The sequence below is a fragment of the Rosa rugosa genome, chromosome 2, assembly GCF_958449725.1.
Source record: "Rosa rugosa chromosome 2, drRosRugo1.1, whole genome shotgun sequence".
In the NCBI taxonomy this organism is placed as follows: Eukaryota; Viridiplantae; Streptophyta; class Magnoliopsida; order Rosales; family Rosaceae; genus Rosa; species Rosa rugosa.
In genome coordinates this window covers 14,889,209-15,019,621 of record NC_084821.1, presented here as the reverse complement: position 1 = coordinate 15,019,621, position 130,413 = coordinate 14,889,209, and the positions used below count along the sequence as shown (strand labels likewise).

The window sequence follows — 130,413 nt, the reverse complement described above, 5'->3', positions numbered from 1 at the left end:
AGAAAAAAGAAAATCTAACTGAGGGCGTTTTAGGAAGTGTAAAAAGAGGGACATGAAATATTATTAAAAAAATGAAAGAGGGGGTGTGGTTTGCAATTTTGGGGGTGCAAATTTCACCCCTATATATATATATATATATATATATATATATATATATATATATATATTATTTGAGGATGATGCACCTGAATTAAGAATCATAAACAAACAAGCATTGAGTTTGGTGCTTTGCAAAGTATGAGGACAAACTTTGCAATTTGGATTCAGTTGGATGAAGGTAATTACATGAGAAGCATATTCCTTGTCTAATAATATAGGTCATTCCAATTAATAAACATACTATTTTTCCTTAATATATAGGTAAAAAAATTGATTTATTGTATAATGATATTTGATTCATGATTAACTCGTCAAATAGAAAAAAAAAAATAGAATTACAAGGGAGGGTAGTTAGGGTAATTTAAAAAAAAATTGAATTATAGAAATAGAAAAATAGAAAGGGTGTGTGAATAGATAAAAATTGTGTGTGAATAGCACCTCCCAAGAAGAATATTTCAAAAACTTTGTTAAACCTCAAATATATGAACATGTAAATCATGTTTTGATCGGACACAATTTGTAAAATATGAATCACAATTATAAAAACTGAAACATTTCATTTCTTTTTAAAACCCCTACCTCAAAATCATCAGGTGAAATTTACATTCCCAACTTGTTCACCAATTCTTTCAGATTGGTTTACTTCTTTTGCTATCCAAATAAAAAATAATTCACTTAAGTTTCCACTAATAATGGTCGTATATCCTAAATACGAATCATACTCTAGTTGAGAACTTATATAATTGAACACTTAGCGTGCAACCTTAAATCCATTCATGCATGGTGAATTTTGCATGATCACGATGCTCAGAAACTTGCTCCAAATTGATCTCCGTTTTGCTTATCTTTCACGTCTGTTGCGAAGAACTTTCTTAGAATTTTGACAGATTCGAAGGAAAAAAAATGAATAAATGAACCCGAAATATGCTGATTGCTGATTTCTCACCAACCTCTATTAAAACTGATGTGGGGGTAGTCAACAAATTTGACCATGCAATCAAGCCAATTAAAGAAAAGTAATGGCAGCAGTAAGTGCGACAGTTAATGTAGACGTAAATGCGACGGTTAATGCGACATTTAGTGTGGCAATCATGGCCGCCAATAAGTGACGGTTATTACAGGAGTAAGTGCGGCCTTAATGGCGACTTGCCAGCCAAGTTATCGGTATCTTGCCATGCAAGTTTACTTGCAGCCCAAGCTGTAGGTCGCCTATAAAAGGACAGCAGAACCTCCAGGTATGGGATCGAACTCCAGTTGAGACTTTTATACTTGACTCAGAAAAATACTGACTTAGGCATCGGAGGGTCTTTTGCAGGTACCCCCCCTCCTTCTCACTCCGTCAGCGAAGAGGAGTCTCTGTCACCTCGTTAAAGCCAAAAAACGAAGGGAGGTTACGAAGGGAGATACGTAGAGAGGTTACATAGGGAGATTGCATAGGGAGATTACGGAGGGAGGTTACGTAAGGAGGTTGCGTAGGGAGATTACGGAGGGAGGTGACGGAGCGGAGAGAGATTACAGAGAAAGCTACGAAGGGAGGTTACGGAGGGAGCCCGCATAGGGAGCCTACGGAGGGAGATTACGTAGGGAGATTACAGAGGGAGGTTACGTAGGGAAGTTACGTCGGGAGATTACGGAGAGAGGTTATGGAGGGAGCTCGCATAGGGAGGCTACAGTGGGAGCTTACGTTGGGAGACTATAGAGGGAAGCGACGGAGAGAAATCTCGGAGCGGTGACGAGTTACGAAGCCAAGAGGAATCTTTGCTTCGTCAACATCAAGTCAACGACAAATAGAAACTTCTCGATGGTCCCCGGTCCAGCTTCCGCTCCAGTCCGCATTAATTGTTGGGTCAAATTCCTAATCAGAATTTTTCACCTCCAACAAGTGGCGCCGTCTGTGGGAACACTTTTCCCTAAAAAGTGATGGCGGGAGCTGCACCTCAGGACATTTTATTCCTGTCACTTACGGACTGGGAGTGATGGAATACCAACCCCGAGCGTAGGTGGCTCGAATCTAGTTGAGGACTTAAAATTCATCTCGCGAAATGGAGAAGGTACGAGGATACCATGACCTTGTCTTACTAGAAAAATCAAAAATCAGGTGAGCAAATTAAAGTATTTGGAGATTGCTGAACGTATGTATTCCTGGTGGGATAAATGAGTATGGCACAGTATATTCCTTCATTCTGCTAACGAATTTGTGTTGAGTAACTCGAGTGTGACAGGTGGGGTTAAAGGTAATAATTTTGCCCTTCCCATGCATGTATTTGAGAATGTGTGGCAGGTAAAGAGGGGAGCCTATGGCTGGTGACCAGTATCAATATGATGTGGTTGGATTTACTCATGTTACCGCAGGAAAAGGCCTCGCCACCACAGGACGTGGGGCGAGATGGTCCTTGCCACCGCAGGACGCGGGGCAAGAAGGCTTCGCCACCACAGGACGTGGGGCGAGGTGGTCCTTACCTTCGCGGACGCGAGGTAAGAAGGCCTCGCCACCACAGGACGTGGGGCGAGATGGTCCTTGCCACCGCAGGACGCGGGGCAAGAAGGCTTCGCTACCACAGGACGTGGGGCGAGGTGGTCCTTACCTTCGCGGACGCGAGGTAAGAAGGCCTCGCCACCACAGGACGTGGGGCTAGGTGGTCCTTACCTTCGCGGACACGAGGTAAGAAGGCTTTGTCTCCACAGGACGTGGGGGCAGGGTGGTCCTTACCTTCGCGGACGCGAGGTAAGAAGGCTTTGTCTCCACAGGACGTGGGGCAAGGTGGTCCTTACCTTCGCGGATGTGAGGTAAGAAGGCTTTGCCTCTACAAGACGACACAGAGATTGTTTTTCTTTTTGTGTATGTGAGCACAACACAGAAAAATAAGGGGGCATGATAGGTGTAAGGTAAGTGCATTTGAAAGTTGGTAAATTGCATTTGAAAATTGTGTGACTGCAATGAAGGGTCAAAAGGGCCCATGGAGCCGACAACGGTAACCCAAGAGAGGGTAGGCCATCATCGATGCCATGGAGACCAACGCTATTGAGTTCGGTTGACGCGGTCCTGGAAACCGTCATCAAAGTCGCTGGAGATGACAATCACTGTCAGAATGACCAGCGTCTGGAAAGGTTAGTCCGTCTTTTCCAAGGTACTTGAGATGTTCAAAATTGAAATTTGAAGTTCACTTGCATATATTATTGAAATATGAAGAAAGCACAACTAGAGCTAATAGGAAATAGTAGTCGCCTCTTGTACGACTTTTATTACATGAGCAGCCTCTTGTACGACTTTTACATGAGCATGAAATATAAAAGCAAGGTAAAACATGGAAAGCCTTGAAAGCTTCAAGACCAAGGAGCGCCGTCGAGACCACACGTTACGGGAGGAGAGACTGATCTAACTCAAGCAGCGGACGACACCTCCTCGTCAGACGCGCTTGAGGCCGGCGATGGGACATCTCCTGGTTGCATGCCACGAATGGGAGAATAACCCATAGGATCAAACCCATAAAAACGGTCGAACTCATCAGGGCCTACGTAGCGCCTTTTGCCTTCTTCAGTCAAGGCTTGGTTCCACCCGAGTCGGAAGTATTTGGCTGACACGCGCTTCATCTGAGCAGCACCTTTTTGGAACTCCTCATCTTTGCTTCGAGTTACTAAGGCCAGGTCATTCTTCAACTTCGTTATCTCGCGGTTCTTGTCCTCGAGAACGGAGGTCAATTCCACCATTGTCCTCATCTGATCATCAAGCTCTTTCTCTTTAAACTCGAGATTGCGGTTCGCCTCGTCAAGTTTCTGTTGTTGTTTGGTATGCAAAGTGTCAATGCCGCGCAAGAGGCGATGAGACGCCAGGAGAGCCTACGCAAGAGGAAGAAAAAGAAAAAAAAAAAGATTAGTTAAAGGAAGCAGAGATTCTGTAAAGAAGGGAAAGGTAAAGGTACTCACGTAGAGCTGAGAGGCACAAACGTCATCGTACAGCGCCATAGGGCTCTTGGGAGGACCCCCCAATTTAGGATGTGATGAGACAAAGGCTCCGGCCACTGCAGAAGCCGCCAAGCCATTGGAAGAAAGGGACTCCCCAGCCAAGATATAGGTGTCGTCTCGTTTCTTGAATTTAAGCTCCAAAGCTTTGGGTGGCGGCGGCGGTGGCATGAAAACAGGTAAATCCTCTTGAGACGAAGTGGCTCTCTGAGAGGTAGGATCAGCGGTCTCACTCAGGGCAAACCTTGAGGGAAGCAGGCACAGTCGTGAAGGAGAGGGCGGCAGGGCACCACGAGACGAGTTGATAGAGGGAATATGCGAGGAATGTGAGGGGCCCTCGCTATCAGGAGCATTTTCAGCCTTCCGCTTCCTCAATTTCCGAGGAGGGGGGATTATTTGAGGTAACTCCCTCACGACGTGGGAATGCACTCTCTCCTCTACATCGTTGCCATTGAACTCATCATCCCTCTCCTCTGACCCTTCGTCCGCGTCGTCCTCCCCAGCTACCACAAACCCCGAACCAGGGGCGACCGTTTTGAATGTGTCCTTAATAGCAAGATATTCTGAGAACAGAGGTTCGCAACGCTCCGATACATAGAAATGGCTCTCCATACGCGCAACCTGGAGCGCTAACGTTTTCCCTAAAAGAGACTGATTCACGTGCGTTCGGTAGCGGCCAAGCAAAGCCGAAGGACGATTAGACACCATGTCAAGTAAATTCTCGAGGGTCGCGAACTGAGAGGGGTACCATCCCCGCCCAACAAGATGAGTCTCCAGCCAGTGCACTCGACTAGGGGGAAGGTCGAACTTCGCTTGAGAAATCTTATAAGCTGCAAAATGACAAGTCAAATTCAATTAACAGTTGGGAGGAACATTAGATCATAATACAGTGCAATCAAGATGCATGATACATACCGAGGTCATCCGCGAAGGCCTTTGGAGGAAGTAAGCCCAACTCAGGAGATTGCCAATCACCAGAGATCATCAAAGCCCTAGATTTCCAATCGTTGTCACGAGAGGAAATCCCTGCGAATACCTTCATCTTCGGAAAAGGTGTAAAATTGAAATACCGGAAATACTTGCTTAGCTTGGCGCAATTGTACAGATATAGGAAATCAGACAATCCCAGGGAAACTTCCCACTTCAAACCCATGATCAAAAAGGCAGATAACATGAGGTAGGAGTTCGGATTAAGTTGAAACGGATGCAGACCAAGCACGGCCCACATAAGCTGAAAAACAGGGTGGATAGGGAACCTGACATAGCGCAAATGCTCAGGAGACAAGATCAAGGCATCGTCGGGAATATTCCTACCCGTGTAGATATCCGCGTCCGCAGGAACAGCCGAAAGTTTGACGGATTTTGGGATAGAATATGCCTCGACGCATTGTTCCAGAATCGAGCGCGACGGCTGCCAAGGCGTGGGTTCACCACTTAACTCCGGGCTCCCCTTCTGAGGCAAGGACGAGTCTGTAAATTTGATGCGGGCCATGGTAACAAAAGGCTGAGCTGCGAAAGGAGGACTAAAAATTAGAATCGGAACGAGCGACGGTAACAAGGCCAACGAACAGAAACTTACGCACGACAGCAGGGCGATTTGGACTAATGCGATATGCGGGCTCGATGGCAAGAGTGGAAGCACGAGGATTGAGAGACAAAGAAGTCAAGAAGCTGCAGAACGGTAACAATGGGGAAAAATATGTGTAAGCAAGTAAATAAAATAAAATATATATATATATATATGTATATAATAATGGAATAAAATAGAGGAGTAGGAGGAGAATTTTGCACCAGGGCTAGCAGAGTCGCGCCGCGCGCAGGTGAGGCCTGCACTTGGGGTTAGAGCGTCCGAATGAGAGGCAGAAGGACCAGACCGGTCCAACCAAGGCTCGAGTGGCCGGCGAACGCCACCAGGCCCTGTCGGCAAGTCGGCAGCAAGGTGGAGGGCGCGACGTCGTTTGGGGTTGAGCGAGGGCCGAGAGTAGAGCGCGGTGGAGCTGAACAAGGACGGAAACTGAGTCGGATTGCAGGGGGCTGGATCGGCGTCGTGCTATCACCGGTATGGTCGGGCAGTGGTGGTGAAGAATTGGCCGGGCTTGAAGGCTTTTTATGGGGGAAACAAGTCAAAAATTGCGGAATAATCAAGGATGAATGCAGAGAATCTCGCATGCGGTGAAAGCCCGGAAAATCCGGCCGGAATCGGGCCGGAATGGCGCCGGATCGAGCCCAGGACGGGTCGCGGCAATGTCGGGCATGAAACCGGGTCGAACCCATGTCCGGGTCAAGGAAAGCTCGGGTCCGGGTGGGACTGAGCGGTATCCGGGTTGGACCCGACCCGCGTCAAAAAAAAAAAAAAAAAAATAGAGCTTGGGCCCAGAGCAGGATTGGTCCGAATTTGAGATGGACCTTGGTGGTTTTGATCTCAATTGAGCTTTGAAGACATTTTATTAAAGCTTCTCCTAAATATGGGTGTCCAGAAGAAAATCTAGGGTGTCCATAGGGAGAATTCGAAGAAAAGCCATGAAGGAGAACTCTGGAAATTTTCTCTTGGGATAAATTCCCAAAGAGAAAATTTGGGGGCATTGTGGGGGTAGTCAACAAATTTGACCATGCAATCAAGCCAATTAAAGAAAAGTAATGGCAGCAGTAAGTGCGACAGTTAATGTAGACGTAAATGCGACGGTTAATGCGACATTTAGTGTGGCAATCATGGCCGCCAATAAGTGACGGTTATTACAGGAGTAAGTGCGGCCTTAATGGCGACTTGCCAGCCAAGTTATCGGTATCTTGCCATGCAAGTTTACTTGCAGCCCAAGCTGTAGGTCGCCTATAAAAGGACAGCAGAACCTCCAGGTATGGGATCGAACTCCAGTTGAGACTTTTATACTTGACTCAGAAAAATACTGACTTAGGCATCGGAGGGTCTTTTGCAGGTACCCCCCCTCCTTCTCACTCCGTCAGCGAAGAGGAGTCTCTGTCACCTCGTTAAAGCCAAAAAACGAAGGGAGGTTACGAAGGGAGATACGTAGAGAGGTTACATAGGGAGATTGCATAGGGAGATTACGGAGGGAGGTTACGTAAGGAGGTTGCGTAGGGAGATTACGGAGGGAGGTGACGGAGCGGAGAGAGATTACAGAGAAAGCTACGAAGGGAGGTTACGGAGGGAGCCCGCATAGGGAGCCTACGGAGGGAGATTACGTAGGGAGATTACAGAGGGAGGTTACGTAGGGAAGTTACGTCGGGAGATTACGGAGAGAGGTTATGGAGGGAGCTCGCATAGGGAGGCTACAGTGGGAGCTTACGTTGGGAGACTATAGAGGGAAGCGACGGAGAGAAATCTCGGAGCGGTGACGAGTTACGAAGCCAAGAGGAATCTTTGCTTCGTCAACATCAAGTCAACGACAAATAGAAACTTCTCGATGGTCCCCGGTCCAGCTTCCGCTCCAGTCCGCATTAATTGTTGGGTCAAATTCCTAATCAGAATTTTTCACCTCCAACAACTGATGTAAAGACCTAAATGCAGATCCGATTGTGCTGATTTTCAGATATGTTATAGAAGAGATGATGATGAACAATTTTGCTGAAGAACATTTTTCGATCTAAGACTCAGATCTAGGTGTATTAAGGCATGCAAGTTGACTGACGAACATGGGTAAGAGAATATATATATACTTGAAGTTGAAGGGGAGGAATGAGGGTTAATATCGATAATCTCAAAAATCAGGTGGAATGATAGATGTATAAGTATTTTCCTTTAAGGTTAAGATTTGGCTGGGCTTAATAATATTTAGATAGTATTTCTAAACTTAAGAAAATCATATCTCAAGAAAAGCCCGAATGTAGAAAACGTAAATAATTAATGATTTATCTTAAAAAGTCAAATAGCAAATTGTAATAACAAATTTTGGCACAAACTAAAGTTCCTCAAATGTAACAACTTTAGGTGGTCGAGTTGGTAAGAGCCTCCAGGTGCGGAACCCCCATACTCGTGTTCGAATCCCGCTGACTCTGATTAGAGTTAAATCCCAATCTATTCTTGGTGGCCAGGGGGGAGGAAGTGTTCTGACATGATCCTCCGGAACGGATTAGTCTCTGGGCCTAGAAAGCTTTTGAGAAATTGTGTGATCTCGATAAAAAAAAAATAAAAATAAAAAATAAAAAAAGTTCCTCAAATGTCAAAAAAAAAAAAAAAAAAAAAAAAACAACAACTTATTGACGTAAAAAGAATTGTTGCCAAAATTTTTGGGTATTACAGATACACCTTTCCAAACAAACCCAGTTTTGTTCACGAATAGCATTTCAAATTTTCACGAATTCTTTAGTAAATTTGCTATTTGTGGATACGGTAGTTCTAAAGTAAAATAAGATACGATACGTTTAGGATAAATCAATTAAATACGATACTTGGAGTAGTGGGCTCGAAGTATTTGAATTTTGTAGGAGACGATACAATGGCCCAAGACCTAAGACCAAGCCCAAAGGCCGAGTCCCAGGCCTAGACCCAGGCAAAACCCAAGCTAGCAGGAGGATGAAGACCCAGCACCTCTGCCAATCCATCTCCGCCGCTGCCTCCAGGCTTTCCGGCGGTCGGCCTTTCCAGCACCCCATCGAGGCCGGAACAGTTCTGCTGCCTCCCTTTTGCAACACAACCTGCAGCGAGATTGCCAATCACACTAAATCACTGCAATGCCAACAAGCCGCAACACCACCTGATCCATCCTCTTGCCTTGAAGCTGCGTCCACAAAACCTGGAGCCCTCTGCAACCAGCACCAGACGATTACACAGACCGATTACCTCTTTCACTTGCCGGCGACAACACTCGACCTAGAAAAGAGATCCCTAAGAAAAAGATCCCCTTGCAACTCTGTCAGACCCACTTGACCTAGAAGAGGCTTGCTCATCCGGCAAGATTCTTGATGTCTAGCGTCGCTGAACCCAATAGCAGTGAGGTGCCGCTGCTGGACACGAAACCTAGGGTTCAAATTTCTGCAAATAAGTGATTTCTTTCAGAGTATTGTAACTGTAGATTAAATTTTATTCACGTATCATTGAGTTCGACCTTTTTATACGTACATCCATTTTATACGGAGTAAAATTAAGGGAAGTTGAAAAAAAAAAAAAAAACTAAAAACCATAGTTAGTTAAAACACTTATTATACGCGTATGAACTTCAGTACACGTATAATTGAAAAAAATAATTATGGACGACATCTTGTAATTCATGTGCCTGATTGCATTATACTTGGGTGCCATATCCTTTTCTTCATTTTTGTCACATTTCATAGATGATATAATTATTATTATTATTTTTTAATAAAATAAAACTTATATTGATTCTCAACAATAGTTACAATCATTTATAGGGGCATCCTGAACATTTACAGGAGCATGAATTGACCTACTAAGGTTATATTGAAAACTTAAGGCAGAACATACCATATTTCGTTAGAATGGCTGTTCGATTATAAAGTTGAAGCTCACTTTCTAGAAATAAGAAAACAAAGCAAAACTACAAAGTGATGTAGATTATCCTCATCCATTAAAAACTGGCTATGTTGCTCGCCAGTGCTCGCAATTGAGGTGCTTACAGTATAGTAGCCCAAGTAAGACTCCTTGAAGTCATTGAGAATTTTCTCCATCAATTTGCAGGGAAAGAAACGTAAACTAAAAACTAATGGAAAACTTGGCTTATCTGCGACATCAATCAAGCGCATGATAACAACAGTCTCCTTATTTAAAATACTGGACATTAGGTAAGGCCTCCAGAAGTCTAGGAAGCCCATGCCCTCATTCATTCCACCCGAGCCCCAAACCCAATAGCTTGAGAAAAAAGAATGGGCCCATGACTGCACCCAAGAGTCCACACCCATTACCGTGGGCCTCTCAACCTCTATGGGCACCCAAAGCCCAGCACTACGTCTCTTCATTGGCCTGCCGGTGCCACCATCGTGTACCAAAACCGGGAGCCAACCCCGACTTGTTGCGTCGCCTCTCCACCTCACCGCCATCCTTCGCAGCCAAGTCCAGGCAGCGACTGCACCACCGCTCACTACCGCAGCCAGCATCACGCCGCCAACCTCCAAGGTCGAGGAAAACCAGAATATCCCTGTCAGCACCATCAATGTCAGATCTGCAAAGAAGCATCGAAACCACCACATAGTACCCGGATCCCAAAGCCGTATTAGAATCCATGAGCAGATTCGCCGGCCTAAGCAACGATCACCAATCGCTTGGTCCCGGAGAACAAAAACAGATCCATCTGATCGGATTTGGGATTGAGGGGTTGAGGGCAGCGTGCTGCACCTTGTCCAGGTCACGGTGGACTCCATTGGAAACAAGCGCTTGAGCGCTCGATGTTGAGAAAGCCTCAAGGGCCTCCATGGCTGTGAAGCGCCGTTGCTGGCGCTAAGTATGCTAGAAGGAGTCTCACGCATCATTCTAACTATATATCAAGTATTTGAGAAGAAGACGAGATATATATATATTTATTTATTTATTTATTTTTCATAGATGATATAAATTAAAAGCAAGAGTTGAGAGTAAATTATCAATTTTTTTCTTACAAAAATAGTGTTTTATATATCCGTATTATTGAACCTTTTTTTTTTACTATTTACTGAATTTATGTGTATTAATTCAAACTTATAAATTTGCTGTATCACATTTTTTTGACCAAATACTTGACCATACTGTTAAATCAGGTTTACAAAATTAAAATATACATTATTTTGCCGAATTATACACGTTCGTTTTTTTTTCCTAACTATGTCCATGCATCATAGAACGTCATTCTTCTACAACTTTCTTTCTTCTCCACTCATCAACAGCGACTGAAATTTATGAACTTATGTGGGGTATTGGTACTATCATTTTGGATTTAGAGAGAATTCCACTGAATTAAAACAACAACAACGCCACCACCAATTAACAATGTTGATCGAAATGAAAGCTGATTCGGAAGGTAAATTAATCATAATTTGGTGTTAAGTGAGAAGAAGAAAACCTGATATGGTGGGCTTCAAAAAGAAAGAACCAATGGATTTGTTTTGTTTGAGATTTAGAGATTTCATACCATACAAAGGCTCGAAAGCAAAGAAAAAAGCTTGAGCTCTGCAAATCTGGAAACACAAATAGTTTTTTTTTTTGGCAAAAGAAACACATTTATTCAACTACCTATTGTTTTAGACCAAATCCGAAACGTGGCGTAATTTAATTTTCAGCCTATTTTATCTATGTTTATTATTTAATGAACATCAGCTGCCACGTAAGATGAGATGCATGTGGTACTTAAAAAGGTGGTTCAGCAAACACTATTCATTTAACAATTCTATTCAATGTTAAATGTTTAACCATAGTTAGTCAAGACTCTAGAGAACACATAAAATTTGTTGGAAATTATATCATAATATCCAATTAAATATGAATGAAAATGTTAGTCATAACCGTTCAAATTGAAAGGATACATGCATGTCTTTATTCGAATATGTGTCTTTAGGAATTAGTGTGTCTCTCAAGGAGATAAGTGAATAGACATATTGGTCACTTGGGGTTCTATATAAACCTATAGTCATATATCCTCCAAATACACATCATATACAGACCAATAGAGAAAAAAGAGATCAATTAAGAGAATCAAATCAATGATTTATTTCTTCTACAAGTCTTCTTCGTGGCAAGAGAGTACAAATATAATTTATGGTTTGCCAGAGTCTAAAATTACAGTGCTTTAATTTTGAATCATCGGTTGTTGTATTCTAGAAGATAGACGCCCACCAAACTGCAAGCACAAGGACAAGCGCAAAATCTGTCTTTAGTCCATTGCATTTTGCAAGCCTCAATCGAAACATCAAGTCAGTGATTTCTTTTTCAATTCTACTTTATCACTTGTTTGATCAGTTTATCAGTAAGTTTAATTTCACTCGTATATAGGATCGAACCATTACTTGCAATCCTAGTCGTACATATATATAGTTGTTTACGCATAACTTTTGTTTATTGAGAATATTAATTTGTTTCTTACAATCCTTATTGAGATTTTTGTTATGTTTAGATCATATATATATATATATATATATATATATATATATATATATATATATATATATATATATATATATATATGTTTGTTCTCCAACAATAAGGGTCTATGTGGTGGGAAAATTGGATAAGCAGCAAATTTACCTCCTCTAACCACTCCAAAACAATTCCCAATTTCAAAAACCTTCTGGAATTTGGATCACATGAGAGTTTAAAAATCCATAAGACTCAAGAGAACACATAAAATTAAGGGTCTATGAGGTGGGCAGATTGGGTGGCCAGCAAATTTACCTCCTCTAACCACTCCAAAACAATTCCCAATTTCAAAAACCTTGTGGAATTTGGATTACATGAGAGATTTTTTTTGGCAAGAGATTACATGAGAGTATGAAAATCCACTGCTTTTAAAAATAATAGTGTTTTCAAAAGTTGACAAGGTTCTTCAATCGGGTGCTCAGGAAGACGTTTAAACTTGAGACTTGAGAGTCATTGGGGACTCAATTAAACCAATCTCTAGAACTGACTTGCTTGATTTTTAGAATAATTAGGAAATAGAATTACATTTGGCTTACCCTTGCCGACGGCCTTGTAGGTGGGAAGGTGTTTTTCCCTTTTTTTTTTTTTTTTTCTTTTCTTAAACAACTCCCATGATGAGATTAATTTCTAATAGTCGGACGATCTTCTAACCATATATGTAGGAATCATTCAGTTTTCGAAGAAAATCACTTGTATATTCCACCGTTTTTGAAGAAAGATACACAAATGTAATATATTCCACTATATGAGATCATGGTTCGGTTGCTTCCATTATATATGCGTCACCAAGCTTTACTTATTCAGAAACTAAACTCGAGGGAAGTAATTAATAATTTGCGGAACCAGCTAGAAGAAAGCTCCACGTTAGTTGACTTGTACATTATATGATTTATGTCTCTGAAGCAGAATGCTTCTTGCCTTCAGATGCTGTTTACCATCTCAGGACAATTAAGAGAAGCCGAAAGAAGACTTGGGATAAGTATATATATACAACGTACCGACAAAGCTTTAGTTTATCCAAAAAGAAAAAACTCTCTTTTCTTTTAATTTCCATGAGAATTTTTTTTTTTTTTCTGGGGGAGGGGTCCTGTCGATAAATCCAAAGTTGATCGATACATTTTGCACTTAGAAATTTACCCACAGAAAATGACTACTTTGTCAAGTCATGTATGTTCATATCAAATGAGGCTTTGGCCATATTTCGGTCTTAATACACGTCGTCCCTTCAGTCTTACATGCACTATAAATAGCAGTGAAGGCTTACCAGAGAACTCATCCTAGACTTTGAGAGTGAATCCTATTCCCAGCTTTATATTCTTCTCCTCCAAACTCTTTCGAATTCATCAATTTTTTTTTAAGGAAATATGTCTTCAGGCTGCAAGTGTGGCTCAAACTGCAGCTGCGGCTCGGACTGCAAGTAATAACTCTTGAATCTCCTAAACCCTAACATCCAATACAAATTTTTCGAAGATCGTTAAATTTAAATTTTCAAGTAAGTTATTCATTTTTCTCTGTGTTTATGTATGCAGATGTGGCAGCATGTACCCCGACTTGGAGAACACCACAACTGAGACCATAATTGCTGGAGTTGCACCAGTCAAGACGTACGATTAGTTTATCACCTTAGTTTTTCATATGGAAATCATATGCACATGAATTAATAAGTCTGTTCTAACTAATTAATTTCATTCCATGTATATATAATTTGATGATAATTAAGTTGGTAACTGTAGGTTAATTAATGAATTTAAACTTAATTACTATGCATGATTGCAGCGGCTACTATGAAGGGTCTGAGTATGGAGCAGAGAATGGCTGCAAGTGCGGCAGCAGCTGCAGCTGCGACCCATGCGGCTGTGGCAAATGATCATCGATGAAAGCTAGAAGCTCACAAGGCCGTCAAGAAAAGCCTTCATATCATGGCATGGTTCTCTATAAATAAGAAAAGATTGTAAACCATGTGTTTGTCTAGTTGATAAGTTAATTTACAGCTTTTTATGTTGTAAAATAAGATTGCCATATGTGATCTGTGCAAATCCAAACTCCTGGCTAGCTATATGTATAGCTAGGATTTGTGATTTGTGTTCTGGCTAGCCGCCTTGTATGTTACATCTTTCTTACATCTTTCTTTCTTATTCATGTAGATCCATGTTTTCTTGTTTCTTCTTCTAGCTTTCTTGTGATTAATTTGGCTTTGATGCATGTATGTATACTGGTTTGGATAGTGACTTTATTTTTTTTTTTTCCTATAATTATACAATTAGTAAGGAGACACTACTAGAAATTTCCCCATTCCACACTGATTTGAATTGGTCGTCTCTATTGGGACAAAGCACATTGATAACAGTGGCTAATAGCATTAGCCTATTAGCCACTATGCAGCCACTAATAAGGAATCAGTCCCCTCTATTGCAGGTGCTAATGGGACATTGCACACCAATAATTTAACAGTGACATAACTTATAAAATAATAATAATAATAATAATAATAATAATAATAATAATAATAATAATAATAATAATAATAATAAAAACCTACCCCATTCCCACCCTTGATGGGGCTCGAACTCTTGACCTCTTATATATGAGACTAAAGCCTTACCACCTCATCAAACACACACACCCTTTTAAGTTATGCCACTGTTAAATTATTGGTGTGCAATGTCCCATTCAGGGCCGGCCTTGCTGCTGGGCAGCGTTGGCGACCGCACAGGGCACAACAACAAAGGGGGCACCATATTTTTTAAATAAGATTTAATATATATATAAAATTATATATATATATATATATATATATATATATATATAATTATATATATATAGTTATGTATAAAGATAAGTAAAGAACATTAAAATAATATTGCAGATTTCTATACGCAATTCTTTTCTTCTTCTTCTTCTTCCAATTGCACGCACGACGTCATTATTTTAGCGTCTCTTACTCTCTCCCAAACCTTGAAATCAAGCAAATTCTCTTTTAAATGGTTTCTTTGGTTATTCAATCCTTCAATTTCTTCTCATCATTTATCATCACCCACTCTTTCTCCTTTCTATGCTTCTGTTTTTCTACTGTGTTCATACAAATCTTTGGCTTTCCATCGTTGCAGGCTGACATACGAATCAAAATAGGTATTAGATGTTTTTCAATTTTGATATTGGGGTACTTGATTTTTGGGTTCTGTTGATTTCTAACAACCTGCTAATTCGTTTTCAATTTTCAATATTAGGTGTAATTGGAAGTTAGAAAAGGAAAACAAGAAGGAACAAAGTTGATTCCACGTTTTATTGTTCTATGCAAGTATTTACATTCAAAGTTTAGTGGACTTATATTTGGCTTCTCTTTAAATATCTCAATTATTGAAGACTTTTTTTTTTTCATTTCATTTTATTGATGAATATACAAGTTATGTTATTTTTCGCCCAGGGCCTTGAAAAACATAGGACCGGCCCTGGTCCCATTAGCACCTGCAATAGAGGGGACTGATTCCTTATTAGTGGCTAATAGTTTTTTTTTTTTTTTTTTTTTTTTTTTTAACCCCACCCCATTCCCACCCTTGATGGGGCTCGAACTCTTGACCTTTTATATATGAGACCAAAGCCTTACCACCCCACCAAACACACACACTTTTTTTTATTTTTATTTTTTTTAACAGTGACATAACTTAAACCAAGGCAAGGCTGCATCACCATCAGTGCTGATATCAGTGGCAAATTTGTGAGGTTGGATTAAAAAAAAATGTGTCAACCGGCACCTTTACATTCTTATTGTACTTTATACTATATTTTATACAACAAGTACATTGATTAAAAAATTACAAATGTACCCATCAAAATTTAAACATCCAAGACTCTTCCTCCCACAGCTGGAACTCTTCTTTGACATGGACAACCTGTAAATAACATCAAGTACCTAGTTCTTATTCTAACAAAGATACAAACTGACATCTTAACATATACATAAACATTATGGTAAAACTATTGGATGCATACAGTAAAACATCAAATAAGATAAAGGATCAACCTGGTAAATGATTCCATACAAAATTTTAAATCCTATGAACTTAACTAAAAGGAAAAATAACAAGTAATACCTGCCCACAAGTAAATTAGTTCATGAACTTAATTAATTGGAATCTAATCCCCAGTAGGTACCAAAATACTCTAGAGTAGTATTTTGACCTAGATGATTGTGCGATGCAAAATGGGATGGGTTAACTACAAAGCACTACCAGACAACAAGTTTTTTGACAACAAAGTCCACAACCTTTTTCCTTATACAATTAAGGACACATACTATTCCCCTTTTATCTTTTTACTTTTACACAGTATCAGCTTCTTCAATATCAGTTTATATTTTACTTTTCTCGACTAAACTTAGTATCAGCCTAAGGACTAGCCTTCAACATGCCACAAGTTCACCTAACGACTTCTTGTCTTGAGCGGCTACTAACAGGGCGGAATCACTGCTGCCTTAGTATGATAAAGGGTTCAGTCTTGAGAGCAAGACATAAGTACTGCTACTGCTTACTAACTGCTACTGTTTTCTAAAAACATAAATGTAGTAACAAAATATTTTTGTGACAAGGTACTGGGCACAAACAACTGAATTTATTTATTCAAACATAAACTTCAGATACAGAATCCAGAGCCTCACTCTTAGGTAAACAGCTAAAGAGCTGTTTAGCTATTCATGAGAACGATTACAGATAGATACTTACTTGTAACGAACGCACACTACTTTTCACAAAACAGGAAGGAAAGAGCACACTGCTACTATGGCTTTCTTTTGTTGAGAGAATCTGATTCTTTTTCAATTTTCGAATGCCTTACAAATGAAACTAAAGCTCTTTATATAGAGAGCTGAACTCAAACTAGAATTTAAAACATCAAATGAATAGGACAACTCCGTGAGTTTTCTGCTTTCCATAGTGCTCCTGCTGGTGGAGGTCGGACGGGAAAAGCAGATTCTTTTAGGTGAAATGTTTTTCACCTTCTTCTTTTTTGAAAAGCAAAGCGACTTTTGGGAAAAGTCCAAAAGTGCTTTCGGTGTTCTCTACACCTGCTGCTTCACATGTTCTCGTCTGTTTCTGAATTATGACCAAAGACAAAGGAGTTGTTGTCTGTCTGGGCCATTCAGACTGTTGTGGCGTTGTCTTCGACATACATCTTGTAGTGGTTGTCATTTTCAAGTTTTTCCACCCAATGCATGCATGCCATTGTCGAGTCTATCTCTTTTCTGGTGAGAGATAGGAACAGGTCACTGCTGACTACGTCAGGATGATCGTAAGCAGTGATAACAGTTTTTTCTCCTGCTGCCAGGAAGGTATTGTTAATATCTTCAGAGATGATCTTCTTGATATATTCTAGGGCCATGGCTTTCATCCAAGGGATGCTTGAGTTTGGTTGGCCATTGTACCCAACACAGGCAGGCTGAAGGTATGGTCTTTGGATAATTCTCACATAATGATACGGAGAAATATATTCAACTTCACCATTTGCCTTTTTGATCCATTCTGGAGGGGTGGATCTGAACTTCAAACGAAGCGTACAGTCATTTTTTCTTATATTTTTGACTGTGTTAACAAGAATTGGAGGCAAGCCTTTGAGATCATCATTAGATTTAGTCCAGAGATTATGGACAAAACCATTTTCAACAAGCCAAAGCTTGTGTTCTTGCGGATGCTCACTCTGAACATTTACCAGGTATCTTCCAACATAAGGTCCTGCAATGATGAAGAGGGTTGGAGGAATACGATCTTCAGAATTATGACTTCCTATCAGACAATGGAATTCATGCCAGTCTACTTCTTTGAGTGCTATCATAGGGACTCTAGCACTTTCAGGATCTTCTAGGAAGTGGATTTTTTCTTTCTTGACAGCACTTTGCTGTAATTCTTCGAACTGTGGTCTTGCATTCTCATAAAGTTCTTCAGCTAGTGCAAAGAGAGCTGGAAACATTAGACCACTGCTTCTTTCCTGAAAGGCAAATAAAAGATTATTCAGAATTGCCTTCTGGTGGTAAGCTAATCTCCTGCCAGTTCTGAACAAAGGAGTATCGAAAGTCCGAAGTTCATAATTGAAAACATTTATTACTCCAGTTGGAGTAGGTTTGCTTTTTGGCAAAGCAACAGCCGTCAACGGTCTTGATGAGCCTTTACCGTCTGCCGTTTGAGACGGGCTAGCCAATCCTTTACCCTGGGATTGATCAGTTGTGGCTAAGCCTTTTGAACTTAGCAGGAACCTCTTGAGGATTTTTTCTTTGGGATCCTCATTGGTTTCAGGTTCTTTCCCAACTCTTCTGCTTCTGGGATTGCGACCTTCGTCGTCGTCATCAGTTCTTTTGCTGAACATGGCCAATTCTCTTGTTAATGCGTCTGGAAGATAGTTCTTGTTTCCTGCAATTAATTCAACAACATAATCATATTGGTTAAGGAATAATTGCCAGTTAGCTAGTCTTCCTCTATCAGCAGCTTTATCGAGTTTGAAATTTTTGAAATTCTTTACTCTGGCACAATTGGTGCGGACAGTAAAAGGTTTTCCAAGGAAAGCTGGAGAATTTAAAATTGTTTTCTTGACAGCCAAAATTTCTTTTTCCCCTGTGGGATAATTTAGTTCTGCAGGGCTGAACTTGCCACTACAAAATTTACATATCTTTTCAATGTTAGTTCCAGGCGCTCTCGCCAGAACCACACCAGACCAGTAATTATCACTCGCATCTGTTTGGAGGATGATTTCATCATTCTCTTCTGGTTGTTGAAGAGGAGGGAGGTTTTTGCAGAGATTTTTTATCTGCTTCACAATTTTCTCATCATCTGCTGTGAAGTTCCATTTTCTCTTGGAACTTGTCTTAGGTGATAACATTGCTGTTAACCCTGATATTTTTGGGATAAAATCTCTCCCATAATTTATGACACCAAGGAATCTCTCTAGACTCTTAGCATCAGGAATTCTATCTGGGAATTTCCAGATCTTCTCAAGGATATGAGGTTGGAGTTTTATCACCCCATTTTTGATGTTTATTCCTAGGAAATCAACTTCATCGAGGATAAAGAAGATTTTCTTTTCTCCTAGGATAATTCCATGCTGAACTATCAGCTTTACTACTTCATGGAGGTGTTTCATGTGTTCTTCTCTGTTTTTGGAGAAGACCAGAATGTCATCTATATAGACGACGCAGAACTCCGCTACATGCTTGAAGATGTTGTCCATCTTTCTCTGGAAGATTGAGGGAGCTTGCTTGAGACCAAAAGGCATCACTAACCATTCATAATGTCCTTGTGGTGTTCCGAATGCAGTGAGAGGTATACTCTCGGGATGCATCCTGACTTGCCAGAAACCCGACTTTGCATCGAATTTTGAAAAGACTTTGGCTCCTCTGAGCTGATTGATCAGTACTCTTACTTGAGCAATTTGATAACCGTCTTTGACAGTTTTCTTGTTGACATCTTTATAGTCAATCACCATTCTAGCTTTTCCTCTTAGAGTTTCTGCATGATTCCTCACGTAGAAGGCTGGAGCATGATGAGGGCTAGTGGAAGGTTGAATTAATCTCTTTTTCAGGAGATCTTCAATGTCTTTTCTGAATTCTTTTTTATCTTCCTCTTTGTACTGAGGAATGGCTTTGACATGACAGATAGCATTCATGTCATGTAATCTCAATTCACAGACCACTGGGTCTTTTTCCCAAAACTTCTGAGGATCTGTGTCGATGTTCTGCTCGAGTAGTTTCTTGATTTTTTCAAGAGTGGGAATTTTCTGAGACTGAAGCTTATTCTGAAAGTGCTTGAGGTTATGCTCATGGATGAAACTAGCTTCTTCTTCTTCACTAGTTTTTTCTCCTTCTTCTTCAGAAGAGTCTTCAACAAGTAATTCTTCTTGCTGTTTGATTTGGAGTATGGTTTCAACTTTGGGTTTGTAGGGGGTAAGATCACCACTATTCTGTTGCGATCTCTGATATTGGGTAGTAAAGTTTGGACCTACAATACTTTTGGCGTGAGTAAGCCTATCTGCCCAGAACACCCGTTCTCCTTTTCTGAAGCCGATTGCTTCTTTATCCTGAATAAACCTCTGTTGGAGAATAAAATCATTTCCCAACAAGAAATCTGCGCCTTGGCCTTCAGATTGCCAGACGTTATGGATGGTAAATGTTCCTCCACCAATGGTGATGTGAACATTTTTTGCTACTTTATTCATGGTGAGATGGCTTCCATCAAAAGTAACACCAGTAGCTGTTTTCTTTTCCTCTTTCCAGAGTTTTTCTGGAATTGCAAATCTCTTTGCCACTGTAAATCCCGATCCATTATCTACAAAGGCATGTAGATGATATTTTTTGTGATCAGGGAATTTTAGTCCAATCTCTATATAGTTGCTATATCTACTTGTAGAGACGACTTTCGATTGTTGAAGCTCATTTTCTTGAGCTTGTTCTTTTGGACTGAATGGTTTACATTCTTCTGGAATACTTTCCTGAGTGGGAGATTTTTCAAAACTGTTATTCCAGTTTGTAGGAATTATCTCTTTACTTTCTGGATTACTGAACCATGATGGAGGGTCATATCTGACTTTATAATCAAACTTGCCCGAGGGTTGGCCAAGTAGATCCCATGTTTCAGTATTTTCAAGAGCTGGCTCTTGCTCTTGTTTTTCTAAGAGATTGACAGTTTCTGGTGGTTTTACCAGTTCTATATTTTTTGGTATTTCAACCAGTTCAATATCATCGATTTTTTCTTCACCGATGATTTCTTCCTTTATTTCTGAGGAAGATGGTTCCATGGTTTCCTGGAACAGAGTTTCTACTTTCTCTTTTTGTTCAGAAAAATATTCTTCATATTCTTGTTCAACCAATTGGCTGACAAGACCATTTTTGGTTTTTCTTCTTGCTTCAGCTATGAAGCATTCTTTGTGATAAGTCTTTTTTGACTCTTCACAGAACATAGGGAGACCATTCTTTTCATGACATAAGCAGTAGTCACAAACGAATGTACCAGGGTTTACCTGATAGGAAGACATTAAGGATTCTGTCTTGCTTTCTTCCCAATTTTTGATTCTCAAAATATTCATTTGTCTGGATTCGAAGTACTCTACTTCAGAATCAGTCTCAGACTCAGATGAATAGTCTTCTTCAGACCAGGCGGAATAAACTGACCTGTCGTCTTCTTCATCATCAGAATAGGCTATTTCGTAGCCTTTCATGTTGGCTGTTTCTACTATATGCTCATATTCTTCAAAGAGAGCTTTAGTAGATCTTTTACCCTTTTCCGGGCATTCATTGGCATAGTGCCCTTCAGCTTTACATAGCCAACATCTGCAAGCTTTCTTGCTGGGCTGCTGTTGTTTATGCTGATGACTATTCTTCTTTTTCTTGAAGAATTTCTTTTTTGGATCTTCAGCATGTTGTTTCTTGTAATTGGAACTTTTCTTAAACTTCCAATCTTTTTTTTTATTACTCTTTTTGAATTTTTTAGAGTAATATTTTCCTTTCTTCTTTCTGTGGAACTTGTATTCATGACATCCCCAGTTAGTTGGCATGTCAAGTATTCCATAACAGAAATTTTCAACTCCTTTGAGTTGTTTCTTGGCCATCTTTGCTCTAGGATTGGCTTTGCATTGTTCTTTCAGTAGTTGCCGGATTCTGTCGGCAATTCCTCCAACTGAAAATCTTTCAATTGGTTTTTCTGCTATGCTTTCTCGCACAGCTGTTCTCCATGGTTCAGGGAGTTTTCTGTGCAACAAGTTAACTAGATCAGTATTCTCTAGTTCACCAATTGAACAGTAATATTCTTGAAATTCATTCAAGTATTCTTCAAAATATCGCATGTCACAGATTTTGAGTGCATAGATATTTGATTTGGCCGTTTCTCTAGCCTTTTCACTCATATTAGCAAGATCTCCACAGAACTGATCGTACAGGGGTACTGCAAAATCATACGGAGATTTAGAAGCTTTGTTGTCTTCTAGCCATTCCTTTCCTCTGGCTGTCTCTTTGAAAGAGAAATAATACTTTTTAGCTACTCCTGTGAGAGTAGTTTCAAAGTACATTTGAAGATCAGGAGCTTCAAATTTTCCAAAGGTAAGAGCTGAAGCCATCATCAGGCTGTCCACCCATTGGTCAAGAGTTTTTCTCTTGTCAAGAGCTTTATCTAAATCTAGCCAGATACCATAGTTGGAAATTGGTACTCTGGGTATTTTATCCTCTGGGATAAACGTTTGAGAATTTCTTTCTCCATTTCTGCCAGTAGGGGCTTTCTGTATAGGGAGTTTTACTTTTCCTTTTTCTCTGGTGATGGAAGTTTTGGAGCTCTCTCCTTCTTCCATTTCCACATCCTGGTAGGGAAGGAGTTTTCTTTCCTTTCCTGGATTGAACTTTTTCATTTCTTCGATTAGTTTTTCTAATCTTTCTGGATTTTCACAAAATTCTACTTCTTCATAAAGATCATAGAGCTTTTGTGCTCCAAGCATATTAACTGGTCTGTTTAGATCAGCTTCTAGGTCTTCTTCAGTAATTGGCTCTTCAATAGTGGGTCTCGTGCCACTAGTACTAGCTTCTCTAGTGCTATAGCTCCTTCTGAGAAGATTTTTGTTTATCCTGATATTCTCAGGACAGACATCACTTTTTCTGTGATTGTCAAAATTTAGACTGATTTCTCCAGTCTTTCTGCTTTCATAAATTTTAGCTTTTGCACTCTCGGCTGGTAGCTTCGGACCAGATAATTTCCATTCAATAGGAAATGTTACTTCATTCCAAGTAACCTTGTGAATCTGTTGTGAATGGTTCTTCTGACTGGTGAGGAATCCAGTAGTAAGACCAGGGATGTTAGAGATCCTTGTCTTTGGCTCTACTGTAGTGCTCATCAGTTTGTAGTATATTCTGTATACTATTGCCAATTCTTGCATATCATTTTTCATGGATATGCCATCTGTCTTGACTCTCAGTCGGAGACAATGGGCTGCATCTTTCAAGCTGGTTGAGAAGTTGGGGAAGCAGTTGAAATACGCCACTTGGTTGCATAGAGATGCTTCAAGGGTTCCCAAAAGACTAGCTTGAAAATCTTCCAATCTATTGTCTTGTAAGACACATAGAACTGAACAGTTTATGCCTTCTCGAGCTAAAAGTTTTATGCCTACTTGGACTGCTCCGATGTGCATAAATTGATAATTTTTTGCTCTTGCTCTGGCAACTTCAGCTGGAGTGATCAGTAAAAGATCAGTTTCTCCTGTTGTAGAAGGGGTTGTGAATTCCAGTAATTTGAAATGATGGCTATCCATCAGGTCAAATGTTCCCCTTTTGTATATTTGTTTGAAATCTAGCTTTGGAATTGAGGCGTTTTTTACCTCATGCTCGATTTCATTATATTCAAATTCTTCAGCATTCAGGAGTTGTACTCCTTTCTTTTTCCCGAAGATGCTCATCATGTTAACATCTCGAGTTTCTTTCGGCTTTTCATACCGGATACTAGTAGAACTAGTTGAGGGATCCAGAAAAATCATGTTTGGAACAGGATTCTCTGGTCTTTCTAATGGTTTGAATCCATTAGCTTTCTTTTTTACTGTAGGCACTTTCTTGTCCTTCAGTATAGTTTTCATAGAATCCAGCGTTTTTTGCTGTTCGTTGATTTTTCTACTAACACTTGTTAGTTTTTTTTCTTTCGTTTTTGGAAGGTCTTTGATATAATCTAGTTTGTTTTCCAATTTTTCTAATTGGTGGATTATAACAGGAATTTTTTCTAGATGATTTTGACATCTAGATAAGTCTTCTTGCAGGATCTGATATATTTCATCAGAAGTTTCTAATAGAGAATTCAGTTTCTCTATGATCAAATCAGATATTGTCCCCATGGGGGTTCCCTGCTGAGCTCTTTTTACAAGCTCTGATACCAGTGAGTTGCGGATCTAACCAATGCTCAAATAGTCAAGAGGTTTTTGTTCCTCTTGGAGTACATATAAGAGATTTTCAATATCTTCTTCTATTTTATAGATTCTTGTTTGAAGTCTAAAAATAATATCCCAGTAATTGGGAGTTTCTCTTTTAAGATTTTCTCTGAAATCTTTCAATTTTCTCAACTTTTCTCTTTCTTTTCTCAATTCTCTGCTAGTATTTTGGCATATAACATTTAATTCAAGTCTGTCGACGATCGAAATTATGAATAGTAAAAATAACTGTTTACCTTTGAGTATAGAGGATAGATTTATACCTGCAATATGTTTAAACAAGCAAATTCAAAAGTATGGGCCCACTACGCTCCGTCAATTTTAAGTTTTACTGAAAGAAAGGTAAATAACAAGGAAGAAGAAAAGACAAAATGTCCTTAAGTGTCTAAAAACAAATGTAGTGGAGTTTATTGTGTTTTGGAGTTTGGTTAAGGAGGTAGGTGTAGTTTCCTAAAATGGGATCACCAATCAATATTTTATGTTTCTCACTCATGACAAATCTTAAAGTGGAAAGATTATTATATGGTCTAGAACAACTGTATAAATGTTGATCCAGACTAATGTGATAGGCTCATGTAAAAATTAGTTCATGTTATTGATTTGAAATCATGCTCTATAAAACATAAATAAAATACTGACATGATGACTTGGAGCCAGATGGTAATGCCTGCAAATCCATTTCCAAGTAGGTCATTCATATTTTTGTAACCTTTTTTCTTCTTCCTTTTTTTATTTGTTTTATTTTATTATTATTTTTAAATGGAGTTGGTATGCATCTAGTAGTGGATGGAGACCCTACTACTTATAATAAAATGGGGAGGCGCTTATATATAATTTTTTTTTTCACAGTGACCTTTTCATTTTGAGTTAGCATCTCTTTTAGTCTCTTCTTTTGAGCATGCATGTGAATGAAAATTGAATTAAGAGGAGGAAATTTAAGTAAATTAATCTATACTATTATTAAGATAAGAGGTTTTGTTAACTAAAACTAAAAATTTTGACAGAAATAATTCTAAAAAAAATTAAAAACTTTTGAGAACTTATTAAATCACAAGGATAAAATAAATGTGATAATTGTAAAATATATTTTTATTAACAAAAATAAAAATAAAATGATCCCACAACCCACGTTTCTCTCCCACTATTTTCTCTCTGCAATAACTATTTTAATCTATTCATTTTTTTTCCCAAAAAAAAAAAAAATCTATTACATATGCAGAGTATGCATACAGAAAGACTAGTATAGAATTAATAACCGATCGTTTCCCAAAAAAAATATAGAATAATCGATATATAGGATAATTGCTAAATTAACATTTTTCGTGTGCCAATGAAATTCAAGGATTTATAATATGCTTTCTTGCGTTGAGATCCCATCACCAACTTGGGTCAATTATATGTGGCCTAAAGACAAAAACGAGTACAAGGGTTTACTATGAATGACTGTTTAATTAATTTATCCCAAAAGAAAATCTAATATTGCTTGTTATATTTCTGTGGAGTCAATAAACTCAAAATTTGGAGACCCACGTTGAATAAGTAACAGAAAGATGAAAGAATTGGTGTATGCCATCGGTAAAAGTATAATTACGGTTGAAGGTTTTTTTTTTGGGTTAATTACATATAAGTGCATCTTTGAATGTTTTTTTAGCCATAAGGCCACCAACAAGTTTTTTCCCTCATAAGGCCACTAGATTAAAAAAGGTGTTATATTTTGGATATTAAAAACCAACATATTTACATAAATGCCACTAGAGTAAAAAGTAAACAATCATTCTCTCTCTCTTCTCCGGCAAGGTCTCCGGCCAACTCCGGCGGGTCTCCGGTCGACCTCTGGCCAACTCCGGCGAGTCTCCGATTGACCTTCGGCTAACTCCGGCTGGTCTCCGGCCGACCTCCGGCGACTACAAAAGCTACTGTTACTAATACCAAAAGCTACTGTCGCCAGCAATAAAAGCTACTATTGTGAGATTTCCGACAATCTCCGGCGAGGTCACAAAAGCTACTGTCGCCAGCAACAAAAGCTACTATTACTAACAAAATCTACTGTCATTAGTAACAAAAGCTACTCCGGTGAGATTTCCTGCGATGTCACAAAAGCTACTATCACCAGCAACAAAAACTATTGTCACAAACAAAAACTACGCTGGTTAACGAGGTCAGAAAAGCTACTGTCACTAGCAACAAAAACTACTGTTACCACAAAAAAATCTACTGTCAACAAAAACTACTCGTGAGATTTCCGGCGAGGTCACAAAAAGCTACTGTTACCAGCAATAAAAGCTACTATGACTAACAAAAGCTACACTCCTCAAAACCAAAATCTACTATCCCCACCAACAAAAGCTACTGTTACAAATACCAAAAGCTACTGTCATCAACAATAATAACTGCTGTCATCAACACCAGAAAACTACTATCACCAGTAACAAAAACTACTCTCACCATCACCAAAAGCTACTCTCATAAATGTCAAAAGCTATAACCAAGCAGAGTCCATAAATCAACCACAAAATCTAGTGACAAAAGCCAACAATGCATCAAATCTGGCACAGGGAACATAAAACATAAAACATATTCAATGATACACAAAATATGCAGGATTTAACAATGATATAACTATGTAAAAAACTACTTCTATAGTTGTAAAAAGCCACTATCATAGTTGTGAAAATCTAGTACAATTGTTTTATAAAGCTACTATCAATGTTGTACTATTGTTATTTTTCAGATGACCACCATTGATGTTTCTTGTTGTCAAGCTCTACCACACTACACTAACCATAGGCATTAATTTGCCACCTTCAGTACCAGACTTCATTTCAACATTTCTTGGTTGGCCAGATGATCTCTTGGTTAAGGGAGGCTTCACAACCCAAATTCACATGATTTTCGGAATCTACTATGCAAATGCAAAGGGAAGAATTCTGCAAGAAGATACAACAAAATATTAGTGTTTGAAATGTAAACTAAAAACAACAGTATGTCGCTGCACCGCAAAAGTGACACTCTTTATCAACCATATAATCAAAGACAAGCAATCTAAAAATCTACTAACATAGATACAGAAAGCTATAATGACACATGTATAAAGCTACTAGACCAATAATAAAAAACTACTAACATAGATAATGATTGCACAAAACCAGCAAATTATCCATGTTGTTAGTGATTATCCATGTTGTCAGTGTAACACAAATCCCAAACAAGAAATGCTAGAAATACGAAATCACAACAAAGAGAAAATTGAATTTCATTCAGAATCATGCTTTTTCAATTTCATAAGGTATTGACAAAAGACCACTTAAAATCAATCAAAATGAAAACAAAAGAGTTACTGACATCAGATTAAAAAGATACTAACATAGAGATACAAAGTTAATATCACTGTGTTGAAAAGCCACTATAACATTTAAAGAGAGCTATTAACTTGAAATCAATGAAAATGAAAACAAAAAAAGCTACAGACATCAACTTGAAAAGATACTAACATAAGGATAAAAAAACTACTATCACTATATTAAAAAGCCATTATAACAGTTATAGAAAACTACTGACTTAAAATCAATTAAAATGAAAACATAAGCTACTGACATCAACTTAAAAAGATACTAACATCAGCATGGAAAACTACTATCACCGTGTTAAAAAGCAACTATAACAGTTGTTACTAACTGCAACAGAAAATAAAAGACTTTTAAAAGATTAATATCTAGAAACACTCGGGAGAGTGCAGTTATCTAACATGAATGTCATTTATGATTACATTACGAGTGATCATTTATTGAACTGAAATGAGCTCACACTTACCATGTTTCAACACACTATGGTCAACAAAATAAAAAAAAGGGGAAAAAAATTGTGGGCAGATTTCTATTTCTTCAGATCAAGATAAACTGCTTTTAAACATCTATGGTAGTATAGGAAGGCCAAATGTCACCTCAGCAATACTGTTCGGATTTGGAGGGCTAGGCTCCCTTTGTTTTTCAGAATATCAAGGCATATCCTACCAAGCTGCCAAAGAAAACCATTCTCACTGAGAAAATCATATTGAACAACGGAAAAAAAAAAAAAAAAAGCAACAGAAGGAGAAAGTAACTTGCCTTATCAATGTTAGGATGATATATTTTGGTCAGGAAGCGGACCTGTTAATAGGAGAAAAAACAAATAGAGGAAGAGATTAGCATTTGATATTACCCAAAGACTACAATGCATACGATGGGAGCACATAGTAGCACTAAGAAAGAACTATTAAGGAATCAACTCAAAATCTGAAGATTAAAACAATCAGAACCTCAAGGCTAGCAGATATGTGACACAAGTTACAGTCAAATCACATAACCAGGATATGGAGGAAAAACATAAACAAAACAGGACGGGATTACTTGTAATAGTTCAATAATCAATATCCAGAATAACAAATTGCAACAATTTCCCATCAGGGAATACCCAAGATCAATCACATGATTACAGTGAGACTAAACAACTGAAAGAACTCATTCAACTAAAATTTAAGTCCAACTCCATCAAAACAAACACCAAACTATCAGTTAGATCCAATGCCTCCACTTCCTCGCACCAAAATCCAATATCAGATCCCAACCACCAAATAAGCAAAAACTTCTACACAAAGAGAGGCCTAAAAAACATCAAACCTGATCAAAGAACGTTTTCTTTTCCTCGTCATACAAGTTTAACTCTAAGCAAGTCACATTACCAAAACATTGAAAGAAAGCCACATTCCGACGCATAAATTCCAAGATTCAATTCAATCCTAATTCAAACCAAACGGAAACACAAAATTTCAAGGCGAGAGTTACCGGATCAGAGTGAGCGGATTCCAGATATCAATAGTCCCATTGATGAGTCCACCGGCGATGAGTCGAAGGCCAAAGTCATGATAACTTGATCCAGCAGCGGGCTTGGACCATGATAAACTGTTGAATCTCTCCGAGCTTGTCGACTCGCCTACTACAGGAAGATCACGATCGTCCGACTGTAAATCGAGCTCTGAAGGACAGATCCACCACTCCCGCCATTGTCCCAGCCGCCATGTACGGCGCGTCCGGCACGACCATCAACCGACGTCGGTCTGTTCACAGAAAGCTCAATTATCAGAGAAATCAAGAAATATAGGTGGATGCATCTAGTGGAATTGTGAATCTAGCTTTTTCTAGGGTGTGGTTTTGAACTTGATCTCCCAAAGTGTACTTGACGGTGCACTGGTGCAGACGCGCGATCGAGCAATTGGATGCCGGCTGAGATGGGATGGTGCCGGCGGAGATGCACGGTCCTTCCAGCAAAAAGTTGAGAGAGAGAGAGAGAGAGAGAGAACGTGGATCTATTTTTGAAAAGAAAAAATAGCTCTATCGAAGGGAGAGAGAGAGTTGAGGGTAAAATAGGTAGAGCATAAAAAGAAGCTAATAGTTTTGGACCTAAAAGTGGCCTTATGTGTACAAAAAAATTTAGGTGGCCTTATGACTAATATAAGTCTCAAAATGACACTAATATGTAATTTTCTATTTTTTTTTTGAGTAAAAAAGTCATCCCTTTATTGAAATGTTGAAAGAAAAGTCGTTGACCGGTCGTTGACAGGAGGGTTGACTGACGTTGACCGAGGGAGCTGACGGGGCAGTGGTGCTGACGCTGGTGCTGACGTGGCAGTCTCCTTCTGGGCCTGGGCTTGGGCTTCTCTTTCTGGGCTCTTCTTCCTTTTTTTTTTTTTTTTTCTCTTTTCTGCCGGTTCAGATGGCAGCAGCTTCTGGTGGTCGGTTCACATCGTTTTTGGCCGGTTCAGGGGGAAAGTTTTTCCGGTTCCCGGATTCTGGGATCAAGTCTCTGTTGGTGCTGAAGTATGGCTGTCGTAGGTGGAGAGGAAAGCTTTGAACCGGGCAGGGGAGTTTTTGTGTCTTCTGGAGGCTAGTTCGGTGTTTTTCTGGCCGGTTCAGGGGGTGGCGTTGCCGATTCTGGACTCTTGTGGTTGAAGGCTTCAAGGTGGATGGCAGAGGTTTCTGGGATTTGAAAGCTATGAATTTAATATTTCAGGGTTAGAGTTTCGTGCTGATAACGTGTTTTAGGAAATCAGAAATTGAGAGAGAATTGCTGTGTGTTCTCATTGATAATAGAGGCCTCTTTATATAGAGGATTACAAAGCATAGAATCTGAATTATACAAGGAAAGGTAATCATACAATCAATGAATATCTCTAAGATTCTCCGAGATTATCTCTAATTAAAACCCTATTACTACTAAGTCAAGTAACCTAGAGTTTGGACCAAACACAAAGTAGAGATTTACTTAAACCGTTTTATTTTATTTTTTATTTTTTTATTAACATTTCTTGTGGTCTTTTGTTAGCTAGAACACTAGTAGTAATTAAGATGATTTTTTTGTTGAATAGTGTAGTACAATTTGTACTACACACTAGTGTTGTTTATTTACAATTGTCTAGTACAATCTTTATTGACAAGGATATGTCAGGCGTACGTGCGAGGCCAAAGCTTAATTTTAGATATTATTAATTTTTCTTTTTGCAATGTAAATTTAGATATAATTTTAGGTTTGAATTTTAAGGTGTAGCACGTCAGTAGAATTCTAATTCAAAATAAATAATTGAACATTAAGAGATATAAAACAAGCCACTTCGTACCAGATCGATATTATGTAAACTCAAAACCGTAATTAAACGGCAAAAATTAACCAAGCTAAGTGAGAAGCACGCTCTTCCTTCTGCTCAACACCCTCCTTCTTCTGGTACACGTACTTTGGTATATATGTCCTTTTGCTACGATCTAATACCCTTCTAAACTGAAATAAACCATGTTAATTACTGAATATTAAGAAAAGTACAGCATTATTAGTGCATCGCGTGCAGTACGTGTTCCCTTTGAACCAGATTAACCAACTTCGATCACCAGTATTATGTACTTCCTCCCATCCTCAAATGAAACAAGTACGTACTCCACCGCGAATTGGATTTGAGTGGTGCATGAATAATTCATTATTCCAGTCCAAAAACATCCCGATTAAGGGCACGTAGCCACTAGCCAGTCACGTGTATGGTGGATCTCATTCTGCATATCAACCTTTTAATCATTGTCTGCATTATAAATAGTGTCAGTATGCTACTGGGTTTAACATACCATTCAGCGATCCATATTCATCCTTCTCATTTTTCATTCACTCTAGTCTTTCTTTGAGCTACTAAAATGCCTTGCGGAAACCCAAACTGCTCGTGCTCCAACTGCTCCTGCGGCGACGACTGCAAGTAATTAACTGTACTCATTTTTTGAAAACACTGATTCATTCATGTGTGTACGTTTTCCTTGACTCTATATATTTATTATCTTTGTCTCAGTTTATTCTGTGTGTATATGCAGCTGCGGAAGGACTGGCTTGAGTTTCTCAGAGAACGCCACCACCTCTAAGATCATCATTGATGGGGTTGCACCGCTAAAGACGTACGCTATCTCCCGCTCAATTCCTTCTGGGTGCATTACCTGATTTTATTCTGGACATATAACACAAAAAACATCAATATATAGAAGAGCTAACAGTGACTATGGGTTAGTTAATGAGATTCGATTTACTTTTAAAGAAAAGAGCTAAATCATGCATAATATACAAATGGGCGGGTTCATTACTAATTATTAATATGCAAGTATAGGTGTTGCGCCAATTGAATAATTAGTGGTGAGTTAATAGTCCGTCTTTTGAAAATCGAAAATATACTTCTTGTTTATATACAGGTACTATGAGGATTCAGAAATGAATTTTGGAGAGGTATACGTCCAGCGCAAGTCTGGCTCAAACTGTGATTCATTCGGCTTTCACAAATGATCTGTACGAAAGCTTGACGAGGCTCCTAAGCAGAGAAGCACCACGTATATCATCCTCTAAATAAGAAAACTGTAAAAGGGAGCTTGTTGGGTTTGGAGCCTTATTGTGAAATAAAACTGCCTGCAAATCCATCTTCTGGACCTAGAGAGCTAGGATTGTGATTTGTGCTGTGGCTAGCTTGTATGTTATTGATTGCACTCCTGACATTAGTAAAAGAGATTGGCAAAATCTTAGTGACAACCTTAAAAGTCATGAAAGAAGTATTCAACATGTCACTAATATGTGGAGTTGGTTTGAGTTAGAAGAGAGATTCTAAAAAAATAAGACGATTGATAGATCTACAACAAGTTAACAAAGAGAGTACATTGGAGAAAAGTATTGAAAATAATATTATTGTTGTTATTAAAGGTCTTTCTAAAAACAACATGGTATTTCGTGGAATAAATGAGAAGATAGGAGAAGGAAATAATGAAATTTTTCTGAACTTTATTGCGACAATTGAACAGTTCGATCCAATACTGAAAGAACATCTCCGGCATATAAAAGATGATGAAATTCATAGTCATTATCTTGGACCTAGAATATCAAATGAATTGATAGATTTGTTAGCCTTTGAAATTAAAAATGAAATCTTAAGAATAGTAAAAGAAGCAAAGTACTTTTCTATCATTCTTGATTGTACTCCTGACATTAGTAAAAGAGAACAAATGTCTCTAATTTTGCGATATGTGGATATATCAAAGATCCAAGCAAAAGTAGAAGAATATTTCTTGGAGTTTTTAAGAGGAGATGATACCACTGGAAAAAAGACTTTTTGATGAACTTTTTAAGTGTTATAGCCAAACTAGAACTTGATATTAATAATGCTAGGGCAGGGGTATGATAATGGGTCAAACATAAAGGGAAAGCATCAATGTGTCCATGCCAGAAAAGGTTGTTAGAAATTAATCCAAGAGCATTCTACACACCATGTGGCCCTCATATATAATCTTAACCTTGTGTTTTTTTGACATGGCCAACTCTTGTCCTAAAGCTAAAATTTTTTTTGGAATAGTACAATAAATATATATATATATTCAACAAAGAGGTGGAAAATTAGAAGATAATGTAAGTGATTTGACCATCAAAGTGTTGGCTACAACACGGTGGGAAAGTTGGGTAGAAAGTGTCAAGGCTATTAGATATCAAGCTCCACAAATTAGAGATGCTTTATAATAATTGGCAAATACAGATAACTTAGATGGTGCACTAAAATGTGAAGTTGAAATGTTAGCAGACTATGCGTTTGCAAACTTTGAATTTTTACTAGGGATGATTATCTGGTATGATATGCTATTTGCTATTGACTTGATTAGTAAAAGTTACAATCTAAAGATATATGATGCTATTAAACTGTTAGACTGATTGTTTTTTTTTTTTTTTGGAGAATAAAGATTTACACCTACTATGATTTTAGCTAGAGAGATTGCACTTGAAATGAAAATAGAACCTATATTTCATGAAAGATGTAGAAGTTGTAGAAAAAAGCAGTATGATGAGAATGTAAATGATGAATCAACACTATATGTCGTTGAAGACACTTTCAGGACTGAGTATTTTTTATATATAGTAGATCAATTCATATCTTCCCTTCACAGTAGATTTGAACAATTTCAATTATATGAAAGTGTTTTTGGTTTTTTACGTGATGTGAAACAATTAGAGTCATTAGTTGATACTGATTTGAAAGTAAAGTGTCTCAAACACATAGAGTTTCTCGCTCATGATAATTTTTCTGATATATAGACGGTTCGAAGCTGCATTTAGAATAAAAATTGTTAACAAAAATGCTAAAGAGAGGTTCAGAAAGCAAAGTAGAAACACTAGTCTTAACTTTGTTCAAATATGTGATTGTTTCTCAAATACCATGATTGCTTATAGAATACTATTAACTTACATGTGACAGTTGCTTTTGTTAAAAGCAGTTTTTCTAAATTGAAACTAATAAAATCATATTTAAGATCAGCCACGTCACAGGAAAGGTTGAATGGACTATCCATGTTATCTATTGAAAGAAAATTGTTTAAAAAATTTAAATACAATAATTTAATCAACATTTTTGCATCTCAAAAGACAAGAAGAGTGGTCTTCAAATGAAAACTTCTCTTAGCTTGTTGTTTTATTATTGACATTGTTAGTTTTTGCCATTTTGGTTTGTTTATATATTTTGCAATGTTTTAGTTTCTGCTTGCTTTTCTGACTTTTTTTTTTAATCGATAAAAACAAATTATTTGAAAAGCTTTTCTAAATTTTACTTTAGGCATCACTTTGTCACCGGAGGGCAATGTTGATCACTTCCTTCTTAATTGTGGTTTTCTTTGCTTTTTCTTAGATTAATGTACGTGTGTGTTTTGCTTTGAAATGAGAATTGAATTTTATATATATATATATATATATATATATATATATATATACAGATCCTATCCAGAGCAAGGTTAGGGTTTAGGGTCACTTTTCGGTCGCATATCCACATCTCAACCGTTCAGTTTTTAGGTACTAATGTATAGATCATCTCTGCAAAATTTCAGCCAAATTGATAGTCGTTAAGGCATTAATAACTGCCTTAAAGCTAGTACGGTTCAGGTTGGACAGATTCAATTCGTCTATTGGTTTAAGCGAGTTAGATACCTTAAAGACCATCAATTTCGTTGAAATTTTGCAGAGATGATCTATACATTAGTACCTAAAAACTGAACGGTTGAGATGTGGATATGCGACCGAAAAGTGACCCTAAACCCTAACCTCGCTCTGAAATTTCAGAACGAGGCATCGCTCTGGATAGGATATGTATATATATATATGAACAAATTCTTTGATAGAAGAGAATTTTATATAAGAATTGGTCGAGAATATATCGATCCACAGCATGATCATCCCCAAAGCAAAAGCAATGGTTTGAAATCCAAACTTTTCGTATATATAATTTGATTAGACGGCCATCTATTCTTTTATTTGAAACTATACTCCGTACTGGTTTGCTAGCTTGTACGTAAAATATCGGCCACACTACCACAGAATTATTTGATTGCTTTGGGACCAGTCATAGGTTGTCTCAAATAGAAACGTGTTCCGATCATTATACTACGCATGAATTAAAACAGGGAGATTGATTGCTCTCATTCACTATCAACTCTGTGAGCAGGCCACGAAGTTACCGTCAACCTTAGAAAGAAACTCATCAAGTTTTGGGCCTTGGCTGGACGTCATGTTTTGGGCTTAAGTAAAGGCATTCACTTCCCAACTTGACTAGTTTGTTTTTGCTCACACTCAAAAGTTAAGCATGCAAGGGCTGTACCTTGTGATACAGCGCAGTTTGGTTCAGGCAAAACCTCGAACACTTGGTGTGCTCTATTTTTCTCCCGCCAAAATCCCATCCACCTTCAACTTTTTCCTCTGCATCAAACGCTGTTCCCGATCAAGTCTCAGACCCAAAACAAGAAGCACCCAGAAGCTGCTTGTCTTACAGAATCGAGAAGCTGCCGAGAGGCGACCCAGTTGGGTCTGCTTTCCAGAGCTGGATGGGTGATGGCTTCCCCATTCACAGAGGTGACATCTTCCACGCCATTAATCGCCTCAGAAAGCTCAAGTCTAACCAACGCGCTCTTGAGGTACCTCTCTTTCTCTCGCTGAGTTCATTTTGTTAATGGGTGATTTAATTTGCTTGATGGGAAATTGTGAAAAAGAAAAGATTGAATCTTTTTGGGTAAAGTTTGAAGCTTTGTTGTTTATAACTACAGAATGTAATTTCGGCCCAGAACCATTTCTATACAATTACATTTTGACTAGTACCCAATTCCCACAATTCATTCTGCAACTAAAGCTATTAGCCTTTAAATTTGAACCCATTTGGTTGAGTATGTTGGAGCTGACAAGGTTATTAAAATATGTTTTGTGTTATTGCTTTATGTCAATAATCCCTTAAATAGGGTAGTGCGGTGGGCTTGAACTTTTTCATTCCATGTGCTGTTTGCTTTTCCTTGATTCATGCTCCATGTTTCTAGAGTGCTGTTTGCTTTTCAGTTTTCTATGTAAGGCTGTTTGCTTTTCAGTTTTCTTTGTAAGGCTTTATAAGCCATACCTTATGGTTTCCTTGAATTGAGTGAGATTGCAGTACGTTTTTCTGCATTTGAATATTGAGTTTCAACAAATTTGGTATCAGAGCCCTTCACGGGGCCTGATTGAGAGTTTCAAAGCTAAGAAACCGCAGTTTTCTTAGAGATAGAGAGTGAGTGAAACATGGCAACTGAGAGCAACTTTGTGCAACCTGCCATACCAAGATTTGACGGGCATTATGACCACTGGTCTATGCTCATGGAGAACTTTCTGAGATCGAAAGAGTACTGGAGTTTAGTGGAGAATGGGATACCTGCTGCAGCAGAAGGAGCTGAACTTACAGAGGGCCAACGCAAGCAAATTGAAGATGCAAAGCTGAAAGACTTGAAGGTGAAAAATTATTTATTTCAAGCCATTGACAGAACAATTATAGAGACAATTCTCAACAAAGAAACAACAAAGCACATATGGGATTCAATGAGGCAGAAGTACCAGGGCTCTACAAAGGTGAAACGTGCTCAATTGCAAGCACTTCGAAGGGAGTTCGAGGTGCTTCAAATGAAAGAAGGAGAAACAGTCGATGAATACTTTGCTCGTACCCTCACAATTGCAAATAAGATGAAGGCTCACAGTGAAAATATGGCAGAGCTGGTTATTGTTGAGAAGATCCTGAGATCGATGACTGCCAAGTTTGATTATGTGGTGTGCTGACCATCGATGAACTGCAGAGCAGCCTTCTTGTACACGAGCAGAGAATGCGAGGCCATGGAGGAGAGGAACAAGCATTGAAAGTCACATATGAAGACAGAACTAGTGGAAGAGGAAGAGGAAGAGGAGGCTTTAGAGGTAGAGGAAGAGGAAGGAGCAGACAACAGTTTAATAACGCATTGGTTGAATGTTACAAATGTCACAAATTAGGGCACTTTCAGCATGAGTGTCCTGAATGGGAGAAAGGTGCAAACTATGCAGAGCTCGATGAGAAGGAGGAGATGTTACTTATGGCATACGTTGAGCTCAACAATTCTAAGATGGAGGAGGTTTGGTTTCTTGATTCCGGCTGTAGCAACCACATGAGTGGCAACAAGCAATGGTTCACTGATCTAAATGAGCAATTTCGACAGTCTGTAAAACTAGGCAACAACTCCAAAATGGCAGTCATGGAGAAGGGTAATGTGAGACTACAAGCCAATGGAGTCACACAAGTATTCACAGATGTGTACTACATCCCGGAGCTGAAGAATAACTTGCTTAGCATTGGACAATTGCAAGAAAAGGGAGTTGCAATTCTAATCCAGAATGGAATGTGCCAGATTTATCATCCAAGAAAAGGTTTGATCATGCAAACTAAGATATCTCCTAACAGGATGTTCTTAATACGTGCAAACATGTTGCCTCAAGCCTCAGCTTGCTTCCAAACAGTGTCTGAAGACAACACTCACTTGTGGCATTGTCGATATGGCCACCTAAGCTTCAAAGGGATAAGAACTCTTCAATACAGAAAGATGGTGAAGGGTTTACCAGACTTCAAGATGCCATCCAAGTTATGCAAAGATTGTATGGTAGGGAAGCAGCACAGGGAATCGATTCCAAAGAAGAGCATGTGGAGAGCCTCACACAGACTTCAGCTTATACACTCAGACATCTGCGGACCTATCAAGCCATTGTCAAATAGCAGAAAAAGGTACCTAATCAGTTTTATAGATGATTATAGTCGAAAAACCTGGGTGTATTTCTTGAATGAGAAGTCCCAAGCTTTTACAACATTCAAGAGTTTTAAGTGCCTCATTGAGAAGGAAACAGGAGATTATATTCAATGTTTACGTACTGATAGAGGAGGAGAGTTCACCTCTCAAGAGTTTAACACTTTCTGTAGCACACATGGCATTAGTAGGCAATTGACTGCAGCCTACACCCCTCAGCAAAACGGGGTAGCCGAGAGGAAAAATCGAACCATTATGAATATGGTTCGGAGCATGTTGTCGGAGAAACAAGTTCCAAAAGTATTCTGGCCCGAAGCAGTAAATTGGTCAATCCACATTCTCAACAGGAGCCCTACCTTGGCAGTGAAGGATATGACCCCTGAAGAGGCATGGAGTGGGATCAAACCAGCTGTTCACTATTTCAGGGTTTTTGGTTGCATTGCACATGTTCACATTCCAGAGGCTAAGAGAAAGAAGCTGGATAATAAGAGCTACAAGTGTGTGTTGTTGGGTGTGAGCGAAGAATCAAAAGCTTACAGGCTTTATGATCCTATATCTGAACGTATTGTGGTAAGTCGAGATGTGGTTTTCGAAGAGGATGAAAGTTGGGATTGGGGAAGGATTGCTGAAGAGGTGAGGCTTGATGTGTTAGATTGGAGTGATGGTGAAGAAGAAGAAAATGAGTCTGCTCAAAGTGAAGAAGAAAATGAGTCTGCTCAAAGTGAAGAGGAAAATGTGAATAATGATGATGCAGAAGAAGAAGAAATTCTAGAAGAAGGGAGGACAAGAATGCAACCTGTGTGGATGCAAGATTATGTGAGCGGAGAAGGGCTATCTGAAGACGAAGAAACAAACAATGTTGTCATGTTTACTTCTGTCACTGATCCAGCCACATTTGAAGAAGCTTTCAAGAGTGCTAAGTGGAAGGCTGCAATGGATCAAGAGATTGAGGCAATTGAAAGGAATCATACTTGGGAGTTAACAACCTTGCCGGCGGGAGCAAAAACAATTGGGGTAAAGTGGATCTTTAAGACTAAGTTGAATGAAAATGGTGAAGTTGATAAATGTAAGGCCAGACTTGTGGCAAAAGGGTATGCACAGCAATATGGGATTGACTACACTGAAGTTTTTGCACCAGTGGCTAGATGGGACACCATTAGAATGGTAATTGCTCTTGCTGCTCAAAAAGGTTGGAAGGTATATCAACTAGATGTCAAGAGTGCATTTTTACATGGGGAGCTTACTGAGGCAGTCTTCATTGATCAACCGCAAGGCTATGTGAAGAAAGGAGATGAATTAAAGGTATACAAGCTAAACAAAGCCCTGTACGGACTCAAGCAGGCTCCACGTGCATGGTACAGTCGTATTGAAGCATATTTCATCAAAGAAGGGTTTGAAAGATGTCCTCATGAGCACACTCTATTTGTGAAGTCGAGTGAAGGAGGTAAAATTCTCATTGTTAGTTTATATGTTGATGATCTTATATTTACTGGCAATGATGAATATATGTTTGAGGAATTCAAGAAGTCGATGAAGGACGAATTTGATATGTCTGATCTTGGAATGATGCGTTATTTTCTTGGTGTTGAAGTTGTTCAAAATGAAGCTGGTATTTATATCTGCCAAAAGAAATATGCAAGTGAGATTTTGGAAAGGTTCGGAATGGAGAAGTCCAACTCAGTGAGGAATCCAATTGTTCCTGGGTTCAAATTAATGAAGGATGAAGGGGGTGTGAAGGTAGATGCCACCATGTACAAGCAAATAGTGGGGAGTCTCATGTACTTGACCGCAACTAGGCCTGACCTCATGTATGTGGTAAGCTTAATTAGTAGGTTTATGTCAAGTCCAACTGAGTTACATATGCAAGCTGCTAAGAGGGTGCTCAGGTATCTTAAAGGCACTATCAATTTGGGAGTTCTATATAGAAGGAATGGTGAAGAGAAGCTTGAGGCATTCACTGATAGTGATTATGCAGGTGATGTGGATGATCGAAAAAGTACATCAGGGTATATTTTCATGTTTAGTGATGGAGCAGTCTCATGGTCTTCCAAAAAGCAACCTGTGGTTACTTTATCTACCACCGAAGCAGAGTTTATTGCTGCTGCTTACTGTGCTTGTCAAGGAGTGTGGATGCACAGAATTTTTGAAAGGCTTGGTCATGCACAAAGAGGGTGTACTACAGTGTATTGTGACAATAGCTCAACCATAAAGCTTTCGAAGAACCCAGTAATGCATGGGAGAAGTAAACACATTGATGTACGTTTTCACTTTCTTCGACAGCTTACCAAGGATGGAACTGTGGAGCTGGTTTATTGCAACACACAAGATCAAATTGCAGATGCTATGACTAAACCACTGAAGCTAGAGGTGTTCGAAAAACTTCGAGACTTGCTTGGAATGTGTCTGGTGCCAGGTATAAACTGATGCGATGCAATGAACATCAGTTTAAGGGAGGATTTGTTGGAGCTGACATGGTTATTAAAATATGTTTTGTGTTATTGCTTTATGTCAATAATCCCTTAAATAGGGTAGTGCGGTGGGCTTGAACTTTTTCATTCCATGTGCTGTTTGCTTTTCCTTGATTCATGCTCCATGTTTCTAGAGTGCTGTTTGCTTTTCAGTTTTCTATGTAAGGCTGTTTGCTTTTCAGTTTTCTTTGTAAGGCTTTATAAGCCATACCTTATGGTTTCCTTGAATTGAGTGAGATTGCAGTACGTTTTTCTGCATTTGAATATTGAGTTTCAACAGAGTAGCTGAGGTATTGGTTTTGACAGGTGATGGAATGGGTGATCAGAGAAAGGCCTTACAGGCCAAAGGAGCTAGACTACTCTTATCTGTTGGAATTTACAACCAAGTTTCATGGGATATCACAAGGTAAAGAACTCTTTACGCGTGTTCCTCAGGAGTTTCAGAATGAGCTCCTTTACAACAATCTTGTGATAGCTTAAACATATAAAAAACATAATGAAGAAAGTGAAAACAGCCCAAATGGCTGCCAAAGCTAAGATCCGGAAATTGAGGCCTCTTTAGAAGACTGTGTTAGTTTGGTTTTGATTACTTTAAATTTTATGGCACAGTACTTGCTTTGAACCAGCTATTTTTCTCATTTTTTTTTTCCTTTTTTTTTTTGGTGTGTGAGAATGTTTGTGACTTTGTGGTGCTAATTGCTCTTTTCTGTGTTCAAGTTTGTTTTTTTTCTCATGAGAATTGATTTTGTTTCAATTTGCAGCAGACCGGTGATTGAGCGAAGGAGAAAATAACGGCTTTGGGTTTGGGTTTGTGATTGGAATTATCTGGCTCTTAATTCAGAGATTGAATCGTTCAGTACCTCGACGTGACATGAGCGTCAAAGCATTCATCATTAGCAAGCAAGCAATCCCGCGCCATCGTCGGTTTACACTTTGAACTTACAATTGTAGAAATTCACATCCTGAATTTGAAAAAAATTGTCAGTTTACAACCCTTCTATTGATTATAACTTTTTCCATCCAAATGAGAGGCATATGTGCTATATATGAGCAGTAATATAATCATTTTGTATTACTTTTTTTTTTTTAACAAATATATAATAAATGAAAAAAAAAATTAGAGAGAGATTTATGGCATTCCTCCTACTTGTTAATCCACATACTTATTAGTTATTAGTAATTATTATAAAATAACTCTGTAATATTCTAAACTTCCAGATTTTGTTCCAAAACCCACAGCAACGCGCGGGCACAAATTCTAGTGTTTACAATAATTGACCCAAGTTGGGTGATGGCATCTCAACGCAAGAAAAAAATATTATAAATCCTTGGATTTCATTGGTACATGAAAAATGTTAATTTAGCATTATCCGAAATATGGATTATTCTATGTTAATTGACTTAAGTTTTTGTCCTTTTGATCTAAGTTTCATTTGCATGCTTAGGCCCAGTTTAGAATTGTTTCGCTTTCAAAAAAATCAGCTGTTGTTTAAAATTTAAAATTTTATTGTATTTGGTAAATAAATAAAAAGCAGATTTAATTGAAAGTTATAGGTCACTGGTAGCAGATTTGAGAAGCAGTCCAGAGGTTACTTTTAGAATCTGTTGTGGATCAATACACGCTCTGAAGTTGTTTTATGTATTGACAGCAATTTTAAAAATAATTTTTTTTTTTTTGAATGAAGAAACAATTTCACACTTATTTTGTAGGCTTAGTACCTAATACCTTAAATTTTCTCCTTGCCCTTTGGGTTAGGGCTAGGAGGACTACCCGAATAGAGAACCTTCAGAACATCTTCAGCAAGGATCTTTGAGGCCTTTGGTGGATTCTTGTTTCACGCACCCAGTGGATGTCCTCTTTTTTTCTTTGAAGCCATTCCACATGCCTGCAAATGTGTCTGCTTTTAAAAATATAATTTACCAAACACGAAACTGTTTTAATTGACAACTGATTATTCTCACAACACAGCAGCAGTACTTTTTTTTTTTTTAAAGTCACATTAATCCCAAACTAGCCCTTAAAAGAAGAGGTTAAAAGAGATGGTAACTCAAAATGAAAAGCGCACTGTGGAATTTTTTTTTTTTTTTTTAAAAAGACATTATATATAAGTGCCTCCATATTTTTGGAAGACGATGGATAATTTGTACTTCTTTTATTGTTTTGGTATAGTAGTGTGGAATTATAATCAAACAGAGTATTAAAATAATTGGTTGTATGTTCATGCGTGCTGTCATTACCTATAACTTAGTTGAGTCACTTTGAGTGAGTGATTGTACATGGACTCCACTTAAACAACCATGGTGTTAGGGTCTCCATCCACTATTAGATACATACCAACTCCATTTGAAAAAAAAAAAAAAAAAAAGATTTAAAAAAAATGTGAATGTCCTGCTTGTAAATGGATTTGCTGGCATTACCTACCATATGGCTCCAAGTCATCGTGTGACTCAGGTCAGTATTTTCTTATTGAGAGAGACTTCCGTACGGCACCCGCATGCACCACGTGGCAGTGCGACTGCCCAATCAGTGTCCAAGCAGGGGCGGTATTTTGGATATTTTATATTAAAAATCAGAAGCAGTTTCAGAAAGGCTGGAGGGAAAATTTTCTTTCTTTTGATTGGAGGGCCGCACCGCCACGTGGTGCGGCAGCCCCTATGCAAGAATTTCTCTTTCTTATTTATACTTATACAGTATGATTTTAAATCAGCAATATTAACTAATTTTTAGAGAAACCAATCACATTAGCTCGAACCACCATTTATATAGTGATCCGACCCCATATAATAATTTTTCCGCTTTAAGATTTGGCATGAGTGAGAACACAAAATATTGATCGTACGTGTGATCCCATCGTGTATCGCACAACCATCTAGGTCGAAATACACTCTTCTTACTAATTATAAAATTTTAAGAAAACAAACTCACAATCCAAACCATTTATAAATACATGCATCATATCAAATCCAAATTAATCACAAGAAAGCTAGCAGAAGAAACACGAACAGATGGATCTACATGATTAAGAAAGAAAGATGTAACATACAAGGCGGCTAGCCAGAGAACAAATCACAAACCCTAGCTATACATATAGCAGCTAGCCAGGAGCTTGGATTTGCAGAGATCACATATGGCAATCTTATTTTACAACATAAAAAGCTGTATACTCAACTAGACAAACACATAGTTTACAGTCTTTTCTTATTTATAGAGAACCGTGCCATGATATGAAGGCTTTTCTTGACGGCCTTGTAAGCTTCTAGCTTTGATCGATGATCATTTGCCACAGCCGCATGAGTCGCAGCTGCAGTTGCTGCCGCACTTGCAGCCATTCTCTGCTCCATACTCAGACCCTTCATAGTAGCCGCTGCAATCATGCATAGTAATTAAGTTTAATTTCATTAATTAATCTACAGTTACCAACTTATCATCAAATTATATACATGCAATGAAATTAATTAGTTAGAATAGACTTATTAATTCATGTGCATATGATTCTATATGAAAAACTAAGGTGATAAACTAATCGTACGTCTTGACTGGTGCAACTCCAGCAATTATGGTCTCAGTTGTGGTGTTCTCCAAGTCAGGGTACATGCTGCCACATCTGCATATATATACACAGAGAAAAATGAATAACTTACTTGGAAAAAAAAAAATCAAATTTAATGTTCGTATTAAATTTGTATAGGATGTTAGGGTTTGGGAGATTCAAGAGTTGTTACTTGCAGCCTGAGCCGCACTTGCAGTCAGAGCCACAGCTACAGCCTGAAGACATATTTCCTTCAAAAAGTTGATGAATAAGTTTCGAGAAGAAGATTATAAAGCTGGGAATAGAATTCTCTCTCGAAGTCTAGGATGAGTTCTCTGGTAAGGCCTCGACTGCTATTTATAGTGCAGTGCATGACTGAAGGGAATTAAGACAGAAGTATGGCCAAAGCCTCAAGTTATATGGACATACATAACTTGACAAAGTGGTCATTTTCTGTGGGTAAATTTCTAAGTGCAAAATGCAGCGATCAACTTTGGGTTTATCGACAGGACCCCTCCTCCCCCAGAAAAAATTTATATCGTAATGAAAGGAATGGAAATTAAAAGAAAAGGAGAGTTTTTTCTTTTTGGATAAACTAAAGCTTTGTCGGTTGTAAATATATACTAGTCCCAAGTTTTCTTTTGGCCACTCTTAATTGTCCTAAGTGGGGAAACGGCATCTCAAGGCCCAGGCAACAATCATTCTGCTTTTTAAATCGTATTAATGTACACATCAATTAAGTGAGTAACGTACGTGGAAATTATTACTCAGCCTAGTCAAGTTTAGTTTCTGAACAAGTAAAAGCTTGGTGACGCATGTATAACGTACGGAAGCAACCGAAGTACCGAACCATGACATTTGTGTATCTTTTAACGGTGAAATATAGTTGGTAAGTTGTAACCAAAATATATATATATAGTTGGTAAGGGTATGTTACCGATTTTCATGCATATTTTATTTCCTGTAATATTTATTATTTTGAGAATTCATGTTATCACTTCGACAACTTTGTGATAACTCTGTAAAAGCTCTCATTAAAGTAAATAATGTTCTCATTAAAATAAAATAGATTTCCATTTGATTAATTGAGTCCTAAAAGTTGTAACTGCATATATCCTATATGTTAATATATTGTAGAATTTCTTGGAATATAGTAAGAGGTTATCTTATTCAAAAAACTGAAGGCAAATTCCAAATGAGCAGTGAAATCCAGTGATCTTTTGCGAATATTTTGACATAATTAGAAGTTTGTACGTCCAGGATTAAAAAAAAAAATTAAAAAACTTAAAATGAGATAAATACCTTGGTCGGCGGGGGCAGAGCCACGTAGGGGCATGGTGGGTCCCATGCCTCATTGTGAATTTTTTTTTTTAAATTTCTGTACAGAATTAAGCCTGCAAAATATTTAGAGTTTCTCAAGATAACCAAAACCTAACTTGCTCGTGGTAGAGCTTGTTTATATGTTGTGGCTGGTCTTAGGTTTAAAACATGGTTTAAAGTTTCAAACATTAGACTTATATTTTTTTTAATTTTTTTTTAACATTAACACTTTTCTTTCTTAGATTTTTTTTAGACAAGAATTCTTTCTTATAGTTTTAATATTCAAAGATAACTTATATTCCTATCACGAAAAACTTTCTAAAATCTATGGCTATGATTTTGATTAAAAAATATGTAATTTTTTATTTATTTATTTATTTATTTTTAAATATTGATCTTTCCATAACCTTACATTTCTACGCTAGGGCAGACCTACAATCTCAACTTCAAAGAATTGACGTGGGACATGTATCTGTTTCCACAGCCCCAAGTATGAATTTCGCAAGAGTTTTACAGATCGCGTGACCCAAAACAAGATTGCTGGCAACAACGATCAAACTTAGATTGAGGCTCAACCACAAGCACATCCATACCAACTAAATCAACCCACATTAGTTGATGATTATCCTATTGAGTGCAAACCCCATTTTTCTTTTAGAAGAAAACAGAACTTTAATCAACAAAGGTCATACATTACGATTGAATCAATGTTTTCAACATTTTGGATCTTCCACAATCCACATTGAATTTTTAATTTTTTTTCATATTTTTTAGAGGGGCAGAATGTAAAATAAATTAGTACAAAAACTTAAAGAGGTCCACGTGCCGATTGTGGATGTTTGAATAGAAGCAGCTATTGTAATATGAGTTTAAATTGGTTCATTAGATGTGAGTATTTAAAAATCGACCAAGCCTCACCAAGGTACTTGAAAGTATACTAGTGGATCGCGAAGTTACCATGTTACAAACTCATGGAGTCTGGGCTTTCTTTGTTGGGCCTTGGCTGAACAAATTTTGGCTCAAGTAAAGGCTGCGGAGAATTTACCTTTCACTTCCACCTCTACTTGTTTTGGGCTTAAGTAAAGGCATTTACCTCCCAACTTGACTAGTTTGTTTTTGCTCACACTCAAAAGTTAAGCATGCAAAGGCTGTACCTTGTGATACACCGCAGTTTGGTTCAGGCAAAACCTCGAACACTTGGTGTGCTCTATTTTTCTCCCGCCAAAATCCCATCCACCTTCAACTTTTTCCTCTGCACCCAAACACCAAACGCTGTTTCCGATCAAGTCTCAGACCCAAAACAAGAAGAACCCAGAAGCTGCTTGTCTTACAGAATCGAGAAGCTGCCGAGAGGCGACCCAGTTGGGTCTGCTTTCCAGAGTTGGATGGGTGATGGCTTCCCCATTCACAGAGGTGACATCTTCCACGCCATTAATCGACTCAGAAAGCTCAAGTCTAACCAACGCGCTCTTGAGGTACCCCTTTTTCTCTCACTGAGTTCATTTTGTTAATGGGTGATTTAATTTGCTTGATGGGAAATTGTGAAAAAGAAAAGATTGAATCTTTTTGGGTAAAGTTTGAAGCTTTGTTGTTTATAACTACATAATGTAATTAGGCCCAGAACCATTTCCATACAATTACATTTTGACTAGTACCCAATTCCCACAATTCATTCTGCAACTAAAGCTATTAGCCTTTAAATTTGAACCAATTTGGTATGGTAGCTGAGGTATTGGTTTTGACAGGTGATGGAATGGGTGATCAGAGAAAGGCCCTACAGGCCAAAGGAGCTAGACTACTCTTATCTGTTGGAATTTACAACCAAGTTTCATGGGATATCACAAGGTAAAGAACTCTTTACGCGTGTTCCTCAGGAGTTTCAGAATGAGCTCCTTTACAACAATCTTGTGATTGCTTGTTTGGACAAAGGAGCAATAAGGCTTCCGCTTGAGTGCATGAAGAAAATGAGGGAATTGGGCCATCCTATCTCGCACTTGGTATTTAATCGGCTGATTATTCTACATTCGTCATCAAGGCGTAAAAAATTGATACCGAAAATTCTTGCTCAGATGAAGGCCGATAAAGTGGCTAGGCATGCTTCCACATTCAACATTCTCATGAAAATGGAAGCCAATGAACACAATATTGATGGGTTGATGAAGGTATACTCTGATATGAAGCAAGCAAATGTTGAGGCGAATGAGATTTCTTACTGCATCATAGCTACTGCCTATGCAGTGGCGAGGTTACATACCGCTGCTGAAGCTTATGTTGAAGCCTTGGAGAAGTCAGCTACAGGTAAAAACTGGTCAACATTGGATGTTCTAATAATGTTATATGGGTATTTGGGGAAGGAGAAGCAGCTAGAGAAAACTTGGGGCTTAGTGAAGGAACTTCCCTATGTCAGGTCGAAGAGTTATGTGATGGCAATTGAAGCATTTGGTAGAATTGGCCAACTCACCCGAGCTGAAGAACTCTGGTTAGAGATGAAATCAGTAAAAGGGTTGAGATCCGCCGAGCAATTCAACTCTATTATATCTGTCTATTGCAAGCATGGGCTGATTGACAAAGCATCTAAAATTTTCAGGGAGATAACTACAGATGGTTGCAAACCAAATGCCATAACTTTTCGGCATCTCGCTTTGGGTTGCTTAAAAGCAGGATTGGTAGACGAAGCCATTAATACTTTAGATTTAGGGATGGATTTGACAATGTGCAATGTGGTCAGGAATTCTACCCCATGGTTGGAGACCACTCTTTCGATAATTGAGGCTTTTGCCGAAAAGGGTGATATAAGGAACGTCGAGAAGTTGTTTGAGGAACTAGCTAAAGCCAAGTATATAAGGTACACTTTTGTATACAACACTTTGATTAAGGCTTATGTGAAGGCCAAAATTTATGATCCAAATCTTTTGAAGAGGATGATTCTAGGAGGTGCACGACCAGATGCTGAAACCTATAGTCTGATGAAACTTGCTGAGCAGTTTCGGACTTGATATTGGTTTGTAATGTAGTTGTAACTGTAATCTGTTGTAATACATGTGACTGATTCTTACACGATGTGTATCAATGTTGTAAATGGGAGATAATGAGATGGAAGAGCATTGATCTTGAATTTGCTTTCTTCTGCTTGTGCACCCATTTTCAGCTGGCCTAAAACTCAGATTATTGTGAAGATGCTCAGAGTTTCTTTCAAATTAAGCAGCAGATACAGCCTTCAATTATAACGACGTCCTGGTAGCAAAATTACACTTGGCTTATTGGAGACTGATTGTGGTTCATCTTGACAATTGCTTTTAGGCAAAGCTTCTAGCGTTATATATATCCTTGATGATGAAAAGTATCGCTATTTGCCCCCATGCAATGTTGTTCTTTCAATATCCGGACTCGAGGAGGTCAGCATCTCAGTATCCATATTCTTTCGCTTATGAGGCCTGTTAACATAGGCCGTACAAAACACAGGTCGTAAGATAAACATATGCACACAAATCTCAACAAAAGATGATATTTGAAGATTCAAAATCCATTAGATAAAAAGCTTCAGTTATTCAGCTGAAGAACCCTTGCATCATTCTTTTTACAACAAAACAAATTCACGAGGAAGATGATACAAGAAACCTCCTACTTCTACAGAATCTACAGAGAGATTGTGTAGAATTTTAGTTCCACGTTCAGATGAGATAGTTGAGGAATTCTGCAGCAGTTGCAATGGCACCTCCTGTGATTGCATCGACCACAATCCTGTCCTTGTCCTTGCTGGTGGCTGCAGATATTACAGCCCCTGTCACTACACCCCCAATCATGGCATTCTTCTGCAAGATATAATCAAACAGAAATGAGCAGGAAGCAGAATTTCCAATTGAAGATTGAAAATGATTTTTGAAATAAAGTACTTGCAATGGTATGCTTGAAGCTTTGTGACAATTCAGGGAGCCGAGTCTTAAAGAAATGTTCAATAGTTCTACTGTTCTGTCTCATGGATAATAAGTTAATCCTATTATGAGTAAGTGGTTAAAGGGGGTATGCATATGGAATTAAAAAGACGAAAAATAGAATTGTAATTGAGCACCCTGTGCTCCTTTCACAAGAAACATACTAGATATAATCTCTGAACAGCTATTTCAGAGTTACATATTCAAAACCTATGGATTATGACAAATAGAGCAACACAGATGTTTGAATTTTTAAATTAGCAAGTGGAGATTCTGAAACAGTACAAATACAATTTCAGAATTTACATGTGCAAACTTAAAATAGGCATCTCAGGGATATAAAAATTCAAATTTTCTGAACAAAACAGTGAAAACACAATCTTTAGCCCTTTTCTGAGTTGCTCATGTATAGTACAACAAGCAATCTACAGCAGACATACCCAGTCTCTTCTGCCACGGATCCTCTCGACACCATACTCCGCTCCCACATAAACTCCAGCTACAGTTCCTGTCAATTTTAAAAGAATATATTGTTGATTCAACAGTTCTCCATTTTACAAAAGAAAAGGAAGCTAAGAAAAAAAAAAACACTTTGCCACAAGGCTTATAAACCTCATGCATACATAGTATTTAGCTTGCAATGAAATATGTCGACTTACCCCAATATGCACCTTCTTTACACATCTTCTTCAACTACAAGACCAGAACTTTCAATTAGCACGATGAGAAACTTGTATTGTACAAAACAACATAACTCCTCACAACAGTAGCACAGTAAGAGTAAAACCTCCAGAACGCAACAGATCAAATCATCCAATAAACAAAACCCATTAAAGATGCTCATACTGATTGAAAGTAGCTACTATTTTCCTCAGAAATAATAAAATAATAAAGCCAATTATTAAACAAGGGACTGTTCTGTTCTGGTCACTCACAGTGTGCTCAAAGTTGTGACTTGATACGCTCCCTGAAACAAACAAGAACATCATCACCAACATACTCAAACATCAACATCACCATCATCATCACTCGATATTAGTTAGTTATTCAAGACCTTTCATTACATCAAACTCAAGAAAGCTTCAACAACAACCATTGAAGTTTTGAACTTTTTCTCTGTCAATTTTCTCGGTGCTTCTTGATGATCTAACAGTAACACAACAAAGATTGTAAACAACATAAAAAGGGTAAAGACGGTACCTTTCCTGGCGGCATGGTAAGCTTCCTCTGCAGCAACTCTGGTAGCAGCAATCTGAACCAAACCAAACACAAACGTCACGTTTCACTTCCGAAGATACAATCAAAATGATCAAAACCCAGAAACCAAAAAAGCAAACACATTCATATGAAAAACAGAACATATATCTAAAAACCATACGGTTCCGATCTTCAAGAAACCATCGACGGTGATATTGAGCAATGGGTTACCCATGTCAATGGCCACCTCAACCTTCGGCCCGGAAAGTGTCCCTGAAAACCCGCTGCTAGGCATCTTCTTCTTCTTCTTCTCTTCACCTCTTACACTCTGAGAAAGACTGAGAGTCTGTGCTGTGACAGTTTTGGTGAGATTGAAAATGAATGATTGACTGGGTTCTGGTGCTTTATGTCAAATTATCAAGAGATGGGGGAGTTTTACCAAACTGCCATTACGCATTGGACGGTGGAGGTGGATCAATGCATGTGACTCCGTGAATGTGTCAATATTCAAATGGGTGTGTCTGCTTTGCTTGGATAGGTAGCGACGCAGTGTCTAGTCTTTAGTGCCCAAGTGTCTCTCTCTTCTTACTGTTCTGATTATAAAGCCAAAATTTGGTTTTGTTTTCTTCCCCAACAATTTTTCCATATATAGTTGCAGGCAAAGCAAGCTTTTTGCCTTTTTGGTAGGTATTTGTTCCCCGGCTATAAATTGCTACTCCATTATTACTTGCTCTTTGTGTGAGCTTAACTTTAAGGCAGAAGGTAAAGCTTTGGACTTTTGAACTAAATAGAATTAGCCCCTTCAGGTATGGATCCTAACTCATTGTACTTGTTAGGGATTATAAATGATTATAAGTACAATCATGTTGTGTGAACTTCCCCATTTATTGTTTGGTGATGGTTTAATATCCTGCGCCACGCTAGATTCTCATGTATTCTAGATCTAACAGTTTAAGAGCAAAAATGTGGTAGAGTCGTAGCAGTTTGTGTGGCGTCATATGTGAACTGTTTGGATAGTAGTAAACAAATACATTGTAAATGTAACAAGCGAAAACAAGAAAAAAAAACAATCTAGAAATGATTACTGTAGTATATGAGTCCAAAATTAACAATAATGTGATATAACTAAATAAATTTTGCAAATTAATCTTGCAATGAGGAAAAAAATACATAACAAATAATGAAAAAGAGGAAAGTTGGGATCAAAATGATGCAGTTTGGCTGCACACGCAGAAAGCAAAATTGTGCATGCAGTGGCCAAATTCATTGCTTTAAAATCTACTTGGGGCAAAAAGAGGAACATGAGCAAGTGCAACGGTTGTGTATTGATCGGGCACCACATAGGATTGCTGAGTTGTTGACTGGGCAAGTGCATATTTTCCCCTCCACCGGGCCAGTTTTAACTGGGCAAACATTGACTTTCTTTGACCAAGGCCAACAAAAATTCCAGGCCCATGCCTTTTGTCTTGCCCAGGCTTGGCCGGTTGCCAGCTCGGCCCGCAGCAGAACGTGGATGACGTCACAGGGGGCCGCGCAGAAGGAGACGCGAAAGAGAGAGGGCGTGAAGAGCACGGACGAATGGGGGAGCGCCACGTCCGTTGTGCCTTCTGATTCGGTTTTTTGTCGCGTAGCGACAATTAATGATGATAGTGGGCGCACGTGGCTGAGAGCCGTTGGCTGCTTTGGGAATTTGAACCCAACGGTCAACAAATCTGGGCTGACCAAAAGAACAGTAAAAATGGATCTGACGGCTAGGAATTAATATGAATGTAATATAGCTAACGGTAAGAAAACGGGCAGAAAAAAATATGTAAAAAATTCTAAAAATCATACAAAAAATTTCTCTATAAATACCTACAATTTTTTCTAACATCTCACACCCAAAATACTAGAGTTCATAGTTACACCTTCCTCCTCTTCATATAGCTCTCATCATCCATATTTTTCATTAGTCGTACACAGCTCTTCAAGATTTTCATCTCGAGATTGTCGATACTTAGCCCACAATCTCTTCATTGAAATGAGGGAAGGAGAGGAAATGTGTTGGATCTGGAGAATTTGAAAACGAATGAGATTTGTGAATATCAGCTTGTGAGAAATGGTGTGCTGCCTCTTGCTCAATTTATTTACAATTTTCACATAAAACGTGATCATACTTCGTGGACACGTGTCCACTCCTGGTTCGACGTAATCTGATCCGAAATTTTAGATAAGATTACATCAACAATAACCGTTAGATTGAATAGTATTCAAATGATTTGGTCCGTTCAAAAATTGTCGATTGTGCCTTCACTCATTTCAAGGAAATTTGTCCGTTGTGCCTTCACTCATTTCAAGATAAATTGTCGGTGGCTCATAATTTGTCCACAAAAAAATATTTTTGAAAAAAGTAAATTGCATAATTATGACATTAATTATCCATAAATATTTATTATTATCATTAAATATATTTTATTTAAAAAAAAAAAAATTTAAAATCTGATGAACAGTGAAACCCACGGGTGAATAGTGAAATTACGTGAACAGTCAGTGTAAACAGTGAAAAGTAAACAGTGTTGACAGGGCAAGAAAAATAACGGGTGTAAACCCATGTCCAATGACAGTGAATAGTAACTTGACTGGTCGAATTCTTGACTTCTCGACTTTGCCTTTTCCTGACTACGGGTGGACTTGCTGACTCTCACAATTCAAACTGAGTAAACAGGGATTTGTCTCCAACTTATTCTAACCCCTTGGAAAGAAAAGGCATAGATATGACCCTTGCTCACAACTTCATGTCCTTCACTAGGCTTATACATTGGGGCTGGGAACACAGGCCAAGCACTTGACCCATCAACTTGGAATATCCTCTCATTCTCTCCCACCAAAACCCACACCTCCTTCCCCCCAACCGGAACCATCCTTGCGCCATGTGCTTTTAGTCTTGGCCTCTCAACTATTTGGTTAGGCAAGAAACCAATTCGCCTGCAGTTATATATTAAAATTGGACGGGTGATCACAGTATACAGCCACAGCTTCACGCCTAACCGATCTGACCAAGTCAATATCATTAAACGCCCATTGAGTGATGTAGCAGTGAATCCGTCTGCCTCTTGGGGAACAAATGATTTCAAAGACCCCCAAGAGTTGTTGCTGGGGTTGTAGATTTCAGCTGAGTGCTTCAGGGCTGCATTGCTACCACCACCAACCACAAAGAACCTGCCTCCGTGAGCAATGCCAGATGCAAATGCTCGCGGGTTTGGCATGTTCTGCAGTGCTTCCCACTGCCATGTTTTCAGATTCAATCGTTCTGCCGAGTTCAAGTGAGATGAAGGAAAAGTATCTGCATTACACCAAGTACCACAAAGTAAGTACTAAGTGGTGACATGGAGAGAATGTATGTCCATAATTGCTCTTAGCCTGAAATGATAAGCTATCAAAATCAAGATGTAAGGTCATCTATTACAAAATGTGGTTCCTTATCTACAGCGATTATTTATTGTTATAATCGATTAAGAGGCTCATCCAAAAGCACATCAACATCAAAGTAATGAGAACCATTATATCAAATTGTGTATGGCATTTATGCAAGTAGTACTTGGTACAAGTATCATTTGAGAACTTGAATTGTCCTTGAAACATTGTAGAAAACGTACTATATAATCAATTCTCCAGTGTGCAACATATCAATGTGATAGCTTAAGCTTTGTATACCTCTTCTCAAAGTATTTTCACCTATTGCTAAAATTGAAATTCGTTGGCTCAGTTTTTTTGGTTTTTTACACAAGCAGTTCCAGCATTACTTAATAAGATCCGAATACCAATGTTTCAAATTCAAAACATCTCATTCTTATGTCATGATGAGTTTCTTAGTTATTATATACACCGACTAACAAAATTTAATAAATATACTAAAATCACTTCAATAGAGTCAATACTTACCTAAAGAGTTATCCTTATACCCTCCAGCAACATAAAGCCACCCATCAAGAATAGCACATGCAGCTCCGAACAGATTGCGATCCGCACAGTTCATTTTGGGCACATCATTGAGAGAATTCTCACTGCATGAGTAAGTGCACAGAGTGACATAAGGTTTCGGACCTCGCACCAACTTGGCACACAAGAAATGTTGAGGCAGAATCCCAATCACATGTACTCTAAACATGGAAGAGTTTCGAGGCACCGCCACGGAATGGAATTGGGTGGGAGAGCAGAGATAGGCAAACCATTCCCATTTTGGGAATGAGAATGAAAATGGGCACGTCTCTTCTTCTTTGTTGTGTTTTTCGTGATCGACCACGGATTTGTTTGGCACCTCAATCATGCAAATGTCTTGGAAAAAACCGGAATCGGAGACGGTGAAGATGGAATTGCGCAAACTGAAGTTGGAGTCATCATTTGGTTTGCGGTTTGAAGGTGTTCTACTGAGATACCACATTATGATTGATTTGGATGCGTAATGGGGTGGTGAGTTTGGTTCTAGGAGATAATTTTAACGGGTGATTAGTTTTGGTGGACTTGAGAGTAAACGTAGGATTGTAATTAGGAAGTTTGTTGGTTATTTCATCTTGATTGGACTCTGTAGTCAATTGGAACTCTATAGTTAATTTGGTGAGTAATTAATAGAGGGTAATTAACTTGGTCTTAACACACACGTGTTTAATTTTTGTATGGATTTTGTTCAAACAAAAATCTTTGACTAGTTCTGTGTGCAAACAAAGCGTCATCGAGATGATTTTCATTTGGCAATACAGTGAGAAAGCATGTTTTATTGTTTTATGACACTGTTTGCTAATTAGTATATAGGGTTTTTGTCTGTTTACCAAATTTCTAGGGATTTGTGTTGATGGCTTAATAATCATTTACTTTTAAATTGGGTCAATGAGAATATAAATTTGTTGCTGGGGTAAGTGAGATAATTTTGGCTCATTTTAGTACTTTTGGTCAAGAACCCTAGTATATATTTGAATATATAGAATTAGTATAAACTCCTATTATTATTTGGGACAAGCTCCAAATGTTTATTATAACTTCTGCATGTTACCTTCATTATATTCGACAATTTTATCATTAATCAACACTTTAGGGAAGTTGCACTGACTTAAAAAAAAAAAAAAAAAAAATTGACTATTTCTTATGTTTTGATGGACTGCTCACTCTCTGCGGTTCAAACGGTCCCGTTTTGTGTGGACGCTAGGGTTTTACCTCACTATAAAGAGAAAGAGATCTGCTCACACCAGCTCGTTCCATAAACCCTTTCAGAGACTGAGAAATTAAGCCCAAAAGAACCTGAAATTGGATTTGTGGGCAGTGTTTGAGATTCAATTAAGATGGATAAGAGCATGATAGGAGATCTGGATTCTCTTCCAGAGGAAGATAAGCTCAGAATGGCCACCATGATCGACCAGCTCCAAATCCGCGACAGGTTTTCAATTTTCTCTTATCAATTTATCTCTGGATTCTTACATTTCCTCAGCTGTATTCTGGGTTCTCAAATTTATTGAAAATCTAGCTTAAATATGATGGAAAAATTGAAAATTTGGTCCTGCACCGATTGAACACTCATCTCAATTGATGTATTTCTTAGATTTGATTATTCATTTGTGTTTGCATTTCTAGTATAATGGGTGGTGGACTGGTGGTGTAGTTGTGAACCCTTTGGTCTGCTTGAATTGTGTGATTTGCTTTTAGTTTTTAGTTGGATTTCTATTGAAATGTTTGTTTCCATTGCTTTGATTCGAAGTGTGTGTCTCTTATTTTTGATACCCATTGGTGATTTAGAAACTTTTTGAAGTGCATGATGGATCTGAGGCATTTGACAGGCTCAGATTTGCATTTACTTGTTATTGGAATGCTAATCCCACCATATACATAATCAGTAAAGTATTAATATATCCAAGTTAAAGGTTCCTGCAAAGTGCTTCAGTAAACCAACAGAACAAAACTTGTATCAACAAAACATTAGTCCAACTATTAAAGCTTTTGTACGTGGCTTCTAAATTGGATGCTAATCTTTATGATAAAGTACTGTTTTTCTAGTTTGGCATAAGTAATTGCCATTGTCATGCATGGAATGCAACCCATCTGCTAATAATATCATATTCTTGCAGTTTAAGGATGTACAACTCACTTGTCGAGAGATGCTTCAATGATTGTGTTGACACTTTCAAGCACAAATCACTGCAGAAGCAAGAGGAAACCTGTGTTCGGCGATGTGCTGAGAAGTTTCTCAAGCATTCGATGCGCGTTGGCATGAGGTTTGCAGAGCTTAACCAGGGAGCTGCAACCCAGGACTAGAGGCATCGAGCTGCCAAGGGTAGAGGGCTCAGGGGCAGTTTACGCCATATTTGCTTTGCTGTCCTTTTTTGTTTTGTTTCAAAAGAAGAAATGGTGTTGTAGTTGTACCCATCTTCATGCTTTTGTTGTCTATGGGAGAAACAGCAAATTGTATTCTGTAGATACATGGGATCTGAAGTTGCTGTGTGATAAGAGATTCTATTTTTACTAATTCAAGCAGCAGTCCACTTTTGAATGTGATGAATAAAATGCTTTGCTTTTGTAGAATTTGCTTGTTTTTTTACCAGTATGGAGCATACATGCGTTTTTTTAATTTGTTTGGAAATAGCAAATTGTATTCTGTAGATACATGGGATCTGAATGTTGCTGTCTGATAAGGGATTCTATTTTCACTAATTCCAGCAGGTCCACTTTTGAATGTGATGAACAAATTGCTTTGTTTTGTAGAAATTGCTTGTTTACCGATATGGAACATGCGTGTTCCTTAAATTTGTTTTTCAAAGGAAATGCAGAGAGCGCAAGAACTGGCCAGAATCTATTGCTTTAGCTGCTACTCACGGAAGGTGAACTAATACAGAAAAAAGGAGGATGAAACTAGTTTTGTGCTCGACTGCTTGGCTAAACCCGGTGTCGGTGAAAAATGCTATTTTCTTTATTTAAATACAAAATGAAGCAAAGCAAGGAAATCACAATAAACAAGTGTTGCCGTCTGGGTAGATCACTCGCTAAAGTTCTCTTGCGCAAACAAATTAATACCCTGACAAACTGGCCAAGAGAAGATACAAAGAATACTCTCGACAAACCTATCACAAGGAGGAAACTACAGATAATGAGTAAAGGAATTTACATACAATTTTACAATATACGGTGTAAATAACTAAATATCATTCAGAGGACAAGATCATAGAATATTTCTAAACGAAATGGCACAAGATCAAATCAACATTAATCAGAAAAATTCAAGACTTGTTTCTTCAGCAAAGCAATAGTTTCATCTCATCAAGCACAACAGCCAAATACAACAAGAGCTTCTCCAAGCAAATTAATAGAACAATGTAAAGGTTGCAATAGCATATAGTTGCAAACTACAAAGATTAACAGTGACTTGCTGGCGTACACAGATTGATACCATTCTAGATCAGATTGATACCATTCCTAGATAGACTTATTCTTCATCACGATGGTGTTTCCTGCTCTTCTTCTCAGATCGTCTCCTGCCCCTTCCTACCCGCGCATCATCAGAGCCACTTGAATCGGAATCAGATGGTGTTGCTGCCCTCCTGCTCCTCCGACTGCGGTGTCTATCTTCAGATGCATCAGACTCAGAATCATCGGAATACCGATGACTTCTCCTCCTCCTTTTCTCCTTCCTACTCTTCCTATGTCGTCGACGTCGTTTACCATCCTCATCAGAAGACTCATCCCTCTTTCTCCGTTTCTCCTTTCTCCTTTTCTTCCTGTCTTCTTCAGAGTCATCCGAATCATCATGTTTCCTCTTGCTGCTTCTCCTCTTCTTCGACCTTCCTCTCTTCTTCCTCTCCCCAGAATCTGTATCAGACCCATCAACATCTGAGTCCTCATTCTTCTTATTTGACTTCTCCTTTAAGACACTCTTTTTCCCATTTTTTTTAGCAATGAGCCTCTCCATCTCGGAATCATAGTCTGAATCCGAAGTCTCAGTGTCTTCATCCTCCTCCTCACTATCAGCCTCAACCACATTTTTCCCAACCCCCTTACCCAGCTTCCCCCTCAACTTACTCAACTCAGAAGCAACATCAGCCTGAATAACTTCTGGGTCCTTCTCCTTGTCTTCCTTAACACTCAGAAAGTTCCTGCACTGGAAGCTGAGATGCCCAACACGGCCACACCTCTTGCACGCCCCACGGGCCTCATCAGCATTGGACCCGGTTATACGGGCAAGGGCAAGGAGGCCCTGGAAGCTAGCATATGGATTCTCAGCATCTGGTTCAGAGTTTGCCAAATTCACCTGAGAAGAGCTCTTACTTTCCTCTTTGGTGGGTGCATAGGGATCATAACCAATCGCACTCTGCCATATGCCGTGAGTTTGAAGAGCAGCACTACTGTGCACCCGATTGTTCGCCGGCATGCGAACCCTTCCTGCGGTGGCCGGCATCTTGAAATTCCAAGATCAAACCCTAAACAGAAACAAACTACTCAGAATTCCCAGAATTCACACCAAGAACAAATCAACAATCACTCGAATTTCAATGTCATAATGGAAATGAATGCTTAAATTTCTTCAATTTAGGTTCTGGGATCCAAAAACCCCTGGTGCAATTGAACCCCAAGAGAACACAATCAATAAAAAAAAAAAATTCAAATTCCAATTCTAGGGTTTTCTGAATACATCCGTACAAATTCTATCCCGAAGATGGAATCTAAATTCTAGGGTTTTTGCATTCGATATAACAGAAGAATACAGAAAAGCGAAATTCGAGGTTAGAAGATCGAAGATTTACCTGTGAAAATTTGATCGGAGACGAAGCTTCTGGAGAGAGATAGAGAAAGCGTCTTGAGGGATTTAGCGATTGGGGGAAAATGTGTTACTGAATAGTGAATACCTTTATATAATTTCTAAGCGGTCATATTGCAGCGACGTCGTTTGGTGTTATAGCCCTACCGGGTTGGGCACCCGTCCAAAAGAGAAGGTGAAAGACGCCATGGGATCGATGCAATTGTTCCTCCAATTTTTTTTTTTTTTTTTTTTTAACACAAATTTAATCATGGCCTAATGGCCTCCAATTTCTCCAAATTTATTAAAAGAAAAAACAATAGAAAAATCGGACCACTTCATGACCGACCAACAAAATCTCATTTGTCAATTACCAAACCTCATGGTATTGTGATGTGTTTATATTTTCCATTTTTGTACAATTGATTATAAATTAGAAGATGCATACTAGATTAAAATGATAGATTTGATTATATAATATATTTTTGCAGTTTTTCTCTTATTTGTACAGAAGGTTAATTTTGTAATATTAATTTATGCCTCTTGATTTTCTACTCTACTAGTAGATTCTACTTGGAACCAAGACGAAGAATTGTATGACCAATTTAGTTTGTAAGAAAAATAAATAAGAGCACAAAATTATGGTAGTAATGATTTCAACCAAGCTTATATCTATCTATCTATATTACAAAGCGAGGCGTTCAAGTTTCACCATAAATCTCATGTATTATTAGTGACAGGAATTAGTGTGCATGGTAGTTCGAAAATCATTGTAGATGGTGCTTTAGCGAAGCAAGAGACAAATACTATTGAGCTTCATTCTAACGATAAAAGCAAGTCTTGATTATGCAATCGATAGATCTTTCTCTCTTATTATTCTTGAAAGTAATTGTCTTGCTTAAAGAATGAAGCCTAGCTAATTCATGAATTGCATTGCTTCTGATTTTTCAGTACCCTTATAATATAGGTACCATTGAGTCATGTACTATTGAGCTTATAGTAATGAAAGGAAGCCTTGAGTATGCAATTGATACATCTCTCTCTTATTATCTCGAAACTAATTGTCCTGGTTAAAGAATGGAGCCTAACTAACTCATATGCGCAGGGGGGATGCAAATTGAGCTGAACAGGTCAGGGAAGTGGTCTAAACTGACTGGAGTACAGGCTATTGTCCCTCTGGATATGGAGGGGGTTTTGACCTACCCAATAACAATGGGGTGATTCATATCACTCCAAAGAAAAAGAGAGAATGTCCAAAGGGCAGTTAAAATGTTTTTAAGGGTCCAAAGCCAAGGAAGACAAGGTTTCCTCGTAAACAGACTAACATGGTGGTTGATGAAGAGACTGCAGTGTCTACAGCTGTAGTAGCTGTGGAGGAGGTGGTGGAAGGCTCTCTGGAAGAAATGGTTGATGGCAGTGGCGGATCCAGGATGTAACTTAGGGGTGGGCTATTCTTAGGCTTGGTTATAATTTTTTTTTTTTTTGTCAATAATGCTTCCTAGAATTTTAAAACTAAATTTTAATGAAATAATAATAGAAAATGTTGTAACTTAAAAAAAAAAAAGATAAGAAAATTAGGAAAGAGCAAAAGAAAAGCAATAAATTTTTAAGAAATTCTAATGAAAAATGTTGTAACAAAAGGAAAAAAAAAAAAGAGAAAAGGGAGAAAAAATGGGTAAAAGAAAAAAAATAGGACAAAAGAACAAAAAAGGAAAGAAGAAAATGGTGAAACAACAAAGGAAACAGGCATGAATTGCCTTAAAGGAGATTCAAACCAGTGTTGCCATGAAAATAAGACAACGTTTTGCAAACTAAACCAGACTTCGCTTTACAAAAAGTTTAGTACATGTATGCCGGCAATAAGTCCCTACCACTTTGGTTAGGGCGACGTGGGCTTTGTCCCGGTATGCACACTCAGTGTGCCTTGTCTGGCCTAGCGAGGCGGCGAGCTATTTGCTTGATCAAATGGACGCAACCTCCTAGTGGCAGAATGAAATTGAGTGTCGCCGGATTTATTTCCGTGCGGTAACATAGTGGGAAAACTGTGCTATTTGTAATGATGCTTCTTCATAACAGAGTTATCTTTCTGGTATGTCACTGCTATGTTAAAGCAAATGGAGTAGCCATTTGTGCACTCTTTGCTAATTGGTGTTTGTTAGAATACATAGATTTTGTGGAGAGTCTTGATATTATTTCAGGATGTTCTCTCTATGCTTATTGTAATCTAGGGTTTAGGCTCTACGTCCCCCCCTTGTATTCTGCAATTTCATTAATCAAGGCTTGAGGGTAGCCGCACCAGCCCCCTTTCAAAAAAAAAAAAAAGTTTAGTACATGTATTATATAAAATACCGGAAGAATTTTGGATACGCCACTGGTTGATGGTGGTGCTACTCAGGTTTGAGATATGTCGCTAAAAGTACGTATTTGTGCACTTTGAATCCATAGGTACTGTAGGGTAATTCCGGATGCGCTTCATTGTTTACTAAAATATTGAATTGCTTAGGTAACAACTCTTTTTGACAACCCTATAGTGTGGGTGGGTTGAATCGCTGACCTATAAAAAAGAGTTTGACATATTCTCTTAAGAACTCTTGAATTGGATCACTTCTAATTTTGCAGTATCCTTCTAATAATGTGTCCTTGGTTTAATGTTCTCCTCTCGCCTATGTCGTACTATTCTTTCAACATTAATGATTAAATGAAAGTGTGCATCTTTAGCCTCCTGAGTTTAAATCGTTTAAAAAAAAACTAAAACTTTTTTTTTTTTTTTTTAATCAAACCTCGCAAATGCGAGGAAAAATATTTATTAAAAGTAAAGGAAAATACAAGTAAAAGGAGAGGACATATCCTGCACCATCCAGAAGTAAAGTACTACTGATGAGGAATGATAGACATCATCCTGCCTTCCAAAACAAAAGAAATCATCTAAAACGAAAATTAGGGAGACCCAACTTATCTCTTAAACAAAATTGATTAACGAAACTAGCTAGGAGATGAATCAAACCAAGTAAAGCCCGTACCAGAAGCGCCAAAATTGGCCAATGCATCAGCCACCTGGTTACCTTCACGAAATATATGTGAGCAAAGAAATTGCATCATTGAAATGTGATGCACACAATTCTTCCATGCCACATGTAATTGCCAAGGTACCATCTGGAGGGACTGGAAAAAATTTAGAATTAGGGACGAGTCAACTTCAAGCCAAATATGCTTCCAATCTCGAACCCATGCAAGCTCGATTGCCTTGATCACTGCCATAACCTCCGCAGCAATGGAACTAGGAATGTCAAGGGATGATGAAAAGGCACCGACAACCTCCCCATGATAATCACGAAAAACACCACCATAACCTGAACGATCCTCCCCTCGCTTCCAAGCACCATCCGTGTTAACTTTGAACCAACCAATAATGGGTGGATGCCAATTCACCTCGTAAATTAATTAACCTGCAAGCCATAGCAACATCTGGAGTAATGCCCTCATATCTCACCTTATTCCTTGTTTGCCAAATAAACCAAAGAGAGGCACAGAAACAAGCAACCCATAATTCTCTCAATTGGGGGCTGCGACCAACCATTAAACCCAATGCAAATAGGTCATGTAATGAATTAGGAATGAAACCCAACTCAAATTTTTCCAACATAAAAGACCATATAGACCTTGCATATGGGCAGTGAAGAAATACATGCTCTTTGGACTCCGTCTGTTGCCAACATAATAGACACATTGAACACAATGAGACACCACGTCGTTGTAAAAGATCCTCAGTTAGCACCCTTCCCCTCAATACTTTCCAAACTAAAATTGACATACGAGGTGCCACATATTTACACCAAACCAATCGCCCCCAATCCACCGTAGGTAAAAAAGGCCTTACAAAATGAAAAGCCTCTCTTGCCGTGAGTGTGCCAGAAGAAGAGGCTGACCAAATTAATTTGTCTTCTTCCTGTGGATTAAATGCAATTGGAATACTGGTAATAATATCACAAAGATCCGGAAAATGCAATTGGAGAAGATGAGGGAGATCCCAGTGGCCATCATGAATATAATCATTAACAAATCCATCCATCTGCTCCACCACCCCTTCATAAGCTCCAAAAAAAAACTAAAACTAAAAAGAACTATCATTAGTTTAGCGTCGAATAAATTTTATTTAAACTTTTAGGAATTTTGTAGATAAAATCTAAGCCCTATCCAACGGAAGAAAGGGTTTAGAATCCCTATCAGACATTTAGACCAAAAAAGTTTCTAAACCTTATCAGACCAAACAAAGGTTTCTAAAACTCTATAAACAAACAATTTTGCAGGGAGCTTAAGGTTCCCATTTTTGCATCTTTCATGCTTGCTCGACATACTGCATAATAATTTTACTTCTCTTATTACTCACACACACTATAATGCCGACCACAGGTGATCAAAGACATAGTTCTGACGATTCGTATTGGTTGTCGATCTTTGTGCAATTTTTGCCAATAATATGCCTGATTGTATTGCTTGGTATTGGGCTATGTAATAATGCAATTAGAACGCTGATTGATCAAAGGCGAAACGATCTAGACGCACAAAGAAATCCAGTACCACCGCAGCCTCCTCATCATCAAGCTCCTAATCCTAACCAACCTGATGCTAGTGCAGAAACAAATAAGCAGCGGCTGCAAACCCCAGGAGTCTTCGCGTATGCAGGAGAAAGCTGCAGTAGTAGTACTTTTGACTGTACGAAGTGTGCGATTTGCTTGAAGAAGTTTAAGGATAGGGAAGTCTGTCGCCTGCTCGTCAGGTGTAAGCATACGTTTCATCGAGAATGTATTGATGTTTGGCTAACCAAGAGAAGCCACTGTCCCCTTTGTCGTGCTCAAGTCTAGTACTTCTAAGATTTTTGTCACTTTATGCTCCTTAGTTAATTGATTTTTGTTTATTCGGTTACAAGGAGGCCTAGAAACGCCCAAAAAAACAGAAAAAGCGAAACTAGAAGACTAGCTAATTGGTCCAGAACCTGGCCCAGTTGATGTTCTTCTTTGTCTAGTTCCTCCATCCTACAAGATATCAAACTCAACAATCTCATAGTCACAAAAAAAAAAAAAAAAAAAAAATCTCATAGTCATGACTCATGACTAATCACTACTACAATTATGGGCAAAAGCCACACACAACATGCGTGACAAAAAGACATCAAAGGACACACATGTACGTGTCTAACAGCCATAGCCATGCTACAGCCACATATAATAGAGTCAGTGCTCTGTAGAGGGGTGTCTTTCCCCTCAATAGTCTCAATTTACTTGTGTGTGGCTTCTCTCTGACATACTGGGACCACTAACAACAATGGTGGGTAGGAATGTTTTTTTTTTTTAATTTGGTTCTGGTCCAACATCGAGTCTGTCTGGGGATGGATGGCTGATATCCTGATCTTATTCATTTTATTTCATCTTTCTGGGGATGAATGGGTTCAATGATGATCGGCTTGGGTTTAGCCACTGCCATGGTTGCAGCCTCTACTCAGTGATGAAATTTGAGATCTTGGATTAGAGATGATAGGCGTAGACCCATACTTTATTGAAACACTGAAACCAGATTCTGATGAGGTCGATCTGGTTGAGATTCTTCCCGTTTAACTTGGCGTGCATCGTGACAGCCATCCTTGCATACATAAAAACAGAGAGCGAGTTCACTCAGAGCAGCGCAATGGAGATTGGTTTTGACTTGAAAACTTAATGTTTACTTTGGTCCAATAAACAATTGTTCAGATCTAAAAGAAATTATAAATGGAGTTGAAAACAAGGTCAGAAAACTCATAAGCCAACCGAGCAAGGCCTTCAATCGTAGCACTGATCATATGAGGAGTTCCACAAGCCAGGCCTTCAGCAACCTGTGTAGTTCAAAATCAAAGAGGTTGTATTAACATCAAAGCAAACTGATGAAATTGGGGAAAGAGTAAAGAAGAGAAATTACCTCTACGAATTCCAATTTCACATTGATGAAATTGGGGATCTTGATTAGAGTTGATAGGCATAAACCCATAAAAAATTGAGTCACTGAAACTAGATTCTTATGAGGTCGATCTAGTTGAGCTTCTTCCGATCCGGTTTAACCATCGTGGCAGCCATCCTTGCATACATAAAAACAGAGCGAGTTAACTCAGAGCAGAGAAGTACTATGAATCTATGAAGAAATTGGAACAAAGACCCCATATCTGAAGAGTTTGAGCAAAATTTCTGCAGTTAGAAGATGTAGATTCTATAAAGAATGAAAAATGTATAAACAATGGAAAAACGGCCGGCGGCACCTTCTTCCTCAGATTCGGCTTTTCTTTCTTCACGGTGGCCATCACTATGTCGCCGATGCAAGCCGACGGCAGAGGATTGAGACGCCCCTTGATCCCCTTCTCGGACAATTCATTGGATGATGGATTGATAGTTTGGGTGAGTTCAAGGACAAGCGAAGAATGGAGATGCAAGTGTGGGAGCACAGAAGAGAGAGAAGAGAGCTTCTCGAAGAAAAGAGAAGAGAGATAGAGATAGAGATAGAGAGGAGAGAGGAGATAGGAGAGAATAAGAAAGAATATAATATAAGTTTTCAATGCCCATTATCAGATTCTAGTGCATAAGGAAAATATAAAAAATTAACTTATCCACAATTATAAGCAATCGTGGGAAAAATGATGTAAAATATCTGAGGCATTAAGTGCCGGAGGCATTAAGTGCCCGAACAGATGTGCAAATCAGTTTTGCACCTAGAACATGTAATGTCGTTGCTCATAGGTTGGCTAGTTTGGCCTTTGAAGACAACTATAGTGCAATATGGGCTGATGTACCCCCAGATTGCATTCTTGATGTCCTAAAATCTGATTGTACTATGCTATGCTAATTGCAATCAATAAAGATAATTCCCTTATTCAAAAAATCGTGGGAAAATATCATGACTACAGTGCCGGATACCATCTCACTTCACCCAAACAGTGGAAGTTCCCACTCTTGTTTTAAAGTGTGGCAAAACAAATGTTGCCTTTGCCCATTATTGTAGTAGTGATACTGTTTTTACTAAGACAGTCTGCCACTGTGTTGCACACTTGCACTCCCTAGTCGATCCCTATGAATATGCTTCAGTGTGAATCTCTATAAGTTCTTGATCAAGGATTTGCAACTCTCAACAGAGAGTCAAAGATGATAAAGAGATATATCATTGTATAGAACCAACTTCACCTAAATTATAGTCAGATTCAACCTCAAGTTTTGTAATATAACAATCAAGAGCTTGCTTACGACCATAAAAAAGCCCCAAAATTATGCATCAAGGATCTCACTAATTAAATTTACAAGGTTGGAAATATTATTTTCTTGTCCAGGTTTTTTTATCATCAGATAGTTCAACAAATTGAACTATATTGTAGGGTAAATTCTTCTCTGGTACTTGAGGTATGACAAATTGGACACTTTGGTACCTAGTCTTCAAAATATGACAATTTAATACCTGAACTTAGGCTTTGTTTGACACTTTGATATTTCTATTAATTTTTCAGTTAAATGTAAGGATAAAATTAACATTTAGAATATATGTAAAAAAAATAAAAAAATAAAAAAAACAAGAGTTTTGTGGGTTGCTGGTCGTTCTTCATCATTTTATGGGTGTGAATTAATGCTTATGCATTATGTTGAAGATGAAATAATTGAATTTTATGTTTAAGAAATATAGTAATCATGATTTGAATACCCACAAGACTACTCCACCAGACTATGTCTAATTCATCAAAAGTAGTCTCGTGAGTTTGTCTAATGGTGTGTACACCTCCCACAGAAATTCTACAATATGTTAACATATGACGTATATCCAATTATCACTTTTAGGACTTAATTACTCAAATGAGAACCTACTATAATTAGGAATTAATTACTCAAATGAGAACATATTTTACATTTTTACTCTAACGATGACCTTATTTACCTTAATGATGACTTTTATTTAGTTACCTACTTTACTCTAACGAGTACCTTATTCACCTTAATGATAATTTTTCTCTAGTTACCACATGAGTTCTCAAAATGATAAATATTACATGAAATATGACATCTCTGAGAAATGTCAACGTACCATGGCTTACCCCTCTTCCCAATGTCAGTTTGTTGTTTGAGTTTAATGAAACCACTATATACTCTTTGATTGTAAGTTTTTTAATTTAGGAATGACATCTCATTTTGATAAAAAAATAAAATAAAATAAAAAAGGACTAAATTCAGTTTAACCCCTCCAACTTTAGGGCAAACATCAGTTTGGTCCCTGATCTTTTTTTTTAATCATGATCGTCCCTGCATTTCCAATTTTCATCACATGCGTCCAATTTCTAAAATTCTATCCAAACATGACGTCACATGCTGAGTTGGCCCAGACATGAGGGCCCACTTTTCAGATATTGACCCTGAATTTGAACGAAATGTCCAGATTACCCTTGTTACCCCAAAAACAAGAAACTGGCCGACTCCCTCTCTTCTTCCTCCTCCTACTCCACCATGAAACACAGAGAAACCAAATACCCCACCGCTCTCTCCACCCAGCTCCTTCGTTCCCACTCTTCTGAAATCCCGCTCATCACACCTTCAAAGGCAAAAGGGCATTAATCAAGGCTCGCCAACCTCCGAACCCAGCTCATCGACTTCGCCGACTTCCCCACCTCCACCACTAACCCTCTCGCTCTAGACCTGCTTCTTTCATCTCCATCAGAACCCAGAAGAACAAGGTCATACACAACAAATTATCAGAATCTAATGCTCTTACCATTTCCAAAAATCTCTCAGCAAACCAAACAACCTCCGAATCAAATCCAAATGAACACCACCAAGGTCTACCCCGATTCTGAAACCCCAGAATACATGGAAACGAATTGAATCGAAACTCAAATCCAATCGCAAAACAAAGGGAACATAATCAAAATTGCAAAGTAAATCGAGCCATCGCTTCGATTTTGATGGTGTCAAAATCGGAAATTGGAATCGAAGATAGTGCCGCCGATATCTCCGCAAAGCAAATCTGCCTGCGTCTCCTTCTTCATATTTGACATCGCTGCTGATATCTCCGCCCTCGCGCCCTCATGATCTCCACGCCCCTGCTTCTCTAGCTGCTTCACTTCTGCCCATCAATCAGAGCTTGAAATTTAGCCCCAATTCCATCCCTATTTCTGCCGCCGACTTCTGCCCCATCGATCCAGCTCCGGCCACCAAATCTCAGCCACCATTTAACCCGATTGTCGCCGTGACCTGATATTTTCCCAGACGGCTTCCGCGGGAGCTAGCGGATCACACCGGCCTCCCCAAAGCTGGGCGAGTTGCAAATCTAGGAATTTGGGGATTTCGAGGTTTGAGAGTGTATGGCGTTGGAGTCCGGATGCAGTTGAGGAGGAGGTGGAGGAGGGCGTGCGGTGGCCGGAATCTCGACCTTGAGGACGGAGGAGGATTGAGAAGATTGAGAAGCTGTTGGATCGATTTTGTTTTAGGCTTTGGAGAGATGAGAGAGATGCAAAGTGAAGCAGAAGAGAGAAAAGACAAAGAAAAACGAAGAGAAAAAAAAAAAGAAATTAAATTAATTTCTAATAAAAGAAAAAAGAAATTAGATTAAATGGGAGATGTCCATTTTGCCTTTTTTGGAAGGTTTAAAGTCTGTACAGTGGGCCCTCATGTCGGAGCCAACTCAACTCGTGACGTCATGTTTGGAGCTAATTTTAAAAATTGGACGTCGGTGATGAAAATTAGAAATGCAGGGACGATCTTATCAGGGACCAAATTGATGTTTGCCCCAAAGTTGGAGGAGGTAAACTGAATTTAGTCCAATAAAAAAATAAAAAAAATAAGTTATAATTCAAGTGCCCCATCTTTTGGAAAATCTTTGCCATTGGAATGAAGACATCATTCTCTCAATTTTAGCATAGTCGACATGCTGTCATCAATCTGATTAAGAGAAGCCTCTATTTCTTGTCATCAACTCGAAGACGAAGACGAACTACCATTCTAACAAACCAAGCAATTAATCTGCTTCCGCTATCCTTGGCTTTCTTTCAAATAATAGTTTCGAATGTGTGTGAAGAGGTTAGTTAATTATTTAAAATGTGAAAATTTTGCTGTATTTGCTGAGTATATATGGCAACACCCTCTTTTTTTCCTTGTAACCTTAGTCAACACAAAATTGATGAACAAAAATTACTTGAATAACTCTAATCAAGTTAAGGAGTAAATCATAGCAATACCATAGTCAACAACTTACTTGGAAGCTCGATCAGAATTAAATCAACCAAAACAGCACTTTAATACTAGTTCAGTTGATAGATGTGATCATACAGGTGTGAAAACCCAATACACCTTCAGCACCATGATGGTCCAGACTCCAGGCCCTAGTCAATTACGAGCTACGACGTTCAATCATATACGTACCCTACGAACTCAATTACTTACTACTCTTCCCATGTCGTCGACATTACTTACTACTCTTCCCATGTCGTCGACGTCGTTTATCATCCTCATCCGAGGACTCATCTCTCTTTCTCCGTTTCTCCTTTCCTCTTTTCTTCCTATCCTTTTCAGAATCATCTGAATCATCATGTTTCCTCTTTCTGCTTCTCCTCTTCTTCGACCTTCCTCTCTTCTTCCTCTCCCCAGAATCTGTATCTGAACCATCAACATCCGAGTCCTTGTTCTTCTTTTTCAGCTTCTCCTTTCGAAAACTCTTTTTCCCATATCTTTGAGCAATGAGCCTCTCCATATCAGAATCATAGTCCGAATCTGAACTCTCAATGTCTTCATCCTCCTCCTCACTATCAGTCTTAACAACATCTTTTTCCTTCGCTTTACCCAGCTTCCCCTTCAACTTGCCCAACTCAGAAGCAACATCAGCCTGGATAGCTTCAGGGTCCTCCTTCTCCTTGTCCTTAGCACTCAGAAAATTCCTACATTGATAGGTGAGGTGCCCAACCCGGCCGCACCTCTTGCACGCCCCACGAACCTCGTCAGAATTCGGCCCAGTTATACGAGCGAGTTGGAGAAGGCCTTGATAGCTAGCATATGCATTCTCAGCATCTGGTTTTGAGTTTGACAAATTCGGCTGAGGTGCATAGGGATCGTACCCAATTGTACTCTGCCATATACCATGAGTTTGAAGGGCAACACTACTGTGTACCCGATTGTTTGGGGGCATGCGAACCCTTCCTGCGGTGGCCGGCATCTTGAAATTCTAGGATCAAACCCTAAAAAGAAACAAACTATTTAAAATTCTCAGAAATTACACAAACAAAAAAAGAAAATTACTTGAATTTAAAAGCCAAAAGAGAACACAATTAGTCCTCAAAAGCACTAATACATATCATCGCCTGAAAATTTAAGCAAAAGAATCTAATTCCGATTCAATAGAGGACGTAACAATTACCACTGTACAATTGATTTTGTTCTTTCCTCGACCGGGAAAAAAAAGGTATATCCCTACGATGGAATGTAAATTCTAGGGTTGTCTTAGACGAACCTTGATGGCAGACGACTCTGGAGAAAAAGCGTTTAACTATGGACTGATTGTAAGAAGGAAACCCTTTATATGTTTTTAACTATGATTCGGCCGAAATTGAAAACCAATTGCCAAGCGGTCTTGCCGAGCGGACATCGTTCGCTGTTGGGCCTTTGTCCAAAAAAACAAATTGGTTGCGTGTTGTGACTACCTAGCTTTGAGAAGAAATCGGACCACTATAAAAGGATGAAATGTTGATCAATGATATGTCTACATGATAGATGGAGTGTGGTATTCGTTTTTAGTCATAGAGCAAGATTTTTGAGCAGATCACGTATTACATACATGCAAGTTGTTAATGAAATTCATTTTCTGATAAGGAAAAAAAGTTATTGGATGATACAGCTCAAAAGTTCAAAAATAGGGTGGCTAGTTTTTATACATATATATATTTTCTTTTAGCCTGATTTGGCTAGTTTAAAAACATTACAGCTTGAATACCGATTTTAAGATTAAAACGTATCAAATTTGAAACAAGGGGGAATGAACTTCCCACGGCAGCAAAAGAATGTGAACTCAAAGCCACAATAAAGATTCATTAAAAACCCTACTTTCAAAAGATTTACAAGCCACTACGATCAATTTGATAGACAATTTATTAGTTACAAACTTACAAATCCACAAGTTCACAGATAAATGAACTATGATCAAATGAGAGCCAAGAGGAAGTATACGCCAAGGCCCACATCTTTAGGAAGGTGAGAAGAAAAAGAAGGAAAAGTAAAGAAAACGCGTCTAATTATCTCACTACGCGGTTCTTGTCGGGATTTGTCCCGTGGTTTTTTCCCTTCACATTGAAGAGTTTCCATATTAAATTTGGTGTCTTTTTTTTTTTTTTTTTGACTTTGTCAAGGGGAACCCAAAAGCTTTCTAGGCCCAAGATAAACCCCTTCGGCGCATGTGAAATGCTCCAACTGTGTGGTCAGGCATTGTGCTGCAATGCACAGTTGAAGCATTTCACATGCGCCGAAGGGGTTTATCTTGGGCCTAGGAAGCATTTGGGTTCCCCTTGACAAAGTCAAAAAAAAAAAAAAAAAAAAAAAGAGACACCAAATTTAATGTGGAAACCCTTCAATGTGAAGGGAAAAAACCACGGGACAAAACTCCGAAAATCTTCCACTATGAAAATGGGATTACAATCACCAATCTCTCTAGAACACTAAAGGAAACACTCTTGGTTACGCACTCACAAGAATATTGTAAAAGAAGGATTGCTTTCTTTTTCTCTCCTTTCACAACTCTCTCACTCTCTCTTTCTGTCTCAAGCTCCCTCTAGCTCTCACTACATGCAGCTATATTTGCTGAAGGTCGGTATAGCTGCTTCTTCAATTCTTCTCACAACCGTTCTAGTCTCCATGTGAAGAAAAAGGGGCAGCCACCACAATTGACTCTAGCTGCTCCATGCCTTCTTGTTTACACAGCATGCTTGTTTTTTTCTCTTCACGCATGCTATCTCTTTTGCCTTTCTTTCTTTGTCTTCCACATGGTTTCATTTTTCTTTGTCTTTCACATGGTTTCATCTTTCTTTATTTCCTACAAGACAAAACCATTATGATGAGGAGGGAACCTAACAGTTCTCTCTCACTTTAATTCCTACACTGGCCATTCACTCTTCATTTTTCAGAGAGGTTTCCTCTGCAACTAGCTTTCATTTCCTCTTCCAGTTTTCACAGTTCACAGTGGTTTTCCCCTTAATTTTCGATCTTGGTGGTTTCCAATGGATTTGAGCACCTCCCCATCTCGTGCTTGGGCTGAATCAGCTCCCCGTTGGAATTACGATATTTTCTTGAGTTTCAGGGGTGAAGACACCCGCATGGGTTTTGTCTCCCATTTATACCGTGAACTGCAGTACCGGCTAGTATTCAAGACTTTCAAGGACGACCGAGAGCTTGAAATCGGAGCTAGTATCTCTCCGGAGCTCTTGAGAGCAATCGAGCAATCACATCTCGCCATCGTTGTTCTCTCACCCAACTATGCTTCTTCCACTTGGTGCTTGGATGAACTTTCCAAAATTATCGAGTCCATGGAAACCGGAGATAAGAGAATTCTGCCGGTTTTCTTTAATGTGGATCCATCCGACGTTCGACATCAAAGGAGCAGCTTTGCTGAAGGATTTGCTAAGCATGAAGTAAAGTTCAGTGCCGACCCAGAGAAGGTGGAGAGGTGGAGAGAGGCTTTAAGAAAAGTGGCCAATCTTTCTGGATGGGATAAAAAAAATTATAAGTAAGCACTACAACTTCACCCCTTGTTTGTTGTCTTTGAAGTTTTGACTTGTCATAGCAATGTTCTACTATATACATATATATTATTAGCTTAATGATTGTCTATTTTTCTGTTAGATGTGAAAGTGAGCTTATAGAAGTCATTGTGAAACGTGTGTGGGAGAAAATGCTTCCTACGATCACATTGTCAGATTCCAAAGAAAAGTTAGTCGGAATTGAATTTATACTCAGGCAAATGGGTTTGCTTTTAGCTCCTGAGGAGAAGGATGTTCGATTTATAGGAATATGGGGTATGGGTGGAGTGGGTAAGACTACCCTTGCTAGGCTAGTGTTCGAGAGAATTTCCCATTATTTTGAAGTGGCTGAGTTTCTTGATGTCCGGAAGTTTCATGGTCCACTAGTTAATCTTCAAAAACAGGTTCTTTCCCCAGTCTTGAAGGAAAATGTTTCACAAGTTTGGGATGAGTACAAAGGAACCTTTTTCATTAGAAAATGCCTGTCTAATAAAAAGGTTCTTCTTGTTGTTGATGATGTTGATAGCTGTGACATCCTAGAAAAAGTGGCTCTAGATAAATCTTGGTTTGGTGATGGAAGCAGAATCATTGTTACAACTAGAGATAAACGTCTCCTCACCGAGCGTCGTATAGAATTATCATTTGAGCTAGGGCGGTTAAATGACAATAATGCTCTTGAGCTCTTTAGTCACAAAGCCTTCGAAAAAGATCAGCCAGAGGAAGGGTTTTTAGAGCTTTCCAAGTGTTTTGTAGATTATGCCAAAGGGCTCCCATTAGCTCTTAAAACTCTGGGAAGTTCTTTGTATCAGAGAAAGCTAGAGGAATGGAATAGTGCATTGGAGTCACTAAAGAGAATTCCTAATCCGACAATTTTCGATTCGCTCAAATTAAGTTATGATGCCCTGATTCATTTGCAACAGGAGATTTTCTTGGACATTGCATTCTTCTACAAGAGGGTGGAGAAGGGGCGAGTTAATCAACTGCTAGAATATTGTTATGACTATAATTGTCTTATTGAGATAAATGTTCTTATCGAGAAATCTCTCTTAACTATTGATCTGGACAACAATGTCGGGATGCATGGTTTGATAGAAGAAATGGCATGGGAAATTGTTTGTCAACACTCTCGTGAGGAGCCTGGTCTTCGCAGCCGTTTGTGTCATCGTAAGGACATCTTTCTTGTATTCACGGGAAATACGGTAAGAAGTTATATATATAATCCAAGTTTAAATTCAAAATAGAAAATACATTTTGTTTTAGCATGATATATATTAAACCTGTGTGAAATTAACTTTTCCTTTGTTCTGAATTAATATCAGGGAACAGAAGCAATCAGAGGCATACGGTTATGTTTACCTTGTTTAGAAGAGGCAGATTCAAGCTGGAATTTTGAATGCTTCTCTAGGATGCGCAAACTAAAGTTTCTTGAATTTGATAATTTAATAATTAGTTCAGGCCCCAAATTCCTCCCAAATTCCTTGAGAATTCTCATATGGAATTGGTATCCTTCCAAATCTCTTCCAGCTAGTTTCCGGCCAAATATGCTTGCTGCACTGAAGATGCAAAGAAGCAATCTTGTCCGGCTTTGGGATGGAAGACAGGTAACAATGTTGATAATGTTTTCTACTTCAAAATATAGTCTTAAGTTTCCCGAAGGTAATTATTTGTTCTATGCATTGTACAGGACTTGCCTTCCTTGAAAGAAATAGATCTTAGTGAGTCCAAAAACTTGAAGGAGACCCCAAATTTCACAGGTATTCCGAATCTTGAGGTGTTGTGGCTTGCAGAATGTGACGGTTTAGTTAAGGTCCATCCATCCATTGCAGTCCACAAAAAGCTTAAACGGTTGACACTCCAAAAATGTAAAAATGTTAGGAGTTTCCCAAGTAAGATTGAAATGGATTCTCTCGAGTTTCTCAGCCTTGATGACTGCTCAAAAGTAAAGATTCCAGAATTTGGAGAAGGGATGAAAAATTTGTTTAGACTTGAGATATCTGGGACCTTAACTGAGGAACTACCTTCATCAATTGAACATCTGGTTGGCCTTACTTATCTGATTATATGTGATAGCAAAAGTCTCCAGAGTCTCCCGGGTACGGCAGTTTTTAAACTGAAGTCTCTTCAAGGACTCAATATGCGTGGATGCCCAAAGCTTAAGAAACTTGCAGAAAATATGGGGGAGATAGTGTCCGAAAAACCGCCAGCCTTGCGACGTTTATCATCTATGAAAAGTAAGCTTATGGCCTCTACGGGCTTATTTAAAAGAAAGAGTCCAGAGCCTTTGTGCTTGCCGCCAACTCCAAGGGCTTTACCGTCTTTGCAGTCGTTATATCTAAATGATTGTAATTTGTGTCAAGGAGTTATCCCCGACGATATTGGCTACTGCTTTCCATCTCTACAATACTTGTTTGTTGGAGGAAATAATTTTGTTAGTCTTCCTGCAAGCATTAAATGCCTCTCTCAGCTTCAGGTCATTAATTTGAAGAGGTGCAAAAGGCTTGAACAATTACCGGATCTCCCATCGAAAGATGCATTAGAAGTATGGGCAGACGATTGTGATTCCTTAAAAATGTTGTCAGAACCATCGCAGCAGGGCACAATCACCAATTTGAAGTTCTTTCGCTTAACAACTGTCAATTGCTTTGGATTGATTGACAATGAAGGCTTCAATAATCGAATATTTTCAATGCTAAGGAGATTGGCCACTCAGGTACTCTCTCTCTCTCTCTCTCTCTCTCATATTGAACATGTATAATTATTTCTTTGGTGTACGTAGGGGATCTCTCCCGAGTTATTTGACTCATCCCACTATGGTGCTCCTCCTCCGTCACTCGATATTGTAAGTCCTGGAAGTAAGATTCCAGACTGGTTCGATATTCAAAGCGAGGGAGATTCATTGACTGCTCAGCTGGCTCCGGATCGGGAATCAGAGTTGATGGGCATTGTGTTTTGTGTTGTTTTTGCCGATCAGAAAGATCCTGTCACTCTCGAGTCTAATCAATTGACAATTGACTGTTCATCGCCAGCGATTCATCAAGGATACTATCAATTTCTGCCTTTAGCAGACCCAAGGCATATGATGGGAGATCATCTTTGGGTGGTTTTTATGCCTCATGGTCGAATCAAGTATACCACAAGCTGCTCTATTAGGTTCTCATTCGACGCGTATTATTACCGAGGGATTACTAATGATTATATTTCATGCTCGACTTATCACGGCAGGATTACTGATTATATTCCATGCTCGAATTGTGTGAAGAGGTGTGGGGCTCGATTGTTGTACGAGCAAGATTTGAAAAACCTCCTCAATGGAATGGAACAACCAACATCTTGAAGCGGAGTCGTGAATATTGTGACTCGGAGGAGGCAGAGGCAGAGGCAGAGGAAGGTCCAAGTTCAATTGCAAAGTGGTAGCTCTAACAAAGAATCATTTTTCAAAACACTCAAGGCATGAATACTAATTCTCTGGAGAGGTATGTTTTTGTGATTTATATAAATGGTTTATGTCTGATGTAGGTTCCATTAACTGATTAACCCGGTCCACGTAATTTATATTTGTGTATCTGTATATAAAAGGTTCATCAATAAGTGAAGCCCTAAGTTATTTTTTTTTTTTTTGTCTGAGTTAGAGATTGCCTTTATATGTGGCTCAAATATCCAAAATAAATAAACTCGTGTATTTCTCACCAAAAAGAAAAGTTGCATAAATTGTACTAACAATACCATTTTGAGTAATTGTTGTACTCATGATTCGTAACCGCAATAAATTGTTTATGTTAAACGTGTTTTTCCTCATTGACAGGCTTATTCTCATTTAGACTCTTATAATTTTTGTTTTGTTTCAGAAAATATATCTCTGATTCGTGTGTATTTATCCATGCATGTAAGCCATTTTCTTTTTAAGGAAAGACCATTGACTCATCAAGTTTTGTTTTAAACCACAAGTATTGCTGCATTTTTTTTTTTTTTTTTTGAGAAAGTAGATAATTTCATTGCTTATCCATGGCCAGAAGGCACGTACATCAGATGTTGTCTCATACCAATAGTTCTAGATGGCACAAGCTGCCAAGCAAAAGATAGGTGACCCTCATTGTTAACACATACGCTCACTTATTGAGCCCAGTAACAAGAAATCAAATCCTCACTACAAGCCTCTCCTTAAAAAGTAATCCTAGTCGCCTAGAGACCTCAATTGGTGTACAACTATGGAAAACTAAGAAGCAAGTAATAGAAGACCCAACTTCAAGTAATGGGCAAGAAGATCGACCAGGGAAAATCTAAATCTTCCCTTTGCCCTTGTCTCGAGGGCTAGGAATTGATCCTCCAGATGAAGGATAGGTGAGACGCAGAGGGGCAACACCATGCTTCTTAATGGGACGCTGGTTTTCTTCAATGTGACAAGAGGAGCATCATTGTCATCTTCAAGCAATCTCAATGCTTCAGCTTGCAAGGTTGGGATTTTACCACCCAAAACAGTCTTGAATTTCTTCGGGGAGGGATTGCAAACATCACCACGCTCCCTTTTCTTGGAAGTCACAGCATTCTGTTGCAGCACCTGTTCTATAACTGCACCACCAGCATCAGCTAGGGCAGAGGCAGTAACAACTGCATGCTCAGACACCAATCCCACAGTCTTGTCCAGTTCATGCTCCGTCACCGAGCCACTAGTCACTTCCTTTCCTGAGTCAGTAGCCGGAGTAGTGGATGGATCAGTTGGTAAGGCAGAAGAAGAAATATTGCGTTCCACCCGTCTGATAGTTGGCTTTTTCTTCTTAGGAACAGTGGAAGGGGCCATGAAAAACTCACGTTTATTCTGAGCTGAGAAAGAGAAGGCTCCTCCTGAGGTCGATGGTCCCGAAAAACTCAGCACCCTAGGTGTTGATATGGTTGTGTTCGGCTCGTGACATGGAATCCCAGCATGTGTGACGAGACCACATTGCGAGCACCGTCCTTTCAAATGCTCGAACTGAAACTGCAACACAGGTTCTACCCCAACATCTAGGAACACTTTGCGCTCAAGGAACACCGGCTTAGAGATGTCATGATTAACCAAGATCCGGATTATACCCTTTTCTAGGTATATCAATGTCGCAAGGGTTCCTACATTGGTTTAAGTATTCTTAATTTATGGACAATCTATCCAAAACATCGTTGTCCTGTAAGAGAAAAGTTGTACACAAAATTGAATTGCATCCACGAATAAACATGTCTTGGAGCCTTATAATCCAATAGTTGATATTCATCACTCCCATATTCAAGGTTGATCATGCTACAACCAACATGCTAACAATGTGATGACATTAATTCAAGTTGTGATTAGTTTTTACTTTATTTTTATCTTTTGTATGTCAAGGATTATTAGTTTGTACTCTATAGCAAAAGTTATGAGATGTGGAAAATACATCTGCCCGTAACGAGTTGTATTCATCTTATGCTACAGGAACTACGTACCCCTTTCTGCTTCTGATTTTCGTACAGCTGGGCTGCTAGTGGTCTCTCTGGCGATAATAGTCTTCCGCTATTCTTCCTTTGAGTACTTGAGGAGCCCGTCCACAACAAGATTTGTGGCACATTGGCCGGGGCTATCTCTGCCTCCGTCACGATGCCACGTTGATGTTGTTAAGACGAGGCTGATCAAGATGTTGATTTGATTGGTTTGAGATTTCTCTTCCATATTCCTTTTCATTTGTTGTCCTCATTCCTTCTACTGCTCAAATTCATTCCTACACATAGTAAATTATTGTAGCAATTTTTAGTGTCCTGTAAATTAATTTTCTAAGAGTAATGAGTAGAAGACTAGAAGTGGAAGTCGAAGACCATGAACCAGTTCATTACTTTCTATGTTCTCTTTCACGAAATGTTAATGCATAATGCCGTAGAGATATCATTACTTTCTATGTTCTCTTTCACGAGTTGTATTCATCTTACTATTTATATCGTTCCTCTTTTATTACTGCAATATGTAAATCATTCCACTTTGTCTCTGTATTTCTAGAATTCTGTTTTCTGTTAGCAACAAAATATGGAAAATGATAGTACTGTGGCGTAGGACAAAAGGCAGGGGTGGAGGGAGCATAGCAGCAGCGTACTCTGCTGCACCCCCTGAACCATAGGAAAGGGCAAAAACATAAATATAACTACTGATCTTGAATGTGTTTTGTAGTTCTACTGAGGCATTCCAAGGTCTAGTCTTTGGTCGAGTGCTTCTTGTTTCTAGTAATCTTAAAATGCATCTGTAAGGCCAAATTTGTTGTGTTCATATTCTTGTCTTCATGCTAACTAATTTCTTAATAATGTGTTTATTTAAGTCAGATTTCTTAGACCTTAGAAGTTTTGTTTTTCTAGAAATTTTTCAGAAACTTCATTGAAGTGTTCCATGATAACAGAAAGTCTTGCAACCTCCCAACTATGAGGTTTTGACTTTACGTGATACCTCCATTAATGGTGTTTTTCCTTCTTTAAGTTTAGCCAAGTTCTGTATCAATGAGGTTTGTCTTAGTAGCTAGGTTTAGTTCTGGGTAGCAATTTTGGGTGTTTGAGGAATTTGGAATCTTTTTGGTCCAGAGTCTGTGCTTAAGGATGTAGTTATGCTTGTAGACGTAGCACCAGAGTAATCAACATTGACTAGCGGTGGAAGAGGATCCGTGCTCTGTTTAATACTTATAATTTCAATACATAAAAAGTGACAAACTTGAGTAAATTCTAATGGCATCGAACCATTTTTAAGTTAAAAGACTTTTACTCTAAAATATCGAGTTTGCCATTCTTTAGTATAGGCTGACCTATGGGGTAGTTTCTCACACAAGTCCACAGTCCACAGTCCACAGTCCACAGTCCATACCTTAAATTGCCAATGAAGGAGAGTAAATCCCTGCACACTTTCTTGTTACCATGTACGACGTAAGCAAGTCCACACCTTGGCCAGTCAAAAACCAAAAGAAGAAAAAGGACACAAGTCCACACCAATTGCCTAACAAAAGTAAGTGATCGGGTTTGGATGTTTTCAATTTTACGTCTTCATTCATGTACTATTTATATATTTGTACATTGTAAACCTTATTTGATAAGGGAGAATCATTTTCTGCAAAGTGATTGGAATTCTAATTTCATTAATTCTATATATAAACAGATGGCCAACCATCTGCCTTGATCAGAGTCAATTCCAAGAGTAGCTCTAGTGCTGTGTATGATTACTTCTCTGCTAAGCTTGCTGATATTGAATGCAATGATGTAAGTTGAAGTTTTGAGTCTTCCACTTGCAATTTAGGTATAGGTGAATGGGATGTTTAAGATAAAGTTTCGTTTTTGTTTTGTTTGAAATGGATGCAAGTCAGGGATCGTGTGGAAATGGTGCTAAAGTACATTGAGGATGGAGATCTCCATTGCTGGAGCTTACTGGATATTAGGGCTTTTAATATTGGACTTGGTCAATGGCGCTCAAAGTTGAATTGCTTTACTAATCCATACATGTATGAACAGGTTTGGAATGTGACCTTAATATGATGAAAACATCTAGGAACTATGCTTGGGAATTGAGATATAAGATATCCTTATATATGAGTTTGTAACCAGTAAAAAAAAAAAATCTTACTAATACAATATAGTAGAATCTGTTAAAATCCAAACAAATATTGCTAATACAATACAGTAGAATCTGTTCAAATCCATATGGAATTAAAACAATCCGTGAATTCTGTAGAGTCCATGCATGGGAATCCACGGATTATAAAAAGTCAAACAAAATCACTTAAAATCTAGATTGAATACACCCCCCTCAATGTGTTTTTCTTGTACTGTGGTCTATTTTAATGCAAACTGGAAGAGTGTTTGTTCGCTTTCAAGTTTACTTAGGACACACCCACATAGAAAGTGAAACATTACTTTAGAGAAGGATAATTGGGATACTACTTTGCTGTCAGATGAGGACACAAGGAAACTAGGTGCTTACAGCCACTTTGACTGTTTTGGCTTGACGCAATGTTGAAGACGCGCATATAATTTTTGAGCTTTGATAGTAGACGAGTTCGTCAAGTAAAAATGGTACTTCAAGGTCGCTATTCTAAATGAAAACTTTACGAATTCCGAGGAATCAACGTCGAGTGGTAATCCTCGAATTTCGTCGAGTATTATCTAAAGTGATTATTAGAGCTTGACGCCATGATCAATTGACGGTTCGTCCAATAATGCCAAGTGGCATTTCAAATTGGTGTTCAACGACGTGTTGTAGCCGCCTAGTGGTCGCGATTTTAGCAATGTGGCATCAAGGTTATCGAATTGTGTGCATGTTTTGACTTGGGCAAACTGTCATAGTTATTCAATCATGAAGTAAATAGTATCTGCTAGTGGTTACAAGTAAAGGTGTATGTGGGTTGGGTAACCAAGACCATTGATAACTACGTGGCTAGCGTCCATGACGACATTGTCGACGTGTCATTCATAGTGACGTTCGACGAAAGTTATTTGTGTTGGGCAAACAAAGAAAGCTTGGTTTCTCTTCTTGGTTGCTACTAATGTTTAAGGTCCAAATTCCCCAAGTATTCTTTACTTTCGTTGAATGGAATTTTGGTGTGGAAGACAAGTTGTTTTCGATGGTTTTTAAAACTAAGCTACCATTGCACGGTTGCAACGAATTTGCTATTCAGCAACTTGCTTATCGAAAAGAAGCATGATTCACTGAAGAAAGTGTATCCTATGGAAAGTATAATAGGGATACTTACTGAATTGATAAAAATAGCTCCGGAATTGGGATATGAAAATAATGGAAGCACAAAATGTGAAAGTTTTACGAATGTTATTGTGTTGTGTAAGTTGATGCGTGATGGAGTATTCCACGCAAATTATTTACAAGAAATACTTGAGAATTCTTACACTAAAGCATTGGTTATCTACTTGTGGCACTGAATTTGTGAGAAGTGGATTTGTCACTGCCTTGCAGTATGTTGTTATTGAGAATAGTGGGTGACTAAGTGTTAGTCCCCAGTTTATTTGAAAGCCTATTGAATTATTCAGAAAAGTTGAAATACTAATGTCGTTGTTTATGGCATTGAGCTCAGAGTAGTTGGACGACGTAATGAGATCAAATGTATGCATATACACACAATGTGATTGAGAAAATAATTGCAATTTGCGTAAGCAAATGGCTTAAGAGTTTGATGAAGTTGACCCCATAAGTGAAGTAAGATAAACAATATGAAAGGTAAAGGTTCAAAAAGTATCAGGGGAAGCTAAAACTATGTCTTGTGCACACTCGAGTCCGAGGTGAAAAGAAGTAACCTCTCTTATATCAAGCATTTTGCAAATTTCGAGGGCGAAAATTTTAAGGAGGGTGGAATGTGAGGCCCCGAAAATTTCTATTTAATTTTTGAAGGAAATTTTTGCCATAAGAATTTAACGAGGCGAAAGAAGTGGAAGAAAATAATTTTAGAGGTTTCTTTGGTGAAGAGATCACAATTTGGGCCATATGATTTATGTAACGCCCAAAACTGCACCTCATCAGCTTGAGCACGTCACAGTGCCGCGTGTCTCTAAGACATAAACTGAATGTTCAGTTTATGTCCTAAAAACCCGCAAATTCAGTTTATGTCCTAAAAACCCGCAAGGCATTTTAGTTAAATCGTTTTTCGTAAATCGCGTAGGGGAAACGTCGAAATACTTTTTGAGGTGAAAACTTTTTAGAAATCATTTATCGAACTTATTCGTCTAAAGCACTTCTAGATCACCACTAGGGTAAACAAGAGTTGGTACATTTCGAGACAAGAAGAAATAAGAATTATCAAGTTCCAAATTTAACGACTCTCAAGAAGAGTTCAAGACTGGACACGAAACCTGAATTCAGTTACTACTGTTCACCGAAGCTATCTCCGCGCACCCTGCTCCGTCCGTCAATCCCGTCACCAGTGCACAGTACCTACATCCACACTGTTGTAGGGGTGAGCTTTCGTCCTCGCTGCTCATTGGGAAATCATCTCGACTAGGTTTGAAAAGAATGTAATATTGCTTTGTGGCCACAGTATAAAAACATACTCAAAACCATGTCATTTAAAGAACGACAAACTTTAAATATCTTTCGGACTCAAAATCCAATGCACAAAACTCAAAGAAATGCATAATACCTGATGGCCAGTCCCATGGACCAACTACACGGCCTTAACTCAAATAAAATCATCACCAGGTAAGCGTAGTGAGAGTGTCCACTTACGCCATATCACCTAGAAATAGTGTCACACCTCAGAGGATGTCAGACACCATTCCGTCCATACGGCCCCTCCGAAGGTTTAGGGGATCGAAGCCCAAGGAATCGCTATGTTCCACTCACTCTCAAGCCATCAATAACCAAACCATGCAACTCAAATATGCATAAACATTTAATTCAAAACGGAAAACAACTAACCGAATGAGTCCCGAGTCCCCTACCTGGATTTCGATGCTTTAACCTTTTACGTTGTCCGAGATTCACGAACCTTCCGTTCCTCGGGTAACTGGAAATCCTAGATGCTGACATTTTGATAGTTAATATCTCATTCAACAATTATATGAAATCTCGACGATTAATAAATCGTCCAACCAACTTTTCCTAGTTTGACCAGGAGTTGACTAATTTGACCACGTTTGACCAATCGAGATAGGTTCAATAATTAACTTAGATTATCGAACATTCACTTGAAATTACGATATCGACCAAACATATATTGAGTGCACCCGATTACTAAGGCCACCCAATATATATTACTTTCTTCTCTCTATTTGTTATCACTTCAACACTCAACTTTATTTCTAACTCAAATTTCGTCGGATAGCAATTCCGATAGAATTACTATGGACACCCATACTTTCAAATTTTTCATACAAGGTGTACTCAAAATTACTAAGGACACCCAAGCTTCATAACTTGACCATTTTTCGATTATTCCACATCAATTCATAACTTCTGTACTTTTACTTCTTAATTCACAAAAGCCAAAATTCCGACCTAACAACATAATTCAATTAACCCCTACATCACCAGTCAACCATCTCACAGTAAGCATACAACAAAGCAATCAACCCCAATCCAAAATTTCAATACCAGTAGCAAATTCATCAACACAAAATCAAGAGGTTTCCAATTTCACATACACTCAATCTGAACATGCAAACCATACCGCACATCCAACCCAAATCTTCACTTTCAGGGATTAACATCCGATTATCACCAAGTACCAAACTTTGATTCAAGATCAGGATTATACCTTGGAAAAATCGATTCCAACCAAATCAACTCATTGCCGAAACTCAACTGATGATGAACTAATGCTTCTGATGCAATCGACCCAGCAAGCTTCCCAATTTCACTTCAATAGACGCAGTCAAGACGGAAACCGAGCCCAGAAGTGTCGGAGAAGTCGCCGGTGCCCAAGGACACGGCGGAGCCGTGGCTACCCAGAAACGCAAAATCGTCAAAACTTGATTTTTTTTTTTTTTTGAAAAGATCGTCAAAACTTGATTAAATCGAAAAAATAATTTTACTAGGGTGTTGAGCATGACGGGGAGGTGAGTTTCCATACCAAATGCAGCTTAATCGGTCGCCGGAAGTTGCAGAGGTGGCTGGAGAAAGCTCGGGCTTCCAGTCGTCAATTCTTCGTTCCGGGCCGTTGCATGTACAATCCGACACCGCAGAGATGTAGGCGACGACGAGACGAGGCTTTTCCCGGTGGTCCGCCGCGAAGAAGTGGCCGGGGAAGCGTTTTCCGGTCAGGCCCAGTTGCGGGTCTCGTTCCAGGTCGGAGAACTCTGGTTCTCTCTCTTTCTCTCTCGATCATTCTGGTCCTTCCAACTGATCAAGGGCCTATATAAATGTGTCCAATTAACGAGGGACGACCACGATCAAGCGGTGGCTGGATGGATGGCCACGATCGCACCGCAGAATTCTCTTTTCCCTAAGTAATTTTATAAAATCCCATAACTTCGGAAAATGACTATAAATAGTTAGGGTATCCGGAAAATTCTCCGAAAATTTCCACGAACTCGTCGTGTCGTGTACTTTATTATCCAACACTTAAATTGAAGATTTCAATTTATGAAAATTTCTGAAAATATTCTCGAGCCCTTTGGCAATTGTCGATATCGTGAAATAATTTCTCGTACGATCACCAATAAGTTCAACACATTTTTCCGGGGCTCACAATTTAAGTTCGGGCCAATGTTCTTTCATTTGGGCCTAGAATGTTACTAGAGTTTATTGAGACAAATTGTCGAAGTTAATTTGAAATGAAGACGAAGTGGATTTTTATGTAATCGAGTTTTGGGGCTAGCTTGAAGTCGAAGATATAAAAAGGGTATTGTCGATGAAAAACAATCGAAGGTTACGAGCCCAAAACCCGAAAGTAATCAGCTAAAAGAATTGGGTAATTTGTCGCAAGGGCGCAACGGACATTTTGCACGAGATATAAATAAAAGGGGTTAGAAAACCCTAGAACCCCAAAGCTCCCTCTTCCTCTCACCTGGCCGCGTCGCTCTCTCTCTCCCCAACCTCTTTCTTTCTCACCTTCTCTCTCTACCAGTGCCTAAAACTCCATCTCTGGCCACCAGTTTTGGTCAACGCCACCACGTACCAATCAAACCCACATCCAAATCCGATCAAAGCCCAACCATGCACTGCTGGCAACCTCCACACTCGACAACCCAAGACTGCGACGCCATTGTTCCTTGACCCTCGCCTGTTTCCGGTCATTTCTTCACACTGCCACCGTCATTCCACTCAGCAAGCAGAGGGGAACAAAACGCAAAAGTCTCGTCACCCACTGAAGACGGGTAACGCCGTACGAGCTTCGCTGGAACTCGTAGCTATGCATGCCTTCGTTCTCCAACCTTCAGTTCCAATTGAACCAAACCACCACCAAGGCTTTGATCAGCGCCTATTCTTCTATCAGAACCCTGTAATCCCTGTCACTTCTCGATTTTTAAGCACAAAAATAAATCCAATAAACAAACAAAATACACAGGGCGTGATGATTCAAACATCGATCTTAAATACCAGGAAAATTTTCTTTAAAAAAAAAAATGAGTGTACTACTAAGTTCCGAACTCACAATGTCAATATAGACTCGTTCTTTAGAGACCTATATTACATTACAAAAGTTTACAAATTAAATTGCGTTAACAAAATAATAAGTAAATGCTTCCTCAGAGCTTGCTACAAACGGAAGTCTGAAAAAGGTCAAAGCAGGATGAAATACGCTTTTATCAAACTGCCAATATAGGTTAAGGACAAAAAGAACACCACAATTTCCATTGCCATCGTTACACAGAGCATGTAATAAACTTCAATCTTTCTAAGTCGTCGAACCTTCTGTTTCTTTTTGGGAGGCTGCTGCACATTGTTTTATTGATATTCGTATCGTGGTTTTCACGGCTGACTTTGCCACAGACCTATTCTTTTTTGGGCATCTAGATTTTGTATGATTTCTTGCACGAACTACATTTTCAGCTGTTCTTAGATCGCTTGCTGCTTTCAGTACCCTGCATGCCTTTGCTCTTGACCTTGATTGGATCTTTTAGGATGCTATTACAACCGCTTGGACAAACATTGATTTATTTTTTTTGATTCAAAATCTCTTCCAATACTGGATCTAATTTATTGAGTTCATTTCTCAAAATGTCAGTGCCCTCCTTTGGCTTCGATGCTAGGTAAGATATCTTGCTACCCAAATAACTTAAATCGCCATGCCTGCATATATAAAACATAGGATTAAATTCAGTTTACCCCCCTGAGGTTTGGGGGTAATTTCATGTTAGTCCATATCCTCTCAATTTAATCAGTTTACCCCCGGAGATTTCCAATTTCAATCCGCCGTGTCCAATGTCTTAGGCTCCGTCCAAATATTGGGAGAAATTTTTATGTGCTCCCGTCACTCCACGTGGCATATGTGACGGACCACTCTGATTGGTCCACATCATTTTTTTCTCTGTTAAAACAATCATAACAACGTTATCTCTACCCAGAAAACAAATGAAAAGAATGAATAAAGCTTTGAACATCCGATTGGGAAGGATCCATGAAGGCTAGGCGGGAGAGAATTGGGATTTGTCCCTTTTAAAATGGATGAATACCAAGAACCTTCTCCTTTTCAATTGAGAGAGTGAAAATGGTAGTCTTGCTTCTCTAGCTTATCAGGAGGAATTGGATTGAAAAAAAAAATGATTTGTGAACATCCAACAGATCGAAGGTGGGAGAGAACTGGGCTTTTGGTCGTTATGAAATTCCCAATGAATAATCCTAGTGGAATACATCCTATATCGAACTACAGTCAAGCAATAAGTTCCAACTGTATGATATCAGATGTTTTTCAAAAAAAAAATTGTATGAGATCAGATCATTGAATGAAACTTAATTTTGGGAAGGAGAAATTCAAGAACAATCCAACTTTGTATAATTGCTTATGCTTCTTTGAATCTCCCAATTTCTCCGTCCAAGTTATCGTCATGGTACTAAAATTAATAAAACTTCCAGCTTTGCATATAGTCAGAGTGGAAGAGCTTTCAGATCTTGTTCATAATTCCAATAATATTGTGAAGTGTGTTCTTGGCTGACCACGGTTTCAAATTCCAACAGAAAAGGAAAATACAATTGACAATGACGTGGACCAATCAGAGTGGTCCGTCACATATGCCACGTGGAGTGACGGGAGCACACAAAAATTTCTCCCAAACTTAAGAGCAAAATTACTCTTATAACCCCCGACTTAGAAATCAACCCCGTCTTCTTCTTCTTCGTCTTCGATCTACGGCAACAAAAATCACTGCCCCCTCCTCACATCCTAATCTTCTTCTACCCTGCACAAACCCATACCTGCCCACCACCTTCTCTCTCTGAGCTCTGATGGGCAACTCCAATACCCAAACTTCATCATGTAGGAATTCCACCAATACCCAGAATCTGCAAACGAAAAATCCCTAACTTTGACACAATTTGTAATAACCACAACTACACCCACATGCTCAAATAACAAAAATCCTATCTTTGATCAAGATATGGAAGAATTCAGAGTTTTACACCATAATCACAATCAAATTCAAAGACCCTGAAAAGAAAAGGCTTACATCAGTGAACCTTTGCCGCTCTTCTAGCTCCGGTGAATCTCCCCACAGCGAATCCGCCTCTCGGTAACCTCCTCCGCTCTTCTACCAACCCTGCTTTGTCGTCGTATTACAGCCCAAATTGGTACTTCCTCTTCTGCCCTTGTTCATAAACTTGCGCTTCCTTCAGTTTAGGTTGAGCTTCACGAGTTCCCTTCAGCTCTTCCTTTTAGCTTCACCGGCAGCAAATGAGCATTACCTCGAATCAGATTAACGTTTTTCTTCAAATTTTTGGCTGAAAATCCAGACCCAACGTTGGGCTCCAGCGGCGGCTGTACCCAATCGATCGGTGGCAGAATAATTAGATCCGGAGATACCAGCCTCCGGCTGAGGCTTTGACTTTGGCCCTGAGGAAGAAGCAGACGGCGGGTCGTATGTGTCCGGATCGAAATCGATGCTGACTCGACGGTTTTCTGAGAAAGATGGCGCCGACTTGGAGAAGTAGCCGGGGGTGAGGAAGGAATTGACTGTTGGGATCGCAAGGGTTTGACCAGGCGGGCAATGGAGTATATGGAAAGATAAATCGGAGGACAGAAGAGGAGACGGGTCGGGTGGAGTGGAGTGGAGTGGAGGGGGTGGGTCTTTGGGGCTGCCCATCGGAGATGAGAGAGAGAAGAAGAAGAGGATTTGAGGAAGAAGAAGAAATGAGTTTTTTTTTTTTTCCTTCAATTTTTTGTTTTGTTTTAAATGACTATTTTAGCCCTTAAAGTGGGCCCCTAAAGTTGGACTTAACGTCAAATTTAGATGGAGCCTCATACATTGGACACGACGGATTGAAATTGGAAAACTTAGGGGGTAAACTGATTAAATTGAGAGGACATGGACTAACATGAAATTACCTCCAAACCTCAGGGGGGTAAATTGAATTTAATTCTAAAACATAATTAGAAAGTCAGACATTTTAATTTCTGATCATTTGAGACTATATTCCATACTTTTCTTTCATACTCGTTTTATGATATGTTGGGATTATATTGCATTCAACAATCTAAAATAGGTGTAAAAAATGAAAAATTAATTGTAGCTATAATTCTCATAACAGAATACCCAAAAAGAGAACTTATATTCTGGCCATAAAACCAAAATCTAAGATCAACTTTGTGGTATAAGTATTTGTGTACCTAATCAATTGCAGAGCTTCACTAGGTATATTGTATTGTTTATGGCCTTTGTTTTTCAATTATTTATATATTGCTTTGAATATCATTAATGAAAATTAATAGTCACTCTATCTTGATGTAATCTTGCTTTGAGAATCAATGTATATAAGTGGAAAGCAAATTGATTGTAAAGTTTAGCTGAAGTGAAAGCAATAAAAACAAAACACATCTGATGTTAGAAAAGAAAAGGTACATCGGTTATCTCTATAAAACATATGTAAAATAGGAGATCGTAAATCGATTAAAATGATAAAGGGATGTTATAATAAGAATGTAGAATCGCTGTAAATCTGTATGTAATTAGGATTTTATTTAATTAGGATATCCTGTAATTATGGAAAGATTGTTTCCTATTAGAGTTAGACTACTCCTTTGTACTTGTATATATACCCTCATTGTGGGATGAATAGAATTATCGAATTAACCTTGAATTGAAGTATTCTTTTCTACTTGGTATCAGAGCAGGTTCAATCCTTTGAACTTGCGCTGCATCCTTTGAATCCTGAATCCCGAAGAACACCACAAACCGCTGCGTACCACCACCGTTGAAATCAAACCATCTTGAATTTCAAACCACCATCACCCTACCTTTTTTTGAAAAAAAAAAAAAAAAACTTTTTTTGAAAAAACATTCATATCCATCTTGAAACCCTTGAAAATCCAATCCTGCGAAAATCATGAATTCCTCAATGATGCAATCAGAGAAACAGGCTATGGGGCATTCAGTGACTACCGAATTTTCTGTTATGGCTCAACGCAAACAGGGTCCTCCAGGCTTCTCAGGACCTTCTCCACACCGTCCTCTAGGTAAACCAAATCCATATGCAAACAAAAGGTGCATTATCTGTGGGGAATTAGGTCATAGCAAGGAGTGGTGCTATGAAGTGATTGGTTACCCTGATTGGTGGGACTTCACCAAGAAACCGCGAAAGAATCTGGGCAAGGCCGCTGTTGCTACTAAAGAGGAAGTTTACCTGGACAATGCCTCCGCTAATGTAGCGCAGTCAGGTATGAAGGGTAAGGTTACTTTTAATAGTACATGGATAATTGATACATGTGCATCTGACCATATGACCAATGACCCAAGTCTTGTGAAAAACCTTAGACGTTCCCCTCAAGACGTTGTCTCTTCTGCTGATGGTACTCCAACTCCGGTCACCGGAGAAGGTTCTATTGCTTTATCTGATACCTTAACCCTTGAATCTGTCTTAGTTGTTCCATCACTAGCTTATAATCTCCTGTCTGTTGGTCAAGTTATTTTAGCTCTTGCATGTATTGTGACCTTCTATCCGTCTTTCTGTGTGTTTCAGGACATTCTGACTCGACGGATTCTTGGTTATGGTGTTAGAAGGGGGAAATTATATTATCTGGATCGGACAGAGACTGGAAAGAAACAGAAGCATCTTTTGAGACAAGCTAATCAAATCAACGGGGTAGAGAATGCGAAGGAAGCAGTATGGTTATGGCATCGCCGTTTAGGTCATCTATCCTTTCGTTATCTTAAGAAGCTGCAACCTCAATTGTTTTCAGTTGTTAGTGATTTGGATTTCCACTGTGACATCTGTGAACTGGCCAAGAGTCACCGTATTTCATATTCACCAAGTCTTAATAAAAGTCCTGTTCCTTTTATGAAGATTCACTCCGATGTCTGGGGTCCTGCGAAAATTCCTTCTCTTTCTGGAGCTCGGTATTTTGTAACATTTATTGATGATTGCACTCGCATGACATGGGTGTCATTACTGAAGAATAAGAGTGATGTATTTGGAGTGTTTACTGAATTTCACAAAATGGTGGCAACTCAGTATCAACAATCCATCATAGTGTTTCAGTCTGACAATGGTGGAGAGTTTGTGAATGGCCCTATGATTGAGTTTTGCCGGTCACATGGAATTCGTCATCAAACCTCCAATTCTTATACTCCTCAACAGAATGGTTTAGCAGAACGGAAGAACAGGCAGTTGATGGAAGTTGTTCGTGCTTCCTTATTTGGCATGAATGTACCTCGATCCTATTGGGGAGAAGCAGTAAAATCAGCAGCATATCTTATCAACCGTACTCCTTCACGGGTGATTGAGTTTCAGAATCCTCATCAGAAGCTTCATACACTTTTGACCATCCCTTCTATGCCTAATTTGGAGCCCCGGGTGTTTGGGTGCACAGCCTATGTTCATATTCCCAAGCCTCAACGCAGCAAGCTTGATCCCCGTGCCCGTAAGTGTATCTTTGTTGGTTATGCTGACTTCCAGAAGGGTTATCGATGTTATGATCCCCTTACTGGCACTATATATGTCTCTCTTGATGTTGCTTTTCGTGAATCTGAGCCTTATTACTCAGGGGGAGCTTCTCAGTCTTCCCTTCAGGGGGAGAGAGGTTGTGAAGGGAATCCTCGTTCTATTATTGATTTTGATTTCTTTGAAGACTTGGAAAATTTGGAGGATACATTTGAGGGTAGAGATTTGGAAACAGAAAATGCAGTTGCCGAACAGAGCATTCTGAATTCCGAAATAGACAATGCGACTGCCGAACGAAGTGTTGCGAATTCCGAAACAGAAAATGTGACTGCCGAACAGAGTGTTGTGAATTCCGAAACAGAAAATGTAACTGCCGAACAGAGTGTTGTGAATTCCGAGACAGAAGAGATGACTTTTCTGGATAGTTTGAATCAAAATCAAGACGTATCTGAAGCTCACACACAAGATATTCCCCCTTCTGCATCACCAACTGAAGATCCCGGTCAGAATGATCCTCCTCAGGTACCCCTAAATTTTAATGAATCTTCTGGGTTAGAAAGTGTCGAACCTAGGAAATCACAAAGGGTTACCAAGGGAATTCCTAAGAAACAATATGAACCAGATATCAAAGCCAAAGCTAAATACCCTATAGCTAATTTTATGTCTAACCATAGGATTTCTGAGTCACATGCACTTGTTGTTGATCAATTATCTACTGTATCTATTCCTAGTAACGTGCAAGATGCATTGACGGATCCAAAATGGACAAAGGCGATGAATGAAGAATTGGAAGCTCTTCAAAAGAATGCAACATGGGAGCTAGTACCTATGCCGGTTGGAAAGAAGACTGTAGGGTGTCGTTGGGTATTTACTGTGAAGCTTAATGCAGATGGAACTATTAATAGATACAAGGCGAGGTTGGTTGCCAAAGGATATACACAACGCTATGGGATTGATTATGAGGAGACTTTTGCACCTGTGGCAAAGATTAATACTGTCCGGATTCTAATCTCACTTGCAGCAAACAAAGATTGGCCCTTGCACCAGTTTGATGTGAAGAATGCGTTTCTTAATGGGAATTTGGAGGAACAAGTGTACATGGATGTGCCCCCAGGTGTTAAGAATTACCCAAGTGACGTTGGCAATGTGTGTAAATTGAAGAAGTCTTTGTATGGCCTGAAGCAGTCTCCAAGAGCTTGGTTTGGAAGATTTTCAAAGTCCATGAAAGCCTTTGGGTACAGACAGAGCAATTCTGACCATACCTTGTTTATCAAACGCAAGAATGGTAAGATTACAGCTCTTATTGTGTATGTTGATGACATGATTGTTACAGGGGATGATCCGAAAGAGATGAATGAATTGCAAAAGTATCTGTCAAAGGAGTTTGAAATGAAGGATCTGGGACAACTGAAGTATTTTCTGGGTATTGAAGTTGCAAGGTCTAAGAAGGGGATTTTGCTTTCACAAAGGAAGTATGTCCTTGATTTACTTGTTGAAACAGGGATGCTGGACTACAGACCAATGGAGACACCCATTGAGATGAATCACAGACTTGCTATTTATCCTGATCAAGTTCCAACTGACAAAGGGAGGTATCAACGTCTTGTAGGAAGGTTGATTTATCTTTCACATACTAGACCTGATATTGCTTATGCTGTGAGTGTTGTTAGTCAATTTATGCATTGTCCTAGTGAAGAGCATATGGATGCAGTCTTTCGTATTTTGAAGTACTTGAAGATGGCGCCAGGTAAAGGGTTACTGTTTCAGAAAAAAGATGAATTGGAAGTTGTTGGGTACACAGATGCAGATTGGGCTGGTGATAAAACTGACAGACGTTCTACATCTGGGTACTTCACTTTTGTTGGAGGGAACCTTGTCACTTGGCGTAGCAAAAAGCAGAAAGTTGTTGCCAGATCAAGTGCAGAAGCTGAGTTCCGAGGTATGGCACACGGAGTCTGTGAAATGTTGTGGATTCGTAATGTCTTGAAAGACCTGGGTTACAAGCTTAAAAAACCTATGGATTTGCATTGTGATAATACAGCTGCCATTGAGATTGCACATAATCCAGTTCAGCATGATAGAACAAAGCATGTGGAGGTTGACCGTCATTTTATTAAAGAAAATCTTGACAGAAACGTTATTCGCTTTCCATTTGTAAACTCAGAGGAGCAATTAGCTGATGTTCTTACTAAAGGAGTGTCCAGGAAGGTATTTGACAGCTCAGTTGACAAGTTGGGCATGATAGACATCTATGCACCAACTTGAGGGGGAGTGTAGAATCGCTGTAAATCTGTATGTAATTAGGATTTTATTTAATTAGGATATCCTGTAATTATGGAAAGATTGTTTCCTATTAGAGTTAGACTACTCCTTTGTACTTGTATATATACCCTCATTGTGGGATGAATAGAATTATCGAATTAACCTTGAATTGAAGTATTCTTTTCTACTAAGAAAACAGATCGATTTTTTAAAAGATAACTGATATTAAGACCCAATTTCTACATCGGGTACTTCAAATGAAGCGATGTGTAGCGGAATTTTTAACATCGGCTAATAACTAATATCTGGATTATCATGATCTTAATTTAACATCCTCCACCAAGACATTGGTCAATTTTTTTTATTTTTTTTTCAATGATTAAATATCAATGTCTATTAGCATTATTATTTTAGTAGTGAAATGTGAAAATTTTACTGTATTTGCTGAGTATATATGGCAACACCCTCTTTTTTTCCTTGTAACCTTAGTCAACACAGAAGTAATGAACAAAATTTACTTGAAATAACTCTAATCAACTTAAGGAGTAAGGCATAGCAATACCATAGCCAACAAACTTACTTGGAAGCTCGATAAGAAATCAACAAAAACAGCACGTTAATACTAGTTCAGTTGCTAGATGTGATCATATAGGTGTGAAAACCCAATACACATTCATCACCATCATGGTCCAGACTCCAGGCCCCAGTCAATTACGAGCTACGACCTTCAATCATATACCCTACGAACTCAATTACTTAACTACTCTTCCTATGTCGTCGACGTCGTTTATTGATCATCCTCATCCGAGGACTCATCTCTCTTTCTCCGTTTCTCCTTTCTTCTTTTCTTCCTATCCCTTTCAGAATCATCTGAATCATCATGTTTCCTCTTTCTGCTTCTCCTCTTCTTCGACCTTCCTCTCTTCTTCCTCTCCCCAGAATCTGTATCTGAACCATCAACATCCGAGTCCTTGTTCTTCTTTTTCAGCTTCTCCTTTCGAAAACTCTTTTTCCCATATCTTTGAGCAATGAGCCTCTCCATATCAGAATCATAGTCCGAATCTGAACTCTCAATGTCTTCATCCTCCTCCTCACTATCAGTCTTAACAACGTCTTTTCCCTTCGCTTTACCCAGCTTCCCCTTCAACTTGCCCAACTCAGAAGCAACATCAGCCTGGATAGCTTCAAGCTCCTCCTTGTCCTTAACACTCAGAAAATTCCTACATTGATAGGTGAGGTGCCCAACCCGGCCGCACCTCTTGCACGCCCCACGAACCTCGTCAGAATTCGGCCCAGTTATACGAGCGAGTTGGAGAAGGCCTTGATAGCTAGCATATGCATTCTCAGCATCTGGTTTTGAGTTTGACAAATTCGGCTGAGGTGCATAGGGATCGTACCCAATTGTACTCTGCCATATACCATGAGTTTGAAGGGCAACACTACTGTGTACCCGATTGTTTGGGGGCATGCGAACCCTTCCTGCGGTGGCCGGCATCTTGAAATTCCAGGATCAAACCCTAAAAAGAAACAAACTATTTAAAATTCTCAGAAATTACACAAACGAAAAAAGAAAATTACTTGAATTTAAAAGCCCCAAGAGAACACAATTTGTCCTCAAAAGCACTCATACATATCATCGCCTGAAAATTTATGTAGAAGAATCTAATTCCGATTCAATAGAGGACGTAACAATTACCACTGTACAATTGATTTTGTTCTTTCCTCGACCGGGAAAGAAAAGGTATATCCCTACGATGGAATGTAAATCCTAGGGTTGTCTTAGACGAACCTTGATGGCAGACGACTCTGGAGAAAAAGCGTTTAACTATGGACTGATTGAAAGAAGGAAACCCTTTATATGTTTTTAACTATGATTCGGCTGAAATTGAAAACCAATTGCCAAGCGGTCTTGCGAAGCGAACATCGTTCGCTGTTGGGCCTCTTTCCAAAAAAACAAATTGGTTGCGAGTTGTGACTACCTAGCTTTGAGAAGAAATCGGACCACTATAAAAGGATGAAATGTTGATCAATGATATGTCTACATGATAGATGGAGTGTGGTATTCGTTTTTAGTCACTTAAATAGAGCAAGATTTTTTATCAGATCACGTATTACATACATGCAAGTTGTTAATGAAATTCATTTTCTGATAAGGAAAAAAAGTTATTGGATGATACAATACCTAGCGTCCTAGCTTCATTTTGTTTTTTCATTACATACGAATTGCAGTCTCACTAGTCTGGGAGTCACTCACTGAAAATACTTGGATGAAACGTTTTGCTGGGTTTCGAGGATTGATAGACACGTTGCAATCCTTACTGGGCAGAAATCAAAAATTCACACAGAAAGCACAATTTTGGTTACGCAGTGAAAATCTCAATTTTGAGATTAAAAATACTGCGGGACTCTTACTCTTGAGAACCCAAATAAAATCAATCAACTTATTGATGAAGAATATGGTTCTTTACAAACACATATAGCTCTCTACGCGGCTACAATCTCTAGACTCACTAGAGAGGTGCTTATCTTGAATCTTCATCTTTTTCTTCACTTGAACGATCTGCAAATATCGTTCCACTTGCACCACCAATCTTCCCTACTAATCTCGAGAGAATGAACAATGAAACACTTAGACACGGAACAAGTGTTTCATGGACTCCTATGGAACTCTTTCTCAGCAAGCAAGACACACAATAATTCTTGCATCAAAATCCCTACACAATCAACGCTACTTTTCTGAATATATTGAGGAGAAAATAAATTCTCAACAATTAAGACTTAACCCTAATTGGACTCCTACTAGGAAATATCTTTTAATAAAAGATATCCAATTAAAATAAACAAATCCTAAATCACCTAGGACTTCAAAAGCACGATTTTATCAGTTGAAAAATATCTTTGTAAAATAAAATATAAAAACCAAAAGATACTTTCCAAAATTGGACTCCCAAAAATGTAGGGTTGACTAGGACTGACTCGGGCAGACTCGGGGATTGCAACCTGTGATTATGCATGATATGCAATTACCTGAAATTCTCCGAGATCAGTTTTGATGAACTTTGTAGGCTTCTTCAGTGCTTTGTATATGGATGTCAACACATCAAGTATAAACCTTATACCTACACTCACTCTCTTAAACAAGTGGCTTCATGCCTTCAGCCTAACCTATCTCGATTGAAAATTAGGGCACAACCAAATAAAATCACAAAGCAAATCCGGAACTCTCGGCAAGAAAATAAATCAAACTCTCTTTGATAAAATTCATCACTGATTCTATCCAAAAAAAAAAAAATTCATCATTGATTGTGGTCCTCTCTCAGCATAAACTGTCATCAGTAGTAATGATTACACTTGAGGGGTGCGATACTATTCCATACTGTTCGAGTAAACTGGCGCTAAATTATAAGGCTGCATAATAAAAGTGATATGACCAACTCCATACATGTAAGTCTGGACTGCTTTCCCTTCAATGACATGGAAAAGTCCGCAAGTCTTTGCTGTCAATTACAACTCCAGGAAGGTGAGAAGGAAAAGTAAAGAAAACGCGTCTACTTAGCACCACGCGATTTACTTTCTTACACTTTTCTTTTTGTCAAGTTACTTTCTTACACTTACAGGGCAGTTTCTCAAGTCCACACTTTGAATTGCCAACTGAAGGAGAGTAAATTCCTGCACACTTTCTTGTTACCATATACCACTTAAGTCCACACCCTGGCCAGTCAAAAACCAAAAGAAGAAGAAGGACATTTTTTTTGACTTTGTCAAGGGGAACCCAAAGGCTTCCTAGGCCCAAGATAAACCCCTTCGGCGCATGTGAAATGCTCCAACTATGCATTGCAGCACAGTGCCTGGCCACTTTGACAGCTTCGGGGTTCGAACCTAGGTTGGGGAGCACACCCAACTACGCAAGAACCACTAGGCCACTTGCAGTGGTTGAAGAAGGACATAACTCCACATCAATTGCTTAACAAAACGTAACTATAGGACCGGGTTTGGCATGTTTTCAATGTTAGTCTTCATTTTGAGAAGTCACTAAGATATCCTAGAACTAGCATACACCACCTTATTTTCTGAGATTGTCCTAAATTCCTTTGGGGAAGGGTCTTAATCTACACCAATTCTTAACCATGTTTGGTGCTGCATGGGACTGGAAAGTAGGATTATCAAAATAGTGATATTTAATGGTGTTGTATTGCATTGGGTTATAATACATATTACAATACTCGATGTTAATTTTAAAATTGTAAAGACCACAGCTCAAAAGTTCAAAAATAGGGTGGCTAGTTTTTATATATATTTTCTTTTAGCCTGATTTGGCTAGTTTAAAAACATTACAGCTTGAATACCGATTTTAAGATTAAAACGTATCAAATTTGAAACAAAGAGGAAGGAACTTCCCACGACAGCAAATGAATGTGAACTCCAAGCCACAAAGAGGATGTTCTCTCTATGCTTATTGTAATTTGGGGTTCAGGCTCTATGTCCCTCCCTTGTATTCTGCAATTTCATTAATCAAGGCTTGAGGGCAGCCGCACCAGACCCACTTCAAAAAAAAAAAAAAAGATTCATTAAAAACCCTACTTTCAAAATATTTACAAACTTACAAATCCACAAGTTCACAGATAAATGAACTATGATCAAATGAGAGTCAAGAGGAGTATACGCCAAGGCCCACATCTTTAGGAAGGTGAGACAAAAAAGAAGGAAAAGTAAAGAAAACGCGTCTAATTATATCACTACGCGGTTCTCTCTCCCTTCCATACTCAACTTTTCTAACACTCTTCATTTTTCAGAGTGGTCTCCTCTGCAACTAGCTTTCATTTCCTCTTCCAGTTTTCACAGTTCACAGTGGTTTTCCCTTGACCTTAATTTTCGATCTTGGTGGTTTCCAATGGCTTTGAGCACCCACAGAGCCTCCTCATCTCGTGCTTGGGCTGAACCACCTCCCCATTGGGATTTCGATGTTTTCTTGAGTTTCAGGGGTGAAGACACCCGCACGGGTTTCGTCTCCCATTTATTCCGTGAACTGCAGTACCGGCAAGTATTCAAGACTTTCAAGGACGACCGAGAGCTTGAAATCGGAGCTAGTATCTCTCCAGAGCTCTTGAGGGCAATCGAACAATCACATCTCGCCATCGTTGTTCTCTCACCCAACTATGCTTCTTCCACTTGGTGCTTGGATGAACTTTCCAAAATTATCGAGTCCATGGAAACCGGATTTAAGAGAATTCTGCCGGTTTTCTTTAATGTGGATCCATCCAAGTTGAAATTTAAAAATAGAAAATACATTTTATTTTAGCATGATATATATTAGACCTGTGTGGAATTAACTTTTCCTTTGTTCTGAATTAATATCAGGGAACAGAAGCAATCAAAGGCATACGTTTATGTTTACCTTGTTTAGAAGAGGCAGATTCAAGCTGGAATTTTGAATGCTTCTCTAGGATGCCCAAACTAAAGTTTCTTGAATTTGATAATTTAATAATTAGTTCAGGCCCCAGTCCCCAAATTCCTTGAGAATTCTCTTAGAGTGTGTTTGGATGAGGGAAAAAATGAGGGAATTTAATTGAAAGTGAAGATTTCATAATTCCTAAAACCCAATTTCTTCGTTTGGCATTATCAGATTGGTAATTTTAAATTTCTCTGTGGAAAAAAATGAAGGAATTCGTTATTTAAATTCCTCACTTCAATTTCCACCAAACTATGTGTCATTTACGAATTCCTTTGCAGTATTCAATTTTTATTTCCAAAACAAGACTTTTTTCTATTTTATCTTTTTATTTGTTTTAAACTTTCTTAATTTATTACACATTTCAAATCCTAAATAGATGCAACCAAACAATAGAAATTGCAATTAATGGAATTTTAAATTGATGGAGTTAAAGATTCCATCATTTATAAATTCCTACAGATTTTATAATTTTTTCATCCAAACGCACTCTTATGGAATTGGTATCCTTCGAAATCTCTTCCAGCTAGTTTCCGGCCAAATATACTTGCTGAACTGAAGATGCGAAGTAGCAATCTTGTCCGGCTTTGGGATGGAAGACAGGTAACAATGTCGATAATGTTTTCTACTTCAAAATATAGTTTTAAGTTTCCCAAAGGTAATTATTTGTTCTATGCATTGTACAGCTGGGCTGTTGAGCTCGTAAAAAAGGGGGAGAGCGTCTCTCTCTAAAACTTAGAGAGAGGTTTTCTTTATGGAAAGCATGAACTGAGGTGGGTCCGGATCCCTGGGATCTAGCAGATTTTCTGGAAAAGTGGTCAATTTGTCCCTCTGAGTCTCCTCACGAGGGTTTTCTGGATTTGGTGGGTTTCTAAGGTCTTCAAGGTTTCTACGGTCGATTTCATCGAAAGTTGGACGGTTTTCTTCGTTTCCTGGGGTTTCTGAATCAGATTGTTGCAGTGCTATAGCTGGTTTGTTGACAGAGAAGATGGAGGAGATTGGTAAGCAATTTGCTGGTGCGCTGGTCCTCACAGAGAGAGAGGCAAAGGGAGTCCGGATCCGTGCAAGTGCTGTGGAGGCCGCACAACGTTGTAAGTATGCTTTGGTGTGTAAGGTTGTAACACCGCGCTACTATCGAAGGCAAAACTTCATTGATCTATTTAGTAGATTGTGGTGTGGTGAGAATGGGGTGGTGATTAGTGATGTAGAGGATGGTCTTTTTCTGGCTCGTTTTCAGTCGGAGAAAGATATGGTTAAGGTTCTGGATAGAGAGCCATGGGATTTTGATAATTCCTTGATTGCATTAAATATTCTCAGGGACGAGAATGCGGTTACTGATGTCCCGCTATCAAATACGTTGTTCTGGGTTCAAATCCATGGGGTACCCTTTCGGTATCGCAATTCGGAGGTGGCTGAGGATATTGGAATGGAGGTTGGTCAGTTAGTTAATATAGGGAAGGGGGGTGGAGGTGATTGTGTCGGGAGGTTTCTACGGGTTAGGGTTCGGATGGATATTACTCTGCCTTTACTTAGGCGTACTGTAGCCGATTTCCCTGGCGTTGGTCCGATAGAGGTGGATTTCCGGTATGAAAGGCTGCCGGAATTTTGTCAAGAATGTGGTATAATCGGCCATCCAACGAGGATTTGTGATAAGAAGCTGGGGATTAAGGATAAGAAGGAGAGTGACCGACCGTATCGACTATTTCTTAGGGCTGAATCTGATATGCATGGGAAGCGGTTGGATGAGAGAGTGGGCAGAGGTAGGTTTGGAGATGGAGGTAGCGGTAGTGAAGTTAGTGATTCAATCAGTGGTTCTAAAACAGAAGGGGGAGGCTTTGGTGATGGTTGGAAGATGAAGGAAGGTCAGAAGCCTTTGTTTTTAGAAGGACCACTCAATGATACGGCATCGTCGCCATGCAAGGAAGAGGGTATAAAAAGCAATTTGCATGCAGATTCTATCTGTGACAAGGGTACAGTGGTGAGGCGGGTTGAAGATTCCCAAGGGGAAGATAAACAGATTGCTAGAGCTTTGTTCCCGGAAATGGAGTCTCCTACGGTGGTAAAGGAGGTCAGTAAGCTACTTCAAGCTGAATTTCAGGGGGCCGGAAAAAAGGAGGTGAAGGAGTTGTTAGGTGATGCAGGTTCTAGTTCAGACAAGATTATGAGCGGTGAGAATGCATCTGCTAAGTGTCTAATTTTTCAGACAGGTAATTCATATGATAAGAAGGACGTTGGAGGACAGAAGGGAGGTCGGAAAACAAAAAAGGTGACGGCCTGTAGGAGGAAAAGTAATGAAGTAAGAGGTGATGTAATAACAGAAGATACTATATCTGAGGGTGGCAAGAGGAAAATTGAGGTAAAACTAGAGGTGGATCAACAATCTTCAAAGAAGGTGATGCTTTCTGAGGGTATCCCTGAAGTGGTGGGTGCAGCAAGGCTGGCCCACCACGAGCAATGAGGCTGTTATGTTGGAACGTCCGAGGAATGGGGGGAGCTCGGACGTTCAGGGATCTGAAGGACTTCATCTTTGTTCATAAGCCGGAGTTAGTTTTCCTAATTGAGACGAAGATGACCAAGGATCAGATGGGAAAGCTAAAAACGAGACTTGGTATGGATGGAGTCCTTTGTGTGGGGAGAGATGAGGAATATGGGGGTGCTAGAGGTGGTCTTTGTTTTTTATGGAGGAGTAGTATTGCTGTTTCGTATATTTCTTCGAGTTTTTATTTCTTGAATGTGATGGTGACCTGGGAGGATGGCAAGAAGAGTAGAGTGACCGGTTTTTATGGGCACCCAGAGACAGCTCAGCGGGAGTCTTCTTGGGATCTTTTGAGATTGTTGAAAGGGGAGCCAAATACTCCTTGGTTGTGTTGTGGAGATTTTAATGAGATTCTTGACTTCACGGAGAAAACGGGGTTTGTTATTAGGTCTCAAAGACAGATTGATGCCTTTCGGCGGGCAATTGAGGACTGTGGTTTATATGAGTTTGCCTTCACAGGGTTTGAATTCACTTGGGATAACAGGCGTGAAGGGGAGGCAAATGTTAAAGAGAGATTGGATCGTGGTTTCGGTAATTTGCCTCTGATACAACAATGGGGTGGTTTATCATGTCATCATCTTGTGGCTTTGACATCTGATCATAATCCCATATTAATTGAAGAAGATCCTCCCTTTAATTCCAGAGAAGTGAGGAGGAGAGGAAGGCGTTTTCTTTTTGAAGAAGTGTGGCTTACTCATGAGGATTGTGGAATAATTGTAGAAGGCACGTGGACTAGGGTGGCAAATGCTACAGTTTCCCAAAAGCTGGGGTTCATCGCCAGAGATTTAAAGAGTTGGGGAAAAGAAAAATTTGGTAATGTGAGAAGGCAAGTGAGTACCCTTAGGGAGGAATTGGATGAATTGCAGCGCCTATACCCAACGGCAGATGTGTTATTAAAAAGGAATGAAATTGGAGGGCAGCTTGATAGAGTTCTAGAGACTGAGGAAATTTTATGGAGACAGAGATCCAGAGTGACGTGGTTGAAGTGTGGTGATCGAAACACTCGTTTCTTTCATCAATTTGCCAAACACCGGGGGAAGGTTAATCGGATCAATGGAATTTTGGGTGAGGATAATAGGTGGAGATCTAATGTAGAAGAGATTGGTAATGTCTTTGTGTCCTACTTCAGAAATCTATTTACAACTGGGGGAGGGGTAATGAATGAGCAGATTTTTGAAACAGTGCATAGTCGGGTTCCTGCTGAGTTGATGGATCAACTTAATCAACCTTTTACCAGTGGGGAAATTGAAGCGGCCTTAAAGAGCATGAATCCGACAAAGTCTCCAGGTCCTGATGGCTTGCCAGCGGTTTTTTATCAGAAATTCTGGGGTATTGTTGGTCAGGACGTGTTGGATGTGTGTTTGAATTTTCTGAATGGGAATGGGACGGTGGCAGAAATAAATAACTCCCTTATTACTCTTATTCCTAAAGTTCAAGAACCAAAGAAGGTAACGGAGTATCGGCCAATTAGTCTCTGCAATGTCCTGTACAAGTTGATTTCGAAGACTCTTGCAAATAGATTAAAGTGTGTCTTGCCGGAGGTTATTTCGGAGACACAGAGTGCTTTTGTGTCGCAAAGGCTAATTCATGATAATACTACTGCAGCTTTTGAGATTATTCATTGTTTGAAGAGGAGGGGTAAAAAAAGTAGGCAGAAAGTTGCGGTCAAGCTTGATATGGCGAAGGCATACGATAGGGTGGAGTGGGATTTTTTGAGAAGAATGATGGAGGTGATGGGTTTCCCAGGTCGTTTCATTTCGCTTATCATGGATTGTGTTCAGACTGTTTCTTACTCTGTACTTCTACATGGGGCACCTTTTGGGAGGATAAAACCTTCTCGTGGATTAAGACAAGGGGATCCCATTTCCCCTTATTTGTTTTTATTGGTTGCAGAAGGATTTTCTTCTTTGATTAGATGGGCAGAGCAGCAGAAGATGGTTCATGGAGTTGCTATAGCCAGGGGGGCACCATCTGTGTCACACCTATTTTTTGCAGATGATAGTCTCTTGTTTTGTGACGCTACGGTGTGGGATTGTGTGAACCTAAAGAAGATTTTCTGTATGTATGAAGAGGCCTCGGGGCAGAAGATTAATCGAGAAAAATCGGCGATGGCTTTCAGTCCTAAAACGATGAGATGTATGCAGGTTGCTTGCAGCAATGCCTTAGATATGCCCATTGTTCCTTGTCATGAGCGTTACTTGGGTTTACCTACTATGACAGGAAGAGGTAAGAAGACTTTGTTCCGTTCCTTAGCTGATCGGGTATGGAAAAAGGTTACTGGATGGGAAGGAAAGCTACTATCGAAAGCAGGGAAGGAGGTTCTAATAAAGTCTGTTGCCCAAGCAATTCCTAACTACACTATGAGCATTTTTCAATTGCCAATTGGGATCTGTGAGGAAATTAATAGATGTCTTGCTCGTTATTGGTGGGGGAAGTCGGGGGGCAAAGGAATACATTGGCGAAGGTGGGAGGGATTGTGCACTAGTAAGGATGAAGGTGGGCTGGGGTTTCGTGATCTTGTTCATTTTAACCAGGCTTTGCTTGGTAAGCAGGTGTGGCGGCTGCTGACCTTCCCTGATTCCTTGGTGTCGAGGATGTTTAAAGCAAAATATTACCCAAAGTGTAGTCCTCTGGAAGCAACAGTGCGCTCTAATGCATCATATCTTTGGAGATCCTTTATGTGGGGGAAAGAGTTGTTTACTTAAAGGAATTAGGTGGAGGGTTGGAAATGGGGAATCAATCAAGGTTTTTTGTGATCCATGGGTTCCAGATTTAAATGGATTTCGAGTTACGTATAGCGATGGTGCTCCTCTTGCTCTTGTAGTGGCTGATTTGTTCAACGACGCCGGGCTCTGGAATATTCAATTATTGGATCAGTTGGTTGGAGCCCAAGAGAAGGAAGCTATCTTGAAGATTCCTTTGGCGAGGACAACTAAACCAGACTTATGCATCTGGAACTACTGCAAGAATGGGAGGTATACTGTAAAGAGTGGCCATTGGTTGGCTAGGAAGGAGGCTCGGGAAGGGCCGGTGAACAATGTTAACAATGCTCCAGGGAAGTTTTGGAAGCATCTTTGGAAGCTTAAAGTGCCTCCAAAGATGAAACATTTTCTGTGGAGATGTGCAATGGGATTTATACCGACTATGGAAGCGTTGCATTGGAAGAGAATTACTCAGACGGCGATTTGTTTCCGGTGTCACCAAGAGATAGAAACGCCTGTACACGCAACATGGAGGTGTGGAGAATGTGTTGCGGTGTTCGAAAGGGCGGCTTTCTTCTCCAAACTGTCAACCGGTCAGTTTCCTTCTTTTATTGAGTTTTTTTATTATGCCATGGAAACCTTGGAGGAAGAGGAGTTACAATTGCTTGTCTTCCTTCTGTGGTGGAATTGGTATGAAAGAAATTCCCTATATCACAATGGAACTTCGTTGTCTTCTGAGATGGTATTTGAAAAAGGGGTGCAGCAGGTGTCTGAGTGGCGTGCTACTGTCATAAGGAGGAATGTAATTGAGGAGGGGTTTGTATTTGGTAGGTTGAATGGTTGTGATGGGTTGAGGGTGCATGGGGAGACCTTGCATGGGAGCACTGTAAATGGTTGGCAACCTCCAGAGCGAGGAAAACTGAAATTGAATTGTGATGGGGCAGCATCACCCAATGCGGGCCATTATGGGGTGGGTTTTATTGTAAGAAATGCAACTTGAGATATTGTCTTGGCTGCTGGTCAGAGAATTCTGCACCTTGTTTCTCCTTTGCTGTCAGAGTTGCTAGCCATAAAAATGGGGTTGGAGATGGTGAAGGAAAGAAGGTTAGATGTCGTGGAGGTGGAAAGTGACTGTCTTAGTGCAGTGCAGCTTATTAATCGAAGAGAGAAGTGTTTTGCTGCGGAAGGGATAATTGTGGAAGAGGTTCAGTCGGTTCTAGATGATCTTCATATCTCTAGGATCATTCATACGCCGCGAAATAATAATCAAGCTGCTGATGCAATTGCTAAGTTTGTAGCCCGAGGAAGTGGGCGGGAACTATGGTTAGAGGATGTGCCTTATTGGCTCATTTCCATCACTTCTAGTGAGAGGCCTTTAACCGAAGCTGGTAGGAGGGGTTTGAGTAGAGGATGTTCTTCCAGGTTGTTGGGAGTTACTGAGTCTATAACGGGTCAAACCCGAGTTATGTAATCGTTCTTTTGGTTGAATAAAGGTTTATTTTCTCAAAAAAAAAAAAAAAAAAAAGAGTCCGGAGCCTTTGTGCTTGGCGTTACCATCTCCAAGGGCTTTACCGTCTTTGCGGTCGTTAAATCTAACTGATTGTAATCTTTGTCAAGGAGTTATCCCGGACGATATTGGCTACCGCTTCCCGTCTCTAGAAGAATTCCATATTGGTGGAAATAATTTTGTTAGTCTTCCTGCAAGCATTAAATGCCTTTCTAAGCTTCAGTACATTGATTTGGAGAGGTGCGAAAGGCTTCAACAATTACCGGATCTCCCATCGAATAATCGATTAGAAGTACACGGGCAGACAATTGTGATTCCTTAAAAATGTTGTCAGAACCATCACAGCAGGGCAGATTCACCGAATTGTGGCACTTTTGTTTATCAACTGTTAATTGCTTTGGATTGATTGACAATGAAGGCTTGAATAATGGAATATTTTCAATGCTAAGGAGATTGGAGGTATGCTCTCTCTCTCTCTCTCTCTCATATATTGAACATGGATAATTATTCCTTTGGTACAGGGGAACTTTTCCTCATTCGAGATTGTAAGTCCTGGAAGTAAAATTTCAGAGTGGTTCGATATTCAAAGCGAGGGAGATTCATTGACTGTGGAGCTGCCTCCGGATCGGGAATCATGGAATTCAGAGTGGATGGGCATTGTGTTTTGTGTTGTTTTTGCCGATCAGAATGATCCTGAGTTTGAATATTCGTTTTTTAAATGTTCATTGCCTTGGATTGGTAGAGGATACACACTGCAGATGGATAGGCATTCGATGGGAGATCATCTTTGGGTGTCTTATATTCGTCGTTGTCAAATCCAGGATACCACAAGCTGCTCTATTACGTTATCATTCGAAGCGTGTTATTACAATAGCTACACGACTGTTCCATGCTCGGATTGTATGAAGAGGTGCGGGGCTCGATTGTTGTACGAGCAAGATTTGAAAAACCTCCTCAATGGGACAACCAACATCTTGAAGCGGAGTCGTGAATATTGTGACAAGGACGAGGCAGAGGCAATGCAATTGCAAGTGGTAGATGGCATGAATACTAATCGATCTGTGGGGAGGCATGTTTTTGTGATTTATATAAATGGTTTATGTCTGATGTAGGTTCCATTAACTGATTAACCCAGTCCCCTAATTTATATTTGTGTATCTGTATATACAAGGTTCATCAATCAGTGAAGCTCTAAGTTTGAGATTGCCTTTATATGTGGCTCAAATATCCAAAATAAATAAACTCGTGTAATTCTCACCAAAAAGAAAAGTTGTGTAAATTGTGCTAAAAAGACCATTTGAGTAATTTTTGTACTCATAATTCGTAACCGCAATAAAACGACAGGCTTATTCTCATTTAGACTCTTGTAATTTTTGTTTTGTTTCAGAAAATATCTCTGATTGGTGTGTATTTATCCATGCATGTAAGCCCTTTTCTTTTTAAGGAAAGACCATTGACTCATTACGTTTTGTTTTAAACCACAAGCATTACTGCATTGCTACTTCGCTAGATATATCAATGTCACAAGGATTCCTACATTGGTTTAAGTATTCTTTATTTATGGACAATCTACCCAAAACATCGTTGTCCTGTAAGAGAAAAGTTGTATACAAAACTGCATCCACGAATAAACATGTCTTGGAGTCTTATAATCCAATAGTTGAGATTCATCACTCCCATATTCAAGGTTGATCATGCTACAACCAACATACTAACAATGTGATGACAGTAATTCAAGTTGTTATTAGTTTTTACTGTATTTTTTATCTTTTGTCAAGGATTATTAGTTTATACTCTATAGCAATGAGTATTTATAAGTTAAGAGATATGTGGAAGATACATTTGCCTATAACGAGTTGTATTCAATCTTATGCTATAGGAACTACCCCTTTCTGGTTCTGATTCTCGTACAACTGGGCTGCTAGTGGTCTCTTTTCACTATGCCAAAAACTGCATCACACTACACTTTTTAGACAACGAAAAAAAAATTTCCGTTGTGTGATCACTGAAACTGCTTCACACAACAGGTTTAATGAGATTGGCGTTGTATAAGGAGATCGTACATCAATTTTTTTGGGTCCAAGATTATTGTACAACAGTTTTAAGGATTTTTCTGTTGTCTGAATGTAAAAAAAAATTTCCCCTCACCTTGCTCAAATTTGGGTCGAAATTTGAACTGACCTTGTACAACAGTATAGTTGTATCTGTTGTATGAGAGTAAGTTGCAAAATATTTCCCTCCATTCTCCCATTTCCCTCCCATCCAGGCAACAAGAGGAGGCAAATTGAAAATTTAAAAGTTGCATTCAAACAACACATAAGTGAAAAACCATGGTCTGATGCCTCGTACGTGCATCCATCAACTAATGGCTTATCTAGCCATGTGTCCTGGACCACTACACATTCCGACCAACTTGGAAAAAAAAAAAAAAAAAGCCTACAAAATCATTCACTTCACAACTACCAGCCCTAGACACACTGACTCCAAAACTTCATGGTCAGACTCAGACCCCGACTCTTTCTTTCCAAAACTCCACTGCGACTACCAGCCCGACCCCAACTCTCTCCGACACTGAAGCCCTCGACCCTAAATCCTCCGCCTCCGAAGCCCTCGACCTTAAATCCACTGCCTCCGAAGCCCTCAAGCCTTGAACCCCAACTCTCTGGTACCAATCCGAAGCCCTAAATCTGAGATTTGTCTTCGAATCTGGTAAGCCCTAAAATTTGGGGGTTTCTGGTTTATCGTCTTCTCGTCCTCACTATGCACGAGTTTCGATTTCACAAATCACAAATCACGGTCTTGATTTCTGATTCTTCACTTTTGATTTCTGGTTTTGATTAACCGGAGGATTTCGGGTTCTTCACAAATCACAAATGACACTTTTTATTTCGGGTTCTTCACTTTTTATTTCAGAGTTTTGATCAACTGGAAGGTTTCGGGTTCTTCACTTTTGGGAAGATGGAGTATTGTGGTGGAGATGTTCTCAGCTCCGCCCCCGATATGTTAGAAGCAGAAGTATGGGAAGATGGAGATTGTGGTGGAGCAGAATTCGAGGATGTAAGCCACGCTCCCAAAGGCTCTGTCAAGAAGTTTAGAATGTAAGCTTCGTTTTGATTAAGTTTTGCTTGCTAAAGTCTTCACATTAGGGTTCGTTGAATGAAATTTGGTGTTGGGTAGTGAGTAAATTGCTCGTATGAAGTGTTTTCGTATTTCAAAACAACCATTACTTCTTAATTTCCAGTGGTCGGTTTCCTTTCCAGGATATATTCAATCAAATCCTTGGCCTGCACTTTCGGGTGTCATAGTTTCAGTAGATATTCTAAGTTTACAATGACATAGGATTTTGGCATGCAATTTTTCACCATGGCATGATATTCTTAGATATACGGGCATAAAACCACCAGAACAGGTTGAGATCCTGCCTTAAACTTAAGCAACGTTTTAAGCAAGTATATTGAGCGGTACAGAGTGCGCCACAGCAGATCTTAATCTTACTCTGCCACTGTAGGGGGATTGTATGTTTTGAACCTTTTTTTGTCTTCAAGTTGGTGCTCGACCTTTACTCCACATTTAATCCAAATTAGGTATTGTTTAGTTTCTTTTTTCCTTGGCTCTAGTTAAGTACACCTTACACATAACTGATGTTGGTCTAACTTCAAGGCCCAAAATCTTCTTTATGGTATTACTATAAAAGAAACCAATTTTGGCTCCCTGATCTTCTCCTTGGCATGAATAAATATAGAAAATGCTACTCTGATGTAAGTATCTTTGGATTTTGTTGGACTTTGTTTGTGCTCGTCCAATTCTTGTTATTGTGGTGGGTGAACAAAGTATGGATCTTTCATTTCTCTGGAACTTTAATTTACTGACATTGCAGTAATGTGCCAAATTTTCTGTCGATTCTCTTTTTGTGGTGCATATTTTGAGGTGGTTATGTAGTCCAGTTTCGTTTGATATTGCATTTTATCACAGCTTGCTTGAAGTGAATGCACTTTTTATAATATTTTCATTTTGGAGTTTCTCACTGCGAGAGTTGTTGCTTGCAATTAATTCTGCATTGTTTTGAGGAAGTTGATATATCTCGAACGGAAAATGCTCATGGTTTGCTCATTGAATTTGTTTCAGACTGTTCATGAAGGGCGCATATATCAACTAAAACTGTTCTATGACAAAGATTATCCAGAGAAGCCACCAAGTGTACAATTTCATACACGCATCAAGATGACTTGTGTCAATCATGAAACTGGAGTGGTAATGTTGTCTCATAACCTGCATTTTAGGATGTTATTCAACTGCTTGGTTTTGACAATTATTGGCTTTGCTCCTGGTTTTAATTTATGTTCCCTGTTTTCATAATTGTTGGCTGATCGAGGACTGCATGGCATGTGTTGATCTTCTTGAAGTCATGCTGGTGGAACATTTGCAGAGGTTACTATTAATACACATAAAGTTATGTTTGAAATATAGATGTTTATCATCATGTGATGAGTAGTTTTTACCCAAATGAATTTAAGACATTGCATTTCTGTCATTTCAGGTTAAGCATGATGAACTTTTTACCCCTCTTTTTACTCACTTATTACTAGCATATGGGAAACTTTGGATGCTATATGTAACCCAGTTTACGTAACTTATTCTAGTAAACAAGTTTCTAACTGAATTTTACATAAATTTTTATTCCTCTTCTAGTTCACGTGAGATTCACTTCTCTTTTTAAATTTCCTGAGTTTGGTTGCGTACTTGCGTCCTTCTTGATATGTCTGTTCAGAGTTTGAAGTCTAATATATTCTACATTGGGTATTAGCTTGTAATTTCTTTCATACTATTTTGCAAATATTGTAGTCATGTACTCTTAGCCTCTTTAAATTATTGTTTCAGGAATATTGTGCAGCAATGTGAATATTCAAATGTTAAAGCTACTGAACTGATTCTCCCACAGTTTGTGTTTTGAAAGATCACCTGCCTTCCAAAGTGGGGTTTGCATTAAGAGATGTAGATGCAAGTCTTTTTCTTTTTTCTTTTTCTGCAACTTCTTGCGTGTAGCAACTCATGTGTAGTGTGGCTTTTGATGTGGGAATATTGCATGCTGCCTCTTGAAATAAGTTGTTGTTTTTTGTTTGTGGTTGTAGATTATTCAATTGCAGAGAAGTTAATTTATTCTCTCAAGTCAATTTTTTAAAGGTTTCCTTCCCTTGGCTTGTTAACTAACATTACATCAGTGGTGGCAGAAGTAGAAGAAAGAAGAGAAGAGCAGCAGGAGCAGGCATATTACATCAGTGGTGGCAGAAGTAGAAGAAAGAAAAGAGGGGCAGCAGGAGCAAGCATTAGTAGTGGGCGAAGTGGGCAAGCAATCATAAATAGTCTAATAATCACTGTATCCATTTCTAGCAAACTTATGTTTTTGTCTCTGATGCAAGTAAGACAATAAATTGTCACTGATTCATGACTTTGTGGAACAATGACTAATACGAATGTATATATCTTGGTGGATCCAATGTATTTTGAAGTTTAAAGTATGGGTTAAAGTACTGCTAGTTCATTTGATGGTTTGCATCAAATTTTATTTCCATTTGAACACTATTGTTCATTAGGTAAATGGATGTTTAAATGATCATACAACAGATTTCTCATACATCAGACAATGGTTTTTTGAAAAAATAAAGTCTTCTAATTAACTCTCACACAACAGAAAACACTAGAGCTCCGTTGTCTGAAAAGCTTAACAAACAACGGACTTAAACAAGTTTTGTTGTCTAAAGGCAGCACCGCAGCTGCGCAGCAGCTGCGCATAGCATCTGCCGAGCCATCTGTCGAGTATCACACAACACGTTTAACACATACACGTTGTCTGTGTGTTTCTCAGACAACTGTGTTCCACCGTTGTCTGAATTTTCATCAGACAGCGGCTCGGTCTACAACGGTGGGTCTCCATATCCCACAACGGTTTCCATCTGTCGTCTGATAATGTTTTTGGCATAGTGTTTGCAACAATGGTCTTCCGCTATTCTTCCTTTGAGTACTTGAGGAGCCCATCCTGCTCCGTTACGATGCCATGTTGATGTTGTGAAGACGAGGCTGATCAAGATATTGCTTTGATTGGTTTGTGATTTCTCTTCCATATTCCTTTTCATTTGTTGTTCTCGATCATTCCTTCTACTGCTAACATTCATTCCTACAAATAGTAAATTATCGTTGTAAACTTTAGTGTCCTGTAAATTAATTTTCCAAGAGTAATGAGTAGAAGTCTAAGACCATGATCCAATCCATTACCTTCTATGTTCTCTTTCACGAGTTATATTCATCTTACTATTTATATCGTTCCTCATTTATTACTGCAATATGTAAGTCATTCCATTTTGTCTCTGTATTTCTAGTAGGGCTGGGCGTCCGGACCCGAAAGACCGAGGACCCGACCTGAATCGAGGAAAAAAGCCCGATTCGATTCGGTTTTAATATAGTAATTTTTGGTTCGGTCTAAAGCCCGACCCGATTTCATATAATCGGTTCGGTCTCGGGCTTCACATTTTCAGGGACCGAAAGCCCGAATCGCCCGATTTCATGTATCAATTGCCACATGTCAGTCCTTGATTGGGTGATATAATAATATGTTAAATATTAAAAAAAAAATAACAAGTTAACAACCCTAAAACGCAAAAGCCTAAAACATGTCTCTTGCGGTCTAGTAACCCGACCTCACTCACCTCAGCCTCCCTCTCTCTCGATAGTATCGAGGATTCGAGTCGATACCATCTCAGCCCCAATTTCTGAAATCTCCCTCTCAGTCCCTCCCTCACGGTCTCTCTCCGTCCATTACCAGCTACTGCACCACTCTCCGTCTCCGAAATCCTCCTCCGCCAGCGACTCCTTAATTAGATGCGAAGCTCCAGAAGTTCGCCTCCGCCGTTTAGCCGTTTCGATTCTCCCGTCGCCGTCGCCGCTCCTCGCAACTCAGTTCGGTGAGTAATCTAGATTTAAGGGTTTTCAATTTGACTTTTTCAATCCTCTTGATCTGTGACTTTTTCAATCCTCTTGATCTGTGATAAAATTCCAGCCCAATCTTGGGACATGGCACTGATGGCAGAGTGGTGGGTTTGTGTTTGAGGGTTCACTGAAGAGGGAAGACATTTTCTTGACTTCTAAGGCCATGGCTGATTCAGATAGTAGATGGAGATGTCTGTCACCGTGGAACTGATTTTGCTGCCCAGAAACTCCAGAGTAAGTGTTTCAAAGCTTGCACCGTGGAGATGGATATAGTGTTGAAATTACCAGATGTGCAAATTGGGGTTTTGATTTGATGAGATATATGATTTTAACAATTCCTTGTTTACTATTTATGCAGGCGATTCAATCCAAATTTATGTTGGACAATGGACAATGTATTTGTGAGTTTGTGTTGTAAGCTATAAAGTATAAACTTGTAGTAATGCATGATTATTGTTATGTTAATGAGATTATTGGATATTTGGATATGCATTCTAGTCTCCCAGGTACCAGAATGAGTGACAGAAGTCACAGAAGTGCAGAACTGCAGTTTGGAAAACAGGGAAAACAGGCAAATCTTGTTGAACTGGAAATTGGGCCTGAAAAAGACCGAAAAGCCCGAAAGACCGAACCGGCCCGAATGGGTTCGGTTTTTATTGGTTTTCATTTCTAAAAAAGCCCGAACCGGCCCGAACCGATAGTTTCAGTCTCAGTCTTACTGATCTTCGGGCTCAGCCCGACCCGAGCCCAGCCCTAATTTCTAGAATTCTGTTTTCTCTTGGCAACAAAATATGGAGAATAATAGCACTGTGGCGTAGGACAAAAGGCAGGGGGGGAGCATAGCAGCAGCGTACTCTGCTGCACCCCCTGAACCATAGGAAAGGGCAAAAACATAAATATAACTACTGATCTTGAATATATTTTGTAGTTCTACTGAGGCATTCCAAGGTCTAGTTTTTGGTCAAGTGTTTCTTGTTTCTAGTAATCTTGAAATGCATCCGTATGGCCAAATATGTTGTGGTCATATTCTTGTCTTCATGCTAACTAATTTCTTATTAATGTGTTAGACCTTAGAAGTCTTGTTTTTCTAGAAAATTTTCAAAAACCTCATTAATTGTGACATGATAACAGAACGTCTTGCAACCTACCAACTATGAGGTTTTGACTTTACGTGATATCCCTCCATTAATGGTGTTTTTCCTTTTTTAAGTTTAGCCAAGTTCTGTATCAATGGTGTTTGGCTTAGTAGCTAGGTTTAGTTTTGGGTAGCAATTTTGGGTGTTTGAGGAATTTGGGATCTTTTTGGTTTAGAGTTTGTGTTTAAGGACAGTCATACTTGTAGACATAGCACCAGAGTAATCAACATTGGAAGAGGTTCCGAGCTCTATTTGATACTTATTATTTCAATACATAAAAAGTGACAAACTTGAGTAAATTCTAATGGCATCGAACCAGTTTTAAGTTTGAGACTTTTACTTTAAAATATCGAGTCTGCCATTCTTTAGTATAGGCTGACATATTGGGGAGTTTCTGACATACCTTAAATTGCCAAATGAAGGAGAGTAAATCCTTGTACACTTTCTTGTCACCATATACCACGTAAGGCCATGTTTGGTTGGTGGAAAGGAAAGGAATCACTTTCCTTTCCTTTGGGAAAGTGAATCCTGAGGGGGGGAAGGAACCAATTTCCTCCACTTTTTAGGAAAGGAAAGTGTTTCCTTTCCCAATGCCCAGATTCTGGGAAACAAACATGGCCTAAGTCCATACCTTGGCCAGTCAAATACCAAAAGAAGAAAAAGTACACAAGTCCACAGCAATTGCTTAAAGTATAGGATCGGGTTTGGATGTTTTCAATTTTACGTCTTCATTCATGTACTATTTATATTTGTACATTGTAAACCTTATTTGATAAAGGAGAATCATTTTCTACAAAGAGATTGGAATTCTAATTTCATTAATTTTCTTATCCCATTAGCCATATGTGTGCTATTACAACTCTTAGAGTTTGAGTTTATCTTAACAAGAGTTTATAAGTAAATTCACTTTTTTTGATCTTGCACTACTACAAAAATCGAAACACACAACACTCATCACACAACAGAACTAAAATTTGCGTTAACACGAACTCTATCATACAACGGTACAAATATGTTTCTGTTGTGTGAATGTAAGCAAATTGAAAAAAAAAAATTTAGGAAGATATTGCACAACTGAGTTAAGAAGTTTCCGTTGTATGAATGTGAGGCCTAAATGGAGGGAAATGAGCACATAATTCCCTCCTAGAAGGAGCTCAATTTGAACTATCCACACAACAGTTTTATTGATATCTGTTGTATAAGAAATGTTGTATGAATTTTTAGAAATCCTCTAGGTACATCTAGTGCAAGATGCACAAATTTGAACAACAGATTGTCATCGTTCTGTTGTCTGAGCATGGAAGCAAGTTGCATAGCGCAGGAAAGTTTCACTCAAATGAAACCTATGTAGGCATAGGCGGCAAATTTTCCCTCTCATCCTGTTTTGTGACATTTGTCATCATACACTCACACAACGGTCTTTTACTTATCTGTTGTTGGAGAAACTTGAAACAAATTATTAAACTCTAGCTTTATTGAAGTCTCCCACCAAAACAACTTAACCTTGTCTTTATTGAAGGCCAAACCCGACAACCACTTGATTCTTCTCCTTCCAAAACAATCAAAAACACTCATACATGCCCGAAAAACACTCTTACCCTAGAAATCAAAGGACCATTCTTCTCTCCCTCCGAACAGAAACCCTAGAAATCAAAACCGTGAGATTTGGGGAACAACACCAAAATCGTGAGATTTGATAACGTCTGCCATCGTTTCTTCAGATCTTGGAACAAAGCTCGAAGAGTATTTGCTCCAGCAAAATGGTCAAAACGCTAGGCCTAAGCCTCTCTCAATCCAGCTTCTCACTTCTATTCTTTCTTCCTCGATATATCGACCCATATCCTCTTCATCACTGTTCTCCGCTTCACCAACTCCACCCCCAATTCTCTCTACCTCTACTCCGATCTCCAAATCTCATCACAACTTCAACAGCATCTCCCTCGCAATAGCGATACTTCGAGGCATCTGCCTCAGTCTCCCTCTGTTCCACCGCGCCCCTCCACTCCACTGCTCCTCCAGTCCGCTTCAGCCTCCAGCCCACGGGTTCTCTCTCTCCGGCACGGACCCTTTCCATCTCAGCCTCTCTCCTTGACCGTCGAGGCGTCGACGACCTTTTCTATACCCGACGGTGACGGACTAACGGTGGTAAGTCAAATAGTTTATCGAAATTTATGGGTTTTTACTTTTCAATCGATCTGTATCTCATGAACAGCTCCACTAGTTTCTGGGTTTTCAGTTGAATAGCTTTGACGTTTCGAACTTGGTTGCTCTCTTCCTCAAGCAACAAAGCAGAAAGCCAGAAACTGTTGGTTACACTTTGGGTTCGATTTTTGGGTTTTCACTTACATTCTAGGTTTCACTCTTCAAGCTTAGTTAGTTGCTGAAATCAAGCTTGGTAAGTTGCTGGGTATTGTATATTTGTATGATTGTATAATCAAATTGTATGATTCAAATCATTAAATTGATTGAGCTTCAAGTTGCTGCATTTCTGAATATCTCCATTAGTTGATCGAGCTGTTGCCTGTTGCCCTGTTGATAAGTTGGTTTATTGGCTGTTTTGATTGAGCTATTTTGCCTTTGTTTGTTTATCTGTACTGGTCATGTATCTGTTTTGAAATTTGGTATATGTTTTGCCAGTTTTGGATGGTAACTGAATTGCAAACAGTTTGGTAATTTGGACGGGAATTCAAATTGGATGGGAATTGCAATCAGAGTGTTCGAATGATTGTGGAAACTATTTGTAGAATTGTTTGAACTTCCATTACTGAGAATTATATGTACTTCAAGTTTTCTGATCCTATTTTCAAATGGTTTTAGATAGATTACAAGTTGCATTTCTTTTCATTTGTACATGAACTGTGTTCAGGTTTCATGCACTCTGAACCAGGTTATCAATTTTCTGCAATGCTTAATAGAATAAAGCAACCACTATTGGATTGACATTTTGATATCAACAATGTGAAGAGGGTATGGTTTGTCTTTGTCTTTTCTCATTTTACTCACATGTTCAATTTTCTTCTGAATTCACATGATCTGTTCTCGTGCCATGATTGTTTATCAAATTGTGTTGGAAATGATGGTTATCAGCCTTATCTCATATCTCCTGAAAACGCGTTTTCGTTTTATATACATAAACTTTAGTTCTCATTCTGTTTGCCTGCCAATGAAAACCAACCTGAAGAATTTTTATTTCTTATTTTGCTAGTAATTTTGAAAGGAAAGAAAAAAAAAAGTCAAAAGAGCGAAATGGAATGTATGGATAAATAATTGACTTGTTTAATATTACCAACTCCAAGTTTCTTGATTCTTCAAATTTTTATCATGTATCTTGCTGTACTGTCGAGTGTGAATGTTGGTTGGGTTTTGGTAATTTTGATATTGAACTGGTTGGTTGTGTGTGCAATGTGCAATGTGCAGTGATCCTGCGCCGTCAAAGACTGCATTTGTTACGTTCAAGGATGCCAAAGCTCTTGAAATCGCACTCTTGTTATCGGTATGTACTCAAATTGCTCTCTTCTCTCTTGGAATTGAAGTCAGTGTGCCTAGTAATTCTATTCTATTCATAAAAATGTTTATGTCTTTACTCTTTACTTATTTAACTTTTTAAAAGTTTTTTCTGGGGTTTTGATTTTGTGTTTGGGAGTCATCATGCATCTTCTTCTCTTTGGCTGTAGATATTGAAAAAAAAAAAAAAAACTTGTGTTTTGGATTGCAGGGAGCAACAATGGTTGATTAGATTGTGACTATATCTCCTGTTGAAAATTATGTACCAATTAATGAGATGCCGGTAAGTTTCCTTGAAAGTTGTCCTCAATTTGTTGTTTCCTTCCTTTGGCCAAAACTTGCAATTTATTAGTGCAATATTTGCAGGCATAGCAATTGGTGGAAAGTGTTTGTGCTGCCCCTGCTGAAAGTGTTTCACCAAATGCTGAGGTAGCTAATAACACCACCACACATATAACACTTTCAAGAATTGTAACTTGTTGAAAACAAATCATGTAGATACCTCTACTAGCATGACTAGTTTTCTATCTCACCATGCATAAGTAACACCCTCTTTGGGACACCCACAAGCCATGGTGAGGCCCAACCGCTACTTGCATCTTGTAGCCCTATGTTCAAGCTACGCTACGGTATCCGAAGTCGCAAATCCGCCGCCTTGAAGCCACCTTTCCGGCCTTGCCAACATGCCCTCACAACTAGGCATTTTTATACTAGAATAGTTGTTACTTGTCCCACATCGAAAACAATGTAAAGGAGAAGCATTCTTTCACCTATAAAAGGAACTCTCCTCCCACTTAAACACCATTCATCCCATTACATCTTTTGTAATCCCCTTGGGCCGCAAGGCTCAACACACATAGTTAAACATTCAAGTGAACGTAGTCTCCCGCTAAGGCGGGAGGCGAACCACTATACTTCGCTTGTGTCACTCTCTCTCTCTCTCTCTAAAGCTAACTAGAGACCCCTCGGTCACTAACGTTAACAAATCATATACAGGGAATTAAGTACTTTTTTATTGTGTGAGATTTTGCCAGGAAATGGAAACAAGTTTTGTACAATAAATTACCTAGAAATATATCAGTTAGTGATCCCAGAGATGATGTACGTACCTAAATAAACTATGACAAAAAAAATTTCTTTTAAGTGCTCAGTAATTGTCTTGCTATTTCCCTTTAAAATTCCAAAACAGGCTTAGGGTAATGTGTTTTTGTTTACAGGATAAAGATGGCTCTCCTAACAATGGAAGGGTGTATGTAAATAGAGCTCAAGATGTAGTGTCTAGTATGTTTGCAAAAGGTTCAGCAATTGGACAAGATGCCGTGAACAAGGCTAAAGCATTTGATGAAAAGCATCGGTTGAGAGAAAGTGCATCTGAGAAAGTAACTTCCTTTGACAAGAGAGTGGGGCTCACAGAGAAATTGACAGTAGGCCTTTCAGTGGTTAACGAGAAAGTGAAGTCTGTTGATCAAAGACTTCAGGTCTCAGATAAAACAATGGCAGCAATATTTGCAGCAGAGAGAAAATTAAATGATACTGGATCAGCTGTCAAAACAAGCAGGTATGTGATATGAGCCCAAGAAAATATGATCCTCCAATTTTGGTTTGGGTTTTCTGCTCATTAGCATGTAAATTATTGCATAACTTGCATAAAAACAATGCTGATAGTGCATAATTGTTTGTAAATCAGGATAAGAATCTATTTGTAGACTATTTTCATGGGCATCCATTGGAGATATTTTATACTGATGTTTCTAGGCCACTTGGTAGTTTATTTAGTAGGAAGTCATACCACATTCTTTAGACATCAATGCACTCCCAGAAAAAAAAGTTCAAAAATAAAGGTCGCTTTTAGCGTATACATCTTGGACATGCATATAGTAGGATCTTTACCCCAAGCATCGTTACACACTCACAAGGCTGTACCCTTTTAGTTCTTTGATGTTTCTTTTCGTAGATTCTTCAACTTGATTTTCTTTTCTACTAAAGTTACATGTATAGTTGTATAAGACGTTTATAATATTCTATCTACCCTAAAATCATAATGCCTGTACATGTTTGGTGTTTCTAGGTAGTGGCCTGCTCATATGGGTTATCTACTCTAGAAAGAGTAATGTAGATATAAAAAGATATGATAAAGAGATTTGTGGTTAAACAAAGGCAGAGTTGATGACCTCTCAAGAGTTGTTTTACTCCAGCTTAATTTAGATGAATGTAAGAAACAAATTTTAGCTGACAATTCTCATTTGGTGTTGATAGGTATGTGACTGTGGGAGCAGCTTGGTTCAATGGTGCTTTTAGCAAGGTGGCAAAGGCAGGGCAGGCTGCAGGTACAAAAAACCTGAGAAAAGTTCCATATGGTTGTGTCAAACTTGACTGCAAAGGTAGGCTTGCTTCACTCTGTATTATTTATGCAAAACAAAGTTGCATGTGTGTATCCACCCTCTAATAATCAACTGTGCTACAAATTTCAGAGAGCTATTTTTTGTTTGTTAGTTTGGAAGAATGTGCTAGTTGTCATTATTTTCTTTGAAATTGAGAACTCCCCTTGTTTTCTTACTAGAGTTTTATACAAGTTGAATTTGTTAAGTGACTTTGTTAAGTTGAGTTTTACTATTGTGAGTGACTTTGTGATACTTCTCAGTTTTTATTTTTTCTTGTTGGTTTTACTTTGGCTTATTTAGAATCTGTTAAAGCTTTTGAAGTGTTAACTAATTGGTTGAGTTTGGTGTTTGATGGCTTGAGTTTTGGAGTTATTTGACACTGCCACAAAGAAAGTGTCTTCCTAATATGCTCTGTGACATTGCCAAGCTTGTTGAGACTGGCTAGGAAGCTACAGCTTGGATTCGAGCAATCTCTCTTTTTTCATTGGGGTTAATTTACTCGCACAGTATCGAGAACAAGTTCTTAGTTTTTGGTTAGTAATTATTTGGTATATGTATTTCAGGTAGAGCATATTATTAGAGAAGAGAATATGATGGCAGCTCAGGAGATCATCGAGCTATATATTTGCTGAGCTTAATTCTATTCACAGATTGAGGTCTGCTGATTACTTCTAAATATATTGCAAAGAAACTGGGGCCTTGTGTGCAGTGAAGGAAGTTGATCTCCTTCATGATGATCCTAAATCTACAAAAAGTATAAAGCAATTGGAGCAGGTCCTTCCAGGTTTTATTGAAGCCAAAGGCAGCTGAAGGATAAGAACCATTGAGAATACGAATGTTTTTTATTCATGTATAGCTAGGAATGCTCTTGTTTGGTACATTATCTAGTTACTTGAATGTATAGATGTTTGAATAATGGTACTTGAATTATATGGATTATAGTATTGTTTATATGGTAATATATCGAGCATTATTTCTGTGAATATTCTTCTTGTTGTCCAAGGTTCAGTCATACAACACAATGTAGAATAATGTGTTGTACGACTGTAAAAGAGTTCAAAATTAAGCCTTCTAGCTCCTACAACAATTACTGGATGTTAGCAAATTCGATTACAATATTCACACCACAGCTAAGACAATATAGCTGTTGTGTGAACTAACAACCAACAACATAAAATAACAAAATTCTGTTGTGTGAGATTCATAACACACAACATAAATAAAATTATCCCTGTTGTCTGAATCAATCAACAGACAACAGATATCATTTCATTGAGTTGTCTGTTACTTATCTCAAACAACAAAGAAAAAATTATATCTGTTGTGTGTTATGAATCTCAGACAACAAATAAACAATATAGTTGTTGTGTGTTGTGAATCTCAGACAACAGCTAAATTTCATTTTCTGTTGTGTGAATGGCCATGTCAATGCCGAGGCATCCCCGCGCATGCTATGCTAGGCACATGCCTGCGCAGAATTCGCACAACGGAAATAATTATCTGTTGAGGAAATGAAAATTGGACAACGGTGAAATCACCGTTGTGTGATTTTTCAATCACACAACACTCGTTTAGACCACAGTGAGGCTGGTCATCACACAACTCCAAATACCTGTCGTCTGATTAACTTATTGTAGTAGTGTTGTAAAATGTAACTGAAGTAGGCTCAACAAGATAACTTTTCTGCAGTCTTGTTTCTTAATTTTATTGATCAGGGAACTGTCTCCTCCTCCCTAACGTGCATTCTAAACCTAGAACCATATGATTTCCGATCAAATGCAAATTTTTCATGTGATTGAGATGGATTAATTGGTAAAATGGACTAAAATGACGTAACTAGCAAAAGAACTAAAGAGATTATAAAGGGAAAATCTTACAAACAGTACCTGACCTATCGGCCACTAATAACTTTCGTATCTCAAGTTCAAAAAATATCAGATTGGTACCTGAACTTCTGACCCCGACCCAATATCAGTACCTGGGAACAGTAAAATCGTTAACGGGGTTAATTTTTGAAGGGTAAATCTGTCATTTCAATGTTCATCATCTCCAAAACTCTCCCTTCTCTCTGCAATACCAGATTTCTTCTTCTTCTTCTTCATACCTCATCACCACTATCAACCAACCTTTCACTTCTTCAATAGCCACCGTCCCATCCACCACCAACTCCTCTCACCTTTCCTTTGGTCGATTTGGGTTTGTGTGTGTGAGGTATGAAGAAGATAATGAAAAATCTGGGTTTGCAAAGAGAGAGGGGAGAGTTTTGGAGATGATGAACAATGAAATGACAGATTTACCCTTCAAAAATTAACTCCGTTAACGATTTTACTGTTCCCAGATACTGATATTGGGTCGGGGTCAGAAGTTCAGGTACCAATCTGATATTTTTTGAACTTGAGGTACGAAAGTTATTAGTGGCTTGAAGTTCAGGTACTGTTTGTGAGTTTTTCCCGATTATAAATATAGACTGAGCTAATTATACTGCAGGATAATCGGGGAAATTAGGCTGAAAATATAATCTAATCTCATTATATGTGTGTTAAAATTCATAAATTTTGGTATTTAGGATTTTAAAAATTTGTAGGTACCAAAAAATAAATTTCTGCATCACTTCCACAATGGCCTGTTAGTAGGCTTTTGCGACTTTAATGAAAAAGCTAGTGGAAGTATTTTTTTTTTTTTTAAATCTCTTAAGTCACCTCACCTTTATATATGCTAGTGAGAATTGAATTCATGATTTTTTTAAGGGATAATGATAAAAAAGGTCATTTTGAAGTGCCTTATTATAGTTCAAACAGCACAAATGTCCCTATGATAATTAAGGTCACCTGTTCACGTTCTACCACTGTACTTCAATTTAATTACAAAACTGCCACCGTCAGTTTTCTCTGGCGGTTTGTAAGAGGTAGACTAAAACGGCACTATTGTTTCGTCTTCTCCACATTACTTCGGAAATTCAAACCTCAAAAAACCGCTCAAACCTACTCCGAAATAGAGAAATATTAATCTCCGGCGGCCACATTCTTAGACACATACCTTCTCCGACGACTGTTTTGCTCAACGGTGAAGCAACGCCGACTCTGAAAAGTACTTCACAGAAAAAGCCCCAAATTTTAGGGATTTGAAGAATTGCAGAACTCGAATCGTCTACCTCGACCGGGTAATCTTTCAGCCTTGATTCTCAGAAACTTCTCTTACTTAATTTCGAGTCATTGATATAGTATTTAGTTTTGGAATTATAAGTCGAATATGATATAATTATTTCTGCATTTGATTCTGAAACAAAACAATTCGATTCAAAGTTTTGGTTTGAGTGAAGATTTAAAGCTTTTTTGAGTGGAGATGATCAATGACTGTCTTCAAATTTTAGTTTGATGCTGTAACATAGCCAGTGACATAGGCTACTGACTGGGTATCATTTGATTTTGGAGGGGCTCTGTTTCCATTTTGGTGTGATTTGATACAGAGACATGGACAGTAACATAACAATTTATATGGAGATAATGACTGTGTGTCATGCTGTTTAGGCTTTAGGCTTTACTTGAATGGAAATTCTGCTGGTGCAAATACATATTTTATAGGCTCAGATAATGAAACTGGCCAGTGAGGTCACTGGCCAGGTCGCTAGACAAGTCAAAGGCCAGATAAGTCACTGGAAAAGGGCAACTCATTGGCAACGTGTGTTAAACTCCTGTCAATGATCATGTAACTGGCCATGTAACTGGCCATGTAACTGGCCATGTAACTTACAATGCATGGAACTTATCATGTTACTGGTCATGTAACTGACGTTGTAACTTACAACATATGTAACTGGCCAAGTAACTGATCATGTAACTGACGTTGTCATTGAAATGAGCTGTAACTGACCATGTAACTGATCATGTAACTTACAATATATGTATCTGGCCAAGTAACTGACTACGTAACTGATTATGTAACTGCAAACTCAATGCTAACCTTCTTATTTTTTCAACAGAATTTAAACATCAGAAATGGCAAGAACAAAAAGAAAAGAAAGGGAACCAAGCGATGATGACGAAGACTACCAAGAGGTGGAATCAGAAGATGAAGAACACGATCGAACGATACACAGAAAAAAGAATTCGAAGAAGAGCTTGAAGAAATCAAAAAAAAGGAGACAGGAAGAAATAGAAGAAGAAGAAGAAGAAGAAGAAGAACCATCACTGAAGCAGATTCTCAAGAAGAGCTTGAAGAAATCAAAAAAAAAAAGACAGGAAGAAACAGAAGAAGAAGAAAAAGTAGAACAATCACCAAACAAGGGTTCCTCTTTGGTGCTATTTCAAAAAACTGAAGCAGCACCAAAGAGGAAGAGAAATGTGAAACCAGGACATGTGCAGTACAGGTGCACATTAATAAGTTTCTTGAACACAATTAAAGATAACAAGAAGAATCTCAGTGCAAGAACATTAGATTTGCTCAGGCAGTCACCATTTGGAAATATTGTCGATGCATTCCATGGTGGCTACATAGAGGAGAAGTCAGCCAAGAAATCTGATGATTTCATTACACTCCTCCTGCAGGCCTACGACCATGAAACTGACCTCTTCTTCTTTGGAAAGAAGAAATTCAGGATCTCGACAAGAGATATTTCAAAGATCCTAGGAATGCCAGAAAAAGGTGACTTGGTCCCAAAGACTTCTGAGGGTGCATATCAGTCCGACTTTGTCCAGCAGTTTTTTTCAAACACAGCGAGAGTTAACAAGAAAGCCGTGGAGAAAGCTCTGCAAGATGCGCTGAAAGACAATCCAACAACAGAGGATGGGATTGAGAAGAAGGACAAAAATGTGGCAAGATTAATCTTGCTGGACTTGTCCATCAAGTTTCTGTTCCCAAACGCAGGAGGAACAATTTCATGGGACTACGTCAAAGCCTGCGAAAATTTGGATAAAATCGGATCTTATGACTGGGCAAGGGAAGTTGGAAGCTTCTTAAAAAAGTCTATAAAGACTTTGAAAAAGAAAAAGGAGTCAAGCAGCCCATATGGTAACACGGGGGGCTGCGTTCTGATAATACTGGTAAGTTACTGTCAGACTGAGATGTAACTGGTCAAGTCACTAATCAAGACAAACTGCATGTCACTCGTCAAGTCACTATGACTAATTTTTTTTTGTTTTTTGTGCAAGCAGTACTGGTTCTGTCAAAAGACTGGAAAAATCAACCCAATATCTGGAAGGGAGAACGAAGATCATGGGATGAGAAAATGGGACATCCAGAAGCTGATACAGAATTGGACAAGTTTTAACAGCTTGAAAAAACTAGAGGTATTTTCTTCTCTGTCAAAGTAGTTGTCACTGGCCAAGTAACTGGCCAAGTAACTATCTTGGTTAAAAGTCACCGATTAAGTCACTATCACACTGCATGTCAATAGCCAATTCACACTTCATGTCACTGGCCTTCATAACTGTTGTAAACATGTCATTGCTCATGTCACATAGCATGTCACTGACATATTGAATATGTTTCTTTCAGAAAATCTTTGAAAACCTGAAGGAGGATAGAGAGGAATCAGAATCCGAGGAAGAGGAGAATAGATCAGATGAAGCAAAGACAGTTCCGGAAAGAGAGGAAAAAGGAACTGATGATCAGAATTGTGAAAACAAAGAAGATAACCTACAAGTTGAGGTGGCTGAACAGGAAACAACTTCAGAAAAAAACAAGTGGGAGAAAGAGCTTCAGAAAAAGGAGGAGGAGATAAGATATATCACTGTGGAGAAAGATAATTTGAAGACAAAACTGAACGAAAAGGAACAGGAACTGAGGAAAATCACGGAGGAAATGATGAATCTGGAGGAACGAAATGCTACACTTGTGACCGACAATTTCTGCCTTGCATCATCGGTGAAGGAGTTGGAGATAAAATTGAAAGAATTGGAGCAAATGTTGAGCCAAAAGACTCACACCTCAACAGCAGCTCAGCAGCACAGCTCCCCACCACCTACCTCTGCAGAAGAAAAAAATGAATCAAATGGAGCTGCATCTAAGGCTGCTGAAAACGCAGAAAATAAAGATCAATCGACTGTTGAGGAAGCTCAGTCCCATGGCATCTGCACAGTCGAAGAATGTGCAGCAGCAGCAGCAGCTCAATCTCCACCTCACTGCACAGTGCAAGAAGAAACTCAATCGACAACTCCATCGCAAAAGGACTCACTGTTCCAGAGCCCCACAGTCTGCATGCTCACAGTCGAAGAAATGGAAAAACAAGCTGACATGTTTCAGATAGTAAAAAGTCCTGTAGCTGCGCGTGGCCTTCCACTTTGTACGTTGAGCCCAGAGAAAGAGGAGAAGACACCAGAGGAGAACAAAAAAGGAGAGTTAACAATGCGCCTTACAGAGCAACATTCTGGTGAAACTGTATCATCAATGGGTCTCTACTCTTACGTTGTGAGATTAAAGAATAGGAGAAGAATACAGAAAAAGGACAACATTTACTGGTGGGGGGATGTGAAAGCAAAACGAAAGAAGAAAGCAAAGGAGATTGAACAGAGATTGAAAGAGGCTGAAAAGAAAGAAAAAGAAGAAAAAGAAAAGGAGATGAAGGCCTCACTGCCAGATGCTGAACGTAAAAGGCTAGAACAGATGGTAGCACAACAGAAGTTGGACGATGTACCAGAGGATGTTCGGGAAGCAATAAGACAGATGGACGCTGCAGAAAATGCACAAATCAATAAAGAGCAAGAAGAGAAGAAGCTACCTCCTGAGGTCGTAGACTGGGAGGAGAGCAAAGTATACAAATTTATGGACCAAGACACCAAGAGGAGAGTCCAGAAATACTGGCAAAATGCACCATCAGGGTAATACTTTAATTAAGTCAAAATTCTATTTTAAACTTATTGTCACTGGCCAAGTAACTGTTTATGTAACTATCAAAGTAACTGGCCAAGACGAAAGTTCTATTTTAAACTTATTGTCACTGGCCAAGTCACTGTCCATGTAACTGACAAAGTAACTGGCCAAGTAAATCGCTGGCCAAGTCACTGTCCATGTAACTGTGGAAGTCACTGGCCAGGCCAAGTCATTGGACATGTGATTGTTAAATAAACGACATCACTATCTATGTTACTTACACTATTCATTCTTTGCAGAGTATACTTCTGGGATGGAAGACAGTATGGAGCACAAGTTTCAAGACAGGATTTAAAAGACATGATCATGGACGAACCGATAGCAAGCAATTGCATCGAATGTTATGGAATTCTCTTGACTGATCAGCTGTTGGAGAAAGAATCACAAGGATTGGATGTCCCAACTTTTATGAATCCCTTTTGCTGGGTAAGTAGTGGAACGATTATCAATCTACAATCAAAGCAAATGATTCTTAATTGATAATAACTTGTCTTCTTTTTTTCTTACAAACAGAATTCTGCAGAAAATTTGACGGTGTATTATGTACATCTGTACCTATGCGAACCACTGTTCCAGAATCTGGCAAGATCCAACTATATATTGTTCCCAATCTCACATGAATCAGGATTTCATCATACACTGCTCATTTTTGACAAGGAATTAAAGAACTGGTACCACTGTGATTCAAAAAGACCGAAAAAATCATCAACTGGAAAATCCTTTAAAAATGTACAAAAAATGGTATGGAACACTTTCGTCATACTAATTTCATATATTTAATTTAAGCAGAAAGCATATTATTGATTATGTTGCGATGTTGGAAATGCAGGTTGACATGGTAGAACTTTGGATGACAGCAGTAAAAGAACAAGCCGATGACATGCTGGAACAGGGATGCAGAATGAAATTTGATGAAAAGAACAGTTCAGAAGAAGAACTGAAAATGATGGAAGTTCCATTGACTGAAACCGAGAGAGAAAGCATAAAGTGGATCAAGAATAACTATAAAACAAAAATGGCAGTGACAGAACTCAAAGACAACCCTCAGCAAGGAGAAGATTCGTAAGTACACAGCTCTTTAAAAATGTCAATATAATCATTATAAAGTTCAAATTCATTTACTTCAATTTTTATATGATGAACAGATTGGATTGCGGACTTTTTGTAATGTACACAATGGAGAAAATTTCGAAAAAAGGGAAAATTCCAAAGAAGCTCACAAAGGATGATATTTTGAAGTTTAGAGCTCATGTTGTAAAGTCATTTGCAGAAAGTAGGCACAGCTGGAACTCAACACATGAAGAATCGTAGAAATTTGTTTAGGGAATAGGATAGGTTATATAGTTTTTTCGAATTGATTATTCATTTGTTCAATCGGAATTTCAATTTTTTAATATTTTCTTGCAGATATTGCTTCAGTATATAAAAGTTTGTTTGATATGATCTTCTGAAACGAATTCATGTACTTAGGTACCTTTTAAAGTAAGTAACTGGCTAAGTTACAGAGACACTGAATGTCACTGGAAATGGCAACCTGTATGTCATAGACCAAGTCACTGGTCAAGTCACTGTACGTCTCAAGTAACTGGCAAAGTCACTGACAACGTAACTGCCCAAGTAACTAGCCTAGACACTAAACGAGTCAATCAATAAGTCTACAGATCTTATAGCAAGACACTGAACAAGTAATCAGCCATGATTTGGCAAAAATAATTGTAAAAGGTAATGTCATGAGCCAATACATAAAGCAAGTAACTGTAAAAAAATTCATGTCCTTATGTAGCCTATAAAGTAACTGGCCAAGTCACTGGCAAAGTAACTGTAAAAAAATTCATGTCCTTATGCACCCTATAAAGTAACTGGCCAAGTCACTGGCAAAGTAACTGACAAAGTCACTCACTAGCAAAAGACAAGACATTACCAAACTGATCTTTTTATTTTTAAATGCAGCGTGCCGCTGCACCGCAACTGCAGCGTTCCGCTGCACAACAACAAACAAAGTTTAAGTTTCAATTAAAAATCTGTAAAAGCTAATGTCATGAACCAATACATAAAGCAAGTAACTGTAAAAAAAATTCATGTCCTTATCCACCCTATAAAGTAACTGGCCAAGTCACTGGCAAAGTAACTGACAAAGTCACTCACTAGCAAAAGATAAGACATTACCAAACTGATCTTTTTATTTTTAAATGCAGCGTGCCGCTGCACCGCAACTGCAGCGTTCCGCTGCACAACAACAAACAAAGTTTAAGTTTCAATTAAAAATCTGTAAAAGCTAATGTCATGAACCAATACATAAAGCAAGTAACTGTAAAAAAAATTCATGTCCTTATGTACCCTATAAAGTAACTGGCCAAGTCACTGGCTAAGTAACTTTAAAAACTAATGTCATGAGCCAATAAATAGAACAAGTATAAGTACCTGTAAAAATTAAAGTCACTGCTTAGGTGACTTTCTATGTTTGAAATTACCTATCTAACCATTCAACTACAAGTAAACTGCCAGTGGCAGTTATCTAACCCGAGCGCGACTATTTCTCTTGGTTCATTTTCACAATTTCAAAACTCAGAGAAACTTTATACGATTTTTGCCCTAAACTCACAGAAACTGCTCAAAGATTTTCTCTCCGGCTAAAACAGCGGACAACGACTGCTTTCCTCCACCGTAAACGGTGGGTAAGCAAGAGTGATTCACCGACTAAGCCCCAAATTCTAGGGTTCTACAAATTTACCGAAAATTTACCGGTAACTTCCTCCTCCTTCTTTCATATAATTTCGATTTGAATAGCTTGCGTTTTGTTTGAATTAGAAAAGACATATTTCAATTACATGTCGAGTCTCATAAGAAAATGGATTTGCATGCGACATTTGTTTGAATTACATGTGGAATCTGATGAGAAAATGGTGAGACTTGTTTAAATTACATGCGGAATCTAATGAGAGAAAATGATGATTTCTGTTTGAATTACATGTGGAATTTGATGACAAAATGAATTTCCATGTTAGTTTTGTTTGAATTACATGTGGGATGATGCGAGAAAATTTCAGCATTTTGTCATTGTTCAATGACTTTGTCACTGCCCATGTCGCTGCACTGGTCACTGGCTATGGTCATGTAACTGGTCATGTAACTGGTCATGTAACTGGTCATGTAACTGGTCATGTCACTATCATAAACATGTGCATAAATATGTCACTGGTTAAGTAACTGTCAAAAATAACTATTGAATTCTAATTTTCTTAACTGTTTACAGGATTTTTTTAAAAAAGTTCGAGGAATGGACCAACTAAAAAGAAAACAAAGTAAGGAATCTGGAGAAGAACAATCTGAAGGACAAAGTCCAGAAGAAACAATTGCAGAAAAGTTGAAAGTGATAAAATGGAAGAAACTGAAAGAGAGAAAAAAGCGAAAGCAGAAAACTGAAGATGAAGAAGAATCAAGTGAAGATGAGGAAGGAACAACTGGAGATGAAGAAGAATCTGATGAAGAACAAGTCCGGCGTAACAAGACGAAGAAGGATAAAAAGAAGAAAACTGGAAAGCAGAAAAGAAGAAAACCGGAAGGAACTGAAGATGAAGAACAATCTAATGAAGAACAAGTCCGCAGTAAGAAGAAGAATGAGATTAAAAAGGAGAAAAGAAGAAAAAGGGAAGAAAATGAAGATGAAGAAGAAGTTCGTGCAAAGAAGAAGAAGAAAATGGATAAAAGGAAGACCAAAAAAGAGAGTACAAAGAAGAAGGAAGAAACTGACGAGGAAGAAGATACAAAGGATGATGAAGAGGAAAAAGTCCCAGGGAAAAGGAAAAGATATGTAAAAGAGGGTTATGTGCAGTATCGCTGCACAATGCTTGCTTTTCTGAAAACAATTGCAGAAAACAAAAATAACCTGACTGAAGGTACTTTAGAGCTGCTGCAGAAAACACC

At 38.9% G+C, this 130,413-nt stretch overlaps 12 protein-coding genes, 3 long non-coding RNA genes and 2 pseudogenes across 16 annotated transcripts; 10 read left to right on the top strand and 7 right to left on the bottom strand.

The window, feature by feature from the left end:
• Positions 1-31,174: 31,174 nt before the first annotated feature.
• On the top strand, positions 31,175-32,140 carry LOC133732620 (metallothionein-like protein 1B). Its single transcript, XM_062160205.1, has 3 exons — positions 31,175-31,328; positions 31,441-31,521; positions 31,810-32,140. Exons 1-3 carry the CDS (start codon positions 31,270-31,272, stop codon positions 31,898-31,900), a joined length of 231 nt encoding a protein of 76 aa, XP_062016189.1. The 5' UTR covers positions 31,175-31,269; the 3' UTR covers positions 31,901-32,140.
• Positions 32,141-46,062: 13,922 nt separating this feature from the next.
• Positions 46,063-48,125, top strand: LOC133732485 (pentatricopeptide repeat-containing protein At1g07590, mitochondrial). The gene is made up of 2 exons (XM_062160049.1): positions 46,063-46,485; positions 46,756-48,125. The coding sequence occupies exons 1-2, from the start codon at positions 46,150-46,152 to the stop codon at positions 48,004-48,006; spliced, it is 1,587 nt and encodes a 528-aa protein (XP_062016033.1). The 5' UTR covers positions 46,063-46,149; the 3' UTR covers positions 48,007-48,125.
• A 390-nt stretch (positions 48,126-48,515) lies between these two features.
• On the bottom strand, positions 48,516-50,531 carry LOC133732486 (outer envelope pore protein 16, chloroplastic). The gene is made up of 6 exons (XM_062160050.1): positions 50,321-50,531; positions 50,143-50,194; positions 49,878-49,909; positions 49,602-49,635; positions 49,383-49,450; positions 48,516-48,822 (listed from the first exon to the last, which is right to left on the bottom strand). Exons 1-6 carry the CDS (start codon positions 50,432-50,434, stop codon positions 48,682-48,684), a joined length of 441 nt encoding a protein of 146 aa, XP_062016034.1. The 5' UTR covers positions 50,435-50,531; the 3' UTR covers positions 48,516-48,681.
• A 2,293-nt stretch (positions 50,532-52,824) lies between these two features.
• LOC133732007 (uncharacterized) lies at positions 52,825-55,228 on the bottom strand. Its single transcript, XM_062159462.1, has 2 exons — positions 54,061-55,228; positions 52,825-53,461 (listed from the first exon to the last, which is right to left on the bottom strand). Exons 1-2 carry the CDS (start codon positions 54,557-54,559, stop codon positions 52,827-52,829), a joined length of 1,134 nt encoding a protein of 377 aa, XP_062015446.1. The 5' UTR covers positions 54,560-55,228; the 3' UTR covers positions 52,825-52,826.
• A 78-nt stretch (positions 55,229-55,306) lies between these two features.
• On the top strand, positions 55,307-56,685 carry LOC133732006 (mitochondrial import inner membrane translocase subunit Tim9). Its single transcript, XM_062159461.1, has 2 exons — positions 55,307-55,546; positions 56,232-56,685. The coding sequence occupies exons 1-2, from the start codon at positions 55,452-55,454 to the stop codon at positions 56,416-56,418; spliced, it is 282 nt and encodes a 93-aa protein (XP_062015445.1). The 5' UTR covers positions 55,307-55,451; the 3' UTR covers positions 56,419-56,685.
• Positions 56,686-57,363: 678 nt separating this feature from the next.
• On the bottom strand, positions 57,364-59,051 carry LOC133732434 (CAX-interacting protein 4). Its single transcript, XM_062159978.1, has 2 exons — positions 58,899-59,051; positions 57,364-58,574 (listed from the first exon to the last, which is right to left on the bottom strand). Exon 2 carries the CDS (start codon positions 58,550-58,552, stop codon positions 57,584-57,586), a length of 969 nt encoding a protein of 322 aa, XP_062015962.1. The 5' UTR covers positions 58,553-58,574; positions 58,899-59,051; the 3' UTR covers positions 57,364-57,583.
• A 5,160-nt stretch (positions 59,052-64,211) lies between these two features.
• Positions 64,212-65,403, bottom strand: LOC133727951 (uncharacterized). Its single transcript, XR_009855464.1, has 3 exons — positions 65,175-65,403; positions 64,841-64,996; positions 64,212-64,757 (listed from the first exon to the last, which is right to left on the bottom strand). It is a non-coding gene; the product is annotated as an uncharacterized LOC133727951 (long non-coding RNA).
• A 3,675-nt stretch (positions 65,404-69,078) lies between these two features.
• On the bottom strand, positions 69,079-70,553 carry LOC133734738 (CAX-interacting protein 4-like). Its single transcript, XM_062162357.1, has 2 exons — positions 70,385-70,553; positions 69,079-70,112 (listed from the first exon to the last, which is right to left on the bottom strand). The coding sequence occupies exon 2, from the start codon at positions 70,088-70,090 to the stop codon at positions 69,347-69,349; it is 744 nt and encodes a 247-aa protein (XP_062018341.1). The 5' UTR covers positions 70,091-70,112; positions 70,385-70,553; the 3' UTR covers positions 69,079-69,346.
• A 1,028-nt stretch (positions 70,554-71,581) lies between these two features.
• On the top strand, positions 71,582-78,793 carry LOC133732717 (TMV resistance protein N-like). 2 transcript variants are annotated; one of them, XM_062160301.1, is made up of 6 exons: positions 71,582-72,646; positions 72,763-73,858; positions 73,979-74,260; positions 74,344-75,369; positions 75,436-75,785; positions 75,882-76,019. In XM_062160301.1, exons 1-6 carry the CDS (start codon positions 72,141-72,143, stop codon positions 75,991-75,993), a joined length of 3,372 nt encoding a protein of 1,123 aa, XP_062016285.1. In that variant the 5' UTR covers positions 71,582-72,140; the 3' UTR covers positions 75,994-76,019. The 2 variants fall into 2 exon arrangements, 1 of the variants encoding a protein (XP_062016285.1); XR_009857290.1 differs by adding an exon at positions 78,100-78,793 and having other exon boundaries at positions 71,583-72,646; positions 75,436-76,132.
• An 8,381-nt stretch (positions 78,794-87,174) lies between these two features.
• Positions 87,175-88,662, bottom strand: LOC133728197 (uncharacterized). The gene is made up of 2 exons (XR_009855669.1): positions 87,738-88,662; positions 87,175-87,573 (listed from the first exon to the last, which is right to left on the bottom strand). It is a non-coding gene; the product is annotated as an uncharacterized LOC133728197 (long non-coding RNA).
• A 5,536-nt stretch (positions 88,663-94,198) lies between these two features.
• On the bottom strand, positions 94,199-95,057 carry LOC133728196 (CAX-interacting protein 4-like). The gene has a single exon (XM_062155606.1). The coding sequence runs from the start codon at positions 94,919-94,921 to the stop codon at positions 94,214-94,216; it is 708 nt and encodes a 235-aa protein (XP_062011590.1). The 5' UTR covers positions 94,922-95,057; the 3' UTR covers positions 94,199-94,213.
• Positions 95,058-98,317: 3,260 nt separating this feature from the next.
• Positions 98,318-98,830, top strand: LOC133730415 (toll/interleukin-1 receptor-like protein). The gene is made up of 2 exons (XM_062158012.1): positions 98,318-98,688; positions 98,785-98,830. The coding sequence occupies exons 1-2, from the start codon at positions 98,318-98,320 to the stop codon at positions 98,828-98,830; spliced, it is 417 nt and encodes a 138-aa protein (XP_062013996.1).
• Positions 98,831-101,329: 2,499 nt separating this feature from the next.
• LOC133730414 (uncharacterized) lies at positions 101,330-105,113 on the top strand. The gene is made up of 2 exons (XM_062158011.1): positions 101,330-103,955; positions 104,182-105,113. The coding sequence occupies exons 1-2, from the start codon at positions 101,330-101,332 to the stop codon at positions 105,111-105,113; spliced, it is 3,558 nt and encodes a 1,185-aa protein (XP_062013995.1).
• A 75-nt stretch (positions 105,114-105,188) lies between these two features.
• LOC133730413 (disease resistance-like protein DSC1) lies at positions 105,189-106,975 on the top strand (annotated as a pseudogene).
• A 1,764-nt stretch (positions 106,976-108,739) lies between these two features.
• Positions 108,740-110,809, top strand: LOC133732271 (uncharacterized). The gene is made up of 2 exons (XR_009857015.1): positions 108,740-110,048; positions 110,499-110,809. It is a non-coding gene; the product is annotated as an uncharacterized LOC133732271 (long non-coding RNA).
• Positions 110,810-117,131: 6,322 nt separating this feature from the next.
• On the top strand, positions 117,132-120,254 carry LOC133730412 (binding partner of ACD11 1-like; annotated as a pseudogene).
• Positions 120,255-122,365: 2,111 nt separating this feature from the next.
• On the top strand, positions 122,366-127,996 carry LOC133728468 (uncharacterized). The gene is made up of 8 exons (XM_062155879.1): positions 122,366-122,782; positions 123,602-124,661; positions 124,773-124,907; positions 125,116-126,437; positions 126,729-126,915; positions 127,003-127,230; positions 127,319-127,551; positions 127,635-127,996. The coding sequence occupies exons 2-8, from the start codon at positions 123,618-123,620 to the stop codon at positions 127,798-127,800; spliced, it is 3,315 nt and encodes a 1,104-aa protein (XP_062011863.1). The 5' UTR covers positions 122,366-122,782; positions 123,602-123,617; the 3' UTR covers positions 127,801-127,996.
• Positions 127,997-130,413: the final 2,417 nt, after the last annotated feature.

What these genes read in the sequence shown, in the direction of transcription:
- LOC133732620 (XM_062160205.1), top strand. Translation starts at nt 31,270, where the DNA reads ATGCCTTGCGGAAACCCAAACTGCTCGTGCTCCAACTGCTCCTGCGGC. An exon ending in TCCTGCGGCGACGACTGCAA is followed by an intron (nt 31,329 to 31,440) that starts GTAATTAACTGT and finishes GTGTATATGCAG; the next exon opens with CTGCGGAAGGACTGGCTTGA. An exon ending in GGGGTTGCACCGCTAAAGAC is followed by an intron (nt 31,522 to 31,809) that starts GTACGCTATCTC and finishes GTTTATATACAG; the next exon opens with GTACTATGAGGATTCAGAAA.
- LOC133732485 (XM_062160049.1), top strand. Translation starts at nt 46,150, where the DNA reads ATGCAAAGGCTGTACCTTGTGATACACCGCAGTTTGGTTCAGGCAAAA. An exon ending in CTAACCAACGCGCTCTTGAG is followed by an intron (nt 46,486 to 46,755) that starts GTACCCCTTTTT and finishes TGGTTTTGACAG; the next exon opens with GTGATGGAATGGGTGATCAG.
- LOC133732486 (XM_062160050.1), bottom strand. Translation starts at nt 50,434, where the DNA reads ATGCCTAGCAGCGGGTTTTCAGGGACACTTTCCGGGCCGAAGGTTGAG. An exon ending in GTTTCTTGAAGATCGGAACC is followed by an intron (nt 50,195 to 50,320) that starts GTATGGTTTTTA and finishes GGTTTGGTTCAG; the next exon opens with ATTGCTGCTACCAGAGTTGC. An exon ending in GTCACAACTTTGAGCACACT is followed by an intron (nt 49,636 to 49,877) that starts GTGAGTGACCAG and finishes CTGGTCTTGTAG; the next exon opens with TTGAAGAAGATGTGTAAAGA.
- LOC133732007 (XM_062159462.1), bottom strand. Translation starts at nt 54,559, where the DNA reads ATGTGGTATCTCAGTAGAACACCTTCAAACCGCAAACCAAATGATGAC. An exon ending in GTATAAGGATAACTCTTTAG is followed by an intron (nt 53,462 to 54,060) that starts GTAAGTATTGAC and finishes GGTGTAATGCAG; the next exon opens with ATACTTTTCCTTCATCTCAC.
- LOC133732006 (XM_062159461.1), top strand. Translation starts at nt 55,452, where the DNA reads ATGGATAAGAGCATGATAGGAGATCTGGATTCTCTTCCAGAGGAAGAT. An exon ending in CAGCTCCAAATCCGCGACAG is followed by an intron (nt 55,547 to 56,231) that starts GTTTTCAATTTT and finishes ATATTCTTGCAG; the next exon opens with TTTAAGGATGTACAACTCAC.
- LOC133732434 (XM_062159978.1), bottom strand. Translation starts at nt 58,552, where the DNA reads ATGCCGGCCACCGCAGGAAGGGTTCGCATGCCGGCGAACAATCGGGTG.
- LOC133734738 (XM_062162357.1), bottom strand. Translation starts at nt 70,090, where the DNA reads ATGCCGGCCACCGCAGGAAGGGTTCGCATGCCCCCAAACAATCGGGTA.
- LOC133732717 (XM_062160301.1), top strand. Translation starts at nt 72,141, where the DNA reads ATGGATTTGAGCACCTCCCCATCTCGTGCTTGGGCTGAATCAGCTCCC. An exon ending in TGGGATAAAAAAAATTATAA is followed by an intron (nt 72,647 to 72,762) that starts GTAAGCACTACA and finishes TTTTTCTGTTAG; the next exon opens with ATGTGAAAGTGAGCTTATAG. An exon ending in TTGTATTCACGGGAAATACG is followed by an intron (nt 73,859 to 73,978) that starts GTAAGAAGTTAT and finishes AATTAATATCAG; the next exon opens with GGAACAGAAGCAATCAGAGG.
- LOC133728196 (XM_062155606.1), bottom strand. Translation starts at nt 94,921, where the DNA reads ATGCCGGCCACCGCAGGAAGGGTTCGCATGCCCCCAAACAATCGGGTA.
- LOC133730415 (XM_062158012.1), top strand. Translation starts at nt 98,318, where the DNA reads ATGGCTTTGAGCACCCACAGAGCCTCCTCATCTCGTGCTTGGGCTGAA. An exon ending in TTTAATGTGGATCCATCCAA is followed by an intron (nt 98,689 to 98,784) that starts GTTGAAATTTAA and finishes AATTAATATCAG; the next exon opens with GGAACAGAAGCAATCAAAGG.
- LOC133730414 (XM_062158011.1), top strand. Translation starts at nt 101,330, where the DNA reads ATGAGGCTGTTATGTTGGAACGTCCGAGGAATGGGGGGAGCTCGGACG. An exon ending in TTTTAACCAGGCTTTGCTTG is followed by an intron (nt 103,956 to 104,181) that starts GTAAGCAGGTGT and finishes CATGGGTTCCAG; the next exon opens with ATTTAAATGGATTTCGAGTT.
- LOC133728468 (XM_062155879.1), top strand. Translation starts at nt 123,618, where the DNA reads ATGGCAAGAACAAAAAGAAAAGAAAGGGAACCAAGCGATGATGACGAA. An exon ending in ACAGCTTGAAAAAACTAGAG is followed by an intron (nt 124,908 to 125,115) that starts GTATTTTCTTCT and finishes TGTTTCTTTCAG; the next exon opens with AAAATCTTTGAAAACCTGAA. An exon ending in CCTCAGCAAGGAGAAGATTC is followed by an intron (nt 127,552 to 127,634) that starts GTAAGTACACAG and finishes TATGATGAACAG; the next exon opens with ATTGGATTGCGGACTTTTTG.